The sequence below is a fragment of the Pinus tabuliformis genome, chromosome 5_2, assembly GCF_031772625.1.
Source record: "Pinus tabuliformis cultivar Carrire ecotype Pingquan chromosome 5_2, CPIR1, whole genome shotgun sequence".
In the NCBI taxonomy this organism is placed as follows: domain Eukaryota; kingdom Viridiplantae; phylum Streptophyta; class Pinopsida; order Pinales; family Pinaceae; genus Pinus; species Pinus tabuliformis.
Genome location: NC_142306.1, coordinates 387,598,879 through 387,734,265, shown reverse-complemented (window position 1 = coordinate 387,734,265; position 135,387 = coordinate 387,598,879). Strand labels below are relative to the sequence as shown.

The window sequence follows — 135,387 nt, the reverse complement described above, 5'->3', positions numbered from 1 at the left end:
GGGAGTGGGCATGGGAGTCCAATCTAGAAGAATAGCCACCTATCTTTACAGACACGGCTTGCAACATAAATAAAACCACTAGGCTCTCCTGGTGTGAAATCTATGAGGAAATTGCTAAGAAGGATATCCTAGAAACATAGGAGGACTTCCAAGTATATATCAACTTCAAGAGGTCAAAATTACATAAAGTAGCGGCTCATCCACCAGTATTACCTTGCATTGAAACCACCGAGTGGATCTTGCAGTGTACAAGCATAGATGAATGGATGATTAGGGGTCATGATGGAGCACGCATAGCCACCATCGCTTCAACAAACATCAACACCTACTACAAATTTCCTGAGAAGAAACAGATTTTTAACACCAAGTGGCTCACCAGGTTCACCATCCCAGTGAAAGACATCTTGAGGGATTGATGGCAAGAACCTGAAAAATTCCAGGTCAAGATAAACTAGGCTTACAAGATAGAGGGGCTACGCAAAGAATATCAGTTAATCGCTGCAATGATGTGTCGACTATATGGCAAGGCCGTTTATGATTTTTTTTCTGCACATGGGTTCCACTCATGTATGTTGTCACCACTTAAGGAACTATTTTTAATTGGGCTAGCATCCTCTCATCATCCTTGAGGACAAACATAGCCACTGCCTAAAGTCCACCCTTGAGCAACCTCCAAAATTTTATATGTCTTCATACCTCCTTGATGCTGTCTATTTGAGGTGCCACTTTGAGCACTGGAGCTGTAATTGGGACACATTGGTAGCCCAACCTGTCCACTGGCACTACAAAGTCTTCTGGGACACAACTTATAGGAGCATGTTGGATGTAATTCCTGAAACATTTATCATCCCATTATACCAACTACTGTTCAGGGAAGAACCACCTTGCATGTCACAGAGAGCCATGAAGACCGTGGTTAAAGTAGCTCATTGGTTCCCCATTGATGAAGGAACGATCGTCAGGGTGTTCGGTACTCATAAAGCTCTCATGCTCTGCCCAAGTTCGTCACAGATAGGACACTTCTACGAGAGGTCTGTTACCAAATGACACAGGGTTTCTCGAAGGTTTTGAACAAAGGAAAGAAGAAACCTTGACCGCCTTTCCCTCTCACTATTGGGGCGTACATAGTATAAATATTCAAATAGGTAGAAGCGGAAGCCAAAGAACTGGAAGGGAGCCATTTTGTGACCCTAAATTACCGAACGTATGACCTCGAGAAAGTCATAGCTGCCCATTGCAAGAAGGCAAAATTCTGTTGCACCCACACTAGGAAGGATCTCGAGGATGAGATTAGGAATTGGTATAACTCCACAAGGGAAATCAGCCCTAGTGAGCAATAGGCCATAAAAGATGAGCTCCTTGACGATTTCCAGGAGGATGTAAGCCTTGGAGAAAGAACACCAAAGGGAGTCGAGGAATCAGGGAAGCGAAAAGGAAAAGCAGTTGAAGACCCCCTAAGTGGCAACGAGGAAGAAGAAGTTACGCTCATACAAAGAAATGCCAAATTGGAAAGAAAGAAGCAAGAGCTAAAGAGGAAAAGAGAACTGGAGAGAAAAAAATCGCAGGAATCCAGCAACCAAAGCCAGAACGAGAAAAGGAGAAAACAAGCGGAAGAGAAAAGGCGGCAAGAAGAAGAAAGGAAAGTGCAGGATGAGATAGAGAAGAAAAGGCAAGAAGATGAGAAAAGGAAATAGGAGGAAGAAAAAAGATTACAAGATGAGATAGAGAGGAAAAGGCAAGAAGAAACTGAAAAGCAAAGACAAGAAAAAGAAGCTGCAAAGAAAAACTAGGAGGAACAATAAAGATTAGAACAAGAACTAAAGAACATGGAGGAGGAGCTAGAAAGGCAACGTGCACTAGCAGAAGGGGAAAAGAGGCAACAGGAGGAGGAGCTTAGGATAGATAGGGAAAATGAAACTAAGGTAAAGGAACAAGGAGAGACAAGCAAAGCAGTTGACTCAGGATCAGGACAAAATGAGCTTCCTCCTTTGGATGTACCTCCCATTACTCCCCTCACTGGTGGAAACTTTCCCCTCTGAGAGCTACGCATCTCAAAAGAGCAAGACGAAGAGGTTCTAGATCTAACTAAAATCACATTTGATGAAGTAAACCTCAAAATTATACAGGAGAGGAAGACATCTTACAGCAGGAACCTAGCTGACCCATTGTCAGTAACTACGGCAATGGATATTGTGCCAAATATCACAACAAATCCTCAAATGATCGCCTCTGTCGGAACAACATTCGTGGTTGCCACAAAACACAATGTAGCCCGAATAATTAAGCAAATTGCAAATTTGCAAAATAGGCTATACACATCTGAGCAAAGGGCCACCGTTGTGGAACAAGGGAAGAGAAGGATGGAGGAGGAAAATGTGACACTCTGCTTATTTTACACAAGCTCAGCTAAATTCCAAGCGGTAGTCGCATCAGAAACATAGATCCTAAGGGAGACTATGGCAGTAGTGTATGAAGAAATGACAAAAATGCACCACACTATAGCACCCATAGTGACCATTCAAACTCACTCAAAAGAAAGGGTTTCCATGCTCAAAGAGGCCATGATCACATTAGATAAAATACATGAGTGGTTTGAAAAATACCTCGAAGCCTTGACAGTAGTCCCTAGGAAATATTGGATCGCTATGCAAAATACCAGGGTCCAACTTCGTATCAAAGTTCAGTCCAGAGAAAAATTGGCCAAAGATGCGGAGAGGGTGCTGGCCTCCTACAGACAATTGTTCAGTAGTTTGGAATCAGTGATCCAAGTACATGGGCCCCCTCCATAGGAGAGATTGGATAGGTAAAAAATTAGGAGGAGATCAACAATGAGGTGCAGGCATTCATAGAGACATATAGACAAGCCGCTTGCATGAGAGATATGTCGATATCAAGAGAAAATATCAAGCGTTACATAGTAGGACTAGTGAGGCTCTACACCAAGTTAGGTACCTTGAATAATCATGTACATGACAAACAAAATACCCTTCTCCTGGACGCACTGGAATGCTTACACCGACATGATGAAGGCTAGCCACAAATCTCTCCCATCGCAGCGGAATACAACATATGGCACTCTTACCGGATAGAAAAGCTTGGGCTCAACATTCCGAAACTTGCCATCTGTAGATTAGTTAATTAGGATGGTAGTCATTTTTCTTTTTGTATAACATTGCATACTATGGTAGCACAGAATTCCCTGTGAACGTGAAAGGTCACATTGAATGCCAAAAGTCATATGGTAGGTGAAAGGTCATGAGAAAGCCCAAGAGTTTGGAGTAGACCAATGGTCACTCTTATCCTATAAATGTAACCTCATGCCTCATTTGTAAGTGCTTTTTGTTGAGGACTATTTTGGAGATACACATATAAATTACTTGAGAGGATTGTTGTCCTTCTAGTTAATACAAGAGTTAATTGTAGGTATTCACTATTGAGTTCTTCAAATTTCTATGTGCTTGTGCCATGAGTATTTTCCTCAGTTAATGGATCATATGTTCCTGAAAGCTATTTGATGTGAGGTCTCCCCACATGCATACTTCAAATCTGGTTTTTCTATGTATGAATGGTATTTATCTTACTAATTCTATGCTCGTGCCAGTGAACTATTTCTTTTAGTATTAGTATAATTTGTTTTGAATGCACAGTTATGTACGCTTATAAATGGTTGATTTTTGTGAACTAATTTAAAATCATTAAGCGTTATTTATCTAGTATGCACAAGTCTTATCTAAAGCCCTGCTAACAGTAACTTTATATAAGATTGTGTTGTTTACATTTTTTGCTATTCATGGTATATATATGGTACATGGTATTTTCCAATTATTCTCTTGTGTTTATTAAAGCTCATATATTCTACTAATTTTATATCCCACCTCCGTCCGAAGCTAGCTCCACAAAACTGAACGACAACCGAGCCTACATATTAGATGGGATCTCTAGCACAATCGGTGTAGGCTCTAGTTGGGAACCTACACCAGAGAGGTCCCCTTGACTGTTGGTGTAGAATTCGAGACCATTAACAGATTTTGGCGCTAGAAGCAGGGCATGGAAAGCACTAAATCCCTCCTCACACAGAGAATTCCCATCAAGGAAGTAATCAATCTCGGCCTCCCATGCCCTTGAGATACGATATAATCCTCCTTTCGAGCCACCCTTCACTAAGCCACTCTAGGAAGAACCCTGTATTCTCCTCCTTGAAGACACCCCTAGAGGAGAGGAGCTCCCCATGTATGAAGTCACTAGTGAACAACTCAGGGCTCTGCGCCCTATCACATGCCAATTCGCGAGGGGTCTAAGATGTATCCCCACCACTAACTCCCTAGCCAACTCTCGCACCTCCAACCGTCAACATACACGTCAAGGTGTCCTGGTTGACTCCATATCACAGTTAATCGGCTTAGCCCTGGATGACTACGCGGATGCTGTTGAGAGACTATCTATCGAAGGATTGGAAAGACAACCTGGAGATGAAGAAGGGGAGCCTAAGAATACCTTTACTTGTGAGAATAATCGAATACATAGAGAGGAAATACACAAGAATGACCGACAAATCACTGAGGAAACCCCCGTTAACAATCAACCTCTCACCGGGGGCACACATGCGATATTGGGACAAGGAGCGAGGGACTACCTTAGGGACCGCATAAACTTCTACAACAATCAGCGTCTCCTAAGAAACCTAAGAAACACCCAGAACGTGAGAAACACTAGAGACCTAGGACACCTCAAAGTGCTAAGAAGAGAAGGCAGGCACCCCCCTCGCACCAGCGGGGGGTCAAGCACAGATAGTGAATCAGAAGGCAATGATTTCCACCTCCTTTTCAACCCTAGAGAAAACCACTGTCCCCTGCTGCTAGCCTGGATGGCTCAATCCCCTTTAAACATTAGAGGCATCCTTCATGATATGCATCGACAATCTGAGAAGCATCTCCCAAAGTTCGACCTGGAGAAAGGGACCTTAGTCGATGACCACATTAGAAATTTCTACTTGGCTTTGCAAATGATGAAGGTCCAGTTCGACGATGTAGCATGTCGCTTATTACTGAATACCCTTGAAAATAAAGCAGGCCACCTCATATTGGGTGCTAATTGTCGCCTCCATCTGAACATGGGACGAGTTTCGAAAATCCTTTCTGGACAAATTTTCAGAAGATAAGACACCTTCTATGCTCCTCACCGAGCTCAGCATGCTGAAATTCCATAAGAAGGAGAAGGTAAAATATTTTAATCAATGTGTCACCACTATTTTGAACAAATTCCCCATGGATGTAGCCCTCGATGATTCCATCACGATTGATTATTACATAAGGGCCCTGTCGCGGGACATTTCCGTATTCGTTAAGTGTGAAGCAAAGCTCACTCTGGTTGATAATTTTTCCATGGTGCTCGAGGTCAAAAAAGATATTCTTTCGATCGACGCCTTGGAACATGAGTCGAGAGACGACAAAAAGTCCTCCGGTAAGAAAAACCAGGCCTCCTCAAGTAAAACGACAGACAAGGATAAAGACTCCTTTGATTTCGAGGGACTGACCAAATCTCTAAAATAGCTAACTAACAAAGTATCTGAGCTAAAGCGAAGAACTAGTGATGCTTCGGAGGGTCCAAGCCCACTAAGCCCTTTTTTCAGAAGACCAATAATCTTCCCCCTAAAGTCTCGCAAAATCCCAGCTCAACCTTCAACATGGAAGATTTAGGCAAAGATAACTTTTACACTTTCCACCAGGCCTCACACTCCAAAAAAACCTGCCCACAATGGCTCCATAATATGACCACCGTTGTCACCCAATTCTTAGAAGACCAGACCGTTGGGGAAGCAGAAGAGGAAACTGACGAGTTGGGAGAAGATGTTCCTCCCCTTGGTGACGACTCCCCATCCGCTGTTTTAACTTTCGAGGTCATCCGGGGAGGAGAGTGTGCGCTACACAAGAAGCCTTTGTCTGGGAGATTCCCCAAAAGCCTCCAAAAAGTTACAATCTCAGGAGTAAAGGCACTGTAGTGGAGCCTTCCCTGGAAGACAAGAAAAGGGTTTTGTTGCGTAGGATCTTATGCTCGACTGATACCAGCCAACCATCTTCCTCCTCACCTAGAGGAACGGATGATCTATGCCCGAAGAAATCGCTAGGCAATGCGAAAAGGAACTCCTCCACACCTAAGGATGCATCCAAAGGGGTTACCACTAAGACCACCACGACAACATCGTGCACAATGCCAGAATCTTTACCCGCGGATTTAGATTATAATATCATTGAAGATTTGAAGAAAACGCGAGCTAATATCTCATTATTCGAGTTGTGCAAATTGACCGCTCAGCGTGAGCTAATAGTCAAAGCCTTCGCTCTCTCCCCTACCCCTGTTAAATCCTCTACATCAAACAAGGGATATTTCGTAGCCCGATCCCCAGTTGTGGTCGACCTCCAAGCTATAGTAAATGCCGCAAACACCAACTCGAGAGGCTCAACTCCCCTATTCTTCTTAACCTTCGAAATGTTTAATTTCAATGTCCACAACTGCCTCATCGATTCTGGCTCATCAACCAATGTTATGCCCTGGTTAGTATGCAAGAAACTGAATATTCATCCAAAAAAACTGACGCCAAAATTATCCAACTTGACAGGTCTCAAGTCCTCACCATAGGAGAATTAAATAATGTCATCATTCGGTTATCTTCTGATTCCCGATTGCACCAGTGCATTGACATAATCGTTGTGGACATCCCAGAAGCTTACAATCTTCTTCTCAGCAGAGATTGGTCTTGCAACCTGCAGGGCTAATTCTCCACAGATTGGTCTCATTTGTGGCTGCCTTACAAAAGAAGGAATAACTAGATCAGGATAAATAGTGAGCCTTGTATGAAACATACTGTAACCAACCTTGAAAGCTCCAATGAGCCAATCAGTTGAATATGCCTCCTTGAATATTCATTTGGGTGCTATCACCCTTAGACGTCGACTGTTCCCCGGATACCCAGGTTGAAATCCCCATGCAAACCCTGAGCCATGGTGAAGAAAATTTTTGCTTAAACTTACATACGTTAGGTTTACCTTCCCCCAACATGGAGACGTGGACATTGTACTATGATGGTTCAAAAACCCATGCTGGAGCAGGGACAGGATGCGTCCTACTAAATCCCAAAGGGGATAGATTTTTGATCTCATGCAGGTTAGAATTCCAATGTACCAAAAACACTAGAGAATATTAGGCATTGGTGCTCGGCCTAAAAAGGCTATCGACTTAAGAGCAAACTTCCTGAAAGTAATTGGTGGTTCGGAAATCATTACGAGACAGGTACACAATACCATCCATTGTTTGTCCCTGCATTTGAAGAACTACAAGCAAGAGGTATGGCATCTCATAAATTATTTTAAAGCTTTCAATGTCATGTCTATTCCTAGGTTTAACAACGCTGTTGATGATACTCTAGCTAATGCCGCAGTTAGGTTCACACCCCTTAGAGATGGTTTTTCTATTGAAATTATGTATAAATCAGAAGTACCAGACAACATAACTAACTTGCGCGTGTTCAATGATGACCAATAGATCCTGGAATTCATGGAAAACGTGGAAGTATTCAAAGACGCGACTATCAACGAAGAGGAACATGAGAAATAATTACAAGATGAGGCAGATTATCGGAAGGGAAATCCCTTACCAAAAGGAGTGGTGTCATTGGAAATTTTTTTTGACCTTCAGAATCATTTTAGAGGTCTGCCAAATGCCAAGACGCATAGTTCCACTCTCTTGCATGGGCAAATCAATCTTGAAACTGAGTCTGATCCCAAGTACGTTTAACTTGGGAACATGGTTCACCCCAGAGGAAAGACAGGCTTTCATCAATTTATTTCGAAAGTATTGCGATGTCTTTGCTTGGACTTATGATGACCTGAAGGCATATGATACTCAGATTATTCAGTGTGTTATCCCTACGAGAGAGGGAGTCAAACCATTTCAGCAGAAACTGAGGAAGGTGTACCCCGCATTGGAACCCCTCATACAAAAGGAGTTAAAGAAATTTCTGGATGCCTGCATTATTTTCGAGGTCAAACACTCGACATGGGTATCTAATCTGGTGCCAGTAAGGAAAAAATCCAAAGAAATACGCCTATGCATGATTTCCGGAACCTTAATCAGGTATTGGAAAAAGATAACTACCCAATTCCCTCCATGGATAAAACCCTCCAAACCATCTCAGGAGCCGAGGTATTTTCTCTACTGGATGGATTCTCCGGTTACAATCAGGTTTTGGTATCAGAACCAGACCGGATTAAGAAAACATTCCAAATGAAGTGGGGGATATTCATGTTTTGCCATATTGCATTCAGACTCATAAACATTGGGGTGACTTTCCAGATGGCTATGTATATCAATTTTCGAGGGTTAATGGGTTAGAGTGTGGTGGTCTACCTAGACGACTTCACCGTTTAAAAAAGAAGAAGAAGTGACCATCTAAACACTTGGAACAGATTTTTGAAAGATGCTGGAAATATGAGATCTCTCTCAACCCTAAGAAGAGCATATTTGCGGTTTCAGAAGGTAACCTGCTAGGCCACATCATCACCAAGAAAGGAATCATCGTCCACCCAGACCGTGTAAAATCCATAGCACATATCCCTTAGCCGAACACCAAGAAAGGTATGCAATCTTTCCTTGGAAAATTTAATTTCCTTCGCAAGTTTATTTTAGATTTTGCACAAATTGTTAAACCTTTACAAACATAATAAAGAAAGATACAGTTTTCAAATGGGATCAGGAAGAAAAGGAATATTTTGATTGGATTAAAGCAGCTATTGCAAAAGCACCTTCCCTTTCAAGCCTCGATTTCAACAAAGATTTTATCTTGTACACTTTCGCTTCAGATTCATCATTGGACACGGTCCTTACCCAAAAGGAATGCGATCATGAAGAACATCCTATATCATTCATGAGTACAGGACTCCAAGGGGTTGAGCTAAACTACCCAGGCATCAATCCCCAAGGAAAAGGCCTGGTAGAACCAACCAAGGAAAATGCCTGGTAGAATCAACCAACAAGAACCTCATTCCTATTATCAAGAAAACCTTGCTCTTGCAGTAGAAGAATTAGCACAAGGCCCTCAGTAATGCTCTTTGGGTTGATCAGGTCACTTCCAAAACCTCAATCAACACATCCCCGTATTTCCTTATATACGGAAAAGAATCCATCCTACCACCCAATCTGTATCTCCCCACCCTTAGGCTAGCTCAAGAGTTGCAGGGCACCCCGTGCCCATCTATACAAAGTTGAATCAATACCTTGGTAAAACTAGAGGAGGAAAGGTCTAAAAGTAAGGAGAAGTTCGCCATCCACCAAGGTTGGATCAAAAGATGGTTCGATAGGAAATCTGCAGGGTCCCACAAATTTGAGGTAGGGGACCTCGTGCTCAAATGGGACTGGGCTCATGAGGACAAAGGTAAACACACAAAGTTTCAAGCTTTGTGGGTAGGCCCATTCTAGATTGTATAAAAAATTGGTCATCACACTTTCAAATTACAAACCCTGTGAGGGTGAGTGGAAGCCCTCCCAGTGAATGACCATGACCTCAAACGTTATTTCACCTAGAAACCCCAGAGTTACTGGCCCCACATTGTACTATAGTCTACCATTTCTTTCATAGATAGTCGCCATTTATTGTCAGTGAGTTTTGATTTCTAGTTTAATCGTTGTCTTTTGGAATAAAGTAGAGATGGTAGGTTAAAATTGAAGCAACCCTGCACTTTGGATCCCACAAATGTTTTCCATATTTGTTAATAGAATAAAGCTTAATTCATGACAAGAATATAATAGGCCAGATTGGTGATGAGGGGGAACTCGATGGCACACACAGGTCCTCATTCGCGCCCACGTCAGTCTATCCCCACTACTTACATGGTCAAAAATTCTTGAAGCCGTTCTAGCTCACTGGCAGTCCTGGGAACGAAAGAGAAACTGAATAAGCCAGTAATGAGTATACATATATCCTGGGAAAACAATAAGGACTCTGAAAAACCAAAAACAAACTCTTTGCAAGTCAAATAAGTCTGGATCCCTCGTTCGCCCAGGATTTAAGCCTTCATTAAATAAGTGCATATATGCACAGGCAAAATAAGTGCCAATGAGCACCTACATCTTTTCATAATAAGGGCTAAAGGACTGAGAAAGACTTCCTACGCAAATATGTGAAGCGACGACTCCACCGGAGTACTGACCAGGCTCGCTGACAGTGGAGCAACGTTCGCGATTTCTAGGTAGTGACTTTGCTGGGGTACTCTCAGGCTCGATGGCAGCAGAGAAACACCAGAGTACCATGACCACTATACCGGGAATACCTCAAAACTCATACTGTAACTTCAGTTTCCCTTTTGGGTCCAAGACAACGGGAGGTAGTGCCCTATTGCATGTGCAAAGATCATGTCAGGCCAGTCAGGACAACTGACCAAGTTCGAAAGGGAGGCCCAGAATACCATCAGTGGGATCTGCAGCTCCATGAAGCGATATTTACTTAAGTCCCCTTAAGTGAGGCCCATAAACATCAGAGATTCTAGATTCTTCTAGGAAATCTCCAATTGTTGTAGCTATGGCAACGACACCCCTAAAAATTCGGGTAACAATTAAATTTTTTGGAGCCCTTACATCAGGTCTAAGCTCTGCCCCGCTAGGTCCTGCCCAAAGGTTCGTCAGTGTCAGTAAACCTAAAGAGAAATCCAAGTTTTTAACTAAGTTAAGCCAAGTTGCTAGTTCCCGCCTTGGTAGGTTGGTTTCAGAGTCGGAACGTGACTATCACTAATAATTGTGACCATGGCAACCATTGCAAGGTTGCATAGTTGCACCTCCAACCTCTCAGCTATCTTGTGACCTCGCAACCTTTCGAGTATAAAAGTCACAAAGTTGCAAAGTCGCCTTAATTACCGTCAGTCACTTGTGCAACTATGTGACTTTGTGACTCACAAGGTCGCAAAGTTGAACCACCTATTCACATCCTCCAACGTGACCTCACGACTCATGCAACTTCATGACTTGTGAGTCGCAAAGTCGCAATAGTTACACTCCCGACCCTCGTGACCTCCACACGTGTGATTATTTTATAAATATGATGGCACCGAGTCGCATTTGTCAAGGCTCTATTGGTCGCATTGGAAGCTGGAAGCCTCTCCGATCCAAAGTCGAGCATGCGTGCGACTCCGGTAAGTAATGGTCCTCCCTCCTATAATCATTATTTCCTTCCAAGTGTCACTGCCTGCCGCTCCTGACTTCTAGTTCATTCCTCGCCCTAGGGTTTAGCCTTTTACTTAGCATTACTCTCCTTTTCATGCTTCATAGGTTTCGTTGGCCTTTTCCCTGTGCCTACACTTAGAATTTTTTAGTTTCACCTTGCATATGATCTCCTCATTTTATCAGGAAGCTAAAATTCCATCCCTTTGAGAGTGACCCCAGTCTCTCAAATCCATTTAGGGCCTTCCTTGAGCCTTTCTGAGCCGTAGTCACGTGCCCTGTGGCCACGATACCGTTCCCCTCGCAACTTCGCGACTCCTCATCTTTGTGACTTGCGACCATTTGCGACTTGCGACCACCACCCGGTATGTGATTTACGACCAAATTTTGTGCATTGCAACCTTGCATTTGCTCCCCGACCTCTTGGCCTCAATCGCACAGTCGCATTCTTAACATCTGCGACTGTGCGACTTGCCTTCCCCACAACCTTCCTTTCATTGGCTAAGTCTCCTTTTAGTTTACAGTTGCAATTGATTTTCCTGCCATCTCTCTCATCATGAGATTGCCTTTTTGACATGCCATCTCTGGGAGTGCATATCCATTTCTTCTTTTGAAGACGAGGTGGGTCACCCGATTACTAAAGTAGCTCAAGGCACCTCAGGGACTGGGGCATGGGAGGCCAATCTAGAAGAACAACCACCTATATTTATAGACACGACTTGCAACATAAATAAAACCTTCAGGCTCCCTTGGTATGCAATTTACGAGGAATTTGCTAAGAAGGATATCCTAGAAACACAGGAGTACTTCTAAGCATATATCAACATAAAGAGGTCAAAATTACATAAAGTAGCGGCTCATCCAGTAGTATTCCCGTGCACTGAAACCATCGAATGGATCTTGCAGTGTACAAGCACAAATGACTGGATGATCAGGGGTCATGATGAAGCACCCATAGCCACCATCGCTTCGACAAACATCAACACCTACTACAAATTTCCTGAGAAGCAACAAATTTTTAATACCAAGTGGATCGCCAGGTTCATCATCCCAATGAAAGAAATCTTGAGGGATTTTTGGCAAGAACCTGCGAAATTCCGGGTCAGGACAGACCAAGCTTACAAGATAGAGGGGCTATGCAATGCATATCAATTAATCAATGCAATTATGTGCCGGCTATATGGCAAGGCCGACTGTGATGTTTTTTTCAGCATGTGGGTTCCACTCATGAATTTTGTTGCCACTCAAGGAACTATTTTTAATTCGGCGAGCATCCTCTCATAATCCTTGAGGACAAACATAGCCACTGCCCAAAGCCCACCCCTCGAAAAACCTCCAGAATTTTATATGTCTTCATACCTCCTTGATGTTGTCTGTTTGAGGTGCCACTTTGAGCACTGGAGCTGTAATTGGGACACATCAGTAGCCCAACTCGTCCACTACCACTACAAAGTCTTCTCGGACACAACTTATAGGAGCATGTTGGATGTAATCTCTGAAACATTTATCATCTTATTATACCAACTGCTGTTTGGGGGAGAACTACCTTGCATGTCACAAAGAGCCATGAGGACCGTGGTTAAAGTTGCTTATTGGTTCCCCATTGATGAAGGAATGGTCGCCAGGGTGTTCGTTACTGATAAAGCTCCTCATGCTCTGCCAAATTTTGTCACAGATAGGACACTTCAACGAGAGGTATGTTACCAAATGACACAGGGTTTCTCGAAGGTTTTGAACAAAGACAAGAAGAAATCTTGGCCGCCTTTCCCTCTCACTATTGGGGTGTACGTAGTAGAAAACTTCAAACAGGTAGAAGTGGAAGCCGAAGAACTAGAAGGGAGCCATTTTGTGACCCTAAGTTACCGAACATATGACCTCGAGAAAGTCATAGCTACCCATTGCAAGAAGGCGAAATTCAGTTGGTCTTATGCCCACACTAGGAAGGATCTCAAGGATGGGATTAGGAATTGGTATAACTCCACAAGGGAAATCAGCCCCAGTGAGCAGCATGCCATAAAAGATGAGATCCTTGATGATTTTCAGGAGGACGTAAGCCTTAGAGAAAGAACACCAAAGGGAGCTGAGGAATCAGGGAAGTGAAAAGGAGCAGTTGAAGACCCCCTAAGCGACAACGAGGAAGAAGAAGTTATGCTCATACAAGGAAATTCCAAATTGGCAAGAAAGAAGTGAGAGATAAAGAGACAAAGAGAACTGGAGAGAAAACAATAACAGGAATCCAGCGACCAAAGCCAGAACAAGAAAAGGAGAAAACAAGCGGAAGAGAAAAGGTGACAAGAAGAAGAAAGGAAAGTGCAGGATGAGATAGAGAAGAAAATGCAAGAAGATGAGAAAAGGCGGCAGAAAGAAGAAAAAAGAGAACAATATGAGATAGATAGGAAAAGGAAAGAAGAAGCTGAAAAGTAGAGACAAGTAGAATAAGATGTCAAGAAGAAACAAGAGGAACAACAAAGATTAGAATAAGAATTGAAGAACATGGAGGAGGAGCTAGAAAAGCAACAGGCACTAGTAGAAGGGGAAAAGAGGCAACATGAGGAGGAGCTTAGGAGAGATAGGGAAAGGGAAACTAAGGTAAATGAACAAGGAGAGACAAGAAAATCAGTTGACTCAGGCTCATAACAAAGTGGGCTTCCTCCTTTGGATGTACCTCCCTTTATTCCCCTCACTAGTGGACACCTTCCCCTTCGAGAGCTAGGCATCTAAGAAGAGCAAGACGAAGAGGTTCTAGATCTAACTAAAATCACATTTGATGAAGCAAACCTAAAAATTACACAGGAGAGGAAGAAATCTTGTAGCAGGAACCCCAACGACCCATTGTTAGTAACTACGACAATAGATATTGTGCCAAATATCACGACAAATCATCAAATGATCGCCTCTGCCTGAACAACATTCGTGGCCACCATAGAACACAATGTAGATTGGATGAGTAAGAAAATTGCAGATTTGAAAAACAGGCTATACGCATCCGAGCAGAGGGCCACCGTTGCAGAACAAGGGAAGAGAAGGATGGAGGAGGAAAATGTGACACTTTGCTTATTACACACAATCTCAACTGAATTCCAGGTGGTAGTCGCATCAGAAATAGAGATCTTGGGGGAGACTATGGTAGTGGTGTATGAAGAAATGGTAAAACAACACCACACTATAACACCCATAGTTACCATTCAAACTCACTCAAAATAAAGGGTTGCCATGCTCAAAGAGGCCATGACCACTTTAGATAAAATACATGAGTGGTCTGAAAAATACTCTGATGCCCCGACAGTAGTCCCTAGGAAAGATTGGATTGCTATGCAAAATACCAGGGTCCAACTTCATATCAAAGTTCAGTCTAGAGAAAAATTGACCAAATATGCGGAGAGGGTGCTGGCCTCCTACAGACAATTGTCCAGCAATTTGGAATCAGTGATCCAACTACATGGGCCCCCCTCTATAGGAGAGATTGGACACGTAAAAAATCAGGAGGAAATCAACAATGAGGTGCAGGAATTCGTAGAGACATATATACAAGCTGCCTGCACGGGAGATATGCTGATCTCAAGAGAAAATATCAAGCGTTACATAGTAGAACTAGGGAGGTTGTCTCTTAATCTATGCATTCTCCAAAACTGACATTTTATACATGCCAATATTTGGAAGTAGTGCATCTTGTTGCAATTGAATCTCGTTGGATTCCTCTTTTTGAAGGTAATCCTTTAGGTTCCTAAAATATCTTTTCATAAGTATTAAACCCTTCAACCAATACATTCTTGATTATAGAATCACATCCTAAGAAAGTTTAAGATTCAACAATATCTTTAGCTTTAATCATCAACAACACAAAATTCTTATTAGCATTCACAAGCCTTTTCATTTGACCAACACTAACAAGAGATAAGTTCATCTTCTTGCAGTGTTCTCTAACAATACACTCAAATCCATCTTTGAAAATATGATATTTTTTTCTCATGACAATAGAATATGAATTTTCGTTCATATAAATATGGACTCCCTAAGACAATCCCACAAATATCAAGTGGTACAACATCAAGCTCTACCTCATCTATAAAATTAGTAGTGATGAAAAATTTGAGTTTACATTTTCTTGTCACTCGTAATTTGGAATCATCACATACCCAACCCAAAGGTTAAGGTTTTCCATGAGGTGTAGTATCTAAATTAAGTTTCTTGACAATTTCTTTAGAGATAATATTTACTTGAGATCCACTATCAGATAATGTATCAACCTTTGTATGTTTTGTAATGACTCTAATATGGAAATCCTCACTTATTTCTTTATCATTTGACATTCAATAGGATTTCTAGAAGAACTAGCGCTTGCATTAGAATCTATACCTTTCATTCCCATGGCTGTGATTTTGGTTTCAACACATGAATCAGATCCTAGATCTTTTTGAGACATTGTAGCAACAGTCTTTTGTTTCCCCTTGTTATTGAACTTCTTTGGTCTCAATTCTAGATGTAATTTCCATCAGTGGTCTTCATCATGGCCATCTTTTGAACAATTTTTACAAGTAAGTTTCTCTCCCTCTTTCTTGACAGTAACATTATTCTTACTTTTTCCTTTAAACTTCCCCTCTCCTTTGTCTCTATATTTAAAAGGTTTCTTGCTGGAATTTTGAGGAACATTCTTGCCTCTTGATTCTAAATGATTTGTTTGAATGCATACTTCATCTAGATTGGTGGGATTAAAAATAAGTATAATATGTATCAAATAACTATGTAATCCACCTATATACTTAAGGAGTGTATCTTGCGAAGTAAAATCAACACCCAAGATTAAAGCTTTTCTTCTAAATTTTGTGTAACTTTGGACACTTTGACCTTTAGCTTGTCTAAAATTTTGCCAATCCATAATTTCTTTTTGCATGTAAGCTAATGGATAAAATTGCCTTCTTAATGAAACTATAAAATCAGTCCAAGAAGAGATAATTTTACCACTTTTCTTCAAATCTACTTGAGTTCTGGCTTCCCACCAGATGAGGGTTGCACCTTCCAAGGGAAGAGAATAAAGCTGGATCTTTGTGACATCATCATCAATATTTTGAATCCTGCAAAAGAATTCAATTTCATGAATGTAATTATCCAAATTTTCAAAATTTACTTCTCCATTGTACATTGGCAATTCAAACTTGACATCAAGCTTAATCAAAGGAGACTTATCATGTCCTCTTGGAGATGTAGGAGGAGTAGGTTTATGTGATGAAGGAGGTGAGGATGTAGGTGTAGATGGAGGTGAAGGAGGAGGAGGGGGAGGCTTTCTCCCATTACCACCATCACCTTTTGGTAGATTCAAAATTTCTCCTTGCAACCTTGCTATTCTCTCATTGTACAACACTTTCACCATCTCCGTCATATCAAAGAAAGCCTTTATAAAAGCTCACTCATCCTCAGACATCAACACTTACCCTTGTCATTCTTTATGTGCCAGTACTTGTGGAGTTTGTTGCCTCGTTGAGCCAATTTGAGGGTTAATTTATTCAAGTACTCCTTCTCCTCTTCTCAATGTAGACCTTGTAAGCATTCAAAAACCTTGCAAATTCTGTCAAACTTTCACAAAAACCATGCTTTGATACCAGACTAATCCAAAATTAAAAAGTGAAGGTTTCATAAAAAAATCTGCAAGCTAGTTTATGTCTTTTAGGCAATAGATCGTGATTATAAAAGTACACAAACTAAAGTAAATTTTGCAGAATTTGAACAATTAAAAAGGGACAAATATGTAACATCAAACACAACAAATTGATAATAGAGTTCACCCCTCCTAGGCTACGTCTCCGGGCCTAGCTTCCAATGGTGGAATTTTTTATTATATGCTCAAATGATTGAATACATCAACATAAAAGTATCAATCTACAAAAATAACATTTCCATTACATCTAGAATGCCCAAAAACTCCTCTCTAGGCTCTTCTTGGGCTCAGAAAGGTTAAAAGTTCGCCAAGATAGGCCTCCTTGAAGTTTCACTACAAAAAATATTCTACAAACTATCTCGTTCTAAAAAAATGAGCAACAAAGTCATTCTAGTCCAATTGGTAGGGAGCTCAGTTGGAAATTTGAAGATTCTAGGTTCGATCCACAAATCTTAGTGGTGGTTGTAAAAATTAAATTTATTTATTCATTGGGGTGAAGCCCTCTCTTGACCTTTGTGTGCTTGGTCACATGAAGCCCACAAGATCGAGGGTTGTAGGCCATAGGCCATGCACTCTCCCTGTCCCCTGCTCCCAATATTGTGTTGGCATATGACTTGGGCTTGGGGCGTGGGCAAGGTGCCACATGCCCCACCCCTCCAAACTTTCTGCTTGCGGTCACGTGCACACAAATGTAATCACGGGCCGTTGGCCCCTCCTACACGCCCTCTCTGCTATCTGTGCCATAGTCATGGGGTATGGCATATAACCAAGCATCGGGCCTAGCAGGCTAGCCCGCTGGCCCGGTGTTAATGCCAAACAACAAATGGTTCAACCTTAAATAGAACCTGCCGACTATGGTTAACAAGTGGTACTTGTGGCCCATTGGTTGGGCAGTAGACTTGTGCACTAGAGGTCTCAGTTTTTATTCCGCCAAAGGTGGTTGATTGCCATATTTTTTTTAATGAACCACAACGGGCCATGTGGTGCACTCTAATTGGGCCATGTGGCACAATGGGATTGACCCTAATTCAACCAATCAAAAAAACCCAAATGTAACTTCTTGCGCATGCCATGTGTCAATCCCTGATTGCCTCCTCTACTGAACAATCATCAGATGATGTCAACAGTATGTCATTGTACAAATTTCCGCGTGGCATCTGTATCTTGCACAGTAAAACCCTACAAGTTGAAATTTTAGCTATTTTCCAAAAACTTCAGAATGTGATAACTTCTTCATATGGTGTCAGATTGAGGTGATTCAAGTGTTGTTGGAATCAAAACGATGAGATATACGAAGTGGAAATGATTTCAGGAGATTTCAAGCAATTTAATTTTGAGCATATTTTTGATCCTTTGGATCAAAAGGAATACTAGGAAACTAGCTATGGAATTAATTACAATTTATTACAAAAAAATAAAAGACCCTTGGGGAAACATCCATGCGGTCTAGTCACTCTATGTTGCTGGTCGATTAAGATCAATATACCTTTTTCTAGGCTCATTCTGATTCTAACCAGTACATGTAGGAGTTTCATTGCTCAATTTGAGTTACATAATTATGTTTTGGAGTGCATCTACCTCATTAGCTGAGCAATCAGATTCTGAAGGATTAATAATTTCTCATTTTGATCCACCTGGGTGTGAAATAGTTGACAAAATTTTACCTGCAAGTCATAATCTTCCCTGTGGAGGGATTCAAGTGCTGACAGACATTGAGAATAAGGGTTTTTCTGCTGAGGAGTCCTCTAAGTTGAAATTTGAGTTCATGGAGGAACATTGACCAAAAATTTGACATAAACCAAAAGCAAAGGGAAACTGCTAGATAATTCCCACAATGGATTTATATCCAATCTAAAAGAGATTATAGCTTTACTGGTCCAAATAAACTTTACCAAGATGATAATTTTCAGAATTATTCGATGAGGGAGTTAGAGCCGACTACAAGTTAAAGTACACAAGTGTACAACTCCCTTCATGAACTAAATACCATCACAAAGGTCTGAGGTCTTGCTGAATAGACGAGGTATCATCCAAAAAGGCCTTGGAAATTCTTAACTAGAATGAATTACTATTCGAAACCCCTATAAATTGGCCTTTAGAATTACCAACCAGTGCAAGAATATTTCCAAAATTTGAAGCGAAAACATGAAACAAAATTGTACCTTTTTGAAAAGGAGCATGAATCAAACTCAGGTAATCTAGGAAAGGTTTTCCAGGCAATGCCGATGTGGCTTTCGAGCCAGAGAGCCCAAACCTCTAGAATTCCTATGAACTTGAATGAAAAATCCACAGAGTCAACCCACAAAGAGGGGGAAGCCGTGGTTTGATGCAGAGCTCTTCGTAGAGCTACCGAAAAATTGACCTCCTTAACACCACACTTGAAACCAAAACCTGCACCAAAACCAAATTCACAAAATTCTGAGAGAATATAAAATTTGGAGGAACACATACAAGCATGAATGTAATCGGACTAGGACTTAGCCCAAATTTAACATTAATTTCCCTTTCATGTCACACGATGTGCACTAGATTAGAATTAAATTTCCTGGTACTTCTATCAAAGAGCTCTATCATTATCCTGAGAGGATGGTGATTCAAGGTCCAGGGTAGGGGAATACTGATAATCCAATCATGGAGAAGGAGTGCATTGTTATTGCATGGTGAAGTTTCACAACAATCACCGCGTCAAGTGTGAAGAGAGCGCTAACATAAGGTATAACTTTAATACACTCTTCATAATTCCAAAGGTAATAAGGAGAAAAGCAGAAGAGGGAAGAGGGGATTCAGGGGTAGGGATAGGGATTAGAGTTATTTCAGAGGGAAACTATATTTATATAATGAAAGGGCCAAGGAGAAAACCACCCACTTATTCTCAAGATCATCTAGAGAAGGGTGGGGATGAGGAGGAGAGGGAACCCACCCACTTATTCTCAAGATCATATAGAGAAGGGTAAATTTTGAGAGGAATATGCTCAAGACAAAGTGAGACGGTATTGATTGTTACAAACTTAGACAAGAGAGAGGTTTCTTTAAAGATAACAAAGTTACGAGAGATCCGTATCGTCCAACAAATAAAAATTGGGAGGGTGATCTAGATAGAATTAAAATAAGATTTGGATTGAAAGGAGCCCAGGTAATGTATGTGGTAGGAGGAGAAGAAATTTAGGATGCTAACAAGCCATTGAATTCTATGAAATAGTGGGCCCAGGGCAATAGACTGGACAACCTTAGTGTAAGGAAAGGAAAAGAGATGAGGGATGATTCCTTGTGATTTTGACACAAAGGGAATCATAAGGGGCCCTGAATCCCATTATTTCTAAGATTTTCCAAAGTTAATATATTTTTATGAGATAATAGACAACAAAAGATATTAACTTTAGGGAGAGAATTTTGTATCCAAATTTTGTTCCAAATGGAGGAGTTAGGCAGGGTTCTAGATTGAAAAAGAAGTTCCATATAGCCTTCTTTGACAAAATATGATGATGACTTCGAACCAATTTTTTCCTCTAGGTTCTGATTTATTGGGGTGCATCCAAACAACTTCTTCTTTAGCAGATCACCGAGAGGCTTAATGTGGTTTGGGAGTTCCCCCAAATTCCAATCCATCCAAATACCTTCAATTTTCCAAAGATATATGTGGGTCAGAGTGATCATACCTTTCTGTCATAGAGTGTCCATAAGGTGCTGAAGTTCCTCCTCTTGCTCTGACAACCTATGATGGAGAATTGAGTCCTCCCACAACTTGATTGGTTCTCCATTTCTAAGGTTTCAGGTTTTTGGAGAGAATGACCCTACTTTCCAGATTAAGCCACCAAGATCCCCAATTCTCCATTTTATTTTTTTATTTTGTCCAAGATGTTATTCCATGGCGTAGAGGAATATTTATTTAAATAATTGGAATTCCCAGGTACTTGAAATCCTTCCAAGTTGCCACCACCTTAAAACCCAACATGTCTGCAATTTTATTTTGACAACTTGTGTTGATGTTCTAGGAATAAACTTGAGATTTAGCATCATTTACCATTCGTCTAGCAGATGTAAGGAATTTTTCCAAGATCCTTTTATATATTTTGGATATCACTACTGATACTCCTCCCAACAGGACCATATCATCTACAAATTGGTCATGGCTAATACTTTTCATGCTAGACAAGAATCTAATTCCCAACAACCAATCAGTTCTTCTTTCATGCTCCAAATGATTTCTCAGATAATTGACCTTTATAATATACAAAAATGGAGAGAGAGGGCATCCTTACCTAAGTCCCCGGGAGGCCTTAAAGAAATGATATCCCCTCTCATTGACTAGAGGGGAAATGCAAGGGGAGGTAATACAAAGATCCACCCATTGGATATACCTTTCATGAAAGCCCATTTTTCATTACTTTGAAGAGGAAGCTGTGATTGAGCCTATCAAAATAATTTTCCATGTCAAGATTTATAGTCATGCCTTGATCACATTTTCTCCAGTTGGAATCTATTTCTTCTTGGATCATAATAACATTATCTATAATATGCTTTCCTGGAACAAATCCTCCTTGGTTATCAGACATAATGTAGGGGAGAAATTTCTTGAGTTGCATTGCCAATTGTTTAAATATTATCATATAGGAAACATTACAGAGGAAAATGGGATGAGACAAAGGAGGAGGGGTTGCCTCTTTGGGATAAGGAACAAGAAAGAGGAGTTTATTCCCCCTCCCACGAAAATATTCTTGAGTTAATATCCAATCATTCTGACCAAATCCTTTTGAATTAAATCCCAAAATCACTGATAGAAGAGGGCAGGGAAACCGTATGGGCTTAAAGCATTATCTTGATGGAATGAAAAATAACTTGTTTTATTTCTTGGACCATTAGGGGAGATATAATAAGAGAATTCATTTCTTCTTTAACTATTTCTAGAACATGGTGTAGCATGAAAATCTTTGCTTCTTTGTTTATTTGGTCTAGGGATTTATACATATTGCTGAAGTGGTCATACAGACTCTCTTGGATTTTTTGGAAATCGTCAAGCTTTTGTCCTTGAAATTGGATTTCTAAGATGTTATTTTTATGTTCCCCGTTCTTTGCTTGATTATGAAAAGAATTTGTATTCCTTTCTCCTACTTTTAACTAGACACTTCATGATTTTAAACACCATAACTGTTCTTCATGTTTTAGAAGAGTGTGGTAAGAATTGAATGTTTTCACTTCTTATTGCAACGGATCCTATGAGACATATTTTGTCTCCATTTGAGTATGAATATATTCTTTTTTTTTCTATAGCTATACAAGAGATTTGGTTGTCTTTTTTCCTATTTTTTAGCCATTGCTTGATGTCCCTTTTGAGCTCTTGATTTTGGATTCCCAAATACAGATTGGGTTGCCATCCACCCATTGCGACCAGGAAGATGTGAAAACCTCTGAGAACCCTGGAGACTGGAGCGAGAGAGCTCATAATAAAAAGAGAATAGGGCCATAATTCAGAGAGGGGATAATTTTAAGTGAGAAAAGACTATGATCAGATCCATTCCAAGGGAGGATAAGGGATTGAAGAACTAGGTTCAAAGAGAGGAATTTTTCAGAGGCCAAGAACCTATATAATCTCTCTACTTTGTGCCCAGATCTAGACCACTTATTATTCCAAGTGAAGCGGAGTCAGGGGGGGTTAATATCTATTAGGTGCAAGGAGTTTATAAGATCTTCCCTATATTCTTGGAATTGATATCTAACTACAAATCCTCCTCTCTTCTCCTTCTAATGGATGATCGTATTGAGATCGCCTCCAATAATGAAATTATCTCCATATCCTATTTTTTTTAAATCCATAAGGGATTGCCAACATTCTTGCTTTTCTTTAAAATGGATAGGATTGCAAAGGTTAATCACAGTGCATACTTGATTGAGGGCCAAAATTTTGAAGGAGGTCACTATCCAATGTTGTGGCTTACAAATGTTCAAGAACTTAATTGATCAAGGTCCCATAAGGTACATAAGCCTCTTGATGCACCCCGAGAACTGACTATAAGGTGAAGGCTTTTATTCCAAATATTCTTCTGTTTGGATGAGAGATCTCTCTCATTAATTTTTCTCTCCTCGAAGAGGGAAACAACTAGATTTTATTTAATTATCAAATATTTTTCTTTTTCTATTCGTTTGCTAGTTCTGAAGCCCCTGCAATTCCAGGAGACAATATTATTCATTACTTATTCTTAGGTTGAGTTTCCACCTTCAAGGGCCTTGTTCCTGAACCTTTTTTCCCTTCTTTACTTCCAATATTTTCTAATTGATAAGTGATAGTGCTTTGGTATCCCATATCTTTGTCATTTTATGCTTGTTCCTTTTGGATTTCCCTATTAGTTTTCCTCCCAGTGCACCAAATATTTCTTTCTATTCATTTAATTTTTTTAGCCTATGATTTCTCATCGGCTGGGTTGGCTATCAGAACCATGCTTGTATCTTCCTTTGAGGAGTGATAAGTGTCTTTCTCTTCTTTCGACGAGTCATCCGTGGAGTTATGGGAGTCTTCTAATGGATTGTTCTCCTTAGCTGAGGTTTTTTCAGGACTTTGATGGGAGGTAGCTTGAAGAGATGGATTTGAAACTTTCTGCAGGGGGCCTTGTTCTTTGTTTAGATATGATAGTTTTTCATATTTTTTGGACTTAACTTTGCAACTTCTTGATTGGCTAGAACCTTCCTTATTTGCAATGGAATTATTGGTATTTGACGTGCATTTGGTATGTTGTGCTGGTTTTCCTTGTTGAGGTTTGTTCTGTCTATTGGGGCCTCTTCTTCTCTTAGATTGCTACCATTCATCCCCTTGTTCTCTCTGATTTTCTTGAGTGGTTGGAGATTTGGTTGAATTTCTGGTAAAATTTCCATATTCATGGAAAATTTGGCACTTGAATGGGATTTAGTCATAATCCACTTCCTGGAGGTATGTCTTATCATCCATGCAACAATTTATTGCTGTCGGAAGCCCCTCCTCGAAATCCAATTCAACAAAAGTTCAGGCACATGCAAATAAGCCTTCATGGGGTTTTGCACAGTCAAGATATTTTCCCAAAGAATTTCCAAGGAGTTTAAAGGTGGCATCATTCTAGAAACTTTACCTAGCCCTCTAAAGGTGACATCATTCTAGAAACTTGACCTAGCCCTCTAAAGGTGGCATCATTCTAGCGACTTGACCTAGCCCTCTAAAGGTGACATCATTCTAGCAACTTGACCTATCCCATAATGTTTATGAGGATATCACAATTTTCCCAAATAATTTCCAATGAGTCTAAAGGTGACATCATTCCAACAACTTGACCTTGACCTTGACCTTGAGGTTAAAGTTTGGATTCCATGGATCAAGCCCTACTTCTGAAAATCAAATCTCAATCTTCCTTGAGTTCAAAATAAAATGTTAAAAAACCCTTTTCTACAAAGGAAGAAACCACCTCCCCCTTCATCTTGGGCTTTTAGTTTGTTTCTATTTAAGATCTAATAGATCAAAGTGGAAACCACCTCCCCCTTCATCTTGGGATTTTAGTTTGTTTCTATGTAAGATCCGATAGATCAAGGTGAGGGCCATAGACCCTTGAATTGCCCAATCAAACCCCAATTTACAAGTTGAAGAGCCCTTGATCTTGCTTGAGGAGTCTAGATCACATTTTTTGGGATCTCATCAATCTTGTTCACAAACTTGGAAGAAGGGCCTTTTGAAACTTAGGGCCATTTTCCACTAAGATATTGAAATCCATGACCTCTTGAGAGCACTAGCTATCCTGGGCCAGACTAGCCATCACGATCGGTCGGCCAGTGAAAAACAATTTTTTTTAGGTCTTACAACTCGAAAATGAACTTTTGGAAAAAACTCAGACGTGGAAGGCTCACAATCTTGATTGGGTTACAATGCCTAGGGGGAAGTTGAAAAAACATTCTTCCCCAAATCAGATCCGATCTCTAAGAACCTTTGCGACTGACATGAGCAAAATGCTATTGAACAATCGGTACAAAGTTGGAAGTCCTAGGGTTATTGGAGGCGGACTTCGCATCTTCGCACCAGCTATAAAGCTTATGGTGAAGTTAAAGTCTATATATATATATATATATATATATATATATATATATATATATATATATATATATATATCTGATGTCGAGTTTGTTTCACATATATATCTAATGTCAATTTTGTTCGTGAATAGAATGTCTCATCTCTTTTTAAAAGGAAGAGAATGTCATATATATATGTGGCTTTTGGAATTTTAGTGTTTGGAATCATTTTGCAATAATTTTACTGGTGTTATTTCTTATGCAATTTATGCTTAAACTCTATAAAAATACAAATAAATAATTTAAGAAAGAAAAAGTAATAAGCTAATCACATATGAAAAGGGTTTCTCCATATTTCTCCTAGGTTTGACATTTTGTTACTAGCATTAAAAACATATAGTAGTGGTTGCAACAATGTTAGTGAGTAAAATCTTTGCACCTTCACTGGTTTCATTAGTAAACAATCATATGGATGAAAATTTATTAAACACATTTACTAAACAAGCTATAAACAAACCATATGGTAATTTAGTGACCAAATTTTAGTTGACCTTTTCAGATTTCAGTTGATTAATATTAAAATTGAAATTTTAATGAAGGACAACTTCCTATTCTAGCATAGGTGGATAGTATAAATTTCTTGGACCTTAGCCATATGAAAGGAAAATGGAAGGGCCTTTGATGTTGTGCCAAGAAGAGCCGTAGAGCGTGCATGTTAGATAGAAGAGGTCCTATGGTGAATGTTGGGTAGTATTGTATGCTTACATTTTGAAATATTTGATATCCTGTGCTTTAAATTATGAAAGTATTCATATATAAAATCTATCTAATTTTTAAACAACCTTTCCAGCATTATATCTATATATGTATGTATGTATGTATTTACATACATACATACATACATACATATATATAGATATATATCTAAAGTCCATCTTGACTTCCATGTTAATTTATTAAATTATTGGAGCTATTGCAATGGCACCATACTAAAGTCATCCCACAAATATTGCAATTGAAATTGCATTAACAGGACCAAGAGTCTTTGAAATTGCACCACAATTGAGATTCTTTGAAATGGTTATAGTGGTGGATTGGAATTGAATTTTCAAGTGATGGTTGGAGGCTTATAGTGGTGGATTGCAACGCTAATTTTTAAGTGATGTTGGGTAGATTGTCAACCTAGCGTTTTGTGTTTGTTATCACTATTACATGGAATTGGAATTAACATGATGTGCCTTTGATTATCAAATTTGATATAAGTATAATTTATTTATTATATGATTATACGTTGTCTTTTTTAACCTAATTATTGGTTTAATTTTTTAACATATCATGATTTTGTAACGCTGATTATGTTGGTAGGAAAATTGATACATTAAAGTATGAAGCAAAATTTTTATATGATATAATTTTTAATAGTTATCTGGAGTTACATTTAAGTTTCAATACAGAGGTTAATATTTCATTTCAATATTCAATTTCGTTAATGCACTTTTCTATATTTACATTGATATTTCGTTTAACATTGAATTTATATTTGGTTTATAGTTTACAATATTATAACAACAAGGGAACAATAGAGAATAACATTATAGTTGTTTACGATGATAAACTAAAATAACAATAAAGAACAATAAATTTTATAAGTTTAGCAAGATATAATTTACACTTTACAATGTGATGGAGGAGTAAACTATAAAGAATAATATTTTCATGGTTTACTATGATAAACCACAAAGAATAACATTAACAGTGATAAATGAAAATAACCATAAAGACAATAAACTTTATGAAGAAATTGAATAGAGTAAATAAAAATTTACAATGGTTTTCCATTATTGCTTATTTTTTATTGAAAATAACAATAAAAATAATAAAATTTATTAAATAAAAAGTAATTATAGAATTTTTTTTTTTTAAATAAAGTGATTAGAATTTATTTATAATAAATTTAATTATATTTACTCTGATTAAAATTTTAGTAAATATATAAAAATTGTAAATTTTATAAATAAATCTATTAAAATAAATAATAATTTACAATAATAATTCATATTTAATAAAATTTATACTACATTAATAAATAAATAAACATAACAACACAATTTTCCATTTACAATAATAATAATACATTTCACAATAATAATTATAATAACAACGAGATACTTTACCATAACTATAAAGAATAACAATATCATTGTTTACAATAATAACGGAGAATAACAATAAATTTTTTCAATAATAACAATAAACTTAATTGTTATAAAGTTCTTCCATTATAAATACCATAGAATTATAACTTAATATAAAAAGAGTAAACATAGTTATATAACATTAGTTAATTACTATTTAATAATTTATATAAATATATAGTCTACCAATAAGTCATATATAAATATAGTTTATCAATAAATTATACGTCATATTTAATAATTATTTTATTAAAATATATATATATATATATATATATATATATATATATAAACTTTGATAAGGATGAATGTTCACTAGGATGAATATGATTTATCAAATAATATAGTATTATATTAATATCTATGAATACAAATATAGGTCTATTAGCCTATTATAATGGTAATTAACTATATAAAAATTAGTAGTCCACCACTTCAGTAATGGTTTATATAAATATGATTTATCAATAAATTATACTCAATGGTTGTTTTATTAAATTAGAGAGATAACTTTTGAATTAAATATGAGAGTAGAACCATACATAAAACTAGAATGATCTAAATATTAGACATCAATAACTATAACTATACATAAGAATAATTAGACACATTAATGTATGAACATAGTTTAAACATTAGTAAACATTTATATACAAACATCAGTAGATGCTAATAAACATTAATAAATATTAGTAGAAGTCAATATATTAATTAATAGAAATTAACCCAATTATTAATAAATGAAAATTGAAGTCGCAATGTGATTAACACAATCAATGTTGCAATGTGATGGACAAAAAACAACATCACATTTTAACATCATAATTTGACAAACAACAAACAATGTCACAATGTGATGAATAAAATATGATGTTGTAATGTGATGGAAAACAAATGACGTTCCAATTGGACAAGAAATGATGTCACAATGTAATAAACAAAAATTGGCATTGCAATGTGATGGACAATAATATGCTTTGCAATGTCACGAACAACAAATGACATCGCAATGTAAAAAACAACAAACATTGCAATGTAATGAACAAAAAATGACATCACAATGTGATAAACAACAAATGACATTGCAAATATGACAAACAACAATATATTTTGTAATACGATGAACAACAAACAACATCGTAACTAGACCAAAAAATAATGTGACAATGCAATGAATAAATATCAAATTTGTAATGTGACAAGCAAAACCATAACTAACCATGACTAACTAATTGTTGACAATGATCAAACACAGTCAACCATGGTCATCCATGGTCAATCATAGTCGATCATAGACAACATGAGCAACCATGGTCAACTTGGTCAAGATGGCCAACCTGGTCAACCAAGGTCAAACATGACAAAACCATATTCAATCATGGTCAACATGGTCATCTATAGTTAAATGATGACAAGGTTGGTTAACCATATTCACCCATAGTCAAATATATATCACCATAGTCAACCATGGTTATCCATGACCAACCATGGTTGACCATGCCCAACTATACTTAACATGGACTACCATGGTCACCTATGGACAACAAAGGGAAAACATGGTCAAACCAAGGTCAACCATGATCTACATGGTTAAGCATTGTCAACCATGGTCAACATAGTCAAGCATGGTTAAACATAATCAATCATTGTAAATCTAATCAATTATAGTCTACAATAGTTAAACAAGGACAACCATTAAGAAGAAACTTTAAGTAGAAATCACATAGGATAATTTTTGCCGACACGTTTCAAACCATCTAGTGTGGTTCATCATCAGGATACGATGAAGAGGGAGATCTAGGCAAAAGCTTAAATAGAGAACGATGTAGAGACCCCTGGTTCCCATAACAACTATAAAAATGACTACTTTATAAGTAATATATATATATATATATATATATATATATATATATATATATATATATATATATATATATATATATATAGATAACATTAATTATTAGTAATAGGCTAAATTTGGATAGAAAAAGAATAAAAAAAATTCAAAGTCAAACTTTAAATAAGGAGCGAGGTAAAAAAATAAAAGAAATCAAGACCCATTACTAAATAAATGAGTCAAGACCCTATAATAACTAAAAAATTCTTATTAATTTAATGAGAAAAATGCCAAAATGCCAAAATAATCATAAACATAAAAATAAAATAAAATTATAATTAAAGAAAGACTAAGAAACAAAGTCAACTATAAAATAAGGGGTCAAGACCCTAAAGATAATTCAAGAAATTAATAACCTAAATAAAGTCTAACAAAAAAGCAAGCTAAGAAAGATCAAGACTATAAAACTATACTTAAACAAGGTGGTAAAAACCGATCCAAAAAACTCATTAACAAAAACTTTGGGAAACAAAAAAACAAACACATAAAAAAATAAAAAATAAAAAAATTAAAAATTAAGAAGATAGGATGGAGACCCAACTTATGCTAATATTCCAACCACCATCTCTATTCAAATTATTGGATCTTTTTTCAATTTCTAGGGCCTCCCTAAATTTTCAATGATGGAAATGACTAATCCTGGCAATGACTTGGGCACCCTCAATGCATATGTGATGCTTAGATTTATCAGCATGCTTCGCCAAAGTAGAGGAGCGGGCCCTACCATTCTTAATGTCAGTGGCGTCCTCATGAATCCTTTGATTAATTGAGCAATTGGTCTCACCTATGTAAGGAGTCCCACAAGAGCAAGGGGTAACATAAACACCTTTCATATATTTAGGGTCCACCGGGTCTTTGACGAATCTTAGGGAACTTCAGATGGTATTTAGAAGCCTAAAGGCTGAGGGAACCTTATGTTTCATTAAGATCTTTGCAATCTTGTGAGTGGTCCCTTGGATAAAAAGGAGGTGTTTCCCAAAGTTTTCATTAATAAGTTTTTTGGATTTGTTTTTACCACCTTGTTTAAGTATAGTTTTATCGTCTTGATCTTTCTTAGCTTGGATTTTTGTTAGAATTTATTTAGGTTATTAATTTCTTGAATTATCTGTAGGGCCTTGGCTCCTTATTTTATAGTTGACTTTGTTTCTTAGTCTTTCTTTAATTATAATTATAATTATAATTTTATTGTTATGATTATTTTTTGATTTTGGCATTTTTCTCATTAAATTAATAAGGATTTTTTAGTTATTATAGGTTCTTGATTCATTTATTTAGTAATAGGGCTTCTTTTATTTTTTTTGACCTAGCTTGTTATTTAAAGTTTGACTTTTGTTTTATTTTATTCTTTTTCTATTCAAATTTAACCTATTACTAAATGATATATATATATACTACTTGTTTATTATTGACATATACACACCCATAAACTAGCCATTTTTATAGCGGTTATCTGAACCAGGTGTCTCTACATTGCTTTCTATTTAAGCTTTTGCCTAGATCCGTCTCTTTATATTGTCCTGACGATGAACCACACTAGACGGTTCGAAACGTGTGAACAAAAACGCTCTTATGTGATTTCTACTGAAAGTTTCTTCTTAATTCAATATGGATCACAAAAACCTCAATTAGAAATTAAGGTCAACTATTGTCAACTATAACTTACTATATTTAACCATACTCAACCAAGGTCAGTGATGTGTAAAATGGTCAAGCCATGGTCAATCATCATCAACATATTCAACCATAATGAACATGGTTAATCATTATCAACATGGCCAATTATAGTACACCATGGCCATTATTAACATGGCTAATTATAATACTCCATGGTCAACCTTTTTCTCCTACGTTGAACATGGTGAACCACTGTCAACTACAATCAACTATATGCGACATGGTCAACCATACTCAATTATAAGGTATCATAAACAATTTTAGTTTAACATAAACAACCATAGTCACCCAAAGTCAAAGATCTATTAACCATACTCTACTATCCACCATTACTATATTTAAACATAATAAACCAAAATCAACCATAATCAATTATGATCTATTAATCCTCCGTGATTATGATAAACCAACCATGGTTGATAAAAAATAACGAAACATAATAATGTAATAATTTATTTTTGTTTATGATTCAACCTATACTTCACAGTTCACACATGTTTCCAAGGAATTAGACTTCAAACTTAGGGATTTGGAAGGCGCATAATTAAAACTTTGTGCACCTGAATTGTTTACTTAGCGTCCATTAATATAGACTAATAATTCAGCACGTGAGCCAACCAATTTTGGGCCCCGTGATCCTGATGAGGTCCATAGCATAACAAAAATGATTTAAACTAATGCCGTACGGTGCCACAGGCCTTTTGTTTTGGTACCATAGAATATAAAATATCAATTTATAAATAAATAAAACATATAGCCTCGATATATCAAATCCGAAGTGTCGAATCTAACAGTAACAGAGAATTTTGCTGCAAAAGCAACAGTGTTCAACGAGAAGCTGAACCAGGAAAGCAGATCCACCATTGATAAAATAGCCTTCATATCTGCAAAAATAGAATAAAAACGTACCCATAAGGCCACTCAGATCAAACCAATACATTTCTAGATTTAATATCGAGAAATATACCCATAAGGCCACTCAGATCAGACCAATACACTTCTATATTTATTTAATTTTTTTGAGACTTAATTATACTAAGGCTGATTCCATATAAATGAACATAAGGAATATGTATAGCATACCAAGAAATATTTAGCTCCATGCTCCAGGCCTTCCAAGGTGAATCCCCATTCATTCACTAGCACCAACTCGCCAGAGGAATGGAGTAAAAGTGCATCATCCCCGAAGAAAGCCCTGAAGTTCAGGGGCTCCTTGGGGACTTCCATTGGAATGTCATTGATGAATACAATTATTGATCGGTTAGCGTTAGTCACGGAGTCCTCCTGCACACCTCCTGCAGACCGAGCTTAATATTAGACATGAAAACAATTGTGTCACAACAGAGCACAAATATATGTATATGATATGTTGGCTGCTTGAAATTAAGACATGGTAACAATACTATTCCACTAGTATCAGTGCCTATGTACCTTCATTCAAAATTCCGCTGTTTCCTGTTGTCCCTGCCCCTCCTGTAGAAGATGAGGGGGCTTGATTTCCAACCGTTATAGGTTTAGACTGCACTGATGTTGACGTTAATGTTGTTGATGTTGATGCAGTTGAAGATGTGGTCTTTGCACCCTTGGGCCAAGGTTTAGACTTTAGTGCATCTTGGACATGTCGCTTTCGCTTTCCTCTGGCCTTTTTATTCTGGAACCAGTAGAACACATTTACATCACCAACTTGCCCGAATTCTTCGAGCTGTGCTCTGATCCTTTTTATTTCTTCTCTGGGAGGGTTTACCACGCCAGAAATGAATATAGCTTCCAGGATCTGGATCTGCTCTGGTTTTGGATGCCATCTTTTTGTTGTGGGCATGCTCGTTTCCTTCTCCCGCAAATAATTACGTGACAATGCACCTGCTGTATGGAAAAAATATTTATGAAAACTAATATCAAATCTCTATTAGGGTATATTCACCGATATTGCCAATTACGGTATGAAATTCTATCAAAACTTAATCTTTTACTGTACATGCGACTTTTAATTGAAATGGCACATCATTTTAAAACCTAAAGAAAATAGTTTTTATTACGGTCAGAGAGTTAGAGTGAGGTTGGTACCTACGGCTGTAAGACAACAAAACCATATTCATATACTCAAAGCTATTACAACAATTTATATTTATAGATGCAATTGCAATATTTATAGATGCCAAGCTATTATAACAACATTTATCAACATATTATAGAATTATATCATTAACATAAAATAATAACCATTCCCCAACTTAGCGTTATCAAATTACAGTTTGAGTAATCAAACTAGCTGGGATCCCTATGTCACTACCTATATCAATCTGATGACGGAGAAAGTACTATATTTGTTTATGCAAATGTAAACATGACTGGGACAATATTTGTGTATGCTCCTGTGTATACAAGCTTGATTTAGTTTGGACATGCAAGAGAAAATATTGCTGACCTTCAGAATATGTTGGCCTCATGGCTGAAAAATTAGAAGTTTCTGGCAATTGATTGGAAGACTTTGATTTCAGGAACATTCTGGGCCAATGTTTTTTGGAATTCATGTTGTGCGAATGGAGGGACCGGTTCTGATCTGCAGGAGATATTTTGCCGTAGTTGCCTTTGACCCGGTACTTTGTTGCTGCTCCTGCAATTTATAGACTCAACGAGAACAACGAAACTACTATGGGCTCTCCAAGAAGTGTGAATAGATCACTATCACATTTCTCAATTTGATAAATAGTGTGAATAGATCACTATCACTATCACATTTCTCAATTTGATAAATGCCATGATCAAGAAAATAGTGCTGAGTATAACTGAATAGCTGCTAGCTCACGGTGGAATGATTTCATGGTGCAGTTAGTTACATAAGGGCATTGAATGGTTGGTTGAACGCCAATGATTTGAAGGTCAAATGACAATGTGGCCGTCTGTGACCTAGGAGGCACAGAGCATTGAATGGTTGAGTGCAAATGGTTTGAAAGTCAAATGAAAATATAAATGGTTTGAAAGTAAAATGAAAATATAACCTAGGGATGGAGTTAACTAGCCATATATTGGGTATTTAATGCTCTCAGAGCAGCACTCCATTTAGCCCGATAACACGGAGCGGGCAAATATTATTTAATGCCGAATTTGCCCGCTCCCGCATTAAGTCGCTCCGTGTTATCGCGTTAAGTCGCGTGCTGCTCTGAAGGTATTAAATATCCAATATATGACTGGTTAGCCCTTTTCTATAACCTAGGGTCCAAAGGCCATGAATGGTTGAACACAAGTCAAAATAACAATGTGGCTGTCTGTAACCTATGATCCTGATGGCATTGAATGGTTGAACACAAATTGTTTGAAAGTCAAATAACAATATGGCAGTCTGCTCCAAAATACTCTCTTGCAGAGGGTGTCTATGGAATATTAACGACGCCTTTTAACTTAATTTAACATGCCATATTTAATATTTAATGTATAACCGCGATATCATTGTCACACTATATATTTTTTATATTTGGGTGCAATATCATCATCTGTTTTTTTAATTTTCCAAAGTTAAAATTGGTGGGTTAAAAAAAAATAAGAGTATGAATTTTTGTTATTCCATTTTTATTTTTTTAAATATATTTAAGGAGAATTCATATTTTGATTTTTTTTGAATAATTAAAATTTATCGATTATAAAATTAAAATTTATTATTTTATTTTTATTTTTATTAAATTTAAATAAAATTAACAATAAAAAATAAAAAAAAACAAATAATTAAACCTTATCAAATTTCAAACAAAATGCAAATTAAAAAAAATCAAATAATTCAAGTATACATATTTATACTTACAAAATCTACACCAAATCTATACTAAAAAATATTGAAAAAAAAAACAAAACATAAAACAAGGAGTCACTACCGTGGCGGTAGTCCCTGCCGGGGTCTGCAGGGAACTTAGAGGAGGTGGCAACCTTGCAGAAACCATATTTAACTTTGCCTTTGGATGACCAAATGTGATTAATGAAGAGTTTGGTGGGTGCGGCAATCACATTCCATCCAACATAAAACTCAGTTTTGTGCTTTGTGATACGAATATTATATTTCTACTGTAATATAATTTACTGTCTAAATATTTGTTAAGAATAAAACTTTTAATTTAAAAATAAAAAAATCGAACTTCCGTAAACTATTACATTAATTTATTAAGATATTTAAATTAAAACATTATTTTATATAATGAATATGCTTATAAAATGTTTAAATTAAAATTTAGCAAATTGTCTATCGAGAAGTTATGAAATTGACCAATTAATTGTTTCCCTAAAAAATAGGAGGTTGTATTTGGGAGTGGGAAACAAAATCTCATTAATGATCTAGCAACTACCTGCCACTTTTTGGTGAGGTGGAGGTAGTTACTAACCACAAAAGAGTGGTAGATTGGAAATTGATAAAAATATTGTGTTTGATTTCTTTTGGCTCATTGTGAGAGAAAATGCTAAAGAGAAGCAATATCCTTGAGGGGATAATGGTTGGATGCAATATCAATGTTGAGAGGAGCCAAGTACTCAACTACTAGTTTTCCCAAACTACTGATTTTGAAGTCAGTGTCTTTACCTATTGTTCTTTTTTCTTTGGAAAAAGCAAATAATTATGTTTTTCATTAGAAAATTCTATGTAGAAGAAAGAAAATAATTTAGTTACATTTTACTTACTCATTTTTCATAGTAAAAGAAAAGGAAAAGAGTTAGTTATAATTTTATTAGAGAATTTTGAACTGTAAAGAGAAAAGGGCTAATTGTTTTGTTTTATTTTATAAATTTTATATAGTAGAAAACTTATGGTTATATTTTTATTCATAAATATTGTGTGGAGGACTATTAAAGGAAGAAAACTAGAAATTATGCTAAAGAAAACAATCGCATACATAGTAGACATTTAATGTGTTAATTGAGAAATTAAACATGAAGGTATTTGTTGAAACTAGATAGGTATTGGTTATGTATACAAGTCTATCTATATGTGTTATTTCAACACACACCGCACCTAGTAATACAGGATTGGAAAACCTTGTTCGACTTTGAAGAGTAAATATGTATACAAAACAATAATAAAATATGTATATAATAAATTTTGATTAACGTAATAACTCTTAATCTTCACTTTGCGAATATAATAAACTAGCCTAGATACACAATGATCGAAAATACAAAAGTATCAATATTTACCATTGTTTTCACAAGAAAACACAATGGTATTGTTTTCCAAAATTATACAAAGTTTCATTTATGATCTAAAAATATCATTACATGGAGACAAGATTTGGAAGAGCTCTAACCAACCTCAAGAAACATGTAATTAGAAAAATAATTATATAACTTAAATGTTTTCTTCATAATCGAAAACAATACTCAATACATGAGAGGCTCATATCATTTTATAAATAATTATGTTTCAGAGGAACTACATGTCCCAAAAGACGTGAAAGAAAACAATTAACAAACATTTCGGAGGTTAACAGTCGGGAGATTCCTCTTCGAACAAGAGAAATCACACCCATGTAGAATGAGAAACCAAAATTTGGGTACCTTAGACGTGGCGGAAGAGTTGAATAAGTTGAAATCAAGCCATGCCAAATTTGGAAAAGTTAAAGGAAAACGCTATGTTCAAAAGAGAAATCGGTACCTGAAATAAGCATATACGAAATTAATAATTAGTAAACAAGAACTGGATAAATAACACAAAGAAAATTTAGCATTAAAGGAACAAATGTGAAGAGGGTTATAAAAATAACTTGAAAATAAGTTACAAAATTTTGATGGCTTCTTCCACCTATACAAGAGTAAAATTAACTTATTTACTATACATAGAAAAATGGTTGCTATCTAAAATAAAGACAACAATGTTATAGGTAAAAATAATTAAAGATTGAACTCAGAAATTATAAAGTGAATAACAATGTAAACCCGGTGATTACATTATTTTAACCTATGTAAAACAAATAATTGATTTTTGGATAAATACCAATCTAAACTCTGTACAATGTGGGAAGGAAATAATTGCTGAGTAATTAAGAACTTCAATTCATAATTATTTTTGGGTAAATTTACCGCAGGCATATGACTTTATCGCGCTTCATGCAAATGACAAGATGAAAGAAATGAAGAACTGTATAGAATGAAAATCTTAGGGCATCAACAAAAATGATACACACACCAAAAATTACAATACAGGCACCCAAAAAAATACGAACGGCCCTAACCAAAGAAATTTAAAAATAGTTACCTGAGCAGTAGCATAGGGAAGAGCGGGAGACATCCCTGCTGCCTTTTCTCTATAGAAAACTGTCCTTTCTGCATCAACTACTGGTTGGACAGAGACGACATTAGAGAAGCCCAGAAAGATAATAGCTGCGAACATGGATCCCAAAGCATTGAATATATCTTGTTGCTTCTGCCTACAAACAACATCCAACCACACATAAGAATTGGATCGTTTTGTCCACATTGAACAACACATTAGAATTGGAGAAAGTAATGTTTACATGTTCCGGTCAATTCTGCAAAAAATAGAGCCAAATATTAGGGCGCAGCAAAAGGTGAAAATGAGTCGAACGGTGTTGTACTGAGGATTTCACCAATACTACCAGTGCTGCTTCCAGAAACAAGCCATGGTTTGAACGACAAAGTATTGACCAAATTGCCGTTCGAAACACAAATCCTTTGAGTCCGGGGCAGGTTGGCTGAGTCCCTGAATAAGAACTTTATTATGTCTGTGCAAAAAATAACGATACATTTCGTTTTCAGTCACATGAATAAACCCACATACATAAAACAGAAAAATGCGGACATTATTGCTAATGGATCTCTAAATTATAAGTCAAAAAGATAATAAATTGGGATAAATAAATAAGAAAACTTCTTTTTTTTCGGAAGAAAAAAAATAGAAATATGTTTTATTAGATGTGAAGATTGTTTTATATCAGCTTATATCTATGGCAGGCTTTGCCTTAGCTGGATTGTAAACTTCGTACATATAACCAAAAAAATTGATCACTGATATATCAACAGAATATTAACAAAAAACAGTAACAGTAATCTTGTAGTCTAGGTCACAAACCTTACCATAACTTGCCCCCTTCCAGAGCTAATTTCCCCCGGTGACTGAGATTACACCATAATCGACTGCCTGTTCTGGACGATAGAATCCAACCGCTGGTCGAAAGAAAGAATCAACCCAAGGTTGGGATGGATAATAAACTGGCTTGCTGACTTGTAGATAGCACTAGAGTTGCATGCATGCAGATAGACATGTGGCAGATACAAAACTTTGCCCCAACTGCACTTTGGATAAAATGAACTTTGGATAAAATGAAGGCAAGTTTGTGTTAGTGAATTATATGTAGTTTGGATATAAAAATCTTTAGTGAATTATATTTAGTTTGGACTAGGAATTTACAAAATCCGTTTTAAGTAGGCATCAAAACATGAGAAATAATCAAATTGATAATCACATACTTATTAAGTTTTTTTATAGTATGAAAATAGGGAATATCTGAAAAATAAATAAAAATGGATAGTAAATGAAAGGGTAATAAGTTCCAATAAGTTTATAAAAATTTCAAAGTTAAATCTTGATAATTATAAATTAAAACATAGTTATTAAAAATAAAAGTAAATAAAGAAAAAGATTAAAAAGAAAAAAAGAGTAAAGTATAAATGGAAAAAACATAGAATGGAAAAACATATATTTTATATATTTTACAAAATATAAACAAGAGCGATATTTTTTTGAATATTTAAATGAAGGGATTATCATCGAAACTTTTGTTTACATATTAAAAAAGAAAAAATATTATTTTAAATTATGAATATGAATTCAAAAATAATATGTTTGTCAAGATGAATGAAAATGGATTATTTTTGGTTTAATGGTACAAAAAAATGACATTTGATTTTGAAATCACTACGAAATGAAAAAGTAGTAGAAGAAACATCTATATTTTAGTTTTTGCATTATTTCATTATGTTACCAGAAAGGAAAATAAGAAAAATAATATTTCTTATCTACAAAATTAACTTTGAATGTCAATCATATATATCTAAGTGTGATATATTCTAAATTGTTGTTAAAAAGATATTAGGAAAAATGAAAAAATATTTGGTTTTTGCATTATTTCATTATATTACCAGAAAGGAAAATAAGAAAAATAATATTTCTTATCTACAAAATTAACTTTGAATGTCTATCATTTATATGTATGTGTGATATATTCTAAATTGTTGGTAAAAAAGATATTAGGAAAAAGGAAAAAATATTAAATTTTCTATGGTTTATAACATTTCATATTTTTGATGTGGTTACTTCAAAGTTATGCCCAAAAAACATAATACAAGAGATTACACAATGATGCTACCCTTTCAGGGCTCTAATCGAACTATGGAAAAATAGTAATATTTTGACTAAAGGAATTATTAGAGATAATTGTTAAAAACTTACTAAAATATGACGTAAAAAAATGAAATATATCAATTCAAAGTAGCTGCTAGAAAATAAAACTTTTATTTATAATATAAAAATCTTTTGCACGAGAAAACCTTGGATAGCAGAAAAGTTGAATATCTTTTGCACCTGAAAACTTTGGATATCAGAAAATTTTGCCGCAAGGACACGCAGAAGAGGTACCAAAAACTTAGGATATCTTACTTTTACCCGTCTTGAAACCTGCGAAGCCCGCAATAAGACCCTCAACTTTGTTGGCCAATCAGCAATTACATAATAAATTTTATATTATTTTTTAATATGAAAACTTTGGTTAAAATTGTGATGTATAACAATATTTTTTGGTCAAACAAGAGATTAATAAGCAGTCAACGCATGATGGATTGCTAAGAGTCCCAGGCAGGGACTAATAATTATACTACACTTTATATTTATATATGTAATACTTTTTAATGCGGTCGTCATCTTACACTCACATTCCATGGTCAAACTACATAGACTTGAGATTATTGGCATAGTAAAAATTGCTTTAACCACTATTAAATAAATTCTTTGAAATAAGTATTTTTATTTCACATCAACCTATAAAGAAATAAGTATTTTTATTTCACAACAACATATATGGTTGTTTTCTTCTTGAAGATGTACCATAAATTTTAATAGTGATTAGTGTAAATAAAAAATTCCAAAAACGTATAAATATAATAATTAAAAATAATCTAAATATAATACTTAGAATGAGGGAAATCAATTTTTTCTTAATTACTATCTCTTTTTTACAGAAGTTGGGCTTCTTTTTGGTTACTATTCCTAAAAAGGAAAGAATAGGATCTTTTTCTTGTTGTTTCTTTATGATATTATAAAGATAATTTTATGGGAAGTTGAAGACCATCTTAGTTATTAAAGTAATATTAATAAAGTAAAGAGAGCTGTAGTTTGTGACGAAGTAGATTTCAAGTTAGGTTAGTTATTTTATTTTATAGAGATTTTGTTATTTGAAATTAATAGTGAGGTTATTTATCTATTTTTTTAATTTTAGATAAGTTTTAAATTTAAGATATAGAAAATGTGTTATAAGATAGTTTATTATAAACAAGTATTAGCATAATCACATCAATAAATATGATTGATATATATTGATAAGTCTATATCAATTATATGTAAAATCAGATTATTAAATGTAATTAATATACACCCATAAACATCAATAGATATAGATTATATATATATATATATATATAATAATAATAATAATAATAATAATAATATAAAATATTATTTACATTATATTATAAATAAGATAATAGTTATAACAATTATAATAATCATTTGAGGAGAGCCATCTCAACTAGTATTTCAATCATTTTGCAAAAGAATATTGTATATAAATGACATATGCATCGAACACCCTTTTCACGAATGAGATTGCACTCATTCAAACAACATATCTCATACGAATGAGCATAACATGTTTCCCTCTTGAAGAAATCTTTCCAGATGGAGCTCCGAAACCTGCTCAACAAGGGCTAGGGCTTCTCTGCAGTCACTTCTGAAGCACCTTACCCTTTGCTATCATCTTAAATCGACTATCCCTGCTGCCGTACCTGATGCCATTTCAACCTTCACCACTTACCCCATTCGTGGTTTCATATTTTCACCTCCCGTGACTCCGTAAGTGTTTTTTACTGCTTCCCCCATCCAACCCTTAGTTACATTGTGACAGTTATTCACAAATTACAGAGGCAATTGGCGAGAAATTTTCAGGAGCAGTTAAGGATATGGACATGGTAGACTATTCGGAAGACCCGTTAGAGGGTGCCTCCATCTAGACGACTCCCCATGTGACCACGGAAAGCCTGCTCCCTTTCTGCAGCGATTTGTCGGACACCATCGCGACCTTGCCCTCGATCTTGGGGCCGTCTTGCTTAATTGTGACCTTACCTGAGCCCTCCCCCTGCTAGATGGCACTCTCCACCCCACCCCCATCGCCATCTTTACTACATTTTGTGTCTAGTTTCATTAACCCTAACCTAGCTGCCGTTTCCTCGGACTGTCCTCCTCCCCCCCGTTTGCCGGTTCTCATATCCCCCCCACCCTCTCCCCGAAGAACCCTCGATTATAGTTCAGGGGACTCCCCTTGCGACTTTTCTATCTGCTCCCCTCTCTGGTAGCTTCATATGAATCCCTCCACTCTCGGACGCCTTCCCCACCAGACTGCACCTGAACCTTGAACACCCTCAACCAAACCCTCCTTCAAGCAAATGCCAATAGGACAACACCGACGTAGGTCATAGACCGAGCAAGAAACACAAGTGTGTTAAATCCAGGGTAGAAGAGGTCATCATTCACCTTGGCGAGGATATTCAATGGGGAGACATAATGGACACAGCTGACCAAGTCTTGGTTGGAAGGGTTCGAGTTAGGAGCTACACCGAGGCTCGATTGAAGCTATGGATGTCGGAGGTATGGGGACAACACTTGGCCGAATTACCCTTCGTCTAAACCTTTGTAAGAGGATGGTTCGTGTTGCATTTTGCTAGAGCTGAGCATATGAATTGGGCCTTGTCCTCGTTATGTCACATTAAACAGGCCCCGTCCTCCTGCGCCGATGGAACACTCTTTTCGACCTAGAGAGAGAACAACTAGGCATTGGGCTAGTATGGGTCCATCTAATAGGTTTACACCTTCAATTTTGGTCTGAAGACATCTTTCGGCACATTGGAAACTCTCTGGGCTCCTATCTGGAGCATGATAAATCATACCTCTCCATTGATATGATGGAATACACGAGGATTTTGTTTCACCTAGATACCAGGGAGGGTTTACAGGAGCACATCACCCTACAATGGAGGAATTTCTCCCGATTGCAGATACTTTATTACGAGGGGGTTCTATTTCGATGTAGAAGGTGCCACAATGTGGGTCACCTATATAAGGAATGCCCTCTAAATGGCAAGGCTTGAGGTGGGGAAAAAGGAAAGACCATACCTACAAAGAACCCTCAAGCTCCAGAGAATCCACCCTCATCTGAAGATGTAGTGACTCACATTGTCTCTGTTGCAGCAGTGGAGGCACCAGTCAAAGAGGCCACGAAGAAGCATGGAAAAGCACCATATCGGCCTCCCTCACCTCCTCTGACTAGGGAAAGGGTGACTACAGACTGCGCTCTCCACGAGTATGTTCGACTCTACCCCCTCCTCTGTACATCTCTCTTCTCCATCTGTTTGCTTGGCATTTACTTCAGTTAATTATCAGGCCTATGCTTTCATTACTCAACCTCCCATTACCCTGTCATGCTCTCTTCACCCCCCTCCCCCCATATTCTCTTGCACCCTGCTATCCTTTCCGAAGGTTTCCCCCGCAAAATCCTCTGACTCTGAATAAGGAACCCTATCCTCCAGATACCCTCTTCGATCCTGGGTATGTTCACAGGCCCCTGATTCCATGGGCATTGGATTGGACACCCCCCCATTCCCCCGAATCCACCTCGAGGTCGACCTTCCTCCTTGTCTAAAGAAAAATTGCAGGTTGGGGAGGAGATAACATCTGGAAGACAACACTATCGATCGAGTACTTAGAGAATTAAACACCCTGGATGCTCCCCCCCATGAAGCTTATTTCTTTCAATTGTTGAGGGTTAGCTAGCCCTGGGAAAAACCTAGCTCTTTGTAGACTGCTTAACACTAAACCAGTTGATGTCCTTTTCCTACAAGAAACTTCGGGTCTAGCTAATTCTATCACCCTCCTGCTCTAATCCTGGCTCCCTGGATGGTATTTTCAATCCCTTGATGTTAATGGACGGTCGAGAGGTATAACCTCATGTATTAATTCCCGCACCATAAAAACATGTAACATTTGGGGTGGCATTGGACACATAGGGGCGGACATATACTCATCATATCTCGACACAGATATTAGGATCATCAATGTGTATGGATCTTGCCAAAACCAGGCTAAATACTAGAATCATTTGCTGAACACTAATCTCCTACAACAGGACAATATAATCCTTGGGGGGGACCTAAATTTTTCTATTGGATTCGTGGAATCCTAGAGCCATCATGCCCAGATTTACCCCCTATCTGCATTCTTCGAGAACATCCTGGAGAATCACAGTCTTATTGATATCCCATCAACCAAAATTCAACCTACCTGGAGGAATAACAAGACTGGAGAGGATAGCTTTGCCAGAAGGCTTGATTGCTTCCTCATAAAGGAGCGATTGCTAAGTATGGGATTTATATACCATCAATGGGTTGGATCTGGGGGCATATCAGACCATCTACCAATTTACCTTGAAATAAGAGGAGGACTGAATAAAGCAAAAGCCCCCTACAAATTCAACTCCTCCTGGCTAAGGGATACAACCTATTCTCGAATGGTAACTGAATATTGGAAATCTCACCCCCCTGTTGCTAGAGGGAACATTGTCGAAGGTTTTGCACACAACATGAGGGAACAAAAGAGACTATCCAAAATCTGGGCACATAATAAGAGAGAACAGGATGACCAAATACTTAGGGAAACTGAAGAAGAGATAGTTGCATTCGAAGATGATCAAGGAGGGATATACACCTCTCAAGAGCATAAGGATAAGATTACATCCCTCTTATCCAAGAGAAGCAAAATATTAAAGGACTGAGAAGAAACCTAGAGACTGAGAAGCAGAGCTATCTGGCTCCTAGAAGGAGATGATAATACAAAATTCTATCACAAATTTGCGAATGGGTGCAAAGCCATCAACACCATCTGGAAACTAAAAAATGAGCAGGGCAACACTATGAACACCTTCCCGCAATTAGCAGGCATGACCACATCCCATTTCAAGTAGATCTATAGGGCACCCCCAAATGCTACACTGGCTGAAGTCATTCACATAGCACAACTTTTCCCTAGGTTTTTAGCTCAGGAAGCTACCTTGGAATTCAACAGGGAGGTCACAATGGGGGAACTAGAGGCCATGTTAAAATGGTTCAAGCACGACAAGAGCCCAGGACCGGATGGTTGGTCCGTGGAATTCTACATGGATTTCTTCGATACACTTGGAGAATACTTCTAAAAGTTGTAGAAGACTGCTGATGAATGGGAAGATGTATGAGGCCTTCAATACCACCTTCATCACCCTCATCCCCAAATCAGACAACCCTGCCTCCTATGATGACTTCTGCCCATATCCTTCTGTAATTGCATATACAAAATCATCACCAAAATTATAGCCAATCGCCTCCAGCCAATTCTGTCCGCCCACATTTCATCTGAGCAATTTTCTTTCCTACAAGATCGACAGATCCATGAGGTTGTTGGGACTGCACAATAAGTATTGCACTTGATCCAGATGAAGAAGAAAAAAGGTATGATTATAAAGGTAGATCTTTCAAAATCATTTGACAGAGTAAGCTGGCTCTACATTAGAATGCTCCTAACTCACTTAGGCTTCCCATACGAATTTATAAAATGGATTATGTGTTGTATAAATAATGTATATTTTAGTGACCTTGTAATTGGGGTGGCATCACCCTTCTTTCACTCTAAAAGAGGACTCAGGAAGGGCTGCCCTTTGTCCTCATTATTATTTTTACTCATCATGGAAGGGCTAAACAGACTCATAAAAGAGGAACATAGAAAGGGAAGGCTTAGAGGAATCATAATTACTGACAGATGCACCCTGACACACTTACTCTTTGTGGACGATGTACTGATTTTTCTCAATGGAGGCATTGGGGACTTGACTAAATTGTAGAACAACTTCTCTTTATTTCATGTCGCCTTAGGAATGGTCATAAACAACACCAAGTCCACCATAATAGCCACTGGATGCTCTTCCCATGAGATATAGTATGCTCTGCACAAATTTCCTTTTACTCTACTCCACATGGAAGATGGCATAAGGTATATGGGATATAGGCTAAAGCCCCATAGCTGTAAGATAACAAATTGGACTTGGTGAATATCTAAGATGGAAAAGAGACTCAACATTTTGTACCACAAGTACCTATCCAGAGCAGGCAGACTAGATCTTATCAAAGTTATTCTAGAAGCCACCCCGATGTATTGGATGTCTCTGGCATGGATACCCAAAGGTATACTCTCCAGAATACAAAATCTTTGCTGCAGGTTCCTATGGAAAGGTAATTAGCCAAGGAGTATATATGCATGGGACAAATGGGAGGCGCTTGCTCTCCCAAAGAAATGGGGAGGGGCTGAATGATTTCTCCTCCGCACTGGTAGTAAAGCTTGGATGGAAACTAATCACCTCAAACAACCTGTGGAATAAGGTGGCCTCTTCAAAATACATAGTCCCCCTAAACCTGATGGACTGGCTTCGACAGCTGCAGTTGAATAAATCAAGGATATCAATCATCTAGAAAGTTGTTCTTAATTCACTGCTCATTATATGCGAGGGACTCACATGGAGAATCCAATTTGGCACATCAGTGAGAATAGGTGTCGACTCCAGGATCGGATGTGGTAACCCACACAGGCTACCTGATGAGCTTAAGCTACACCTTACAAATGCGGGTATCATCCATATTGGTCTGTTGTAGCTATGGCAACAACACCCCCAAAAATCTGGGTAACCATTAAATTTTTTGGAGCCCCTACATCAGGTCTAAGCTTCGACCCTGCTAGGTCCTACCCGAAGTTTCATCAATGTCAGTAAACCTGAAGAGAAATCCATGTTTTTGACTAAGTTAAGCCAAGTCGCTAGTTCCTGCCTTGGTAGGTTGGTCGCATAGTCATAACGCGACTATCACTAATAATTGTGACCATGGCAACCATTGCAACCACAGCGACTCATGGGTCGCAAGGTCGCGTAGTCGCACCTCCAACCTCTCAGCTATCTTGCGGCCTCGTGACCTTCTGAGTCGTAAAGTCGCAAAGTCGCCTTAATTACCGTTAGTCAATTGTGCGACTATGTGACTCTAAAACTCACAAGGTCGCACCGCCTACTCATGTCCTCCTATGCGACCTCGTGACTCATGCGACTTTGTGACCTTTGAGTCACAAGGTCACAATAGTCACACTCCCGACCCTTGCGGCCTCCACACATGTGATTATTTTATAAATAGGAGGGCACCCAGTCGCATTTGTCAAGGCTTTGTTGGTTGCACTAGAAACCCCTCCGATCCGAATTCGTGCACGCGTTCGACTCCGTTAAGTAATGATCCTCCCTCTTGCAACCATTATTTCCTTCCAAGTGTTAGTGTTTTCCCCTCGTAACCTCTGGTTTATCCCTCTCCCTAGGGTTTAGCCTTTTACTTAGCATTCCTCTCCTTTTCATGCTTCATAGGTTTCCCTAACCTTTTCCTCGTGCCTGCACTCCAAATTTTTTAGTTTCGCCTTGCATCTGATCCCCTCATTTTATCAGGAAGCCTAAACTCCATCACTCTAAGAGTGACCCTGGTCTCTCAAAGCCATTTAGGGCCTTCCCTAAGCCTTTCTGAGCCGTAATCACGCACCCTATGGCCGCGATACCCTTCCCCTTGCGACTTCACGTTTCCTCATCTTCACGACCTACGACCATTTGCGACCTGTGACCACCACCCGCTATCTGATCTATGACCAAATTTTGTGCATCACGACCTTGCATTCGCTCCTCAACCTTTTGACCTCAGTCACATTCTTAACATCTGCGACTGTGTGACTTGCCTTCCCCACCACCTTCCTTTCACCAGCTAAGTCTCCTTTTATTTTACGATTGCAATTGATTGAAATGCCATCTCTCTCATCATGGGATTGCCTTTTTGACATGCTAGGTGACATCGAGATTGAGTGCATATCCATTTCTTCTTTTTAAGACGAGATGGGTCACCCGACTACTAAATTAGCTCAAGGCACCTTAGGGAGTGGGGCATGGGAGGCCAATCTAGAAGAATAGCCACCTATCTTTACAGACATGGCTTGCAACATAAATAAAACCACCAGGCTCTCCTGGTATGCAATCTATGAGGAATTTGCTAAGAAGGATATCCAAGGAGGACTTCCAAGTATATATCAACGTCAAGAGGTCAAAATTACATAAAGTAACGGCTCATCCACCAGTATTACCTTGCATTAAAACCATCGAGTGGATCTTGCAATGTACAAGCATAGATGACTGGATGATCAGGGGTCATGATGGAGCACCCATAGCCACCATCGCTTCAACAAACATCAAAACCTACTAAAAATTTCCTGAGAAGAAACTGATTTTTAACATCAAGTGGCTCACCAGGTTCACCATCCCAACGAAAGACATCTTGAGGGATTGCTGGCAAAAACCTGCAAAATTCCAGGTCAAGATAATCCAGGCTTACAAGATAGAGGGGCTACGTAAAGAATATCAGTTAATCATTGCAATGATGTGTCAGCTATATGGAAAGGCCATTTGTGATTTTTTTTCGGCACATGGGTTCCACTCATTTATGCTGTCGCCACTCAAGGAACTATTTTTAACTGGGCGAGCATCCTCTCATCATCCTTGAGGACAAACATAGCCACTTCCTAAAGCCCACCCCTCGAGCAACCTCCAAAATTTTATATGTCTTCATACCTCCTTGATGCTGTCTATTTGAGTTGCCACTTCGAGCACTGGAGCTGTAACTGGGACACATTGGTAGCCCAACTTGTCCACTGGCACTACAAAGTCTTCTGGCACACAGCTTATAGGAGCATGTTGGATGTAATTTCTGAAACATTTATCATCCCATTATACCAACTGCTGTTCAGGGAAGAACCACCTTGCATGTCACAGAGAGCCATGAGGACCGTGGTTAAAGTAGCTCATTGGTTCCCCATTGATGAAGGAATGATCGTCTGGGTGTTTGATAGTCATAAAGCTACTCATGCTTTGCCCAAGTTCGTCACAGATAGCACACTTCTACGAGAGGTCTGTTACCAAATGACATAGGGTTTCTTGAAGGTTTTGAACAAAGGCAAGAAGAAACCTTGACCGCATTTCCCTCTCACTATTGGGGCATACATAGTATAAAGATTCAAACAGGTAGAAGCATAAGCCAAATAACTGGAAGGGAGCCATTTTATGACCTTGAATTACCGAACGTATGACTTCGAGAAAGTCGTAGCTGCCCATTGCAAGAAGAAAAAATTCAATTGCACCCACACCAGGAAGGATCTCGAGGATGAGATTAGGAATTGGTATAACTCCACAAGGGAAATCAGCCCTAGTGAGAAATAGGCCATAAAAGATGAGCTCCTTGATGATTTCTAGGAGGATGTAAGCCTTGGAGAAAGAACACCAAAGGGAGCCGAGGAATCAAGGAAGAAAAAAGGAAAAGCAGTTGAAGACCCCCTAAGCGGAAACGAGGAAGAAGAAGTTACGCTCATACAAAGAATGCCAAATTGGAAAGAAAGAAGCAAGAGCTAAAGAGGAAAAGAGAACTAGAGAGACAACAATCACAGGAATTCGGTGACCAAAGCTAGAACGAGAAAAGGAGAAAACAAGCAGAAGAGAAAAGGCAGCAAGAAGAAGAAAGGAAAGTGCAGGATGAGATAGAGAAGAAAAGGCAAGAAGATGAGAAAAGGTAGTAGGAGGAAGAAAAAAGGTTACAAGATGAGATAGAGAGGAAAAGGCAAGAAGAAGCTAAAAAGAAAAGACAAGAAAAAGAAGCTGCAAAGAAAAACCAAGAGGAACAATAAAGATTAGAACAAGAACTAAAGAACATGGAGGAGGAGCTAGAAAGGCAACGTGCACTAGCAGAAGGGGAAAAGGGGAAACAGGAGGAAGAGCTTAGGATAGATAGGGAAAATGAAACTAAGGTAAAGGAACAAGGAGAGACAAGCAAAGCAGTCGACTCAGGATCAAGATAAAGTGAGCGTCCTCCTTTGGATCTACCTCCCATTACTCCCCTCACTAGTGGACACTTTCCCCTCCGAGAGCTAGGCATCTCAGAAGAGCAAGACGAAGAGGTTCTAGATCTAACTAAAATCACATTTGATGAAGTAAACCTCAAAATTAAATAGGAGAGGAAGACATCTTGCAGCAGGAACCTAGCTGACCCATTATCAGTAACTACGACAATGGATATTGTGCCAAATATCACGACAAATCCTCAAATGTTCAACTTTGTCGGAACAACATTCGTGGCTGCCACAGAACACAATGTAGCTCAAATGAGTAACCAAATTGCAAAGTTGCAGAACAGGCTATACACATCTGAGCAAAGGGCCACCATTGTGGAACAAGGGTAGAGAAGGATGGAGGAGGAAAATGTGACACTCTGCTTATTACACACAAGCTTAGCTAAATTCCAAGCAGTAGTTGCATCAGAAACATAGATCCTAAGGGAGACTATGGCAGTAGTGTATGAAGAAATGACAAAAATGCAACACACTATAGCACCCATAGTGACCATTCAAACTCACTCAAAAGAAAGGGTTTCCATGCTCAAAGAGGCCATGACCACATTAGATAAAATACACGAGTGGTCTGAAAAATACCCTGAAGCCCTAACAGTAGTCCCCAGGAAATATTGGATCGCTATGTAAAATACCAGGGTCCAACTTCGTATCCAAGTTCAGTCCAAAGAAAAATTGGCCAAAGATGCGGAGAGGGTGTTGGCCTCCTACAGACAATTGTTCAACAGTTTGGAATCAGTGATCCAACTACATGGGACCCCCTCCATAGGAGAGATTGGATAGGTAAAAAATTAGGAGGAGATCAACAATGAGGTGTAGGGATTCATAGAGACATATAGACAAGCCGCTCGCACGAGAGATATGTTGATCTCAAGAGAAAATATCAAGCGTTACATAGTAGAACCAGTGAGGGTCTACACCAAGTTGGGTACCTTGAATAATGATGTACATGACAAACAAAATACCCTTCTCCTGGACGCATTGGAATGCTTACACCGACATGATGAAGGCTAGCCACATATCTCTCCCATCGCAGCGGAATACAACATATGGCACACTTACCTGATAGAAAAGCTTGAGCTCAACATTCTGGAACTTTCCATCTGTAGATTAGTTAATTAGGATGGTAGTCATTTTTATTTTTGTATAACATTACGTACTACGGTAGCACAAAATTCCCTGTGAACGTGAAAGGTCACATTGAATGCCAAAAGTCATATGGTAGGTGAAAGGTCATAAGAAAGCCCAAGAGTTTGGAGTAGACCAAGGGTCACTCTTATCCTATAAATGTAACCTCATGCCTCATTTGTAAGGGCTTTTTGTTGAGGACTATTTTGGAGATACACATATAAATTACTTGAGAGGATTGTTGTCCTTCTAGTCACCGGGGGCACACATGTGATCTTGGGACAAGGAGCGAGGGACTACCTTAGGGACCGCATAAACTTCTACAACAATTAGTGTCTCCTAAGTAACCTAAGAAACACCCTGAACGTGAGAAACACTAGAGACCTAGGACACCTCAGAGTGCTAAGAAGAGAAGGAAGGCACCCCCCTCACACCAGTGGGGGGTTAAGCACAGATAGTGAATTAGAAGGCAATGATCACCACCTCCTTTTCAACCCTAGAGAAAACCACTGTCCCCTGCTACTAGCCTGGATGGCTCAATCCCTTTTAAACCTTAGAGGCATACTTCATGATATGCATCGACAATCTGAGAAGCATCTCCCAAAGTTCGACCTGGAGAAAGGGACCTTAGCCGATGACCACATTAGCAATTTCTACTTGGCTTTGAAAATGATGAAGGTTCAGTTCAACGATGTATCATGTCGCTTATTACCGAATACCCTTGAAAATAAAGGAGGCCACCTGGTATTGGGTGCTAATTGTCACCTCCATCCGAACATGGGACGAGTTTTGGAAATCCTTTCTGGACAAATTTTCAGAAGATAAGACACCTTCTATGATCCTCACAGAGCTCAGCATGCTGAAATTCCATAAGAATGAGAAGGTAAAATATTTTAATAAACGTGTCACCACTATTTTGAACAAATTCCCCATGGATGTAGCCCTCGATGATTCCATCACAATTGATTATTACACAAGGGCCCTGTTGCGGGACATTGTCGTATTCATTAAGTGTGAAGCAAAGCTCACTCTGGTTGATAATTTTTCCGCGGTGCTCGAGGTTGAAAATGATATTGTTTTGATTGGCGCCTTGGAACATGAGTCGAGAGATGACGAAAAGTCCTCTGGTAAGAAAAACTAGGCCTCCTCAAGTAAAACGGTAGACAAGGATAAAGACTCCTTTGATTTTGAGGGACTGACCAAATCTCTAAAATAGCTAACTAACGAAGTATCTGAGCTAAAGTGAAGAACTAGTGATGCTTTGGGAGGGTCCAAGCCCGCTAATCCCTTTTTCCAGAAGACCAATGATCTTCCCCCTAAAGTCTCGCAAAATCCCAGCTCAACCTTCAACGTGGAAGAGTTAGGCAAAGATAACTTTTACACATTCCACCAGGCCTCACACTCCGTAAAAACCTACCCACAATGGCTCCATAATATGACCACCGTTGTCACCCAATTCTTAGAAGACCAGGCCATCGAGGAAGCAAAAGAGGAAACTGACGAGTCGAGATAAGATGATCCTCCCCTTGGTGACGACTCCCCGTTCACTGTGTTAAATTTTGAGGTCATCCGACGAGGAGAGTGTGCACTACACAAGAAACCTTTGTCTGGGAGATTCCCCAAAAGCCTCCAAAAAGTTACAATCTTAGGAGTAAAGGCACTGTAGTGGAACCTTCCATGGAAGACAAGAAAAGGGTTTTGTTGCGTAGGATCTTATGCTCGACTGATACCAGCTAACCATCTTCCTCCTCACCTAGAGGAATGGATGATCTATGCCCGAACAAATTACCAGGCAATGCAAAAAGGAACTCCTCCACAACTAAGGATGCATGCAAATGGGTTACCACTAAGACCACCACGACAACATCGCGCACAATGCCAGAATCTTTACCAGCGGATTTAGATTATAATATCATCAAATATTTGAAGAAAACGTGAGCTAATATCTCATTATTCGAGTTGTGCAAATTGACCACTCAAAGTGAGCTAATAGTCAAAGCCTTCACTCTCTCCCTTGCCCCTGTTAAACCCTCTGCGTCAAACAAAGGATATTCTGTAACCCAATCCCCAGCTGTGGTCGACCTCCAAGCTATAGTAAATGCCGCAAACACAAACTCGAGAGGCTCAACTCCCCCATTCTTCTTAACCTTCGAAATGCTTAATTTCAATTTCCACAACTGCATTATCGATTCTGGCGCATCAACCAACGTTATGCCCTGGTCGGTATGCAAAAACCTGAATATTCAACCAGAAAAGCTGACGCCAAAATTATCCAACTTGACAGGTCTCAAGTCCTTGCCATAGGAGAATTAAATAATGTCATCATTCAGTTATCTTCTGTTTCTCGATTGCACTAGTGCATTGAAATAATCATCGTGGACATCCCAGAAGCTTACGGCCTTCTCAGCAGAGATTGGTCTTGCAACCTGCAGGGCTAATTCTCAACAGATTGGTCTCATTTGTGGCTGCCTTACAAAGGAATGAATAACTAGATCAGGATAAATAGTGAGCCTTGTATGAAACATACTGTAACCAACCTTGAAAGCTCCAATGAGCCAATCAGTTATGCACAAAAAGATCTGCGAATATGCCTCCTTGAATCTTCATTCGGGTGCTATCACCCTCAGACATCGACTGTTTCCCCGGATACCTAGGTTGGAATCCCCATGCAAACCCCAAGCCATGGTGAAGAAAATTTTTCCTTAAACTTACATACATCAGGTTTACCTTCCCCCAACACAGAGAAGTGGACATTGTATTATGATGGTTCAAAAACCCATGATGGAGCAGGGACGGGATGTGTCCTACTAAATCCCAAAGGGGATAGATTTTTGATCTTATGTAGGTTAGAATTCCAATGTACCAAAAACACTACAGAATATGAGGCATTGGTGCTCGGCCTAAAAAAGGCTATCAACTTAAGAGCAAACTTCCTAAAAGTAATTAGGGCTTTGGAAATCATTACGAGACAGGTACACAATACCATCCATTGTTTGTCCCTGCATTTGAAGAACTACCAGCAAGAGGTATGGCATCTCATAAATTATTTTAAAGTTTTCAATGTCACATCTATTCCTAGGTTTAACAACGCTGCTACTAATACTTTAGCTAATGCTGCAGCTAGGTTCACACCCCTTAGAGATCGTTTTTCTATTGAAATTATGTATAAACCAGTAGTACCTGACAACATAAATAATTTGCACATGTCCAATGATGACCAACAGATCCTGGAATTCATGGCAAACGTGGAAGTATTCAAAGACGTGGCTATCAACGAAGAGGAACATGAGAAATAATTACAATATGAGGTAGATTCCCAGAAGGGAAATCCCTTACCAAAAGGAGTAGTGTCATTGGAAAAATTGTTTGACCTTCAGAAGCATTTCCGAGGTCTGCCAAATGCCAAGATTCATAGTTCCACTCTCTTGCATGGGAAAATCAATCTTGAAACTGAGTCTGATCCCAAGTACATTTAACTTAGGAACATGGTTCACCCTAGAGGAAAGACAGGCTTTCATCAGTTTGTTGCGAAAGTACCATGATGTTTTTGCTTGGACTAATGATGACCTGAAGGCATATGATACTCAGATTATTCAGTGTGTTATCCCTACGAGAGAGGGAGTCAAACCATTTCAACAGAAACTAAGGAAGGTGTACCCCGCTTTGGAACCCCTCATACAAAAGGAGTTAAAGAAATTGCTGGATGCCCACATTATTTTCAAGGTCAGACACCCGACATGGGTATCTAATTTGGTGCCAGTAAGGAAAAAATCCGAAGAAATACGCCTATGTGTCGATTTCCGAAATCTTAATCAGGCATTGGAAAAGGATAACTACCCAATTCCCTCGATGGAGCAAATCCTCCAAGCCATCTCAGGAGCCGAGGTATTTTCTCTACTGGATGGATTCTCCGGTTACAGTCAGGTTTTGGTATCAGAACCAGACTAGATTAAGATAACATTTCTAATGAAGTGGGGGACATTCACATTTTTCCGTATGCCATTCAGACTCATAAACGCTGCAGTGACTTTCCAGAGGGATATTTATATTGATTTTCGAGGGTTAATGGGTCAGAGTGTGGTGGTCTACCTAGACGACTTCACTGTTTAAAAAAGAAGAAGAAGTGACCATCTACAACACTTGAAATAGATTTTTGAAAGATGCCGGAAATATGAGATCTCTCTCAACCCTAAGAAGAGCGTATTTGCGGTTTTAGAAGGCAACCTGCTAGGCCACATCATCACCAAGAAAGGAATCACTGTCAACCCAGACCGTGTAAAAGCCATAGCACAGATCCCTTAGCCAAACACCAAGAAAGGTATGCAATCTTTCCTCAGAAAAATTAATTTCCTTCACAAGTTTATTTTCGATTTTGCACAAATTGTTAAACCTTTACAGAACATAATAAAGAAAAATAAAATTTTCAAATGGGATCGGGAAGAAAAGGAATATTTTGATTGGATTAAGGCAGCTATTGCAGAAGCACCTTCCCTTTCAAGCCTTGATTTCAGCAAAGATTTTATCTTGTACACTTTTGCTTCAGATTCATCATTGGTTGCAGTCTTTACCCAAAAGGAATGCGATCATGAAGAACATCCTATATCATTCATGAGTACAGGACTCCAAGGGGTTCCCCATCCTACAGTCAGACCCCTCTTTGTACAACAAGAGCTGGGGGAGAGAAGAGCCAATTGGATGACATCCCTCCAAGAATATGATTTATGATTTAAGCCCTCCCACACTGTAAAAGGGCATGGTATATGTAAACTGGCTGCCGAGGCTGCAGATCATCAGGACACAGAGTTTGATCGACGGGCTTAGGAAATAGAAGGATGGGAGCACGAGATTGAAATGTACCACAATGAACCCCTCGGCTCACATGACTCGTCAACATGGTATGCTGATTTAAAACAATACCTAATGTAGGGGTCCTTTCCTGAAGCCATGTCTGCTAAACAGAGGAGAGCCATCAGGCTTAAAGCCACCTCATATCAGATAGTCCAGGGGAACCTTTTCAAGAAGCATCACCTCGGTGTGTTACTAATATGTTTAGAATACGGGGAATCTCAATGGGTGTTGAAAGATATACATGACAGACTAGAAGGGGGTCATTATGTAGGTGACGCCACGACTCACAAGGTCATGAGGGCAGGTTTCTACTGGCCACTCTATTCAAAGATGCTCATGCATATGTACGAAAGTGTCCGATCTGCCAAAGATATCCAGGCAGAAAGGCAAGGTCATATGCTCCTCTGCAACGCATAACAGTCGAGGAACCTTTTCAACAATGGGGTCTGGACATCATATGTGAGATCATCCCTAACTTGTCAAAGCATCATAGGTACATACTCCCAACCACCGACTATTTCACCCAATGGGTAGCAGCAATTCCATTACGAAAGGTTAACGACGATGAGGTAATATCTTTTATTAATCAATACATCATGGCCAGGTTCGGTGTTCCAACCTCCCTTGTTTTTGATAACACTACTTACTTTTCATCTTTGAAATTATATGATTTTTCTCTAGAAAATAACATCGCATTAAAACATTCAGCTAATTACTATCCCCAAGGAAAAGGCCTGGTAGAATCAACCAACAAGAACCTCATTTCTATTATCAAGAAAACCCTTCTCTCGCAGCAAAAGAATTGGCACAAGGTCCTCAGTAACGCTCTTTGGGTTGATCAGGTCACTTCCAAAACCTCAATCAACACATCCCCGTATTTCCTGGTATACAGGAAAGAAGCCATCCTACCACCCAATATGTATCTCCCCACCCTTAGGCTAGCTCAAGAGTTGTAGGGCACCCCGTGCCCATCTATACAAAGTCAAATCGATACCTTGGTAAAACTAGAGGAGGAAAGGTCTAAAACTAAGGAGAAGTTCGCCATCCACCAAGGCTGGATCAAAAGATGGTTCGATAGGAAATTTGTAGGGTCCCACAAATTTGAGGTAGGGGACCTTGTTCTCAAATGGGACTGGGCTCATGAGGACAAAGGAAAACACACAAAGTTTCAAGCTTTGTGGGTAGGCCCATTCTAGATTGTAGAAAAAATTGGTCATCACACTTTCAAATTACAAACCCTGGGAGGGCGAGTGGAAGCCCTCCCAGTGAATGGCCATGACCTCAAACGTTACTTCACCTAGCAACCCCATAGTTTCTGGCCCCACATTGTACTACAGTCTACCATTGCTTTCATAGATAGTCGCCATTTATTGTCAGTGAGTTTTGATTTCTATTTTAATCGTTGTCTTTTGGAATAAAGTAGAGATGGCAGGTTAAAGTTAAAGTATCCCTACACTTTGGATCCCACAAATGTTTTCCAGATCTGTTAACAGACCAAAGCTTAAGTCATGACAAGAGTATAATAGGCTAGATTGGTGACGACGGGGTACTTGATGGCACGCACAGGTCCTCATTAGCGCCCACGTCAGTCTATCCCCACTACTTACATGGTCAAAAATTCTTGAAGTCTTTCTAGCTCACCCGCAGTCCAGGGAATGAAAGAGAAACTGAAGAAGCCAGTAATGAGTATACATATATCCTGGGAAAACAATAAGGACTCTAAAAAACTAGAAACAACCTCTTTGCAAGTCAAATAAGTCAGGATCCCTCGTTCGCCTAGGCTTTAAGCCTTCATTAAATAAGTGCATATATGCACAGGCAAAATAAGTGCCAATGAGCACCTACATATTTTCATAATAAGGGCTAAAGGACTGAGAAATACTTCCTATGCAAAGAGGTGAAGCAACGAATCCACCGGAGTACTGACTAGGCTCGCTCGCAGTGGAACAAGGTTTGCGATTTCTAGGTAGTGACTCCGTCGGGGTATTGTTCAGGTTCACTGGCAGCATATCAACACCAGAGTACCATTACCACTATAGAAGGAATACCTCAAAACTCATATTATAACTTCAGTTTCCCTTTTGGGTCCAAGACAATAGGAGGTAGTGCCCTATTGCGTGTGCAAAGATCATGTTAGGCCAGTCGGGACAACTGACCAAGTTCGAAAGGGAGGCCTGGAATACCATCAGTGGGACCTGCAGCTCCATGAAGTGATATTTACTTAATTCCCCTTAAGCGAGGCCCGTAAACATCAAAGATCCTAGATTCTTCCATGGAATCGCAAATTGTTGTAGCTGTGGCAACAACACCCCTAAAAATTCGGGTAACCATTAAATTTTTTGGAGTCCCTACATTAGGTCTAAGATCTGCCTCGCCAGGTCCTGCTCGAAGGTTCGTTAGTGTCAGTAAACCTGAAGAGAAATCCAATATTTTAACCAAGTTAAGCCAAGTCGCCAGTTCCCGCATTGGTAGGTTGGTCGTCGAGTTGGAACGTGACTATCACCGATAATTGCGACCATGGCAACCATTGAGACCACAATGACTCGCGGGTCACAAGGTTGCATAGTTGCACCTCCAACCTCTCAGCTATCTTGTGACCTCGCCTTGATTACTGTCAGTCACTTGTGCAAGAAGGCAAAATTTAGTTGTGCCCACACCAGGAAGGATCTCGAGGATGAGATTAGGAATTGGTATAACTCCACAAGGGAAATCAGCCCTAGTGAGCAATAGGCCATAAAATATGAGCTCCTTGATGATTTCCAGGAGGATGTAAGCCTTGGAGAAAGAACACCAAAGGGAGCCAAGGAATTAGGGAAGCGAAAAAGAAAAGCAGTTGAAGACCCCCTAAGCGGAAACGAGGAAGAAGAAGTTACGCTCATACAAAGAAATGCCAAATTGGAAAGAAAGAAGCAAGAGCTAAAGAGGAAAAGAGAACTGGAGAGAAAACAATCACAGGAATCCGGCAACCATAGCTAGAACGAGAAAAGGAGAAAACAAGCGGAAGAGAAAAGGCGGCAAGAAGAAGAAAGGAAAGTGCAGGATGAGATAGAGAAGAAAAGGCAAGAAGACGAGAAAAGGCCGTAGGAGGAAGAAAAAAGATTACAAGATGAGATATAGAGGAAAAGGCAAGAAGAAGCTGAAAAGCAAAGACAAGAAAAAGAAGCTGCAAATAAAAACCAAGAGGAACAATAAATATTAGAACAAGAACTAAAGAACATGGAGGAGGAGCTAGAAAGGAAACGTGCAATAGAAGAAGGGGAAAAGAGGCAATAGGAGGAGGAGCTTAGGATAGATAGGGAAAATGAAGCTAAGGTAAAGGAACAAGGAGAGACAAGCAAAGAAGTCGACTCAGCATCAGGACAAAGTGAGCTTCCTCCTTTGGATGTACCTCCCATTACTCCCCTCACTGGTGGACACTTTCCCCTCCAAGAGCTAGGAATCTCAAAAGAGCAAGACGAAGAGGTTCTATATCTAACTAAAATCACATTTGATGAAGTAAAACTCAAAATTATACAGGAGAGGAAGACATCTTAAAGTAGGAACCTAGCTGCCCCATTATCAGTAACTACGGCAATGGATATTGTGCCAAATATCACAACAAATCCTCAAATGATCGCCTCTGTCGGAACAACATTTGTGGCTGCCACAGAACACAATGTAGCCCGAATGAGTAAGCAAATTGCAAATTTGCAAAACAAGCTATACACATCTGAGCAAAGGGCCACCGCTGTGGAACAAGGGAAGAGAAGGATGGAGGAGGAAAATGTGACACTCTGCTTATTACACACAAGCTCAGCTAAATTCCAAGCGGTAGTCACATTAGAAACATAGATCCTAAGGGAGACTATGGTAATAGTGTATGAAGAAATGACAAAAATGCACCACACTATAACACCCATAGTGACCATTCAAACTCACTCAAAAGAAAGGGTTTCCATTCTCAAAGAGGCCATGACCGCATTAGATAAAATACATGAGTGGTTTGAAAAATACCCCGAAGCCCTGATAGTAGTCCCTTGGAAATATTGGATCGCTATGCAAAATACCAGGGTCCAACTTCGTATCAAAGTTCAGTCCAGAGAAAAATTGGCCAAAGATGCGGAGAGGGTGCTGGCCTCCTACAGAAAATTGTTTAGTAGTTTGGAATCAGTGATCCAAGTACATGGGGCCCCCTCCATAGGAGAGATTGGATAGGTAAAAAATTAGGAGGAGATCAACAATGAGGTGCAGGCATTCATAGAGACATATAGACAAGCCGCTCGCACGGGAGATATGTCGATCTCAAGAGAAAATATCAAGCTTTACATAGTAGAACTAGTGAGGCTCTACACCAAGTTAGGTACCTTGAATAATCATGTACATGACAAACAAAATACCCTTCTCCTGGACGCACTGGAATGCTTACACCGACATGATGAAGGCTAGCCACAGATCTCTCCCATCGCAGCGGAATACAACATATGGCGCACTTACCTGATAGAAAAGCTCAGGCTAAACATTCTGGAACTTGCCATCTGTAGATTAGTTAATTAGGATGGTAGTCATTTTTCCTTTTGTATAACATTGCGTACTACGGTAGCACAGAATTCCCTGTGAATGTGAAAGGTCACATTGAATGCCAAAAGTCATATGGTAGGTGAAAGTTCATGAGAAAGCCCAAGAGTCAGGAGTAGACCAAGGGTCACTCTTATCCTATAAATGTAACCTCATGCCTCATTTGTAAGGGCTTTTTGTTGAGGACTATTTTGGAGATACACATATAAATTACTTGAGAGGATTGTTGTCCTTCTAGTTAATACAAGAGTTAATTGTAGGTATTCACTATTGAGTTCTTCAAATTTCTGTGCCATGAATATTTTCCTCAGTTGATGGATCATATGTTCCTGAAAGCTATTTGATGTGAGGACTCCCCACATGCATACTTCAAATCTGGTTTTGCTACGTAAGAATGGTATTTATCTTACTAATTCTATGCTCGTGCCAATGAACTATTTCTTTTGGCATTAGTATAATCTGTTTTGACTGCACAATTATGTACGCTTATAAATGGTTGATTGTTGTGAACTAATTTAAAATCGTTAAGCGTTATTTATCTAGTATGCACAAGTCTTATCTAAAGCCCTGCTAATAGTAACTTTATATAAGATTGTGTTGTTTACATTTTTTGCTATTCATGGTATATATGGTACAGGGTATTTTCCAATTATTCTCTTGTGTTTATTGGAGCTCATATATTCTACTAAGTTTATATCCCACCTCTGTCCGAAGCTAGCTCCACAAAACTGAACGACAACCGAGCCTACATACCAGAAGGGATCTCCAGCACACTTGGTGTAGGCTCTACTTGGGAACCTACACTAGAGAGGTCCCCTTGAATGTTGGTGTAGAATTTGAGACCATTAACAGATTTTGGTGCTAGAAGCAGGGCATGGCAAGCACTAAATCCCTCCTCACATAGAGACTTCCCATCAAGGAAGTAATCAACCTCGGCCTCCCACGCCCCTTGAGATATGATATAATCCTCCTTTCGGGCCACCCTTCACTAAGCCACTCCAGGAAGAACCCCATATTCTCCTCCTTGAAGACACCCCTAGAGGAGAGGAGCTCCCCATGTATGAAGTCACTAGTGAACAACTCAGGGATCTACGCCCTATCACACGCCAATTCGGGAGGGGTCTAAGATGTATCCCCACCACTAACTCCCTAGCCAACTCTCACACCTCCAACCATCAACATACATGTCAAGGTGTCCTGGTTGACTCCATATCGCAGTTAATCGGCTTAGCCCTGGATGACTATGCGGATGCCGTTGAGAGACTATCTATTGAAGGATTGGAAAGACAACATGAAGATGAAGAAGGGGAGCGTAAGAATACCTTTACTCGTGAGAATAATTGAATACATAGAGAGGAAATACACGAGAACAACCAACAAATCACTGAGGAAACCCCCGTTAACAATCAACCTCTCACCGGGGGCACACATGCGATCTTGGGACAAGGAGCGAGGGACTACCTTAGGGACCGCATAAACTTCTACAACAATCAGCATCTCATAAGAAACCTAAGAAACACCCAGAATGTGAGAAACACTAGAGACCTAGGACACCTCAGAGTGCTAATAAGAGAAGGTAGGCACCCCCCTCGCACCAGCGGGGGGTCAAGCACAGATAGTGAATCAAAAGGCAATGATTGCCGCCTCCTTTTCAACCCTAGAGAAAACCACTGTCCCCTGCTGCTAGCCTGGATGGCTCAATCCCCTTTAAACCTTAGAGGAATTCTTCATGATATGCATCGACAATCTGAGAAGCATCTCCCAAAGTTCGACTTGGAGAAAGGGACCTTAGCCGATGACCACATTAGCAATTTCTACTTGGCTTTGCAAATGATGAAGGTCCAGTTCAACGACATAGCATGTCGCTTATTACCGAATACCCTTGAAAATAAAGCAGGCCACTTAGTATTCAGTGCTAATTGTCGCCTCCATCCGAACATGGGACGAGTTCCAAAAATCCTTTCTGGACAATTTTTTAGAAGATAAGACACCTTCTATGCTCCTCACCAAGCTTAGCATGCTGAAATTCCATAAGAAGGAGAAGGTAAAATATTTTAATCAATGTGTCACCACTATTTTGAACAAATTCCCCATGGATGTAGCCCTCGATGATTCCATCACGATTGATTATTACACAAGGGTCCTGTCGTGGGACATTGCCGTATTCGTTAAGTGTGAAGCAAAGCTCACTCTGGTTGATAATTTTTCTGCGGTGCTCGAGGTAAAAAAGGATATTCTTTTGATCGACACCTTGGAAAATGAGTAGATAGACGATAAAAAGTCCTCCGGTAAGAAAAACCAGGCCTCCTTAAGTAAAACGACAGACAAGGATAAAGACTCCTTTGATTTCGAGGGACTTACCAAATCTCTAAAATAGCTAACTAATGAAGTATCTGAGCTAAAGTGAAGAACTAGTGATTCTTCGGGAGGGTCCAAGCCCGCTAAGCCATTTTTCCAGAAGACCAATAATCTTACCCCTAAAGTCTCGCAAAATCCCAGCTCAACCTTCAACGTGGAAGAGTTAGGAAAAGATAAATTTTACAGTTTCCACCAGGCCTCACACTCCAAAAAAACCTGCCCACAATGGCTCCGTAATATGACCGCCGTTGTCACCCAATTCTTAGAAGACCAGACCTTCGAGGAAGTAGAAGAGGAAACTGACGAGTTGGGAGAAGATGTTCCTCCCCTTGGTGACGACTCCCCATCCGCTGTGTTAACTTTCAAGGTCATCGAGGGAGGAGAGTGTGCACTACACAAGAAGCCTTTGTCTGGGAGATTCCCCAAAAGCCTCCAAAAAGTTACAATCTCAGGAGTAAAGGCACTGTAGTGGAACCTTCCCTGGAAGACAAGAAAAGGGTTTTGTTGCATAGGATCTTATGCTCGACTGATACCAGCCAACCATCTTCCTCCTCACCTAGAGGAACGGATGATCTATGCCCGAACAAATCACCAGGCAACGTGAAAAGGAATTCCTCCACACCTAAGGATGCATCTAAAGGGGTTACCACTAAGACCAGCACGACAACATCATGCACAATCCCAGAATCTTTACCTGCAGATTTAGATTATAATATCATCAAAGATTTGAAGAAAACGCGAGCTAATATCTCATTATTCGAGTTGTGCAAATTGACTGCTCAGCGTGAGCTAATAGTCAAAGCCTTCTCTCTCTCCCCTGCCCCTATTAAATCCTCTACATCAAACAAGGGATATTCCGTAGCCCGATCCCCAACTGTGGTCGACCTCCAAGCTATAGTAAATGCCGCAAACACCAACTCGAGAAGCTCAAATCCCCTATTCTTCTTAACCTTCGAAATGTTTAATTTCAATGTCCACAACTGCCTCGTCGATTTTGGCGCACCAACCAACATTATGCCCTGGTTAGTATGCAAGAAACTGAATATTCAACCAGAAAAAACTTACGCCAAAATTATCCAACTTGACAGGTCTCAAGTATTCACCATAGGAGAATTAAATAATGCCATCATTCGGTTATCTTTTGATTCCCGATTGCACCAGTGCATCGACATAATTGTTGTGGACATCCCAGAAGCTTACAGTCTTCTTCTCAGCAGAGATTGGTCTTGCAACCTATAGGGCTAATTCTCCACAGATTGGTCTCATTTGTGGCTGCCTTACAAAAGAAGGAATAACTAGATGAGGAAAAATAGTGAGCCTTGTATGAAACATACTGTAACCAAACTTGAAAGCTCCAATGAGCCAATCATTTATGCACAACAAGATCTACGAAAATGCCTCCTTGAATCTTCATTCGGGTGCTATCACCCTCAAACATCGACTGCTTCCCCGGATACCCAGGTTGAAATCCCCATGCAAACCTTGAGCCACGGTGAAGAAAATTTTTGCTTAAACTTACAAACGTCAGGTTTACCTTCCCCCAACACGGAGACATGGACATTGTACTATGATGGTTAAAAAACCCACGATGGAGCAGGGACAGGATGCGTCCTACTAAATCCGAAAGGGGATAGATTTTTGATCTCATGCAGGTTAGAATTCCAATGTACCAAAAACACTACAGAATATGAGGCATTGGTGCTCAGCCTAAAAAAGGCTATCGACTTAAGAGCAAACTTCCTGAAAGTAATTGGGGCTTCGGAAATCATTATGAGACAGGTACACAATACCATCCATTGTTTGTCCCTGCATTTGAAGAACTACTAGCAAGAGGTATGTCATCTCATAAATTCTTTTAAAGCTTTCAATGTCATGTCTATTCCTAGGTTTAACAACACTGTTGCTGATACTCTAGCTAATGCCACAGTTAGGTTCACACCCCTTAGAGATGGTTTTTCTATTGAAATTATGTATAAACCAGTAGTACCAGACAACATAACTAACTTGCACATGTTCAATGATGACCAACAGATCCTGGAATTCATGGAAAACGTGGAAGTATTCAAAGATGCAGCTATCAATGAAGAGGAACATGAGAAATAATTACAAGATGAGGCAGATTCCTGGAAGGGAGATCCCTCACCAAAAGGAGTGGTGTCATTGGAAATTTTTTTTGACCTTCAGAATCATTTCAGAGGTCCGCCAAATGCCAAGACGCATAGTTCCACTCTCTTGCATGGGAAAATCAATCTTGAAACTAAGTCTAATCCCAAGTACATTTAACTTGGGAACATGGTTCACCCCAGAGGAAACACAGGCTTTCATCAGTTTTTTTTGGAACTATTGCGATGTCTTTCCTTGGACTTATGATGACTTGAAGGCATATGATACTCAGATTATTCAGTGTGTTATCCCTATGAGAGAGGGAGTCAAACCATTTCAGCAGAAACTGAGGAAGGTGTACCCCACATTGTAACCCCTCATACAAAAGGAGTTAAAGAAATTGCTGGATGCCCACATTATTTTCAAGGTCAGACACTCAACATGGGTATCTAATCTGGTGCCAGTAAGGAAAAAATCCGAAGAAATATGCCTATGCGTCGATTTCTGAAACCTTAATCAGGCATTGGACAAAGATAACTACCAAATTCCCTCCATGGAGCAAATCCTCCAAACCATCTCAGGAGCCGAGGTATTTTCTCTACTGGATGGATTCTCCGGTTACAATTAGGTTTTGGTATCAGAACCAGACCAGATTAATAAAACATTCCAAACGAAGTGGGGGATATTCACATTTTTCCGTATTGCATTCAGACTCATAAACACTGGGGAGACTTTCCATATGGCTATGTATATCAATTTTCGAGGGTTAATGGGTCAGAGTGTGGTGGTATACCTAGACGACTTCACCGTTTAAAAAAGAAGAAGAAGTGACCATCTACAACACTTGAAACAGATTTTTGAAAGATGCCGGAAATATGAGATCTCTCTCAACACTAAGAAGAGAATATTTGCGGTTTCAGAAGGTAACCTGCTAGGCCACATCATCACCAAGAAAGGAATCACCGTCGACCTAGACCATGTAAAATCCATAGCACATACCCCTTAGCTGAACTCTAAGAAAGGTATGCAATCTTTCCTCGAAAAAATTAATTTCCTTCGCAAGTTTATTTTAGATTTTGCACAAATTTTTAAACCTTTCCAGAACATAATAAAGAAATATATAGTTTTCAAATGGGATCAGGAAGAAAAGGAATATTTTGATTGGATTAAAACAACTATTGCAGAAGCACCTTCCCTTTCAAATCTCGATTTCAACAAAGATTTTATCTTGTACACTTTCGCTTCAGATTCATCATTGACCGCTGTCCTTACCCAAAAGGAATGCGATCATGAAGAACATCCTATATCATTCATGACTACAGGACTTCGAGGCATTGAGCTAAACTACCCAGACATCGATAAGCAGGCTTACGCTGTTTACAAAGTAGTGAAACACTTCAGGCCATACATCCTAAAGAACCACGTCATTGTGATGGTTCCCCATCCTATAGTCAGACCCCTCTTTGTACAACAAGAGCTGGGGGAGAGAAGAGCCAATTGGATGACATACCTCCAAGAATATGATTTAGAATTTAAGCCCTCCCACATCGTAAAAGGGCATGGTCTATGTAAATTGTTCGCCGAGGCTGAAGATCATCAGGACACAGAGTTTGATTGAAGGGCTCAGGAAATAGAAGGATGGGAGCACGATATTGAAATTTACCACAATGAACCCCTCGGCTCATATGACTTGTCAACATGGTATGCTGATTTAAAACAATACCTAATGCAGGGGTCCTTTCCTGAAGCCATGTCCACTAAATAGAGAGCCACCAGGCTTAAAGTCACCTCATATCAGATAGTCCAGGGGAACCTTTTTGGGAAGCATCACCTCGGTGTGTTACTAATATGTCTAGAATACAGGGAAGATCAATGGGTGGTGAAAGATCTACATGACAAACCAGAAGGGGATCGTTATGTAGGAGACACCTGACTCACAAGGTCATGAGGGCAGGTTTTTACTGGCCCACTCTATTCAAAGACGTTCATGCCTATGTACGAAAGTGTCCGATTTGCCAAAAACATGCAGGTAGACAGGCAAGGTCATATGCTCCTCTGCAACCCATAGTAGTCGAGGAACCTTTTCAACAATGGGGTCTGGATGTCATATGTGAGATCATCCCTAACTTGTCAAAGCATCATAGGTACATACTCCCAACCACCGACTATTTCACCCAATGGGTAGAAGCAATCCCATTACGAAAGGTTAACGACGATGAGGTAATATCTTTTATTAACCAATACATCGTGGCCAGGTTCGGTGTTCCAACCTCCCTTGTTTTTGATAACACTACTTACTTTTCATCTTTGAAATTATATGATTTTGCTCTAGAAAACAATATCACATTAAAACATTCGGCTAATTCCTATCCCCAAGGAAAAGGCCTGGTATAATCAACCAACAAGAACCTCATTCCTATTATCAAGAAAACCTTGCTCTCGCAGTAGAAGAATTGGCACAAGGTCCTCAGTAACGCTCTTTGGGTTGATCAGGTCACTTCCAAAACCTCAATCAACACATCCTCGTATTTCCTGGTATATGGAAAAGAAGCCATCCTACCACCCAATCTGTATCTCCCCACCCTCAGGGTAGCTCAAGAGTTGCAGGGCACCCCGTGCCCATCTATACAAAGTTGAATCAATACCTTGGTAAAACTACAGGAGGAAAGGTCTAAAACTAAGGAGAAGTTCGCCATCCACCAAGGTTGGATCAAAAGATGGTTTGATAGGAAATCCATAGGGTCCCACAAATTTGAGGTAGGGGACCTTGTGCTCAAATGGGACTGGGCTCATGAGGACAAAGGCAAACACACAAAGTTTCAAGCTTTGTGGGTAGGCCCATTCCAGATTGTAGAAAGAATTGGTCATCACACTTTCAAATTAAAAACCCTGGGAGGGCGAGTGGAAGCCCTCCCAGTGAAATACCATGACCTCAAATGTTACTTCAGCTAGAAACCCCAGAGTTGCTGGCCCCACATTGTACTATAGTCTACCATTGCTTTCATAGATAGTCGCAATTTATTGTGAGTGAGTTTAGATTTCTAGTTTAATCATTGTATTTTGGAATAAAGTAGAGATGTCATGTTAAAGTTAAAGTAGCCCTGCACCTTGGATCCCACAAATGTTTTCCAGATCTGTTAACAGACCAAAGCTTAATTCATGACAAGAGTATAATAGGCCAGATTGGTGACGACGGGGAACTCGATGGCACACACCGGTCCTCATTCGCGCCCACGTCAGTCTATCCCCACTACTTACATGGTCAAAGATTCTTGAAGTCGTTCTAGCTCACCCGCAGTCCTAGGAATGTAAGAGAAACTGAAGAAGCCAGTAATGAGTATACATATATCCAGGGAAAAAAATAAGGACTCTGAAAAACCAGAAACAACCTCTTTGCAAGTTAAATAAGTCGGGATCCCTCTTTTGCCCAGGCTTTAAGCCTTCATTAAATAAGTGCATATATGCACAGGCAAAATAAGTGCCAATGAGCACCTACATATTTTCATAATAAGGGATAAAGGACTAAGAAAGACTTCCTGCACAAAGAGGTGAAGCGATGACTCCACCGGAGTACTGACCAGGCTCGCTGGTAGTGGAGAAACGTTCGCGATTTCTAGGTAGTGACTCTGCCAGGGTACTGTTCAGGCTCGCTGGCAGCAGAGAAACACTAGAGTATCATGACCACTATACTGGGAATACCTCAAAACTCATACTGTAACTTCAGTTTCCCTTTTGGGTCCAAGACAACGGGAGGTAGTGCCCTATTATGTGTGCAAAGATCATGTCAAGCGAGTCGGGACAACTGACCAAGTTCGAAAGGGAGGCCCAGAATACCATTAGTGGGACCTGCAGCTCCATGAAGTGATATTTACTTAAGTCCCCTTAAGCGAGGCCCGTAAACATCAAAGATCCTAGATTCTTCCAGGAAATCGCCAATTGTTGTAGCTGTGGCAACAACACCCCTAAAAATTTGGGTAACCATTAAATTTTTTGGAGCCCCTACATAAGGTCTAAGCTCTACCCCGCCAGGTCCTACCCAAAGGTTTGTCAGTGTCAGTAAACCTAAAGAGAAATCCAAGTTTTTAACTAAGTTAAGCCAAGTCGCTAGTTCTCGCCTTGGTAGGTTGGTTGCAGATTCAGAACGTGACTATCACTAATAGTTGCGACCATGGCAACCATTGCGACGTCAATGACTTGCTGGTCGCAAGGTTGAATAGTTGCACCTCCAACCTCTCAGCTATCTTGCGACCTTGCAACCTTTCGATTATAAAAGTCACAAAGTTGCAAAGTCACCTTAATTACCATCAGTCACTTGTGCAACTATGTGAGTTTGTGACTCACAAGGTCGCAAGGTCAAACCGCCTATTCACGTCCTCCAACGCGACCTCGCGATTCATGGGACTTCATGTCTTGCGAGTCACAAAGTCGCAATAGTTACACTCCCGACCCTCGTGACCTCCACACGTGTGATTATTTTATAAATATGAGGGCACCCAGTCGCATTTGTCAAGGCTTTGTTGGTCGCACTAGAAGCTGGAAGCCTCTTCGATCCGAATTCGCGCGCGCGTCCGACTCCGGTAAGTAATGGTCCTCCCTCCTATAATAATTATTTCCTTCCAAGTGTCACTTTCTACCCCTCTTGAACTCTGGTTCATCCCTCGCCCTAGGGTTTAGCCTTTTACTTAGCATTCCTCTCCTTTTCATGCTTCATAGGTTTCGCTGGGCTTTTCCCTGTGCCTACGCTTAGAATTTTTTAGTTTCGCCTTGCATATGATCTCCTCATTTTATCAGGAAGCTAAAATTCCATCCCTCTGAGAGTGAGCCCAGTCTCTAAAATCCATTTAGGGCCTTCCTTGAGCCTTTCTAAGCCGTACTCGCGCGCCCTGTGGCCGCGATACCCTTCCCCTCACAACTTCGCGACTCCTCATCTTCACGACCTGCAACCATTTGCGACTTGCGACCACCACCCACTGTGTGATTTATGACCAAATTTTGTGCATTGCAACCTTGCATTTGCTCCCCGACCTTTTGACCTCAATCGCATAGTCACATTCTTAACATCTGCGACCGTGTGACTTGCCTTCCCCTCAACCTTCCTTTCATCAGCTAAGTCTCCTTTTAGTTTACAGTTGCAATTGATTTTCATGCCATCTCTCTCATCGTGGGATTGCCTTTTTGACATGCCATGTCTGGGAGTGCATATCCATTTCTTCTTTTGAAGACGAGATGGGTCACCTGATTACTAAAGTAGCTCAAGGCACCTCGGGGAGTGGGGCATGGGAGGCCGATCTAGAAGAACAACCACCTATATTTATAGACACGACTTGCAACATAAATAAAACCTCTAGGCTCCCCTGGTATGGAATTTATGAGGAATTTGCTAAGAAGGATATCCTAGAAACACAGGAGTACTTCTAAGCATATATCAACGTAAAGAGGTCAAAATTACATAAAGTAGCAGGTCATCCAACAGTATTCCCGTGCATTGAAACCATCGAATGGATCTTGCAGTGTACAAGCGTAGATGACTAGATGATCAGGGGCCATGATGGAGCACTCATAGCCACCATCGCTTCGACAAACATCAACACCTACTACAAATTGCTTGAGAAGCAACAAATTTTTAATACCAAGTGGTACGCCAGGTTCATCATCCCAACGAAAGAAATCTTGAGGGATTTGTGGCAAGAACCTGCGAAATTCCAGGTCAGGACAGACCAGGCTTACAAGATACAGGGGCTATGCAATGCATATCAATTAATCGTTGCAATTATGTGCCAGATATATGGCAAGGACGACTGTGATATTTTTTTCGGCATGTGGGTTCCACTCATGAATGCTGTCGCCTCTCAAGGAACTATTTTTAATTCGGCAAGCATCCTCTCATAATCCTTGAGGACAAACATAGCCACTGCCCAAAGCCCACCCCTCGAGAAACCTCCAGAAATTTATATGTCTTCATACCTCCTTGATGTTGTCTGTTTGAGGTGCCACTTCAAGCACTGGAGCTGTAATTGGGACACATCAGTAGCCCAACCCGTCCACTGCCACTACAAAGTCTTCTCGGACACAACTTATAGGAGCATGTTGGATGTAATCTCTGAAACATTTATCATCTTATTATACCAACTGCTGTTCGGGGAAGAACTGCCTTGCATGTCACAGAGAGCCATGAGGACCGTGGTTAAAGTTGCTTATTGGTTCCCCATTGATGAAGGAATGATCGCCAGGGTGTTCGGTACTCATAAAGCTCCTCACACTTTGCCCAAGTTTGTCACATACAGGACACTTCTATGAGAGGTCTGTTACCAAATGACATAGGGTTTCTCGAAGGTTTTGAACAAGGACAAGAAGAAATCTTGGCTGCCTTTCCCTCTCACTATTGGGGTGTACGTAGTAGAAAACTTCAAACAGGTAGAAGTGGAATCCGAAGAACTGGAAGGGAGCCATTTTGTGACCCTAAGTTACCGAACATATGACCCCGAGAAAGTCGTAGCTGCCCATTGCAAGAAGGCGAAATTCAGTTGTTCTTATACCCACACTAGGAAGGATCTCGAGGATGGGATTAGGAATTGGTATAACTCCACAAAGGAAATCAGCCCCAGTGATCAGAATGCCATAAAAGATGAGATCCTTGATTATTTCCAGGAGGACATAAGCCTTAGAGAAAGAACACCAAAGGGAGCCGAGGAATCAGGGAAGTGAAAAGGAGCAGTTGAAGACCCCCTAAGGGACAACGAGGAAGAAGAAGTTATGCTCATACAAGGAAATTCCAAATTGGCAAGAAAGAAGCGAGAGATAAAGAGACAAAGAGAATTGGAGAGAAAACAATCACAGGAATCCAGTGACCAAAACCAGAATGAGAAAAGGAGAAAACAAGCAGAAGAGAAAAGGCGACAAGAATAAGAAAGGAAAGTGTAGGATGAGATATAGAAGAAAATGCAAGAAGATGAGAAAAGGCGGCAGAAAAAGAAAAAAGAGCACAATATGAGATAGAGAGGAAAAGGCAAGAAGAAGCTGAAAAGTAGAGACAAGTAGAAGAAGCTGTCAAGAAAAAACAAGAGGAACAACAAAGATTAGAATAAGAATTGAAGAACATGGAGGAGGAGCTAGAAAAGCAATAGGCACTAGCAGAAGGGGAAAAGAGGCAACATGAGGAGGAGCTTAGGAGCTTAGGAGAGATAGGGAAAGCGAAACTGAGGTAAATGAACAAGGAGAGACAAGCAAAGCAGTTGAATCGGGCTCAGAACAAAATGAGCTTCCTCCTTTGGATGTACCTCCCGTTATTCCCCTCATTGGTGGACACCTTCCCCTCCGAGAGCTAGGCATCTCAGAAGAGCAATACGAAGAGGTTCTAGATCTAAATAAAATCAAATTTGATGAAGTAAACCTAAAAATTACACAGGAGAGGAAGAAATCTTGTAGCAGGAACCCAACGACCCATTTTCAGTAACTACGACAACAGATATTGTGCCAAATATCACGACAAATCATCAAATGATCGCCTCCACCGGAACAACATTCGTGGCCACCACAGAACACAATGTAGATTGGATGAGTAAGAAAATTGTAGATTTGCAAAACAGGCTATATGCATCCGAGCAAAGGCCCAACATTGCAGAACAAGGGAAGAGAAGGATGGAGGAGGAAAATGCGACACTCTGCTTATTACACACAATCTCAACTGAATTCCAAGTGGTAGTTGCATAAGAAATAGAGATCTTGGGGGAGACTATGGTAGTGGTGTATGAAGAAATGGAAAAACAACACCACACTATAACACCCATAGTGACCATTCAAACTCACTCAAAATAAAGGGTTTCCATGCTCAAAGAGGCCATGACCGCTTTAGATAAAATACATGAGTGGTCTAAAAAATACTCCGATGCCCCGGCAGTAGTCCCCAGGAAATATTGGATTGCTATGCAAAATACCAGGGTCCAACTTCATATCAAAGTTCAGTCTAGAGAAAAATTGGCCAAAGATGAGGAGAGGGTGTTGGCCTCCTACAGACAATTGTCCAGCAGTTTGGAATCAGTGATCCAACTACATGGGCCCCCCTCCATAGGAGAGACTAGACATGTAAAAAATTAGGAGGAAATCAACAATGAGGTGTAGGAATTCGTAGAGACATATAGACAAGTTTCCCGCATGGGAGATATGCCGATCTCAAGAGAAAATATCAAGCGTTACATAGTCGAACCAGTGAGGCTATCTCTTAATCCATGCATTCTCCAAAACTGACATTTTATACATGCCAATATTCGGAAGTGGTGCATCTTGTTGCAATTGAATCTCGTTGGATTCCTCTTTTTGAAGGTAACCCTTTAGGTTCCTGAAACATCTTGTCATAAGTATTAACAACTTCAACCAATACATTGTTGATTTTAGAATCAAATCCTAAGAAAGTTTAAGATTCAACAATATCTTTAGCTTTAATCATCAACAACACAAAATTCTTACTAGCATTCACAAGCCTTTTCATTTGACCAACACTAACAAGAGATAAGTTCATCTTCTTGCGGTGTTCCTAACAATACACTCAAATCCATTTTTGAAAATATGATATTTTTTCTCATGAAAATAGAATATGTATTTTCGTTCATATAAATATGGACTCCCTAAGACAATCCCACAAATATCAAGTGGTACAACATCAAGCTCTATCTCATCTATAAAATTAGTAGTAATGGAAAATTTGAGTTTACATTTTCTTGTCACTCGTAATTTGGAGTCATCACATACCCAACCCAAAGGTTAAGGTTTTCCATGAGGTGTAGTATCTAAATTAAGTTTCTTGACAATTGCTTTAGAGATAATATTTACTTGAGATTGACTATCAGATAATGTATCAACCTTTGTATGTTTTGTAATGACTCTAATATGGAAATCCTCACTTATTTCTTTATCATTTTGACATTCAATAGGATTTCTAGAAGAACTAGCTCTTGCATTAGAGCCTATACCTTTCATTCCCATGGCTGTGATTTTGGTTTCATCACATGAATCAGATCCTAGATCTTTTTGAGACATTGTAGCAACATTCTTTTGTTTCCCCTTGTTATTAAACTTCTTTGGTCTCAATTCTAGATGTAATTTCCATTAGTGGTCTTCATCATGGCCATATTTTGAACAATTTTTACAAGTAAGTTTCTCTCCCCCTTTCTTGATAGTAACATTATTCTTACTTTTTCCTTTAAACTTCCCCTCTCCTTTGTCTCTATATTTAAAAGGTTTCTTGCTGGAATTTTGAGGAACATTCTTGCCTCTTAATTCTAAATGATTTGTTTGAATGAATACTTCATCTAGATTGGTGGGATTAAACATAAGTATAGTATGTATCAAATAACTATGTAATCCACCTATATACTTAAGGAGTGTATCTTGTGAAGTAAAATCAACACCCAAGATTAAAGCTTTTCTTCTAAATTCTTTGTGTAACTTTGGACACTTTGACCTTTAACTTGTCTAAAATTTTTCCAATCCATAATTTCTTTTTGCATGTAAGCTAATGGATAAAATTGCCTTCTTAATGAAACTATAAAATCAGTCCAAGAAGAGATAATTTTACCACTTTTCTTCAAATCTACTTGAGTTCTGGCTTCCCACCAGATGAGGGGTGCACCTTCCAAGGGAAGAGAATAAAGCTGGATCTTTGTGACATCATCATCAATATTTTGAATCCTGCAAAAGAATTCAATTTCATGAATGTAATTATCCAAATTTTCAAAATTTACTTCCCCATTGTACATTGGCAATTCAAACTTGACATCAAGCTTAATCAAAGGAGACTTATCATGTCCTCTTGGAGATGTAGGAGGAGTAGGTCTATGTGATGAAGGAGGTCAGGATGGAGGTGTAGATGGAGGTGAAGGAGGAGGAGGATGTGGAGGCTTTCTCCCATTACCACCATCACCTTTTGGTAGATTCAAAATTTCTCCTTGCAACCTTGCTATTCTCTCATTGTACAATACTTTCACCATCTTAGTCATATCAAAGAAAGCCTTTATAAAAGCTCACTCATCCTCAGACATCAACACTTATCCTTGTCATTCTTTATGTGCCACTACTTGTGGAGTTTGTTGCCTCATTGAGCCAATTTGAGGGTTAATTTATTCAATTACTCCTTCTCCTCTTTTTAATGTAGACCTTGTAAGCATTCAAAAACCTTGCAAATTCTGTCAAACTTTCACAAAAACCATGCTTTGATACCAAACTAATCCAAAATTAAAAAGTGAAGGTTTCATAAAATAATCTGTAAGCTAGTTTATGTCTTTTAGGCAATAGATCGTGATTACAAAAGTACACAAACTAAAGTAAATTTTGCAGAATTTGAACAATTAAAAAGGGACAAATATGTAACATCAAACACAACAAATTGATAATAGAGTTCACCCCTCCTAGGCTACGTCTCTGAGCCTAGCTTCCAATGGTGGAATTTTTTACTATATGCTTAAATGATTGAATACATCAACATAAAAGTATCAATCTACAAAAATAACATTGTCATTACATCCAGAATGCCCAAAAACTCCTCTCTAGGCTCTTGTTAGGCTCATAAAGGTTAAAAATTCGCCAAGATAGGCCTCCTTGAAGTTTCACTACAAAAAATTTTCTACAAACTATCTCGTTCTGCAAAAATGAGCAACAAAGTCATTCTAGTCCAATTGGTAGGGAGCTCAGTTGGAAATTCGAAGGTTCCAGGTTCGATCCACAAATCTTAGTGGTGCTTGCATTTTGATTATTATAAAAATTAAATTTATTTATTCATTGGGGTGAAGCCCTCTCTCGACCTTTGTGTGCTTGGTCACATGAAGCCCACAGGATCGAGGGTTGTAGGCCATAGGCCATGCACTCTCCCTGTCCCTCGCTCCCAATATTGTGTTGGCATATGACTTGGGCTTGGGGCGTGGGCAAGGTGCCACATGCCCCGCCCCTCGAAACTTTCTGCTTGCGGTCACGTGCACACTAATGTAATCACGGGTCGTTGTCCCCTCCTACACGCCCTCTCTGCTGTCTGTGCCATAGTCATGGGGTATGGCATATAAACAAGCATCGGGCCTAGCAGGCTAGCCCGCTAGCCCGATGTTAATGCCAAACAAAAAATGGTTCAACCTTAAATAGAACCTGCCGACTATGGTTAATAAGTGGTACTTGTGGCCCATTGGTTGGGCGGTAGACTTGTGCACTAGAGGTCTCAGTTTTTATTCCGCGAAAGGTGGTTGATTGCCATATTTCTTTTAATGAACCACAAAGGGCCATGTGGTGCCCTCTAATTGGGCCATGTGGCACAATGGGATTGACCCTATTTCAACCAATCAAAAAAACCCAAATGTCACTTCCTACGCATGCCATGTGTCAATCCCTGATTGCCTCCTCTACTAAACAATCATCAGATGATGTCAACAGTATGTCATGTTACGAATTTCCACGTGGCATCTGTATCTTGCACAGTAAAACCCTCCAAGTTGACATTTTAGCTGTTTTCCAAAAACTTCAGAATGCGATAACTTCTTCATATGGTGTCAGATTGAGGCGATTCAAGTGTCGTTGGAATCAAAACGACGAGATATACGAAGTGGAAATGATTTAAGGAGATTTCAAGCAATTTAATTTTGAGCATACTTTTGATCCTTTGGATCAAAAGGAGTACCATGAAACTAGCTATGGAATTAATTACAATTTATTACAAAAAAATAATAGACCCTTGGGGAAACATCCATGCAGTCTAGTCACTCTATGTTGCTGGTCAATTAAGATCAATATACCTTTTTCCAGGCTCATTCTGATTCTAACCACTACGTGTAGGAGTTTCATTGCTCAATTTGAGTTACATAATTATGTTTTGGAGTGCATCTACCTCATCAGTTAGCTGAGCAATCAGATTCTGAAGGACTAATAATTTCTCATTTTGATCCACCTGGGTGTGAAACATTTGACAAAATTTTACCTGCAAGTCATAATCTTCCCTGTGGAGGGATTCAAGTGCTGACAGACATTGAGAATAAGGGTTTTTCTGCTGAGGAGTCCTCTAAGTTGAAATTTGAGTTCATGGAGGAACATTGACAAAAAATTTGACATAAACCAAAAGCAAAGGGAAACTGCTAGATAATTCCCACAATGGATTTATAGCCAATCTAAAAGAGATTATAGCTTTACTGGTCAAAATCAACTTTACCAAGATGATAATTTTCAGAATTATTCGCTGAGGGAGTTAGAGCCGACTACAAGTTAAAGTACACAAGTGTACAACTCCCTTCATGAACTGAATACCATCACAAAGGTCCGAGGTCTTGCTGAATAGACGAGGTATCATCCAACAAGGCCTTGGAAATTCTTAATTAGAATGAATTACTATTCGAAACCCCTATAAATTAGCCTAGGCCTTTAGAATTACCAACTAGTGCAAGAATATTTCCAAAATTTGAAGCGAAAACATGAAACAAAATTGTACCTTTTTGAAAAGGAGCATGAATCAAACTGAGGTAATCTAGGAAAGGTTTTCTAGGCAATGCCGATGTGGCTTTCGAGCCAGAGAGCCCAAACCTCTAGAATTCCCATGAGCTTGATAGAAAAATCCACAGAGTCAACCCACAAAGAGGGGGAAGCCGTGGTTTGATGCAGAGCTCTTCGTAGAGCTACCGAAAAATTGACCTCCTTAACGCCACACTTGAAACCCAAACCTGCACCAAAACTAAATTCACGAACTTCTGAGAGAATAGAAAATTTGGAGGAACACATACAAGCATGAATATAATCGGACTAGGACTCAGCCCAAATTTAACAATAAATTCCCTGTCAAGTCACACGATGTGCACTAGATTGGAATTAAATTTCTTGGTACTTCTATCGAAGAGCTCTATCATTATCCTGAGAGGATGGTGATTCAAGGTCTAGGGTAGGGGAATAATGATAATCCAAGCATGTGAGAAGGAGTGCATTGTTATTGCATGGCGAAGTTTCACAACAATCACCACGTCAAGTGTGAAGAGAGCGCTAACATAAGGTATAACTTTAATACACTATTCATAATTCCAAAGGTAATAAGGAGAAAAGCGGAAGAGGGAAGAGGGGATTCAGGGGTAGGGATAGGGATTAGAGTTATTTCAGAGGGAAACTATATTTATATAATGAAAGGGCCAAGGAGAAAACCACCCACTTATTCTCAAGATCATCTAGAGAAGGGTGGGGATGAGGAGGAGAGGGAACCCACCCACTTATTCTCAAGATCATATAGAGAAGGGTGAATTCTGAGAGGAATATGCTCAAGACAAAGTGAGATGGTCTTGATTGTTACAAACTTAGCCAAGAGAGAGGTTTCTTTAAAGATAACAAAGTTACGAGAGATCCGTATCGGCCAACAAATAAATTTTGGGAGGGTGATCTAGATAGAATTAAAATAAGATTTGGATTGAAAGGAGCCCAGGTAATGTATGTGGTAGGAGGAGAAGAAATTTAGGATGCTAACAAGCCATTGAATTCTATGAAATAGTGGGCCCAGGGCAATAGACTGGACAACCTTAGCGTAAGGAAAGGAAAAGAGATGAGGGATGATTCCTTGTGATTTTGACACAAAGGGAATCATAAGGGCCCTTGAATCCCATTCTTTTTGAGATTTTCCAAAGTTAATATATTTTTATGAGATAATAGACAACAAAAGATATTAACTTTAGGGAGAGAATTTTGTATCCAAATTTTGTTCCAAATGGAGGAGTTAGGCAGGGTTCTAGATTGAAAAAGAAGTTCCATATATCCTTTGACAAAATATGGTGATGACTTCGAACCAATTTTTTCCTCTAGGTTATGATTTATTGGGGTGCATCCAAACAACTTCTTCTTTAGCAGATCACCTAGAGGCTTAATGTGGTTTGGGAGTTCCCCCAAATTCCAATCCATCCAAATACCTTCAATGTTCCAAAGATATATGTGGGTCAGAGTTATCATACCTTTTTGTCACAGAGTGTCCATAAGGGGCTGAAGTTCCTCCTCTTGCTCTAACAACCTATGATGGAGAATTGAGTCCTCCCACAACTTGATTGATTCTCCATTTCTAGGGTTTCAAGTTTTTGGAGAGAATGACCCTACTTTCCAGATTAAGCCACCAAGATCCCCAATTCTCCATTTTATTTTTTATTTTGTCCAAGATGTTATTCCATGGTGTAGAGGAATATTTATTTAAACAAATTGGAATTCCCAGGTACTTGAAATCCTTCCAAGCTGCCACCACCTTAAAACCCAACATGTCTGCAATTTTATTTTGACAATTTGTGTTGATGTTCTAGGAATAAACTTGAGATTTAGCATCATTTACCATTCGTCCATTAGATGTAAGGAATTTTTCCAAGATCCTTTTATATATTTTGGATATCACTATTGATACTCCTCCCAACAGGATCATATCATCTACAAATTGGCCATGGCTAATACTTTTTATGCTAGACAAGAATCTAATTCTTAAAAGCCAATCAGTTCTCCTTTCATGCTCCAAATGATTTATCAGATAATTGACCTTTATAATATACAAAAATGGAGAGAGAGGGCATCCTTACCTAAGTCCCCGGGAGGTCTTAAAGAAATGAGATCCCCTCTCATTGACTAGAGGGGAAATCCAAGGGGAGGTAATACAAAGATCCACCCATTGGATATACCTTTCATGAAAGCCCATTTTTTTCATTACTTTGAAGAGGAAGCTGTGCTTGAGCCTATCAAAATAATTTTCCATGTCAATTTTTATAGTCATGCCTTGATCACATTTTCTCCAGCTGGAATCTATTTCTTCTTGGATCATAATAACATTATCGAAAATATGCTTTCCTGGAAAAAACCCTCCTTGGTTATCAGAGATAATGTAGGGGAGAAATTTCTTGAGTCGCATTGCCAACTGTTTAAATATTATCATATAGGAAACATTACAGAGGAAAATGGGATGAGACAAAGGAGGAGGGGTTGCCTCTTTGGGATAAGGAACAAGAAAGAGGATTTTACTCCCCCTCCCATGAAAATATTCTTGAGTTAATATCCAATCATTCTCACAAAATCCTTTTGAATTAAATCCCAAAATCACTGATAGAAGAAGGCAGGGAAACCATATGGGCTAGAAGCATTATCTTGATGGAATGAAAAATAACTTGTTTTATTTCTTGGACCATTAGGGGAGATATAAGAAGAGGATTCATTTCTTCTATAACTATTTCTAGAACATGGTCTAGCACGAAAATATTTGCTTCTTTGTTTATTTGGTCTAGGGGTTTATACATATTGCTGAAGTGGTCATAGGGACTCTCTTGGATTTTTTGGAAATCGTCAAGCTTTTGTCCTTGAACTTGGATTTCTAAGATGTTATTTTTATGTTCCCCGTTCTTTGCTTGATTATGAAAAGAATTTGTATTCCTTTCTCCTACTTTTAACTAGACACTTCATGATTTTAAACACCATAATTGTTCTTCATGTTTTAGAAGAGTGTGGTAAGAATTGAAGGTTTTCACTTCTTATTGCAACAGATCTTATGAGACATATTTTGTCTCCATTTGAGTATGAATATATTCTTTTTTTTCTAGAGCTATACAAGAGATTTGGTTGTATTTTTTCCTATTTTTTAGCCATTGCTTGATGTCCCTTTTGAACCTCTTGATTTTGGATTCCAAAATACAGATTGGGCTGCCATCCACCCATTGCGACCAGGAAGATGTGAAAACCTCTGAGAACCCTGGAGACTGGAGCGAGAGAGCTCATAATAAAAAGAGAATACGGCCATAATTCAGAGAGGGGATAATGTTAATCGAGAAAAGACTATGATCAGATCCATTCCAAGGGAGGATAAGGGATTGAAGAACTAGGTTCAGAGAGAGGAAGTTTTCAGAGGCCAAGAACCTATCTAATCTCGCTACTTTGTGCCCAGATCTAGACCACTTGTTATTCCAAGTGAAGCGGAGTCGGGGGGGGGGGGGGGGGGGGGGGTTAATATCTATTAGGTGCAAGGAGTTTATAAGATCTTCCATATATTCTTGGAAATGATATCTAACTACAAATCCTCCTCTCTTCTCCTTCTGATGGATGATCGTATTGAGATCACCTCCAATAATGAAATTATCTCCATATCCTATTTTTTTTTAATCCATAAGGGATTTCCAACATTCTTTCTTTTCTTTAAAATGGATAGGATTGTAAAGGTTAATCACAGTGCATACTTGATTGAGGGCCGAAATTTTGAAGGAGGTCACTATCCAATGCTGTGTCTTACAAATGTTCAAGAGCTTAATTGATCAAGGTCCCATAAGGTACATAAGCCTCCTGATGCACCTCGAGAACTGACTACAAGGTGAAGGCTTTTATTCCAAATATTCTTCTGTTTGGATGATAGATCTCTCTCATTAATTTTTGTCTCCTCGAAGAGGGAAACAACTAGATTTTATTTCATTATCAAATATTTTTCTTTTGCTATTCGTTTGCTAGTTCTGAAGCCCCTGCAATTCTAGGAGACAATATTATTCATTACTTATTCTTAGGTTGAGTTTCCACCTTCAAGGGCCTTGTTCTTGAACCTTTTTTCCCTTCTTTACTTCCAATATTTTCTAATTGATGAGCGATAGTGCTCTGGTATCCCATCTCTTTGTCATTTTATGCTTGTTCCTTTTGGATTTCCCTATTAGTTTTCCTCCCAGTGCACCAAATATTTCTTTCTATTCATTTAGTTTTTTTAGCCTATGATTTCTCATCGGCTAGGTTGGCTATCAGAACCGTGCTTGTGTCTTCCTTTGAGGAGTGATAAGTGTCTTTCTCTTCTTTCGACGAGTCATCCGTGGAGTTATGGGAGTCTTCTAATGGCTTGTTCTCCTTAGCTGAGGTTTTTTGAGGACTTTGATGGGAGGTAGCTTGAGGAGATGGATTTGAATCTTTCTGCAAGGGGCCTTCTTCTTTGTTTAGATATGATAGTGTTTCATATTTTTTGGACTCAACTTTGCAACTTCCTGATTGGCTCAAACCTTCCTTATTTGCAATGGAATTATTGATATTTGACGTGCCTTTGGTATGTTGTGTTGGTTTTCCTTGTTGAGGTTTTTTCTATCTGTTGGGGCCTCTTCTTCTCTTAGATTGCTACCATTCATCCCCTTGTTCTCTCTGATTTTCTTGAGTGGTTGGAGATTTGGTGCAATTTCTGGTAAAATTCCCATATTCATGGAAAATTTGGCACTTGAATGGGAGTTAGTCATAATCCACTTCCTGGAGGTATGTCTTGTCATCCATGCAACAATTTATTGTTGTCAGAAGCCCCTCCTCGAAATCGAATTCAACGAATGTTCAGGCACATGCAAATAAGCCTTCATGGGGTTTTGCACAGTCAAGATATTTTCCCAAAGAATTTCCAAGGAGTTTAAAGGTGGCATCATTCTAGAAACTTTACCTAGCCCTCTAAAGGTGACATCATTCTATCAACTTGACCTAGCCCTCTAAAGGTGGCATCATTCTAGCGACTTGACCTAGCTCTCTAAAGGTGACATCATTCTAGCAACTTGACCTATCCCATAACGTTTATGACGATATCACAATTTTCCCAAATAATTTCCAATGAGTCTAAAGGTGACATCATTCCAGCAACTTGACCTTGACCTTGACCTTGAGGTTGAAGTTTGGATTCCATGGATCAAGCCCTACTTCTTAAAATCAAATCTCAATCTTCCTTGAGTTCAAAATAAAATGTTAAAAAACCCTTTTCTACAAATGAAGAAACCACCTCTGCCTTCATCTTGGGCTTTTAGTTTGTTTCTATTTAAGATCTGATAGATCAAAGTGGAAACCACCTCCCCCTTCATATTGGGATTTTATTTTGTTTCTATGTAATATCCGATAGATCAAGGTGAGGGACATAGACCCTTGAATTGCCCAATCAAACCCTGATTTACAAGTTGAAGAGCCCTTGATCTTGCTTGAGGAGTCTAGATCACAATTTTTGGGATCTCGTCATTCTTGTTCACAAACTTGGAAGAAGGGCCTTTGAAACTTAGGGCCATTTTCCACTAAGATATTGAAATCCATGACCTCTTGAGAGCGCTGGCTATCCTGGGCCTGACTAGCCATCACGACTGGTCGGCCAGTGAAAAACAATTTTTTTTAGGTCTTACAACTCGAAAATGAACTTTTAGAAAAAATCAGATCTGGAAGGCTCACAATCTTTATTGGGTCACAATGCCTAGGGGGAAGTTGAAAAAAAATTCTTCCTCAAATCAGATCCGATCTCTAAGAACCTTTGCGACTGACATGAGAAAAATGCTATTGAACAATCAGTACAAAGTTGGAAGTCCTAGGGTTACTGGAGGCGGACTTCACATCTTCGCGCCAGCCGCAAAGCTTATGGTGAAGTTAAAGTCTTCTCTCTCTCTCTCTCTCTCTCTCTCTCTCTCTCTCTCTCTCTCTCTCTCTATCTCTCTCTCTCTCTCTCTCTCTATCTCTATATCTCTCTCTCTATATATATATATATATATATATATATATATATATATATATATATATATAGATATATATATGAAGTCGAGTTTGTTTCACATATATATCTAATGTCAATTTTGTTCGTGAATAGAATGTCTCATCTTTTTTTAAAAGGATGATCTCTCTCTCTCTCTCTCTCTCTCTCTCTCTATATATATATATATATATATATATATATATATATATGAAGTCGAGTTTGTTTCACATATATATCTAATGTCAATTTTGTTCGTGAATAGAATGTCTCATCTTTTTTTAAAAGGATGAGAATGTCATATATATATATATGGCTTTTGGAATTTTAGTGTTTGGAATCGTTTTGCAGTAATTTTACTGGTGTTATTTCTTATGCAATTTCTGCTTAAACTCTATAAAAATACAAATAAATAATTAAGAAAGAAAGAGTAATAAGCTAATCACGTATGAAAAGGGTTTCTCCATATTTATCCTAGGTTTGACATTTTGTTACTAGCATTAAAAACATATAGTAGTGGTTGCAACAATGTTAGTGAGTAAAATCTTTGCACCTTCACTAGTTTCATTAGTAAACAATCATATGGATGAAAATTTATTAAACACATTTACTAAACAAGCTACAAACAAACCATATGGTAATTTCGTGATCAGATTTTAGTTGACCTTTTCAGATTTCAGTTGATTAATATTAAAATTGAAATTTTAATGAAGGACAACTTCCTATTCCAGCATAGGTGGATAGTATAAATTTCTTGGACCTTAGCCATATGAAAGGAAATGGAAGGGCCTTTGATGTTGTGCCAAGAAGAGCCGTAGAGCATGCATGTTAGATAGAAGAGGTCCTATTGTGAACGTTGGGTAGTATTGTACGCTTACATTTTGAAATATTTGATATCTTATGCTTTAAATTATGAAAGTATTCATATATAAAATTTATCTAATTTTTAAACAACCTTTCCAGCATTATATATATGTATGTATGTATGTATGTATGTATGTATGTATGTACATACATACATACATACATACATAAATTCCATCTTGACTTCCATGTTAATTTATTAAATTATTGGAGCTATTGCAATGGCACCATACTAAAGTCATCCCACAAATATTGCAATTGAAATTGCATTAACAGTCGAGAGTCTTTGAAATTGCACCACAATTGAGATTCTTTGAAATGGTTATAGTGGTGAATTGGAATTGAATTTTCAAGTGATGGTTGGAGGCTTATACTGGTGGATTGCAATGCTAATTTTTAAGTGATGTTGGGTAGATTTTCAACCTAGCGTTTTGTGTTTGTTATCACTATTACATGGAATTGGAATTAATGTGATGTGCCTTTGATTATCAAATTTGATATAACTATAATTTATTTATTATATGATTATAGGTTGTCTTTTTTAACTTGATTATTGGTTTAATTTTTAACATATCATGATTTTGTAATGCTGATTATGTTGGTAGGAAAATTGATACATTAAAGTATGAAGCAAAATTTTTATATGATATAAGTTTTAATAGTTATCTGGAGTTACATTTAAGTTTCAATACAGAAGTTAATATTTCATTTCAATATTCAATTTCGATAATGCACTTTTCTATATTTACATTGATATTTCGTTTAACATTGAATTTAATATTTGGTTTATAGTTTACAATATTATAACAACAAGGGAACAATAGAGAATAACATTATAGTTGTTTACGATGATAAACTAAAATAACAATAAAGAATAATAAATTTTATAAGTTTAGCAAGATACAATTTACACCTTACAATGTGATGGAGGACTAAACTATAAAGAATAATATTTTCATGGTTTACTATGATAAACCACAAAGAATAAAATTAACAGTGATAAATGAGAATAACCATAAAAGAATAAACTTTATGAAGAAATTGAATAGAGTAAAGAAAAATTTACAATGGTTTTCCATTATTGCTTATTTTTTATTGAAAATAACAATAAAAATAATAAAATTTATTAGATAAAAAATAATTATAGAATTTTTTTTTTAAATAAATCGATTATAATTTATTTATAATAAATTTATTTATATTTACTCTAATTAAAATTTTAGTAAATATATAAAAATTATAAATTTTATAAATAAATCTATTAAAATAAATAATAATTTACAATAATAATTCATATTTAATAAAATTTATACTACAATAATAAATAAATAAACATAACAACACAATTTTCCATTTACAATAATAATAATACATTTCACAATAATAATTATAATAACAACCAGATACTTTACAATAACTATAAAGAATAACAATATTATTGTTTACAATAATAAGAGAATAACAATAAACTTTTTCAATAGTAACAATAAACTTAATTATTATAAAGTTCTTCCATGATAAAGACCATACAATTATAACTTAATATAAAAAGAGTAAACATAGTTGTATATAACATGGGACATTAATATTGTTAATCTATCAACTTTATAAAAATTAGTTAATTACTATTTAATAATTTATATAAATATATAGTCTACCAATAAGTCATATATAAATATAGTTTATCAATAAGTTATACGTCATATTTAATAATTATTTTATTAAAATAGAGATATATATTATATATAATATATATATATATATATATATATATATATATATATATATATATATATATATATATATATATAAACCTTGATAAAGATGAATGTTCACTAGGATGAATATGATTTATCAAATAATATAGTATTATATTAATATCTATGAATATAAATATATATCTATTAGCTTATTATAATGGTAATTAATTATATAAAAATTAGTTCACCACTTCAGTAATGGTTTATATAAATATGATTTATCAATAAATTATACTCAATGGTTGTTCTATTAAGTTAGAGAGATAAATTTGTATAATCATACATAAAACTAGAATGATATAAATATTAGACATCAATAACTATAATTATATATAAGAATAATTAGACACATTGATGTATGAACATAGTTTAGACATTAGTAAATATTTATATACAAATATTAGTAGATGTTAATAAACATTAATAAATATTAGTAGAAGTCAATATATTAATTAATAGAAATTAACACAATTATTAATAAATGAAGATTGAAGTTGTAATGTGATTAACACAATTAATGTTGCAATGTGATGGACAACAAACAACATCACATTTTAACATCATAATCTGACAAACAACAAACAATGTCACAATGTGATGAATACAATATGATGTTGTAATGTGATGGAAAACAAATGATGTTCCAATTGGACAAGAAATGATGTCACAATGTAATAAACAACAATTGGCATTGCAATGTGATGGGCAATAATACGCTTTGCAATGTCATGAACAACAAATGACGTCGCAATGTAAAAAACAACAAACATTGCAATGTAATGAACAAAAAATGACATCACAATGTGATAAACAACAATTGACATTGCAAATATGACAAACAACAATTATTTTGTAATACGATGAACAACAAACAACATCATAACTAGACCAAAAAATAATGTGACAATGCAATGAATAAATATCAAATTTGTAATGTGAAAAACAAAACCATAGCTAACCATGACTAACTAATTGTTGACAATGATCAAACACAGTCAACCGTGGTCATCCATGGTCAATCATAGTCGACCATAGACAACATGATCAACCATGGTCAACCTGGTCAAGATGGCCAACCTGGTCAACCAATGTCAAACATGACAAAACCATATTCAATCATGGTCAACATGGTCAACATGGTCATCTAAGTTAAATGATGACAAGGTTGGTTAACCATATTCACCCATAGTCAAATATATATTCACCATGGTCAACCATGGTTGGTCCATGGTTATCCATGACCAACCATGGTTGACCATGCCCAACTATACTCAACATGGAATACCATGGTCACCTATGGACAACAAAGGTAAAACATGGTCAAACCAAGGTCAACCATGATCTACATGGTTAAGCATTGTCAACCATGGTCAACATAGTCAAGCATGGTTAAACATAATCAATCATTGTAAATCTAATCAATTATAGTCTACTATAGTTAAACAAGGACAATCATTAAGAAGAAACTTTCAATAGAAATCACATAGGAGAATTTTTGCCAACGCGTTTCAAACCATCTAGTGTGGTTCATCATCAGGATACGATGAAGAGGAATATCTAGGCAAAAGCTTAAATAGAGAATGATGTAGAGACCCCTGGTTCCGATAACGACTATAAAAATGACTAGTTTATAAGTAATATATATATATACATATATATAAATAACTAGTATATATATAACATTAATTATTAGTAATAGGCTAAATTCAGATAGAAAAAGAATAAAAAAAATTCAAAGTCAAACTTTAAATAAGGAGTGAGGTAAAAAAATAAAAGAAATCAAGACCCATTACTAAATAAATGAGTCAAGACCCTATAATAACTAAAAAATTCTTATTAATTTAATGAGAAAAATGCCAAAATGCCAAAATAATCATAAACATAAAAATAAAAATAAAATTATAATTAAAGAAAGACTAAGAAACAAAGTCAACTATAAAATAAGGGGCCAAGGCCCTAAAGATAATTCAAGAAATTAATAACCTAAATAAAGTCTAACAAAAATGCAAGCTAAGAAAGATTAGGACGATAAAACTATACTTAAACGAGGTGGTAAAAACCAATCCAAAAAACTTATTAACAAAAACTTTGGGAAACAAAAAACAAACACATAAAAAAATAAAAAAATAAATAAAATTTAAAATGAAGAAGATAGGATGGGGACCCAACTTATGCTAATATTCCAACCACCGTCTCTATTCAAATTATTGGGCCTTTTTTTTCATTTTTTAGGGCCTCCCTAAATTTTCGATGATGGAAATGACTAATCCTGGCAATGACTTGGGCACCCTCAATGCATATGTGATACTTAGATTTATCAGCATGCTCTGCCAAAGTAGAGGAGCGGGTCCTACCATTCTTAATGTTAGTGGCGTGCTCATGAATCCTTTGATTAATTGAGCAATTGGTCTCACCTATGTAAGTAGTCCCACAAGAGCAAGGGGTAACATAAACACCTTTCAATTATTTAGGGTCCACCGAGTCTTTGACGAATCTTAGGGAACTTCAGATGGTATTTAGAGGCCTAAAGGCTAAGGGAACCTTATGTTTCCTTAAGATCTTCGCAATCTTTTGAGTGGTCCCTTGGATAAAAGGGAGGTGTTTCCCAAAGTTTTTGTTAATAAGTTTTTTGGATTGGTTTTTACCACCTTGTTTATGTATAGTTTTATCATCTTGATCTTTCTTAGCTTGGATTTTTGTTAGAATTTATTTAAGTTATTAATTTCTTGAATTATCTATAGGGCCTTGGCTCCTTATTTTATAGTTGACTTTGTTTCTTAGTCTTTCTTTAATTATAATTATAATTATAATTTTATTTTTATGATTATTTTTTGATTTTGGCATTTTTCTCATTAAATTAATAAGATTCTTTTAGTTATTATAGGATCTTGATTCATTTATTTAGTAATAGGGTCTTGATTTCTTTTATTTTTTTGACCTAGCTTGTTATTTAAAGTTTGACTTTTGTTTTATTTTATTCTTTTTCTATTCAAGTTTAACCTATTACTAATAATTAATGTTATATATATATTACTTGTTTATTATTGACACACACACACATAAACTAGCCATTTTTATAGCCGTTATCTAAACCAGGTGTCTCTACATTGCTTTCTATTTAAGCTTTTGCCTAGATCCGTCTCTTCATATTGTCCTAACGATGAACCACACTAGATGGTTGGAAACGTGTGAACAAAAACTCTCTTATGTGATTTCTACTTAAAATTTCTTCTTAATTCAATATGGATCACACAAACCTGAATTAGAAATTAAGGTCAACTATTGTCAACTATAACTTACTATATTTAACCATACTCAACCAAGGTCAGCCATGTGTAACATGGTCAAGCCATGGTCAATCATTATCAACATATTCAACCATAATCAACATGGTTAACCATTATCAACATGGCCAATTATAGTACACCATGGCCATTATTAACATGGCTAATTATAGTACACCATGGTCAACCTTTTTCTCCTACGTTGAACATGGTGAACCATTGTCAACCACAATCAACTATATGCCACATGGTCAACCATACTCAATTATAAGGTATCATAAACAACTTTAGTTTAACATAAACAACCATAGTCACCTAAAGTCAAAGATCTATTAACCATACTCTATTATCAACCATTACTATATTTAAACATAATAAACCAAAATCAACCATAATCAATTATGAATCATGATATATTAATCCTCCCTACTTATGTAGCCGTGATAAACCAACCATGGTTGATAAAAAATAACGAAACATAACAATAATGTAATAATTTATTTTTGTTTATGATTCAACCTATACTTCACAGTTCACACATGTTTCCAAGGAATTATACTTCAAAGTTAGGGATTTGGAAGGTGCATAATTAAAACTTTGTGCACCTGAATTGTTTACTTAGCATCCATTAATAGAAACTAATAATTCAGCACGTGAGCCACCCAATTTTGGGCCCCGTGATCGTGATGAGGTCCATAGCATAACAAAAATGATTTAAACTAATGCCGTACAGTGCCACAGGCCTTTTGTTTTGGTACCATAGAATATAAAATATCAATTTATAAATAAATAAAACATATAGCCTCGATATATCAAATCCGAAGTGTCGAATCTAACCGTAACAGAGAATTTTGCTGCAAAAGCAAGAGTGTTCAACGAGAAGCCGAACCAGGAAAGCAGATCCACCATTGATAAAATAGCCTTCATATCTGCAAAAATAGAATAAAAACGTACCCATAAGGCCACTCAGATCAAACCAATACATTTCTAGATTTAATATCGAGAAATATACCCGTAAGGCCACTCAGATCAGACCAATACACTTCTATATTTATTTAATTTTTTGAGACTTAATTATACTAAGGCTGATTCCATATAAATGAACATAAGGAATATGTATAGCATACCAAGAAATATTTAGCTCCATGCTCCATGCTCCAGGCCTTCCAAGGTGAATCCCCATTCATTCACTAGCACCAACTCGCCAGAGGAATGGAGTAAAAGAGCATCATCCCCGAAGAAAGCCCTGAAGTTCAGGGGCTCCTTGGGGACTTCCATTGGAATGTCATTGATGAAGCGTTAGTCACGGAGTCCTCCTGCACACCTCCTGGAGTCCTCCTGCACACCTCCTGGAGTCCTCCTGGAGACACGAAAACAATTGTGTCACAACAGAGCACAAATATATGTATATGATATGTTGGCAGCTTGAAATTAAGACATGGTTACAATACTATTCCACTAGTATCAGTGCCTATGTACCTTCATTCAAAATTCCGCTGTTTCCTGTTGTCCCTGCCCCTCCTAATGCTTGCATGTTACTGCATTGAGTATTGCTCATTTCTTGGTTCACCTGCATCTCGTAATGGTTCCCGGGCAATGAAGATACTGGCACAGTAGACGATGAGGGGGGTTGATTTCCAACCGTTATAGATTTAGACTGCACTGATGTTGACGTTGATGTTGTTGATGTTGATGCAGTTGAAGATGTGGTCTTTGCACGCATGGGGCAAGGTTTAGACTTTTGTGCATCTTGGACATGTCGCTTTCGCTTTCCTCTGGCCTTTGTATTCTGGAACCAGTAGAACACATTTACATCACCAACTTGCCCGAATTCTTCGAGCTGTGCTCTGATCCTTTTTATTTCTTCTCTGGGAGGGTTTACCACGCCAGAATTGAATATAGCTTCCAGGATCTGGATCTGCTCTGGTTTTGGATGCCATCTTGACTTTGTTGTGGGCATGCTCGTTTCCTTCTCCCGCAAATAATTACGTGACAATGCACCTGCTGTATGGAAAAAATATTTATGAAAACTAATATCAAATCTCTATTACTAATATTGCCAATTGCGGTATGAAATTCTATCAAAACTTAATCTTTTACTGTACATGCGACTTTTATCTTGAAATGGCACATCAATTTAAAACCTAAAGAAAATAGTTTTTATTTCGGTCAGAGGGTTAGAGGAAGGTATACTCTTAAAGAGTTAATAAGGCTGTAAGACAACAAAACCATATTCATATACTCAAAGCTATTACAACAATTTATATTTATAGATGCTATTGCAATATTTACAGATCCCAAGCCATTATAACAACATTTATCAACATATTATAGAATTATATCATTAACATAAAATAATAACCATTCCCCCAACTTAACATTATCAAATTACAGTTTGATTAATCAAACTAGCTGCGATCCCTATGTCACTACCTATATCAATCTGATGACCGAGAAAGTACGAGCTTGATTATGTAAAATATTGCTGACCTTATGCAAATGCAAATGTAAACATGATTGAGTGTATTTGTGTATACGAGCTTGATTGAGTAAACATGATTGAGTGTATTTGTGTATACGAGTAAACATGATTGAGTGTATTTGAGTAAATGTTTATGCAAATGTAAACATGATTGAGTGTATTTGTGTATACGAGCTTGATTGAGTAAAATATTGCTGACCTTCAGAATATGTTGGCCTCATGGCTGAAAAATTAGAAGTTTCTGGCAATTGATTAGAGGACTTTGATTTCAGGAACATTCTGGGCCAATGCTTTTTGGAATTCATATTGTGCGAAATGGAGGGACCACGTCTGATCTGCAGGAGATATTTTGCGTAGTTGCCTTTGACCCGCTACTTTGTTGCTGCTCCTGCAATTTAGACTCAACGAAAACAACGAAACTACACTGGGCTCTCCAAGAAGTGTGAATAGATCACTATCACATTTCTCAATTTATAAAGCACCCAGAAATGCCATGATCAAGAAAATAGTATAACTGAATAGCTGCAAGCTCACAGTGGAATGATTTCATGGTGCAGTTAGTTACATAAGGGCATTGAATGGTTCGTTGAACGCCAATGATTTGAAGGTCAAATGACAATATGGCTGTCTGTGACCTAGGAGTCACAGTGCAAATGGTTTGAAAGTCAAATGAAAATATAACCTAGGACCCAGAGGGCATGAATGGTTGAACACAAATGGTTTGAAAGTCAAATAACAATGTGGCTGTCTGTAACCTATGATCCAGATGGCATTGAATGGTTGAACACAAATTGTTTGAAAGTCAAATAACAATATGGCTGTCTATAACCGAGGCTCCAAAATACTCTCTTGCAGAGGGTGTCTATGGAATATTAACGACGCCTTTTAACTTAAGTTAACATGCCATATTTAATATTTAATGTATAACCGTGATCATTGTCACACTATATATCTTTTATATTTGGGTGCAATCTCATCATCTCTTTTTTTAATTTTCCAAAGTTGGAATGGGTGGGTTAAAGAAAAAATAAGAGTATGAATTTTTGTTATTCCATTTTTATTGTTTTAAATATATAAAGAGAATTCATATTTTGTTTTTTTAATAATTAAAATTTATCGATTATAAAACTTAAATTTATTATTTTATTTTTATTTTTATTAAATTTAAATAAAATTAACAATAAAAAAATAAAAAAAATCACATAATTAAACCTTACCAAATTTCAAACAAAATGCAAATTAAAAAAATCAAATAATTCAACCATACATATTTATACTTACAAAATCTACACCAAATCTATACTCAAAAATATTGAAAAAAAAAACAAAACATAAAATAATTATACTACATTTTCTATACATATGTAATACTTTTTAATGCGGTCTTCATCTTACACTCACATTCCATGGTCAAACTGCATAGACTTCAGATTATTGGCATAGTAAAAATTGCTTTAACCACTATTAAATAAATTCTTTGAAATAAGGATTTTTTTTTTGACATCAACATATGAAGAAATAAGTATTTTTATTTCACAACAACATATATTGTTGTTTTCTTATTGAAGATGTACCATAAAATTTAATAGTGATTAATGTAAATAAAAAATTCCAAAAACCTATAAATATAATAATTAAAAATAATCTAAATATAATACTTAGAATGAGGGAAATCAATTTTTTCTTAATTACTATCTCTTTTTTACAGAAGTTGGGCTTCTTTTTTGTTACTATTTCTAAAAAGGAAAGAATAGGATCTTTTTGTGGTTTTGTTTCATATGATATTATAAAGATAATTTTATGGGAAGTTGAAGACAATTTTAGTTATCAAAGTAATATTAATAAAGTAAAGAGAGGTGTAGTTTGTGACGAAGTAGATTTCAAGTTAGGTTAGTTATTTTGTATAAATTTTGTTATTTGAAATTAATGGTGAGGTTATTTATCTATTTTTTAAATTTTAGATAAAATTGTTTTAAATTTAAGATATAGAAAATGTGTTATAAGATAGTTTATTATAAATAAGTACTAGCACAATTACAATCAATAAATGTGACTGATATATACTTATACTGATAAGTCTATATCAATTACATGCAAAACCACATTATTAAATGTAATTAATATACATCCATAAACATCAATAGATATAGATTAAATATTTATATATATATATAATAATAATAATAATTATATTATAAAATATTATTAACATTATATTATAAATAAGCTAATAGTTATAACAATTATAATAATCATTTGAGGAGAGCTATCTCAACTAGTATTTCAATCATTTTGCAAAAGAATATTGTATATAAATGACATATGCATTGAACACCCTTTTCACGAATGAGATTGCACTCATTCAAACGACATATCTCATACGAATGAGCATAACATGTTTCCCTCTTGAAGAAATCTTTCCAGATGGAGCTTTGAAACCTGCTCGACAAGGGCTAGGGTTTCTCTGCAGTCACTTCTGAAGCACCTTACCCTTTGCTATCACCCTAAATCGACTTTCCCTGCTGCCGTACCTGACGCCGTTTCAACCTTCACCACTTACCCCATTCGCGGTTTCATATTTTCACCTCCCGTGACTCCGTAAGCATTTTTTACTGCCTCCCCCATCCAGCCCTTGGTTACACTGTGACAGTTATTCACAAATTACGGAGGCAATTGGCGAGAAATTTTCGGGAGCGGCTATGGATATGGACATGGTAGACTATTCGGAAGACCCGTTAGAGGGTGCCTCCATCTGGACGACTCCCCATGTGACCACGGAAAGCCTACTCCCTTTCTGCAACTATTTTTCGGACACCATCGCGACCCTGCCCTCGATCTCGGGGCCCTCTTGCTCGATTGTGACCTTACTTGAGCCCTCCCCCTGCTAGATGGCACTCTCCACCCCACCCCCATCGCCATCCTTACTACATTTTGTGGCCAGTTTCATTAACCCTAACCTAGCTGCCGTTTCCTCGGACTGTCCTCCTCGCCCTCGTTTGCCGGTTCTCATATCCCCCCCTACCCTCTCCCCGAAGAACCCTCGATTATAGTTCAGGGGACTCCCCTTGCGACTCTTCTATCTACTCCCCTCTCTGGTAGCTTCATATGAATCCCTCCACTCTCAGACGCCTTCCCCACCAGACTGCACCTGAACCCTGAACACCCTCAACCAAACCCTCCTTCAAGCGAATGCCAACAGGACACCACCGACACAGGTCATCGACCGAGCAAGAAACACAAGTGTGTTAAATCTAGGGTAGAAGAGGTCATCATTCGCCTTGGTGAGGATATTCAGTGGGGAGACACAATGGACATAGCTGACCAAGTCTTGGTTGGAAGGGTTCAGGTTAGGAGCTACACCGAGGCTCGATTGAAGTTATGGATGTCGGAGGTATGGGGAAAACACTTGGCCGAATTACCCTTCGTCTAAACCTTTGTAAGAGGATGGTTTGTGTTGCGTTTTGCTAGAGCTAAGCATATGAATTGGGCCCTGTCCTCGTTATGGCACATTGAATAGGCCCCTGTCCTCCTGCGCTGATGGAACACTCTTTTCGACCTAGAGAGAGAACAGCTAGGAGTTGGGCCAGTATGGGTCCATCTACTAGGTTTACCCCTTCACTTTTGGTCTTAAGACATCTTTCGGTGCATTGGAAACTCTCTGGGCTCCTATTTGGAGCATGATAAATCATACCTCTCCATTGGTATGATGGAATACGCGAGGATTTTGGTTCACCTAGATACCAGGGAGGGTTTACAGGAGCACATCACCCTACAATGGAGGAATTTCTCCCGATTGCAGATACTTTATTACGAGGGGGTTCTTTTTCGATGCACAAGGTGCCACAATGTGGGTTACCTATATAAGGAATGCCCTCTAAATGGCAAGGCTTGAGCAGGGGAAAAAGGAAAGACCATACCTACAAAGGACCCTCAAGCTCCAGAGAATCCACCCTTATCTGAAGATGTAGTGACTCACACTGTCTCTGTTGCAGCAGTGGAGGAACCAGTCAAAGAGGCCACAAAGAAGCATGGCAAAGCACCATATCAGCCTCCCTCACCTCCTCTGACCAGGGAAAGGGCGACTACAGAGGCTGTGCTCTCCACGGGTATGTTCGACTCTACCCCCTCCTCTGTACATCTCTCTTCTCCATCTGTTTGCTTGGCATTTACTTTGGTTAATTATCAGGCCTATGTTTCCATTACTCAGCCTCCCGTTACCCTGTCATGCTATCTTCACCACCCTCCCCCCATCTTCTCTTGCACCCCGCTATCCTTTCCGAAGGTTGTTCCCGTAAAATCCTCTGACTCTGAACAAGGAACCCTATCCCCCAGATACCCTCTTCGTTCCTGGGTACGTTCACATGCCCCTGATTCCATGGGCATTGGATTGGACACCCCCCCATTCCCCTGAAGCCACCTAGAGGTCGACCTTCCTCCTTGTCTAAAGAAAAATTGCAGGCTAGGGAGAAGACAACATCTGGAAGACAACACTATCGATCAGGTACTTAGAGAATTAAACACCCTGGATGCTCCCCCCCATGAAGCTTCTTTCTTTCAATTTTTGAGGGTTAGCTAGCCTTGGGAAAAAATTAGCTCTTCGTAGACTGCTTAACATTGAATCGGTTGATGTCCTTTTCCTCCAAGAAACTCCGGGTCTAGCTAATGCTATCACCCTCCTGCTCAAATCCTGGCTCCCTGGATGGTATTTTCAATCCCTTGATGTTAATGGATAGTTGAGAGGTATAACCTCGTATATTAATTCCCGCACCATAAAAACATGTAACATTTGGGGTGGCATTGGACACATAGGGGTGGACATATACTCATCATATCTCGACACAGATATTAGGATCATCAATGTGTATGGATCTTGCCAAAACCAGGCTAAATACTAGAATCGTTTGATGAACACTAATCTCCTACAACAGGACAATATAATCCTTGGGGGGGACCTAAATTTTTCTATTGGATTCACGGAATCCTAGAGACATCATGCCCAGATTTACCCCTATCTGCATTCTTCGAGAACATCCTGGAGAATCACAGTCTTATTGATATCCCATCAACCAAAATTCAACCTACCTGGAGGAATAACAAGACTGAAGGAGATAGCTTTGATAGAAGGATTGATCGCTTCCTCATAAAGGAGCGATTGCTAAGTATGGGATTTATATACCATTATTGGGTTGGATCTGGGGGCATATTAGACCATCTCCCAATTTACCTTGAAATAAAAGGAGGACTGAATAAACCAAAAGCCCCCTACAAATTCAACTCCTCCTCGCTAAGGGATACAACCTATTCTCGAATGGTAACTGAATATTGGAAGTCTCACCCCCCTGTTGCTGGAGGGAACATTGTCGAAGGTTTTGCACAAAACATGAGGGAACAGAAGAGACTATCCAAAATCTGGGCACATAATAAGAGAGAACAGGATGACCAAATACTTAGGGCAACTGAAGAAGAGATAGCTGCATTCGAAAACGATCAAGAAGGGATATACACCTCTCAAGAGCATAAGGATAAGATTACATCCCTCTTATCCAAGAGAAGAAAAATATTAAAGGACTGAGAAGCAGAGCTATCTGGCTACTAGAAGGAGATGATAATACAAAATTCTATCACAAATTTGCCAATGGGTGCAAAGCCATCAACACCATCTGGAAACTAACAAATGAGTAGGGAAACACTATGAACACCTTCCCGCAATTAGCAGGCATGACCACATCACATTTCAAGTAGATCTACAGGGCACCCCCAAATGCTACTATGGCTGAAGTCATTCGCATAGCACAACTTTTCCCTAGGTTTGTAGCTCAGGAAGCTGCCTTGGACTTCAACAGGGAGGTCCCAATGGGGGAACTTGAGGCCACGTTAAAATAGTTCAAGCGCGACAAGAGCCTAGGACCGGATGGTTGGTCCGTGGAATTCTACATGGATTTCTTCGATACACTTGGAGAATATCTTCTAAAATTTGTAGAAGACTGCTGATCAATGGGAAGATGTATGAGGCCTTCAATACCACCTTCATCACCCTCATCCCCAAATCAGAAAACCCTGCCTCCTATGATGACTTCTGCCCATATCCTTATGTAATTGCATATACAAAATCATTGCCAAAATTATAGCTAATCGCCTCCAGCCAATTTTGTCCGCCCACATTTCGTCTGACCAATTTTCTTTCCTACAAGATCGACAGATCCATGAGGTTGTTAGGACTGCACAATAACTATTGCACTCCATCTAGATGAAGAAGATGAAAGGTATGATTCTAAATCTAGATCTTTCAAAATCATTTGACAGAGTAAGCTGGCTCTACATTAGAATGCTCCTAACTCACTTAGGCTTCCCCTACGAATTTATAAAATGGATTATGTGCTGTATAAATAATGTATATTTTAGTGACCTTGTAAATGGGGTGGCATCACCCTTCTTTCACTCTGAAAGAGGACTCAGGAAGGGCTGCCCTCTATCCTCATTATTATTTTTACTCATCATGGAAGGGTTCAACAGGCTCATAAAAGAGGAACATAGAAAGGGAAGGCTTAGAGGAATCATAATTACTGACAAATGCACCCTGACACACTTACTCTTTGTGGATGACGTACTGATTTTTCTCAATGGAGGCATTGGGGACTTGACTACATTGCAGAACACCTTCTCTTTATTTCATGTTGCCTCAGGAATGGTCATAAACAACACCAAGTCCACCATAATATCCACTTGATGCTCTTCCCATGAGATATAGTATGCTTTGCACAAATTTCCTTTTACTCTACTCCACATGGAAGATGGAGCACCCATAGCCACCATCGCTTCAACAAACATCAACACCTACTACAAATTTCCTGAGAAGAAACAAATTTTTAACACCAAGTGGCTCACTAGGTTCACCATCCCAACGAAAGAAATCTTGAGGGATTGCTGGCAAGAACTTGCGAAATTCCAGGTCAAGATAAACCAGGCTTACAAGATAGAGGGGCTACACAAAGAATATCAGTTAATCGCTGCAATGATGTGTCGGCTATATGGCAAGGCCGTTTGTGATTTTTTTTCGGCACGTGGGTTCCACTCATGTATGTTGTTGCCACTCAAGGAACTATTTTTAATTAGGTGAGCATCCTCTCATCATCCTTGAGGACAAACATAGCCACTGCCTAAATTCCACCCCTCGAGCAACCTCCAAAATTTTATATGTCTTCGTACCTCCTTGATGCTGTCTATTTGAGGTGCCACTTCGAGCACTAGAGCTGTAATTAGGACACATTGGTAGCCCAACCTGTCAATTGGCACTACAAAGTCTTCTGGGACACAACTTATAGGAGCATGTTGGATGTAATTTCTGAAACATTTATCATCCCATTAGACCAATTGCTATTCAGGGAAGAACCACCTTGCATGTCACAGAGAGCCATGAGGACCATGGTTAAAGTAGCTCATTAGTTCCCCATTGATGAAGGAATAATTGTCAGGGTGTTCGGTACTCATAAATCTCCTCATGCTCTGCCCAAGTTTGTCACAGATAACACACTTCTACGAGAGGTCTGTTACCAAATGACACAGGGTTTCTTGAAGGTTTTGAACAAAGGCAAGAAGAAACCTTGACCGCATTTCCCTCTCACTATTGGGGCATATATAGTATAAATATTCAAACAAGTAGAAGCGCAAGCCAAAGAACTGGAAGGGAGCCATTTTGTTACCCTAAATTACCGAACGTATGACCTCGAGAAAGTCGTAGCTGCCCATTGCAAGAAGGCAAAATTCAGTTGCGCCCACACCAGGAAGGATCTCGAGGATGAGATTAGGAATTGGTATAACTCCACAAGGGAAATCAGCCCTAGTGAGCAATAGGCCAAAAAATATGAGCTCCTTGATGTTTTCCAGGAGGATGTAAGCCTTGGAGAAAGAACACCAAAGGGAGCTGAGGAATTAGGAAAGCGAAAAGGAAAAGCAGTTGAAGACCCCCTAAGCGGCAACGAGGAAGAAGAAGTTACACTCATACAAAGAAATTCCAAATTGGAAAGAAAGAAGCAAGAGCTAAAGAGGAAAATCGAACTAGAGAGAAAACAATCACATGAATCTGGCAACCAAAGCTAGAACGAGAAAAGGAGAAAACAAGCAGAAGAGAAAAGGCGGCAAGAAGAATAAAGGAAAGTGCAGGATGAGATAGAGAAGAAAAGGCAAGAAGATGAGAAAAGGCCGTAGGAGGAAGAAAAAATATTACAAGATGAGATATAGAGGAAAAGGCAAGAAGAAGCTGAAAAGCAAAGACAAGAAAAAGAAGCTGCAAAGAAAAACCAAGAGGAACAATAAATATTAGAACAAGAACTAAAGAACATGGAGGAGGAGCTAGAAAGGCAACATGCAATAGCAGAAGGGGAAAAGAGGCAACAGGAGGAGGAGCTTAGGATAGACAGGGAAAATGAAACTAAGGTAAAGGAACAAGGAGAGACAAGCAAAGCAGTCGACTCAGGATCAGGACACAGTGAGCTTCCTCCTTTGGATGTACCTCCCATTACTCCCCTCACTGGTGGACACTTTCTCCTCCGAGAGCTAGGCATCTCAAAAGAGCAAGACGAAGAGGTTCTAGATCTAACTAAAATCACATTTGATGAAGTAAACCTCAAAATTATACAGGAGAGGAAGACATCTTACAGTAGGAACCTAGCTGACCCATTGTCAGTAACTAAGGCAATGGATATTGTGCCAAATATCACAATAAATCCTCAAATGATCACCTCTGTTGGAACAACATTTGTGGCTGCCACAGAACACAATGTAGCCCGAATGAATAAGCAAATTTCAAATTTGCAAAACAAGCTATACACATCTGAGCAAAGGGCCACCGCTGTGGAACAAGGGAAGAGAAGGATGGAGGAGGAAAATGTGACACTCTGCTTATTACACACAAGCTCAGCTAAATTCCAAGCGGTAGTCACATTAGAAAAATAGATCCTAAGGGAGACTATGGTAGTAGTTTATGAAGAAATGAAAAAAATGCACCACACTATAACACCCATAGTGACCATTCAAACTCACTCAAAAGAAAGGGTTTCCATTCTCAAAGAGGCCATGACCGCATTAGATAAAATACATGAGTGATTTGAAAAATACCCTGAAGTCGTGACAATAGTCCCCAGGAAATATTGGATTGCTATGCAAAATACCAGGTTCCAACTTTGTATCAAAGTTCACTCCAGAGAAAAATTGGCCAAAGATGCGGAGAGGGTGCTTGCCTCCTACAGACAATTGTTTAGTAGTTTGGAATTAGTGATCCAAGTACATGGGGCCCCCTCCATAGGAGAGATTGGATAGGTAAAAAATTAGGAGGAGATCAACAATGAGGTGCAGGCATTCATAGAGACATATAGACAAGCCGCTCGCACGGGAGATATGTCGATCTCAAGAGAAAATATCAAGCGTTACATAGTAGAACTAGTGAGGCTCTACACCAAGTTAGGTACCTTGAATAATCATGTACATGACAAACAAAATACCCTTCTCCTGGACGCACTGGAATGCTTACACCGACATGATGAAGGCTAGCCACAGATCTCTCCCATCGCAGCAGAATACAACATATGGCACACTTACCTGATAGAAAAGCTCAGGCTAAACATTCCGAAACTTGCCATCTGTAGAATATGAGGCATTGGTGCTCAGTCTAAAAAAGGCTATTGACTTAAGAGAAAACTTCCTGAAAGTAATTGGGGCTTCGAAAATCATTACGAGACAGGTACACAATACCATCCATTGTTTGTCCCTACATTTGAAGAGCTACTAGCAAGAGGTATGACATCTCATAAATTCTTTTAAAGCTTTCAATGTCATGTCTATTCCTAGGTTTAACAACGCTGTTGCTGATACTCTAGCTAATTCCGCAGTTAGGTTCACACCCCTTAGAGATGGTTTTTCTATTGAAATTGTGTGTAAACCAGTAGTACCAGACAACATAACTAACTTGCACGTGTTCAATGATGACCAACAGATCCTGGAATTCATGGCAAACGTGGAAGTATTCAAAGATGCAGCTATCAACGAAGAGGAACATGAGAAATAATTACAAGATGAGGCGGATTCCCGGAAGGGAGATCCCTTACCAAAAGGAGTGGTGTCATTGGAAATTTTTTTTGACCTTCAGAATCATTTCAGAGGTCCGCCAAATGCCAAGATGCATAGTTCCACTCTCTTGCATGGGCAAATCAATCCTGAAACTGAGTCTAATCCCAAGTACATTTAACTTGGGAACATGGTTCACCCCAGAGGAAAGACAGGCTTTCATCAGTTTGTTTTGAAAGTATTGCGATGTATTTCCTTAGACATATGATGACTTGAAGGCATATGATACTCGGATTATTCAGTGTGTTATCCCTACGAGAGAGGGAGTCAAACCATTTCAGCAGAAACTGAGGAAGGTGTACCCCGCATTGGAACCCCTCATACAAAAGGAGTTAAAGAAATTGCTGGATGCCCGCATTATTTTCAAGGTCAGACACTTGACATGGGTATCTAATTTGGTGCCAGTAAGGAAAAAATCCGAAGAAATACGCCTATGCGTCGATTTCCGAAACCTTAATCAGGCATTGGACAAAGATAACTACCAAATTCCCTCCATGGAGCAAATCCTCCAAACCATCTCAAGAGCCGAGGTATTTTCTCTACTGGATGGATTCTCCGGTTACAATTAGGTTTTGGTATCAGAACCAGACCAGATTAATAAAACATTCCAAACGAAGTGGGGGATATTCACGTTTTTCCATATTGCATTCAGATTCATAAACACTGGGGCGACTTTCCATATGGCTATGTATATCAATTTTCGAGGGTTAATGGGTCAGAGTGTGGTGGTCTACCTAGACGACTTCACCGTTTAAAAAAGAAGAAGAAGTGACCATCTACAACACTTGAAACAGATTTTTGAAAGATGCTGGAAATATGAGATCTCTCTCAACCCTAAGAAGAGCATATTTGCGGTTTCAGAAGGTAACCTGCTAGGCCACATCATCACCAAGAAAGGAATCACCGTCGACCTAGACCATGTAAAATCCATAGCACATATCCCTTAGCCGAACACTAAGAAAGGTATGCAATCTTTCCTCGAAAAAATTAATTTCCTTCGCAAGTTTATTTTAGATTTTGCACAAATTGTTAAACCTTTACAGAACATAATAAAGAAATATATAGTTTTCAAATGGGATCAGGAGGAAAAGGAATATTTTGATTGGATTAAAGCAGCTATTGCAGAAGCACCTTCCCTTTCAAGCCTCGATTTCAACAAAGATTTTACCTTGTACACTTTTGCTTCAAATTCATCATTGACCGCGGTCCTTGCCCAAAAGGAATGCGATCATGAAGAACATCCTCTATCATTCATGACTACAGGACTTCGAGGGGTTGAGCTAAACTACCCAGACATCGATAAGTAGGCTTACGCTGTTTACAAAGCAGTGAAACACTTCAGGCCATACATCCTAAAGAACCACGTCATTGTGATGGTTCCCCATCCTATAGTCAGACCCCTCTTTGTACAACAAGAGCTGGGGGAGAGAAGAGCCAATTGGATGACATCCCTCCAAGAATATGATTTAGAATTTAAGCCCTCCCACATCATAAAAGGGCATGGTCTATGTAAATTGGCCGCCGAGGCTGCAGATCATCAGGACACAGAGTTTGATTGAAGGGCTCAGGAAATAGAAGGATGGGAGCACGAGATTGAAATGTACCACAATGAACCCCTCGGCTCACATGACTTGTCAACATGGTATGCTAATTTAAAACAATACCTAATGCAGGGGTCCTTTCCTGAAGCCATGTCCACTAAACAGAGAGCCACCAGGCTTAAAGTCGCCTCATATCAGATAGTCCAGGGGAACCTTTTTAGGAAGCATCACCTCGGTGTGTTACTAATATGTCTAGAATATAGGGAAGATCAATGGGTGGCGAAAGATTTACATGACAAACCAGAAGGGGATCATTATGTAGGTGACACCATGACTCACAAGGTCATGAGGGTAGGTTTTTACTGGCCCACTCTATTCAAAGACGTTCATGCCTATGTACGAAAGTGTCCGATTTTCCAAAAACATGCAGGTAGACAGGCAAGGTCATATGCTCCTCTGCAACCTATAGCAGTCGAGGAACCTTTTCAACAATGGGGTCTGGATGTCATCTGTGAGATCATCCCTAACTTGTCAAAGCATCATAGATACATACTCCCAACCACCGACTATTTCACCCAATGGGTAGAAGAAATCCCATTATGAAAGGTTAACGACGATGAGGTAATATCTTTTATTAATCAATACATCATGGCCAGGTTCTGTGTTCCAACCTCCCTTGTTTTTTATAACACTACTTACTTTTCATCTTTGAAATTATATGATTTTGCTCTAGAAAATAACATCACATTAAAACATTCGGCTAATTACTATCCCCAAGGAAAAGGCCTGGTAGAATCAACCAACAAGAACCTCATTCCTATTATCAAGAAAACCTTGCTCTCGCAGTAGAAGAATTGGCACAAGGCTCTCAGTAACGCTCTTTGGGTTGATCAGGTCACTTCCAAAACCTCAATCAACACATGCTCGTATTTCCTGGTATATGGAAAAGAAGCCATCCTACCACCCAATCTGTATCTCCCCACCCTCAGGGTATCTCAAGAGCTGCAGGGCACCCCGTGCCCATCTATACAAAGTTGAATCAATACCTTGGTAAAACTAGAGGAGGAAAGGTCTAAAACTAAGGAGAAGTTTGCCATCCACCAAGGTTGGATCAAAAGATGGTTCAATAGGAAATCCACAGGGTCCCACAAATTTGAGGTAGGGGACCTTGTGCTCAAATGGGACCGGGCTCATGAGGACAAAGGCAAACACACAAAGTTTCAAGCTTTGTGGGTAGGCCCATTCCAAATTGTAGAAAAAATTGGTCATCACACTTTCAAATTACAAACCCTGGGAGGGCGAGTGGAAGCCTTCCCAGTGAAATACTATGACCTCAAATGTTATATCACCTAGAAACCCCAGAGTTGCTGGCCCCACATTGTACTATAGTCTACCATTGCTTTCATAGATAGTCGCCATTTATTGTCAGTGAGTTTAGATTTCTAGTTTAATCGTTGTATTTTGGAATAAAGTAGAGATATCAGGTTAAAGTTAAAGCAGCCCTGCACCTTGGATCCCACAAATGTTTTCCAGATCTGTTAATAGAACAAAGCTTAATTCGTGACAAGAGTATAATAGGCCAGATTGGTGACGACGAGGAACTCGATGGCACACACAGGTCCTCATTTGCGCCCACGTCAGTCTATCCCCACTACTTACATGGTCAAAGATTCTTGAAGTCGTTCTAGCTCACCCGCAGTCCTGGGAACGAAAGAGAAACTAAAGAAGCTAGTAATGGGTATACATATATCCAGGGAAAACAATAAGGACTCTGAAAAACCAGAAACAACCTCTTTGCAAGTTAAATAAGTTGGGATCCCTCTTTCGCCCAGGCTTTAAGCCTTCATTAAATAAGTGCATATATGCACAGGAAAAATAAGTGCCAATGAGCACCTACATATTTTCATAATAAGGGCTAAAGGACTAAGAAAGACTTCCTGCACAAAGAGGTGAAGCGACGACTCCACGGGAGTACTGACCAGGCTCGCTGGCAGTGGAGCAACGTTCGCGATTTGTAGGTAGTGACTCTGCCAAGGTACTGTTCAGGCTCGCTGGCAGCAGAGCAACACCAGAGTACCATGACCACTATACTGGGAATACCTCAAAACTCATACTGTAACTTCAGTTTCCCTTTTGGGTCCAAGACAAGGGGAGGTAGTGCCCTATTGCGTGTGCAAAGATCATGTCAAGCCAGCCGGGACAACTGACCAAGTTCGAAAGGGAGGCCTGGAATACCATTAGTGGGACCTGTAGCTCCATGAAGCGATATTTACTTAAGTCCCCTTAAGCGAGGCTCGTAAACATCAAAGATCCTAGATTCTTCCAGGAAATCGCCAATTGTTGTAGCTATGGCAACAACACCACTAAAAATTCGGGTAACCATTAAATTTTTTGGAGCCCCTACATCAGGTCTAAGCTCTACCCCACCAGGTCCTACCCAAAGGTTTGTCAGTGTCAGTAAACCTGAAGAGAAATCCAATTTTTTAACTAAGTTAAGCCAAGTCGCTAGTACCCGCCTTGGTAGGTTGGTCGCAGAGTCAGAACGTGACTATCACTAATAGTTGCGACCATGGCAACCATTGCGACCTCAATGACTTGCGGGTCGCAAGGTTGAATAGTTGCACCTCCAACCTCTCAGCTATCTTGCGACCTTGCAACCTTTCGATTATAAAAGTCACAAAGTTGCAAAGTCGCCTTAATTACCATCAGTCACTTGTGCAACTATGTGACTTTGTGACTCACAAGGTCGCAAGTTCGAACCGTCTATTCACGTCCTCCAACGCGACCTCGCGATTCATGCGACTTCGTGTCTTGCGAGTCACAAAGTCACAATAGTTACACTCCCAACCCTCGTGACCTCCACACGTGTGATTATTTTATAAATATGAGGGCACCCAGTGGCATTTGTCAAGGCTCTATTGGTCGTACTGGAAGCTGGAAGCCTCTTCGATCCGAATTCGCGCACGCATCCGACTCCGGTAAGTAATGGTCCTCCCTCCTATAACCATTATTTCATTCCAAGTGTCACTTTCTACCCCTCCTTACCTCTGGTTCATCCCTCGCCCTAGGGTTTAGCCTTTTACTTAGCATTCCTCTCCTTTTCATGCTTCATAGTTTTCGCTGGGCTTTTCCCTGTGCCTGCACTTAGATTTTTTTAGTTTCGCCTTGCATACGATCTCCTAATTTTATCAGGAAGCTAAAATTCCATCCCTCTGAGAGTGACCCCAGTCTCTCAAATCCATTTAGGGCCTTCCTTGAGCCTTTCTAAGCCGTAGTCGCGCGCCTTGTGGCCGCGATACCCTTCCCCTCACAACTTCGCGACTCCTCATCTTCGCGACCTGTGACCATTTGCGACTTGCGACCACCACCCGCTGTGTGATTTATGACCAAATTTTGCGCATTGCAACCTTGCATTTGCTCCCCGACATTTTGACCTCAGTCGCATAGTCGCATTCTTAACATCTGCGACCGTGCGACTTGCCTTCCCTACAACCTTCCTTTCATCGGCTAAGTCTCCTTTTAGTTTACAGTTGCAATTGATTTTCATGCCATCTCTCTCATCGTGGGATTTCGTTTTTGACATGCCATCTTTGGGAGTGCATATCCATTTCTTCTTTTGAAGACGAGATGGGTCACCTGATTACTAAAGTAGCTCAAGGCACCTCGGGGAGTGGGGCATGGGAGGCCGATCTAGAAGAACAACCACCTATATTTATAGACACGACTTGCAACATAAATAAAACCTCCAGGCTCCCCTGGTATGCAATTTACGAGGAATTTGCTAAGAAGGATATCCTAGAAACACAGGAGTACTTCTAAGCATATATCAACGTAAAGAGGACAAAATTACATAAAGTAGCAGCTTATCTAGCAGTATTCCCGTGCACTGAAACCATCGAATGGATCTTGTAGTGTACAAGCATAGATGACTAGATGATCAGGGGTCATGATGGAGCACCCATAGCCACCATCGCTTCGACAAACATCAACACCTACTACAAATTGCCTGAGAAGCAACAAATTTTTAATACCAAGTGGATCGCCAGGTTCATCATACCAACGAAAGAAATCTTGAGGGATTTGAGGCAAGAACCTGCGAAATTCCGGGTCAAGACAGACCAGGCTTACAAGATAGAGGGGCTATGCAATGCATATCAATTAATCACTGCAATTATGTGCCGGCTAGATGGAAAGGCCGACTGTGATGTTTTTTTCGACATGTGGGTTCCACTCATGAATGCTGTCGCCACTCAAGGAACTATTTTTAATTCGGCGAGCATCCTCTCATAATCCTTGAGGACAAGCATAGCCACTGCCCAAAGCCCACTCCTCGAGAAACCTCCAGAAATTTATATGTCTTCATACCTTGTTGATGTTGTCTGTTTAAGGTGCCACTTCGAGCACTGGAGCTGTAATTGGGACACATCAGTAGCCCAACCCGTCCACTGCCACTACAAAGTCTTCTCGGACACAACTTATAGGAGCATGTTGGATGTAATCTCTGAAACATTTATCATCTTATTATACCAACTACTGTTCGGGGAAGAACCGCCTTGCATGTCACAGAGAGCCATGAGGACCGTAGTTAAAGTTGCTTATTGGTTCCCCATTGATGAAGGAATGATCGCCAGGGTGTTTGGTACTCATAAAGCTCCTCACGCTCTACCCAAGTTTGTCACATATAGGACACTTCTACGAGAGGTCTGTTACCAAATGACATAGGGTTTCTCAAAGGTTTTGAACAAAGACAAGAAGAAATATTAGCTGCCTTTCCCTCTCACTATTGGGGTGTACATAGTAGAAAACTTCAAACAGGTAGAAGTGGAAGCCGAAGAACTAGAAGGGAGCCATTTTGTGACCCTAAGTTACTGAAAATATGACCCTGAGAAAGTCGTAGCTGTCCATTGCAAGAAGGCGAAATTCAGTTGGTATTATGCCCACACTAGGAGGGATCTCGAGGATGGGATTAGCAATTGGTATAACTCCACAAGGGAAATCAGCCCCAGTGAGCAGAATGCCATAAAAGATGAGATCCTTGATGATTTCTAGGAGGACATAAGCCTTAGAGAAAGAACACCAAAGGGAGCCGAGGAATCAGGGAAGTGAAAAGGAGGAGTTGAAGACCCCCTAAGTGACAACGAGGAAGAAGAAGTTATGCTCATACAAGGAAATTCCAAATTGGCAAGAAAGAAGCGAGAGCTAAAGAGACAAAGAGAATTGGAGAGAAAACAATCACAGGAATCCAGCGACCAAATCCAGAATGAGAAAAGGAGAAAACAAGCAGAAGAGAAAAGGCGATAAGAAGAAGAAAGGAAAGTGCAGGATGAGATAGAGAAGAAAATGCAAGAAGATGAGAAAAGGCGGCAGAAAGAAGAAAAAAGAGCACAATATGAGATAGAGAGGAAAAGGCAAGAAGAAGCTGAAAAGTAGAGACAAGTAGAAGAAGCTGTCAAGAAAAAATAAGAGGAACAACAAAGATTAGAATAAGAATTGAAGAACATGGAGGAGGAGCTAGAAAAGCAACAGGCACTAGTAGAAGGGGAAAAGAGGCAACATGAGGAGGAGCTTAGGATCTTATGAGAGATAGGGAAAGGGAAACTGAGGTAAATGAACAAGGAGAGACAAGCAAAGCAGTTGAATCAGGCTCAAAACAAAGTGAGCTTCCTCCCTTGGATGTACCTCCCGTTATTCCCCTCACTGGTGGACACCTTCCCCTCCGAGAGATAGGCATCTCAGAAGAGGAATACGAAGAGGTTCTAGATCTAACTAAAATCACATTTGGTGAAGTAAACCTAAAAATTACACAGGAGAGGAAGAAATCTTGTAGCAGGAACCCAACGACCTATTGTCAGTAACTACGACAACAGATATTGTGCCAAATATCACGACAAATCATCAAATGATCGCCTCCATTGGAACAACATTCGTGGCCACCACAGAACACAATGTAGATTGGATGAGTAAGAAAATTGCAGATTTGCAAAACAGGCTATACGCATCCGAGCAAAGGCCCACCATTGCGGAACAAGGGAAGAGAAGGATGGAGGAGGAAAATGCGACACTCTACTTATTACACACAATCTCAACTGAATTCCAGGTGGTAGTCGCATAAGAAATAGAGATCTTGGGGGAGACTATTGTAGTGGTGTATGAAGAAATGGAAAAACAACACCACACTATAACACCCATAGTGACCATTCAAACTCACTCAAAATAAAGGGTTGCCATGCTCAAAGGGGCCATGACTGCTTTAGATAAAATACATGAGTGGTCTGAAAAATACTCCGATGCCCCGACAGTAGTCCCCAGGAAATATTGGATTACTATGCAAAATACCAGGGTCCAACTCCATATCAAAGTTCAGTCCAGAGAAAAATTGGCCAAATATGAGTAGAGGGTGCTGGCCTCCTACAAACAATTGTCCAGCAGTTTGGAATCAGTGATCCACCTACATGGGCCCCCCTCCATAGGAGATATTAGACACGTAAAAAATCAGGAGGAAATCAACAATGAGGTGTAGGAATTCGTAGAGACATATAGACAAGCTGCCCGCACGGGAGATATGCTGATCTCAAGAGAAAATATCAAGCGTTACATAGTAGAACCAGTGAGGCTATCTCTTAATCCATGCATTCTCCAAAACTGACATTTTATACATGCCAATATTTAGAAGTGGTGCATCTTGTTGCAATTGAATCTCATTGGATTCCTCTTTTTGAAGGTAACCCTTCAGTTTCCTGAAATATCTTGTCATAAGTATTAACAACTTCAACCAATACATTCTTGAGTTTAGAATCACATCCTAAGAAAGTTTAAGATTCAACAATATCTTTAGCTTTAATCATCAACAACACAATATTCTTACTAGCATTCACAAGCCTTTTCATTTGACCAACACTAACAAGAGATAAGTTCATTTTCTTGCGACGTTATCTAACAATACACTCAAATCCATCTTTTAAAATATGATATTTGTTCTCATGACAATAGAATATTTATTTTCGTTCATATAAATATGGACTCCCTAAGACAATCCCACAAATATCAAGTGGTACAACATCAAGCTCTACCTCATCTATAAAATTAGTAGTAATGGAAAATTTGAGTTTACATTTTCTTGTCACTCGTAATTTGGAATCATCACATACCCAACCCAAAGGTTAAGGTTTTCCATGAGGTGTAGTATCTAAATTAAGTTTCTTGACAATTGCTTTAGAGATAATATTTACTTGAGATCCACTATCAGATAATGTATCAACCTTTGTATGTTTTGTAATGACTCTAATATGGAAATCCTCACTTATTTCTTTATCATTTTGACATTCAATAGGATTTATAGAAGAACTAGCGCTTGCATTAGAATCTATACCTTTCATTCCCATGGCTGTGATTTTGGTTTCATCACATGAATCAGATCCTAGATCTTTTTGAGACATTGTAGCAACAGTCTTTTGTTTCCCCTTGTCATTAAACTTCTTTGGTCTCAATTCTAGATGTAATTTCCATTAGTGGTCTTCATCATGGCCATATTTTGAACAATTTTTACAAGTAAGTTTCTCTCCCTCTTTCTTGATAGTAACATTATTCTTACTTTTTCCTTTAAACTTCCCCTCCTTTGTCTCTATATTTAAAAGGTTTCTTGCTGGAATTTTGAGGAACATTCTTGCCTCTTAATTCTAAATGATTTGTTTGAATGAATACTTCATCTAGATTGGTGGGATTAAACATAAGTATAGTATGTATCAAATAACTATGTAATCCACCTATATACTTAAGGAGTGTATCTTGTGAAGTAAAATCAACACCCAAGATTAAAGCTTTTCTTCTAAATTCTTTGTGTAACTTTGGACACTTTGACCTTTAGCTTGTCTAAAATTTTGCCAATCCATAATTTTTTTTTGCATATAAGCTAATGGATAAAATTGCCTTCTTAATGAAACTATAAAATCAGTCCAAGAAGAGATAATTTTACCACTTTTCTTCAAATCTACTTGAGTTCTGGCTTCCCACCAGATGAGGGGTGCACCTTCCAAGGGAAGAGAATAAAGCTGGATCTTTGTGACATCATCATCAATATTTTGAATCTTGCAAAAGAATTCAATTTCATGAATGTAATTATCCAAATTTTCAAAATTTACTTCCCCATTGTACATTGGCAATTCAAACTTGACATCAAGCTTAATCAAAGGAGACTTATCATGTCCTCTTGGAGATGTAGGAGGAGTAGGTCTATGTGATGAAGGAGGTCAGGATGGATGTGAAGGAGGAGGAGGAGGTGGAGGCTTTCTCCCATTACCACCATCACCTTTTGGTAGATTCAAAATTTCTCCTTGCAACCTTGCTATTCTCTCATTGTACAACACTTTCACCATCTCAGTCATATCAAAGAAAGCCTTTATAAAATCTCACTCATCTTCAGACATCAACACTTATCCTTGTCATTCTTTATGTGCCACTACTTGTGGAGTTTGTTGCCTCATTGAGCCAATTTGAGCGTTAATTTATTCAATTACTCCTTCTCCTCTTCTCAATGTAGACCTTGTAAGCATTCAAAAACCTTGCAAATTCTGTCAAACTTTCACAAAACCCATGCTTTGATACCAAACTAATCCAAAATTAAAATGTGAAGGTTTCATAAATAATCTGCAAGCTAGTTTATGTCTTTTAGGCAATAGACCGTGATTACAAAAGTACACAAACTAAAGTAAATTTTGCAGAATTTGAACAATTAAAAAGGGACAAGTATGTAACATCAAACACAACAAATTGATAATAGAGTTCACCCCTCCTAGGCTACGTCTCCGGGCCTAGCTTCCAATGGTGGAATTTTTTACTATATGCTCAAATGATTGAATACATCAACATAAAAGTATCAATCTACAAGAATAACATTTCCATTACATCCAGAATGCCCAAAAACTCCTCTCTAGGCTCTTCTTGGGCTCAAAAAGATTAAAAATTCACCAAGATAGGCCTCCTTGAAGTTTCACTACAAAAAATATTCTACAAACTATCTCATTCTGCAAAAATTAGCAACAAAGTCATTCCAGTCCAATTGGTAGGGAGCTCAGTTGGAAATTCGAAGGTTCCAGGTTCGATCCAAAAATCTTAGTGGTGGTTGCATTTTGATTATTATAAAAATTAAATTTATTTATTCATTGGGGTGAAGCCCTCTCTCGACCTTTGTGTGCTTGGTCACATGAAGTCCACAGGATCGAGGGTTGTATGCCATAGGCCATGCACTCTCCCTGTCCCTTGCTCCCAATATTGTGTTGGCATATGACTTGGGTTTGGGGCGTGGGCAAGGTGCCACATGCCCCGCCCCTCCAAACTTTCTGCTTGCGGTCACGTGCACACCAATGTAATCATGGGCCGTTGGCCCCTCCTACACGCCCTCTCTGCTGTCTGTACCATAGTCATGGGGTATGGCATATAACCAAGCATCGGGCCTAGAAGGCTAGCCCACTGGCCCGATGTTAATGCCAAACAAAAAATGGTTCAACCTTAAATAGAACCTGCCGACTATGGTTAACAAGTGGTACTTGTGGCCCATTGGTTGGGCGGTAGACTTGTGCACTAGAGGTCTCAGTTTTTATTCTGCCAAAGGTGGTTGATTGACATATTTTTTTTAATGAACCACAAAGGGCCATGTAGTGCCCTCTAATTCGGCCATGTGGCACAATGGGATTGACCCTAATTCAACCAATAAAAAAACCCAAATGTCACTTCCTACACATGCCATGTGTCAATCCCTGATTGCCTCCTCTACTAAACAATCATCAGATGATGTAAACAGTATGTCATGTTACGAATTTCCACGTGGCATCTGTAACTTGCACAGTAAAACCCCACAAGTTTACATTTTAGGTATTTTCCAAAAACTTCAGAATGCGATAACTTCTTCATATGGTGTTAGATTGAGGCGATTCAATTGTCGTTGGAATCAAAACGACGAGATTGGAATAAAAACGATGAGATATACGAAGTGGAAATGATTTCAGGAGATTTCAAGCAATTTAATTTTGAGCATATTTTTGATCCTTTGGATCAAAAGGAATACCATGAAACTAGCTATGGAATTAATTACAATTTATTACAAAAAAATAAAAGACCCTTGGGGAAACATCCATGCAGTCTAGTCACTCTGTATAGCTGGTCAATTAAGATCAATATACCTTTCTCCAAGCTCATTCTGATTCTAACCAGTACGTGTAGGAGTTTCATTGCTCAATTTGAGTTACATAATTATGTTTTGGAGTGCATCTACCTCATCAGTTTGCTGAGCAATCAGATTCTGAAGGACTAATAATTTCTCATTTTGATCCACCTGGGTGTGAAACATTTGACAAAATTTTACCTACAAGCCATAATCTTCCCTGTGGAGGGATTCAAGTGCTGACAGACATTGAGAATAAGGGTTTTTCTGCTGAGGATTCCTCTAAGTTGAAATTTGAGTTCATGGAGCAACATTGACCAAAAATTTGACATAAACCAAAAGCAAAGGGAAACCGCTAGATAATTCTCACAATGGATTTATAGCCAATCTAAAAGAGATTATAACTTTACTGTTCAAAACCAACTTTACCAAGATGATAATTTTCAGAATTATTCGATGAGGGAGTTAGAGCCGACTACAAGTTAAAGTACACAAGTGTACACCTCCCTTCATGAACTGAATACCATCACAAAGGTCCGAGGTCTTGCTAAATAGACGAGGTATCATCCAACAAGGCCTTGGAAATTCTTAATTAGAATGAATTACTATTCGAAACCCCTATAAATTGGCCTAGGCCTTTAGAATTACCAACTAGTGCAAGAATATTTCCAAAATTTGAAGCGAAAACATGAAACAAAATTGTACCTTTTTGAAAAGGAGCATGAATCAAACTGAGGTAATCTAGGAAAGGTTTTCCAGGCAATGCCGATGTGGCTTTCGAGCCCGAGAGCCCAAACCTCTAGAATTCCCATGAGCTTGAAAGAAAAATCCACAGAGTCAACCCACAAAGAGGGGGAAGCCGTGGTTTGATGCAGAGCTCTTCATAGAGCTATCGAAAAATTGACCTCCTTAACGCCACACTTGAAACCCAAACCTGCACCAAAACCAAATTCACGAACTTCTGAGAGAATAGAAAATTTGGAGGAACACATACAAGCATGAATATAATCGGACTAGGACTCAGCCCAAATTTAACATTAATTTCCCTGTCAAGTCACACGATGTGCACTAGATTGGAATTAAATTTCTTGGTACTTCTATCGAAGAGCTCTATCATTATCCTGAGAGGATGGTGATTCAAGGTCCAGGTTAGGGGAATACTGATAATCCAAACATGTGAGAAGGAGTGCATTGTTATTGCATGGCGAAGTTTCACAACAATCACCACGTCAAATGTGAAGAGAGCGCTAACATAAGGTATAACTTTAATACACTATTCATAATTCCAAAGGTAATAAGGAGAAAAGCGTAAGAGGGAAGAGGGGATTCAGGGCTAGGAATAGGGATTAGAGTTATTTCAGAGGGAAACTATATTTATATAATGAAAGGGCCAAGGAGAAAACCACCCACTTATTCTCAAGATCATCTAGAGAAGGGTGGGGATGAGGAGGAGAGGGAACCCACCCACTTATTCTCAAGATCATATAGAGAAGGGTGAATTCTGAGAGGAATATTCTCAAGACAAAGTGAGATGGTCTTGATTGTTACAAACTTAGCCAAGAGAGAGGTTTCTTTAAAGATAACAAAGTTACGAGAGATCCGTATCAGCCAACAAATAAATTTTGGGAGGGTGATCTAGATAGAATTAAAATAAGATTTGGATTGAAAGGAGCCCAGGTAATGTATGTGGTAGGAGGAGAAGAAATTTAGGATGCTAACAAGCCATTGAATTCTATGAAATAGTGGGCCCAGGGCAATAGACTGGACAAACTTAGCTTAAGGAAAGGAAAAGAGATGAGGGATGATTCCTTGTGATTTTGATACAAAGGGAATCATAAGGGCCCCTGAATCCCATTCTTTTTGAGATTTTCCAAAGTTAATATATTTTTATGAGATAATAGACAACAAAAGATATTAACTTTAGGGAGAGAATTTTGTATCCAAATTTTGTTCCAAATGGAGGAGTTAGGCAGGGTTCTTGATTGAAAAATAAGTTCCATATAGCCTTTGACAAAATATGGTGATGACTTCGAACCAATTTTTTCCTCTAGGTTATGATTTATTGGGGTGCATCCAAACAATTTCTTCTTTAGCAGATCACCGAGAGGCTTAATGTGGTTTGGGAGTTCCCCCAAATTCCAATCCATCCAAATACCTTCAATGTTCCAAAGATATATGTGGGTCAAAGTGATCATACCTTTCTGTCACAGAGTGTCCATAAGGGGCTGAAGTTCCTCCTCTTGCTCTAACAACCTATGATGGAGAATTGAGTCCTCGCACAACTTGATTGATTCTCCATTTCTAGGGTTTCAAGTTTTTGGAGAGAATGACCCTACTTTCCAGATTAAGCCACCAAGATCCCCAATTCTCCGTTTTATTTTTTATTTTGTCCAAGATGTTATTCCATGGCGTAGAGGAATATTTATTTAAACAAATTGGAATTCCCAGGTACTTGAAATCCTTCCAAGCTGCCACCACCTTAAAACCCAACATGTCTGCAATTTTATTTTGACAATTTATGTTGATGTTCTAGGAATAAACTTGAGATTTAGCATCATTTACCATTCGTCCAGTAGATGTAAGAAATTTGTCCAAGATCCTTTTATATATTTTGGATATCACTACTGATACTCCTCCCAGCAGGATCATATCATCTACAAATTGGCCATGGCTAATACTTTTGATGCTAGACAAGAATCTAATCCCCAACAATCAATCAGTTCTTCTTTCATGCTCCAAATGATTTCTCAGATAATTGACCTTTATAATATACAAAAATGGAGAGAGAGGGCATCCTTACCTAATTCCCTGGGAGGCCTTAAAGAAATGAGATCCCCTCTCATTGACTAGAGGGGAAATCCAGGGGGAGGTAATACAAAGATCCACCCACTGGATATACCTTTCATGAAAGCCCATTTTTTTCATTAATTTGAAGAGGAAGCTGTGCTTGAGCCTACCCAAATAATTTTCCATGTCAAGTTTTATAGTCATGCCTTGATCACATTTTCTCCAGTTGGAATCTATTTCTTCTTGGATCATAATAACATTATTGAAAATATGCTTTTTCGGAACAAACCCTCCTTGGTTATCAGAGATAATGTAGGGGAGAAATTTCTTGAGTTGCATTGCCAACTGTTTAAATATTATCATATAGGAAACATTAAAAAGGAAAACGGGATGAGACAAAGGAGGAGGGGTTGCCTCTTTGGGATAAGGAACAAGAAAGAGGAGTTTATTCCCCCTCCCATGAAAATATTCTTGAGTTAATATCCAATCATTCTAACCAAATCCTTTTGAATTAAATCCCAAAATCATTGATGGAAGAGGGTGGAGAAACCATATGGGCTCAAAGCATTATCTTGATGGAATGAAAAATAACTTGTTTTATTTCTTGGACCATTAGGGGAGATATAAGAAGAGAATTCATTTCTTCTGTAACTATTTCTAGAACATGGTCTAGCATGAAAATATTTGCTTCTTTGTTTATTTGGTCTAGGGATTTATACATATTACTGAAGTGGTCATAGGGACTCTCTTGGATTTTTTGGAAATCGTCAAGCTTTTGTCCTTGAACTTGGATTTCTAAGATGTTATTTTTATGTTCCCCGTTCTTTGCTTGATTATGAAAAGAATTTGTATTCCTTTCTCCTACTTTTAACTAGACACTTCATGATTTTAAACACCATAATTGTTCTTCATGTTTTAGAAGAGTGTGGTAATAATTGAAGGTTTTCACTTCTTATTACAACAGATCCTATGAGACATATTTTGTCTCCATTTGAGTATAAATATATTCTTTTTTTTCTAGAGCTATACAAGAGATTTGGTTGTCTTTTTTCCTATTTTTTAGCCATTACTTGATGTCCCTTTTGAGCCTCTTGATTTTGGATTCCCAAATACATATTGGGTTGCCATCCACCCATTGCGACCAGGAACATGTGAAAACCTCTGAGAACCCTGGAGACTGGAGCGAGAGAGCTCATAATAAAAAGAGAATAGGGCCATAATTCAGAGAGGGGATAATTTTAAGTGAGAAAAGACTATGATCAGATCCATTTCAAGGGAGGATAAGGGATTGAAGAACTAGGTTCAGAGAGAGGAAGTTTTCCGAGGCCAAGAACCTATCTAATCTCACTACTTTGTGCCCAGATCTAGACCACTTGTTATTCCAAGTGAAGCGGAGTCGGTCCAGGGGGGGGTTAATATCTATTAGGTGCAAGGAGTTTATAAAATCTTCCATATATTCTTGGAAATGATATCTAACTACAAATCCTCCTCTTTTCTCTTTCTGATGGATGATCGTATTGAGATCGCCTCCAATAATGAAATTATCTCCATATCCTTTTTTTTTTTAAATCCATAAGGGATTGCCAACATTCTTGCTTTTCTTTAAAATGGATAGGATTGCAAAGGTTAATCACATTGCATACTTGATTAAGGGCCAAAATTTTGAAGGAGGTCACTATCCAATGCTGTGTCTTACAAATGTTCAAGAGCTTAATTGATCAAGGTCCCATAAGGTACATAAGTCCTGATGCACCCTGAGAACTGACTACAAGGTGAAGGCTTTTATTCCAAATATTCTTCTCTTTGGATGAGAGATATCTCTCATTAATTTTTGTCTCATCGAAGAGGGAAACAACTAGATTTTATTTAATTATCAAATATTTTTCTTTTGTTATTCGTTTTCTAGTTCTGAAGTCCCTGCAATTCCAGGAGACAATATTATTCATTACTTATTATTAGGTTGATTTTCCACCTTCAACGGCCTTGTTCCTGAACCTTTTTTCCCTTCTTTACTTCCAATATTTTCTAATTGATGAGCGATAGTGCTCTGGTATCCCATCTCTTTGTCATTTGATGCTTGTTCCTTTTGGATTTCCCTATTAGTTTTCCTCCCAATGCACCAAATATTTCTTTCTATTCATTTAGTTCTTTTAGCCTATGATTTCTCATCGGTTGGGTTGGATATCAGAACCGTGCTTGTATCTTCCTTTGAGGAGTGATAAGTGTCTTTCTCTTCTTTCGACGAGTCATCCATGGAGTTATGGGAGTCTTCTAATGGATTGTTCTCCTTAGTTGAGGTTTTTTGAGGAATTTTATGAGAGGTATCTTGAAGAGATGGATTTGAAACTTTTTGCAGGGGGCCTTATTCTTTGTTTAGATATGATAGTGTTTCATATTTTTTGGACTCAACTTTGCAACTTCCTGATTGGTTCAAACCTTCCTTATTTGCAATGGAATTATTGGTATTTGACGTGCCTTTGGTATGTTGTGTTGGTTTTCCTTGTTGAGGTTTTTTCTGTCCGTTGGGGCCTCTTCTTCTCTTAGATTGTTGCCATTCATCCCCTTGTTCTCTCTGATTTTCTTGAGTGGTTGGATATTTGGTGCAATTTCTGGTAAAATTCCCATATTCATGGAAAATTTGGCACTTGAATGGGAGTTAGTCATAATCCACTTCCTGGAGGTATGTCTTGTCATCCATGCAACAATTTATTATTTTCGGAAGCCCCTCCTCGAAATCCAATTCAACAAAAGTTCAGGCACATGCAAATAAACCTTCATGGGGTTTTTCACAGTCAAGATATTTTCCCAAAGAATTTCCAATGAGTTTAAAGGTGGCATCATTCTAGAAACTTTACCTAGCCCTCTAAAGGTGACATCATTCTAGCAATTTGAACTAGCCCTCTAAAGGTGGCATCATTCTAGCGACTTGACCTAGCTCTCTAAAGGTGACATCATTCTAGCAACTTGACCTATCCCATAACGTTTATGAGGATATCACAATTTTCCCAAATAATTTCCAATGAGTCTAAAGGTGACATCATTCTAGCAACTTGACCTTGACCTTGAGCTTGAGGTTAAAGTTTGGATTCCATGGATCAATCCCTACTTCTGAAAATCAAATCTCAATCTTCCTTGAGTTCAAAATAAAATGTTAGAAAACCCTTTTCTACAAAGGAAGAAACCACCTCCCCTTTCATCTTGGGCTTTTAGTTTGTTTCTATTTAAGATCCGATAGATCAAAGTGGAAACCACCTCCCCCTTCATCTTGGGATTTTAGTTTGTTTCTATGTAAGATTCGATAGATCAAGGTGAGGGCCATAGACCCTTGAATTTCCCAATCAAACCCCGATTTACAAGTTGAAGAGCCCTTGATCTTGCTTGAGGAGTCTAGATCACAATTTTTGGGATCTCATCAATCTTGCTCACAAACTTGGAAGAAGGGCCTTCTGAAACTTAGGGCCATTTTCCACTAAGATATTGAAATCCATGACCTCTTGAGAGCGATGGCTATCCTGGGCTAGACTAGCCATCATGACTAGTCACCAGTGAAAAACAATTTTTTTTAGGTCTTACAACTCGAAAATGAACTTTTGGAAAAAACTCAGATCTGGAAGGCTCACAATCTTGATTGGGTCAGAATGCCTAGGGGGAAGTTGAAAAAACATTATTCCCCAAATCAGATCCGATCTCTAAGAACCTTTGCAACTGACATGAGCAAAATGCTATTGAACAATCAGTACAAAGTTGGAAGTCCTAGGGTTACTGGAGGCGGACTTCGCATCTTTGTGCCAGACGCAAAGCTTATGGTGAAGTTAAAGTCTTCTATATATATATATATATATATATATATATATATATATATATATATATATGATGTCGAGTTTGTTTCACATATATATCTAATGTCAATTTTGTTCATGAATAGAATGTCTCATCTCTTTTTAAAAGGATGAGAATGTCATATATATATATGTGTGTGTGTGTGTGTGTGTGTGTGGCTTTTGGAATTTTAGTGTTTGGAATCGTTTTGCAGTAATTTTACTGGTGTTATTTCTTATTCAATTTTTGCTTAAAATCTATAAAAATACAAATAAATAATTTAAGAAAGAAAAATTAATAAGCTAATCACATATGAATTGGGTTTCTCCATATTTCTCCTAGGTTTGACATTTTGTTACTAGCATTAAAAACATATAGTAGTGGTTGCAACAATGTTAGTGAGTAAAATCTTTGTACCTTCACTGGTTTCATTAGTAAACAATCATATGGATGAAAATTTATTAAACACATTTACTAAACAAGCTATAAAAAACCATATGGTAATTTAGTAATCAGATTTTAGTTGACCTTTTCAGATTTCAGTTGATTAATATTAAATTTGAAATTTTAATGAAGGAAAACTTCCTATTCTAGCATAGGTGGATAGTATAAATTTCTTGGACCTTAGCCATATGAAAGGAAATGGAAGGGCCTTTGATGTTGTGCCAAGAAGAGCCATAGAGTGTGCATGTCAGATAGAAGAGGTCCTATGGTGAACGTTGGGTAGTATTGTACGCTTACATTTTGAAATATTTGATATCCTGTGCTTTAAATTATGAAAGTATTCATATATAAAATTTATCTAATTTTTAAACAACCTTTCCAACATTATATGTATATATATATATATATGTATATGTATATGTATATGTATATGTATATGTATATGTATATGTATATGTATGTATATGTATGTATGTATATATATATATGTATGTATATGTATGTATATGTATATATATATATATATATATATATATATATATACACATGTATATCTATCTATCTGTCTATATATATATATATATATATATATATATATGTATGTATATATATATATATATATATATATATATATATATATATATATATATATATATATATATATATATATAAAGTCCATCTTGACTTCCATGTTAATTTATTAAATTATTGGAGCTATTGCAATGGCACCATACTAAAGTCATCCCACAAATATTGCAATTGAAATTGCATTAACAGTCGAGAGTCTTTGAAATTGCACCACAATTGAGATTCTTTGAAATGGTTATATAGTGGTGGATTGGAATTGAATTTTCAAGTGATGGTTGGAGGCTTATAGTGGTGGATTGCAATGCTAATTTTTAAGTGATGTTGGGTAGATTGTCAACCTAGCGTTTTGTGTTTGTTATCACTATTACATGGAATTGGAATTAATGTGATGTGCCTTTGATTATCAAATTTGATATAACTATAATTTATTTATTATATGATTATAGGTTGTCTTTTTTAACCTGATTATTGGTTTAAGTTTTTAACATATCATGATTTTGTAACTCTGATTATGTTGGTAGGAAAATTGATACATTAAAGTATGAAGCAAAATTTTTATATGATATAATTTTTAATAGTTATCTAGAGTTACATTTAAGTTTCAATACAGAGGTTAATATTTCATTTCAATATTCAATTTCGATAATGCACTTTTCTATATTTACATTGATATTTCGTTTAACATTGAATTTAATATTTGGTTTATAGTTTACAATGTTATAACAACAAGGGAACAATAGAGAATAACATTATAGTTGTTTACGATGATAAACTAAAATAAAAATAAAGAACAATAAATTTTATAAGTTTAGCAAGATACAATTTACACTTTACAATGTGATGGAGGAGTAAACTATAAAGAATAATATTTTCATGATTTACTATGACAAACCACAAAGAATAACATTAACAATGATAAATGAAAATAACCATAAAAACAATAAACTTTATGAAGAAATTGAATAGAGTAAATACAAATTTACAATGGTTTTCCATTATTGCTTATTTCTTATTTTTTTTATTGAAAATAACAATAAAAATAATAAAATTTATTAAATAAAAAGTAATTATAGATTTTTTTTTAATAAATCGATAAAATTTATTTATAATAAATTTAATTATATTTACTCTAATTAAAATTTTAGTAAATATATAAAAATTATAAATTTTATAAATAAATCTATTAAAATAAATAATAATTTACAATAATAATTCATATTTAATAAAATTTATACTACAATAATAAATAAATAAACATAACAACACAATTTTCCATTTACAATAATAATAATACATTTCACAATAATAATTATAATAACAACCAGATACTTTACAATAACTATAAAGAATAACAATATCATTGTTTACAATAATAACGGAGAATAACAATAAATTTTTTCAATAATAACAATAAACTTAATTGTTATTGTTAAACACACATGGATATCAAAAGACAATATGAAAGATAAAACATGCAGTACAATTTTTTATTAACATGAGATATACATTTATAGTACAATATGTGACTCTTGGGTTTCAGATCCCAATGTCTCTTGGACTCCTTTTGTCCATTCAGCTTCCACACTAACCCATTGAGGATTAGGTGTCCAACATTCCCCCCCTAATTCGAAGGGTTATGTATGAGTCCAAGAAGAGAGCTGTAATACAAAATGTGCAAAAAATGCATGGCATCACTAGGCTGAATGTGCTCTATGAAATGCTGGTATAAAGGGCAGTGGTTTAAGGATGACCACCAACATTGGAACGCTTAGTGCAGTTCCCGGAACTCTTCCAAAACTGGCAAGAAACTGAAGTTTTCTGCTAGAGAAGTGATCCTATTGTTTTAAAGAGGGAAACCTTCAACCATAAAAGGGAGGTCTCACCCCGCATAAAAGGTAAAACTTCAACCTGAAAAGGGAAGTCTCAACCTATGATGGTTTAAGGATAACCAACAACTCTGGAATGCTTAATGCAATTCCTGGAACTCCTCCAAAACTGGCAAGAAGCTGGTGTCTTCTGCTAGAGGAAGTGTTCTCAATTTTGTTCCTAGAATTCTTCCAAAACTAGCAAGAAGCTGAAGTCTTCTGCTAGAGGAAGTGTCCCAGATTGCCAACTGAAGGCATGTTCAGGGGCATCTTTTCTTCTGGCTACAACTCTGAATCTGGTATGGCAGGTTGTGGCTCAGGCTCGCTTGATGTGGCTTTGAAGCTTGTAGATGACCATCATTTCCCCCCTGTCAGATACAAGGTGAGAGGATGGAGAAAACTCAACTGCAAGACTGTTCAATATTCTGGAACAAGTTCTGACATGTGTTTGGAATATCTTCTTGGCTGTTGATGCCCATTGCCAAGAATCGATCCATCCAAGATGAATCTTTGTTCTTGCAGGACGTTTATTTCTGAAGCATCTGTGTGAAGAATGACTGGTTTTATGACAATGCTTACATGGATGAAGATCAAAACAGTGATCTTTCAAATGGCCAACTCAGTCACAGTGTTGGCATTTCACTATCTGTTGTTTTTGTTGTTGTTGTTGCTATGGAAGAGGGGCAGAATCTGGAACAGTTGGAGGTGAACTGTCATGAATGAATCCAGCACTCTCAAACTGAATGGGCTTTGAGTAGGCTGGAATATGAAAGGACAAGTCCTTGTCATATCCAAGACCAGTTCTGTGCTTGTTGTGGGCAAGCTGTTCCCAAGGTCTGATGATGGGCTTGGGAAGTGCACACTGAGTTTCTACATCTGCATGTACAATTGCTGCTTTATTGGGCACTAGATCTGAATCAATTGTAACATTATTGTCTCGCTGTTTATGGGAGTCTGTTTCATTTTTCTGAACAGAAACAGGTTCACAATGATGACTTCTCTGTTTTAATTCTTCTTTCTGTAGCTGAATTTCGAGCTGCAAAAAATCAATTTTGTCATGTATATCTTGTAAACAACTGTGAATGTCAGTGAGAAAATCCTTGTTGATTTTGATTGTATTACCCATAGTAGAGAGTATTAGATTGTCCAGTGACTCTAATATTGCACCAATTGGAGCCATTTTTCAGCCTAAAAAAAAATAGTAAAACAATGAGGAAAAGATGGACACCAATTGCTCTTTTATATAAACTTATGGCAACAACTTCAAATCAATGTTGGCACCTTACAATAGATTCACAACACAAAGAATGGTGATATCCAGAAAACAGAATTTAACTCTTCATCGACTGACGCTGAAATCAAGGCATAGGCCTTGTTGTTCTTGTTTTCCCATATGGCGAGTTCTTTTTCTGAAGTGGGCTTCTCAGGAGGATTGCCTCCTTCTCCTTCACTAACTCCTTTCCATAATTCATTAAAAATCAAAATATGCTTTTTCTTCCTTGGCCATTCATGGTAGTTCTTTTTGACAAAGAGAGTTAATCAAACTATGGAGATGAGTGAATGCATCATCAAAAAGTATTTTCTACTTTTAATTTCAAAAATAATCATAGCCTTGCTCTCTGCCTTTTTTTTTTTATTGATACCCTTCTATTTAAGTAAGACACTTATTTAATATGAGCATATATTCTGTGCACATACATTGTCACATAATATATATCTATACCACCACTCATATATCATATATCATGATCCAACTTATATAAGGATTTCAATATTATGCCCATCTCACATATATGTTATGGCTCCATTCATTTATATACTTTCCAATACTAACACCTTTATGGATATATGACTCAACGTAATATATGCCATTACATATAATATAACCATAAAAAACTTCAATGAATTGTGAATACACCAGCATGGTCTTCAAGGGAGGAATTCAAAGTATATTCATACCATACGCCATAGCTCCAACACTTATAAATGACTCAAAACATATAAAATTCAACACACGGATTTGGCATATCAATTCGACGCTGTAGGAAGTGTCCCACACCCCTGTGTTGGATCTCGGAATTCCGCACTGTACGGAACTGTGGCCGAAGTGCTCCTGGAACTGCGCTTTCAAAAAACAGAACTACGCTTTGGGCTCAATTTGCATAGTTACAAATTCATAGCCACCCCCACGTGCTTAATTGTTCTCCCATGTGTCAGCCTGTGCTTCTGAAATGCTTCCAAGAGTCAGTTCTTTTTTGTTATTGTTTGTTTTTTGTTTTTTTCAACCAGGGATACTGTGCCATAATACATTGTCCAAACGCCATATACTGTGTGTGCATACCATTTTTGCTTCACTATCCGAGAATAAATGCCATATTATAATAACAACCAATGTATGCACATATGTAACTTCAAATCATTCAACGTTCAACATCTGAACCACATGTATATAATTTACGCAACGCTGCATCACGGCCTTGTTATTGCAGATGTCGACCGAAAGTGATTTCTCGACCTCAGATTTCCAGACTATGAATGCTCCATAGATAAATTCGGCCTTCAAGCACAGAGTGGGCCTTCAATTCTAGATTCTATCACTAAATTTTAAAATTGTTTGTGGCTCTCTTTCAAGAATATGAAACTACCTAACGTGCCACCTTCAACGCATACAATTTGCAGGAGCAATCAATTCAACGCAGCTATAATTTCAAGGACTCCTATGAAGAGATGAAAGCAAGCATTATTTCTTCGAATGAAACTATCTCCAAAATGGCTATATGGCTACAGTTGTTCCCAGCTTCGGCTCAATGTATTTATCCACAGAGCACCAATACGTTTACTAAAAAAACTGAGAGGACAACATCTAACAGAATATGAGTATTATTTGCATGGGAGAATGCACAAAGTGCAGGTCTGGAAAAGGTAACAGAAATGTGAGCGTTGGCGTTTCTGAAGGGCGAAGAGATGATTTATGACATAAAAATCGATTCAAATACCTAATTTCTCTCACGGATTAGAATTGCTCCAACGTGCACAATATTTATAAACAACTCATGCATTTCATACTAGAGAAATTATGCGTGCTGGAATACAAAGAGACATCGTGCGCAGTGCGAATTTTTTTAGTGAAATTTTAATGCGCTGGCTAGTGCTAGATAACCTCGTCCCTTTATTAATGGCAGAATTCAGCCTTTAGAAAGAGATGGGACTCGACCTCTTGGCTATTATGGGCAAGCTGGCAAGAAGTGACAGCGCTGGCAGTGTCAGGCAGAGGAGAGCGTTTATGGACAGAGAGCGCAGATAATGGTAGAGAATGAGAGCGCAGGTACAGAGAGCATCGGTATGGTAGACAGATGTGAGAGATGTAAGTTAGCAGCGGATTTCAGGCAGAAAATTCTCAGGACAGAGCACATGTAATGTCAGGAGCAGCTAATTGTATGGAGGAGCAGCACAGGCATTATCAGGGGTATGGAGGCGCTTCTATATGGAGAGCAGACACCAGCAGCAGTATAATCAGGTTGCAGCTAAAATTGAGCTGAATAAATATTCATGAATTTTATGGCAGAAATAAAATGCACACAAAGGCCATAAAACAAATGGCTCATATTGAAGCAGTACCAACAATCTCTGATACCATGTTAAACACACATGGATAGCAAAAGAGAATATGAAAGATAAAACATGCAGTACAATTTTTTATTAACATGAGATATACATTTATAATACAATATGTGACTCTTGGGTTTCAGATCCCAAGGTCTCTTGGACTCCTTTTGTCCATTCAGCTTCCACACTAACCCATTGAGGATTAGGTGTCCAACAGTTATAAAGTTCTTCCATGATAAAGACCATACAATTATAACTTAATATAAAAAGAGTAAACATAATTGTATATAACATGGATATTAATGTTCAATATTGTTAATCTATCAACTTTATAAAAATTAGTTAATTACTATTTAATAATTTATATAAATATATACTCTACCAATAAGTCATATATAAATATAAATATAGTTTATCAATAAGTTATACGTTATATTTAATAATTATTTTATTAAAATAGAGATAGTATTTATCTAAATATAAAAAATTATATATATATATATATATATAAACCTTGATAAGGATGAATGTTCACTAGGATGAATATGATTTATCAAATAATATATATAGTATTATATTAATATCTATGAATATAAATATATGTTTATTAGCCTACTATAATGGTAATTAACTATATAAAAATTAGTCCACCACTTCAGTAATGGTTTATATAAATATGATTTATCAATAAATTACACTCAATGGTTGTTCTATTAAGTTAGAGAGATAACTTTTGAATTAAATATGAGAGTATAACCATACATAAAACTAGAATGATATAAATATTAGACATCAATAACTATAATTATATATAAGAATAATTAGACACATTGATGTATGAACATAGTTTAGACATTAGTAAACATTTATATACAAACATTAGTAGATGCTAATAAACATTAATAAATATTAGTAGAAGCCAATATATTAATTAATAGAAATTAACACAATTATTAATAAATGAAAATTGAAGTTGCAATGTGATTAACACAATTAATGTTGCAATGTGATGGACAACAAACAACATCACATTTTAACATCATAATCTGACAAACAACAAACAATGTCACAATGTGATGAATAAAATATGATGTTGTAATGTGATGGAAAACAAATGATGTTCCAATTGGACAAGAAATGATGTCACAATGTAATAAACAACAATTGGCATTGCAATGTGATGGGCAATAATACGCTTTGCAATGTCATGAACAACAAATGACGTCGCAATGTAAAAAACAACAAACATTGCAATGTAATGAACAAAAAATGACATCACAATGTGATAAACAACAAATGACATTGAAAATATGACAAACAACAATTATTTTGTAATATGATGAACAACAAACAACATCATAACTAGACCAAAAAATAATGTGACAATGCAATGAATAAATATCAAATTTGTAATGTGAAAAACAAAACCATAGCTAACCATGACTAACTAATTGTTGACAATGATCAAACACAATCAACCATGGTCATCCATGGTCATTCATAGTCGACCATAGACAACATGATCAACCATGGTCAACCTGGTCAACTAAGGTCAAACATGACAAAACCATATTCAATCATGGTCAACATGGTCAACATGGTCATCTAAGTTAAATGATGACAAGGTTGGTTAACCATATTCACCCATAGTCAAATATATATTCACCATGGTCAACCATGGTTGGTCCATGGTTATCCATGACCAACCATGGTTGACCATGCCCAACTATACTCAACATGGAATACCATGGTCACCTATGGACAACAAAGGGAAAACATGGTCAAACCAAGGTCAACCATGATCTACATGGTTAAGCATTGTCAACCATGGTCAACATAGTCAAGCATGGTTAAACATAATCAATCATTGTAAATCTAATCAATTATAGTCTACTATAGTTAAACAAGGACAATCATTAAGAAGAAACTTTCAATAGAAATCACATAGGAGAATTTTTGCCAACGCGTTTCGAACCATCTAGTGTGGTTCATCATCAGGATACGATGAAGAAGAATATCTAAGCAAAACCTTAAATAGAGAACGATGTAGAGACCCCTGGTTCTGATAACGACTATAAAAATGACTAGTTTATAAGTATATATATATATATATATATATATATATATATATATATATATATATATATATATATATATATATATAATATAAACAACTAGTATATATATAACATTAATTATTAGTAATAGGCTAAATTCGGATAGAAAAAGAATAAAAAAAATTCAAAGTCAAACTTTAAATAAGGAGCGAGGTAAAAAAATAAAAGAAATCAAGACCCATTACTAAATAAATGAGTCGAGACCCTATAATAACTAAAAAATTCTTATTAATTTAATGAGAAAAACACCAAAATGCCAAAATAATCATAAACATAAAAATAAAAATAAAATTATAATTAAAGAAAGACTAAGAAACAAAGTCAACTATAAAATAAGGGGCCAAGGCCCTAAAGATAATTCAAGAGATTAATAACCTAAATAAAGTCTAACAAAAATGCAAGCTAAGAAAGATTAGGACGATAAAACTATACTTAAACAAGGTGGTAAAAACCAATCCAAAAAACTTATTAACAAAAACTTTGGGAAACAAAAAAAACAAACATAAAAAAATAAAAAAATAAAAAAAATTTAAAATTAAGAAGATAGGATGGGGACCCAACTTATGCTAATATTCCAATCACCGTCTCTATTCAAATTATTGGGTCTTTTGTCAATTTTTAGGGCCTCCCTAAATTTTCGATGATGGAAATGACTAATCCTGGCAATGACTTGGGCACCCTCAATGCATATGTGATACTTAGATTTATAAGCATGCTCCACCAAAGTAGAGGAGCGGGTCGTACCATTCTTAATGTCAGTGGTGTGCTCATGAATTCTTTGATTAATTGAGCAATTGGTCTCACCTATGTAAGGAGTCCCACAAGAGCAAGGGGTAACATAAACACCTTTCAATTATTTAGGGTCCACCGAGTCTTTGACGAATCTTAGGGAACTTCAGATGGTATTTAGAGGCCTAAAGGCTAAGGGAACCTTATGTTTCCTTAAGATCTTCGCAATCTTGTGAGTGGTCCCTTGGATAAAAGGGAGGTGTTTCCCAAAGTTTTTGTTAATAAGTTTTTTGGATTGGTTTTTACCACCTTGTTTATGTATAGTTTTATCATCTTGATCTTTCTTAGCTTGGATTTTTGTTAGAATTTATTTAAGTTATTAATTTCTTGAATTATCTATAGGGCCTTGGCTCCTTATTTTATAGTTGACTTTGTTTCTTAGTCTTTCTTTAATTATAAATATAATTATAATTTTATTTTTATGATTATTTTTTGATTTTGGCATTTTTCTCATTAAATTAATAAGATTCTTTTAGTTATTATAGGATCTTGATTCATTTATTTAGTAATAGGGTCTTGATTTCTTTTATTTTTTTGACCTAGCTTGTTATTTAAAGTTTGACTTTTGTTTTATTTTATTCTTTTTCTATTCAAGTTTAACCTATTACTAATAATTAATGTTATATATATACTAGTTTATTATTGACACACACACACATAAACTAGCCATTTTTATAGCCGTTATCTGAACCAGGTTTCTCTACATTGCTTTCTATTTAAGCTTTTGCCTATATCCGCTTCTTCATATTGTCCTAACGATGAACCACACTAGATGGTTCGAAACGTGTGAACAAAAACTCTCTTATGTGATTTCTACTGAAAGTTTCTTGTCAACTATAACTTACTATATTTAACCATACTCAACTAAGGTCAGCGATGTGTAACATGGTCAAGCCATGGTCAATCATCATCAACATATTCAACCATAATCAACATGGTTAACCATTATCAACATGGCCAATTATAGTACACCATGGCCATTATTAACATGGCTAATTATAGTACACCATGGTCAACCTTTTTCTCCTACGTTGAACATGGTGAACCATTGTCAACCACAATCAACTATATGCCACATGGTCAACCATACTCAATTATAAGGTATCATAAACAACTTTAGTTTAACATAAACAACCATAGTCACCCAAAATCAAAGATCTATTAACCATACTCTACCATCAACCATTACTATATTTAAACATAATAAACCAAAATCAACCATAATCAATTATGATATATTAATCCTCCCTAATTATGTAGCCGTGATAAACCAACCATGGTTGATAAAAAATAACGAAACATAATAATAATGTAATATTTATTTTTGTTTATGATTCAACCTATACATCACAGTTCACACATATTTCCAAGGAATTATACTTCAAAGGTAGCCGAGATAAACCAACCATGGTTGATAAATATTAACGAAACATAATAATAATGTAGTAATTTATTTTTGTTTATGATTTAACCCATAGTTACCAAATTCGAATTCGAATACGAATACGATTCGATACGGAAAAAATTTGACTGTATAAAATTCAATACGGAAAAAATTTGAAAATATACATCTTATATAGATTAACATATTATTATTATTTTTTTGAAAACTTTATAAAATTAAAATGAATCTTTCCTATGATAATACCATTATTTCCTTATTTCCAATATCAATCTTTTCTATGTCTTTATATTTTTATCTATTTAAGATAATCTATTATTTGTATTCCGAATTGAGAAAACATTTAAATAAAATATATTAATATAAATAACAAAAACTCAAAATTGATATTCAATATAAATAATGAAATATTGAATATTTAAATAATCTCCACAAACTAAAACGAGTACTAATTCCCATTATAATCCAAATTTATTCAATATTAACAGGGTAGATTAATCTTTATGTTGAATCACAAAAAAATTAAATATTTTAATTGAATTTCAAATCAACTATTACTGAAACCAATTTAACCAATTTAGATAGTGACTGTTATTTAAAACTATATTTTAAAATTTCTACAAAATTTATTTATTTTTATAATTTTTTAATAAAAAAGCCACCTTTTTAATAAAGAATTTACTATTTTATAATTGAAAATTTTAGATATAAAATTTCCATAACATTTTTTAATATATAAATTATTAGTAAAATTTGTAAATGCTCGAGCAAAAGAGATGTTTCTATGTATAAATGGCCCATGGGACAGATGTTTCTATATATATTATGATGGTTGGTTGGATGTTTCTATATGTATTACGATGGTTGGTTGGATGTTTCTATATATTTTTACGATGACTGCTTATATTGCTCCAGAGGAACAGAGGGTACGCTCTGCTAACCTGTTCAAAAGGAGTTGTCTATAATGTGACTTTTTGGAGATTCTGGTGACGGAATCCGGTGGAAGAAATTGAGGTTAAATCTTGATTTGTTGCAGTTAAAATGGTTTTTTAACTGCATATTTGGATTCAGCGCCCTCGAAAACCCCTGCGGCGCTTTCATTGTGCAGAAACTAGCTATCAAACTTGTGATTCCAATAAATTCCTGCCTGATTTCGACCGGAAAAACCCGCCAGAAAGGCTTTCAAAAAGTCGCGTTATAGACAACTGCTGTTCAAAATCGCAAGCGGTACTGGAAACCAATGCGTCTACTTGCTTATTAACCCGAGGAAATAGCGGAACATTGTACTCCCTCTGCTCAGCTGTTCAGAATCGCAACCTGCAGTGGGGAAATTAATTTTATTGATTTCGTTAACCACAAATACCGTACCGTATCGAAATTAACGTATTAAGTGGCGAATCGAATGGTATCAGCGAATTTCCAAACTTTTTTGGCCAATACGGCCGAACTTGGTAACTATGATTCAACCTATACTTCACAGTTCACACATATTTCCAAGGAATTATACTTCAAAGTTAGGGATTTGGAAGGTGCATAATTAAAATTTTGTGCACCTGAATTGTTTACTTAGCATCCATTAATAGAAACTAATAATTCAGCACGTGAGCCACCCAATTTTGGGCCCCGTGATCCTGATGAGGTCCATAGCATAACAAAAATGATTAAACTAATGCCGTACAGTGCCACGGGCCTTTTGTTTTGGTACCATAGAATATAAAATATCAATTTATAAATAAATAAAACATATAGCCTCGATATATCAAATCCGAAGTGTCGAATCTAACAGTAACAGAGAATTTTGCTGCAATAGCAACAGTGTTCAACGAGAAGCTGAACCAGGAAAGCAGATCCACCATTGATAAAATAGCCTTCATATCTGCAAAAATAGAATAAAAACGCACCCATAAGGCCACTCAGATCAAACCAATATATTTCTAGATTTAATATCGAGAAATATACCCATAAGGCCACTCAGATCAGACCAATACACTTCTATATTTATTTAATTTTTTGAGACTTAATTATACTAAGACTGATTCCATATAAATGAACATAAGGAATATGTATAGCATACCAAGAAATATTTAGCTCCATGCTCCAGGCCTTCCAAGGTGAATCCCCATTCATTCACTAGCACCGACTCGCCAGAGGAATGGAGTAAAAGTGCATCATCCCCGAAGAAAGCCCTGAAGTTCAGGGGCTCCTTGGGGACTTCCATTGGAATGTCATTGATGAATACAGTTATTGATCGGTTACCGTTAGTCATGGAGTCCTCCTGCACACCTCCTGCAGACCGAGCTTAATATTAGACATGGACATGAAAACAATGTAGTCACAACAAAGCACAAATATATGCATTTGAATAAGGGTATATGATACGTTGGCAGCTTGAAATTAAGACATGGTAACAATACTATTCCACTAGTATCAGTGCCTATGTACCTTCATTCAAAATTCCGCTGCTTCCTGTTGTTCCTGCCCCTCCAAATGCTTGCATGTTACTGCATTGAGTACTGCTCATTTCTTGGTTCACCTGCGTCTCGTAATGGTTCCCGGGCAATGAAGATACTGGCACAGTAGAAGATGAGGGGGGTTGATTTCCAACCGTTATAGGTTTAGACTTAACTGATGTTGACGTTGATGTTGTTGATGTTGATGCAGTTGAAGATGTGGTCTTTGCACTCTTGGGGCCAGGTTTAGACTTTTGTGCATCTTGGACATGTCGCTTTCGCTTTACTCTGGACTTTCTATTCTGGAACCAGTAGAACACATTTACATCACCAACTTGCCCGAATTCTTCGAGCCGAGCTCTGATCCTTTTTATTTCTTCTCTGGGAGGGTTCACCATGCCAGAATTGAATATATCTTCCAGGATCTGGATCTGCTCTGGTTTTGGATGCCATCTTGACTTTGTTTTGGACATGCTCGTTTCCTTCTCCTGCAAATAATTACTTGACAATGCACCTGCTGCATGGAAAAAATATTTATGAAAACTAATGTCAAATCTCTATTAGGGTATATTCACCAATATTGCCAATTACGGTATGAAATTCTATCAAAACTTAATCTTTTACTGTACATGCGACTTTTAATTGAAATGGCACATCACTTTAAAAGCTAAAGAAAATAGTTTTTATTACGGTCAGAGAGTTAGAATGAGGTTCGTACCTACGGCTGTAATACAACAAAACCATATTCATATGCTCAAAGCTATTACAACAATTTATATGTGTAGATGCAATTGCAATATTTAGAGATGCCAAGCTATTATAACAACATTTATCAACATATTATAGAATTATATCATTAACTTAAAATAATAACCATTCCCCCAACTTAACGTTATCAAATTACAGTTTGATTAATCAAACTAGCTGCGATCCCTATGTCACTACCTATATCAATCTGATGAGCGAGAAAGTACTATATTTGTTTATGCAAATGTAAGCATGACTGAGACAGTATTATATCCATGTATTTGTGTATACGAGCTTGATTTAGTTTGGACATGCAAGAGAAAAATATTGCTGACCTTCAGGATATGTTGGCCTCATGGCTGAAAAATTAGAAGTTTCTGGCAATTGATTAGAGGACTTTGATTTCAGGAACATTCTGGGCCAATGCTTTTTGGAATTCATATTGTGCGAATGGAGGGACCACGTCTGATCTGCAGGAGATATTTTTCCGTAGTTGCCTTTAACCCGCTACTTTGTTGCTGCAACGAGAACAACGAAACTACAATGGGCTCTCCAAGATGTGTGAATAGATCACTATCACATTTCTCAATTTATAAAGCACCCAGAAATGCCATGATCAAGAAAATAGTATAACTGAATAGCTGCAAGCTCACGGTGGAATGATTTCATGGTGCAGTTAGTTACATAAGGGCATTGAATGGTTGGTTGAACGCCAATGGTTTGAAGGTCAAATGACAATATGCCCGTCTGTGACCTAGGAGTCACAGAGCAATGAATGGTTGAGTGCAAATGGTTTGAAAGTCAAATGAAAATATAACCTAGGGCCCAGAGGGCATGAATGGTTGAACACAAATGGTTTGAAAGTCAAATAACAATGTGGCTGTCTGTAACCTAGGATCCAGATGGCATTGAATGGTTGAACACAAATTGTTTGAAAGTCAAATAACAATATGGCAGCCTATAACAAGGGTCCAGAATACTCTCTTGCAGAACAGAGGGTGTCTATGGAATATTAGAGACGCCTTTTAACTTGCCATAGTGAATATTTAATGTATAACCGTGATATCATTGTCACACTATATTTTTTATATTTGGGCGCAATGTCATCATCTGTTTTTTTAATTTTCCAAAGTTGAAATTGGTGGGTTAAAAAAAATAAGAATATGAATTTTTGTTATTCCATTTTTATTTTTTTAAATATATTTAAGGAGAATTCCTATTTTGATTTTTTTTGAATAATTAAAATTTATCGATTATAAAACTTAAATTTATTATTTTATTTTTATTTTTATTAAATTTAAATAAAATTAACCATAAAAAATAAAAGAAATCAAATAATTAAATCTTACCCAATTTCAAACAAAATGCAAATTAAAAAAATTAAATAATTCAACTATACATATTTATATTTACAAAATCTACACCAAATCTATACTCAATAATATTGAAAAAAAAAAACAAAACAGAAAATAATTAGGCCGATAGGCCTTCCTATGCATCAACAATTGTCAACACTTTTACCCTGCTCCGTTGGATCAGGTGAGACACTTTCAACCGTTGATTTGAAGTGTGATCGCTTTTTCCAAATATAGATTGAGTTGCTTTCTTTTCACCTCCCAGTGCAAGATATTTTCACTGCTTTTTCTCTGCTTTTTCCCATTGTCACTCTTGAAGATATTTTCACTGTTTTTTCCCATTCTTTTATCTCACTCTTGGCTTCAGAATTAATAGTCTGCCAGTGGTTGTTGCTGTTCTTCTTCCTTGACTTTTGGCAAGCACTGTTCTTCTTCCGTGATCTTTGAGCTGTAAAGATGAACGTTGATGCTGTTAAAGAATGGCAGACCGTAAACGATGTTATGCTGGCAATGACTTCAGCCGGGATCCTACGGTATATGGAACACGAATACAGTCTGTAGAAGCAGATCTTTAATCTTTTAAAGGGAATGGGGGGGTTTCCAGCACACCTAGTGCATATTTGGTATTAAAAGGCTCTGGACAGCATAATCGTTATAATTATAAAAGGCCAGTTGCCCTCTTTTCAGTCTTTTAAACAAAATCATTCCTAATGGGAATATTATTCTGAATCTTGTAATTAATTTGAAGAAGCCAAGGCCGAAGGAATCTCAAAATCAGAAGATAGGGAATTTGATGGTAAGAAACATATTCCAT

At 37.8% G+C, this 135,387-nt stretch overlaps 3 protein-coding genes and 1 pseudogene across 3 annotated transcripts in view; 1 reads left to right on the top strand and 3 right to left on the bottom strand.

Moving 5' to 3' along the window:
• Nucleotides 1-31,375: 31,375 nt before the first annotated feature.
• LOC149159142 (WUSCHEL-related homeobox 11-like) lies at nucleotides 31,376-33,234 on the bottom strand. The gene is made up of 4 exons (XM_089434202.1): nucleotides 33,072-33,234; nucleotides 32,078-32,506; nucleotides 31,730-31,941; nucleotides 31,376-31,522 (listed from the first exon to the last, which is right to left on the bottom strand). The coding sequence occupies exons 1-4, from the start codon at nucleotides 33,175-33,177 to the stop codon at nucleotides 31,376-31,378; spliced, it is 894 nt and encodes a 297-aa protein (XP_089290328.1). The 5' UTR covers nucleotides 33,178-33,234.
• Nucleotides 33,235-52,054: 18,820 nt separating this feature from the next.
• Nucleotides 52,055-91,096, bottom strand: LOC149159141 (WUSCHEL-related homeobox 11-like; annotated as a pseudogene).
• Nucleotides 91,097-131,891: 40,795 nt separating this feature from the next.
• LOC149159140 (WUSCHEL-related homeobox 8-like) lies at nucleotides 131,892-133,716 on the bottom strand. Its single transcript, XM_089434201.1, has 4 exons — nucleotides 133,554-133,716; nucleotides 132,464-132,985; nucleotides 132,096-132,307; nucleotides 131,892-131,897 (listed from the first exon to the last, which is right to left on the bottom strand). Exons 1-4 carry the CDS (start codon nucleotides 133,657-133,659, stop codon nucleotides 131,892-131,894), a joined length of 846 nt encoding a protein of 281 aa, XP_089290327.1. The 5' UTR covers nucleotides 133,660-133,716.
• Nucleotides 133,717-135,029: 1,313 nt separating this feature from the next.
• Nucleotides 135,030-135,387, top strand: part of LOC149159139 (medium-chain-alcohol O-fatty-acyltransferase-like) — a 1,294-nt gene continuing 936 nt past the window's right edge. Inside the window, exons 1-2 of the mRNA XM_089434200.1 lie at nucleotides 135,030-135,126; nucleotides 135,322-135,387. The exon at nucleotides 135,322-135,387 is cut by the window's right edge and continues 59 nt beyond it. Coding sequence (XP_089290326.1) covers nucleotides 135,030-135,126; nucleotides 135,322-135,387 — 163 coding nt within the window. The remainder of the gene's footprint in view (nucleotides 135,127-135,321) is intronic.

Coding starts and splice junctions, on each gene's coding strand:
- LOC149159142 (XM_089434202.1), bottom strand. CDS start 33,177: ATGAATTCCAAAAAACATTGGCCCAGAATGTTCCTGAAATCAAAGTCT. Junction 32,507..33,071: donor GAGGCCAACATATTCTGAAG/GTCAGCAATATT, acceptor TCCATACAGCAG/GTGCATTGTCACGTAATTAT. Junction 31,523..31,729: donor ATGGAGCTAAATATTTCTTG/GTATGCTATACA, acceptor GCAGATATGAAG/GCTATTTTATCAATGGTGGA.
- LOC149159140 (XM_089434201.1), bottom strand. CDS start 133,659: ATGAATTCCAAAAAGCATTGGCCCAGAATGTTCCTGAAATCAAAGTCC. Junction 132,986..133,553: donor GAGGCCAACATATCCTGAAG/GTCAGCAATATT, acceptor TCCATGCAGCAG/GTGCATTGTCAAGTAATTAT. Junction 132,308..132,463: donor CAGCGGAATTTTGAATGAAG/GTACATAGGCAC, acceptor CTCGGTCTGCAG/GAGGTGTGCAGGAGGACTCC.